Below are 121,896 nucleotides of genomic sequence, written 5' to 3'. Positions count from 1 at the left end.
AGCGTTTCAAATATAAGGGAAAATTGAGCTAATTATTTTGCATACAAAGATCTTTTTATGCGATGAAAAAATAGTGATACCGTACAATAGTTATAATACCTGGAATAGCGGATTCTTAATTTTACGTAATATCGATTCCGTTACCGTTGTAAGGATTTTAATAACTAAACAACTTCCGATTGACGGTCGAAAATATATCTAATATTGAAATGTACTTGAGTTTTTTACATTGCATTTCAAATATACCTCTATTATGTTTCCGATATTCTAACTAGTAAATTTGATTATCGGATGTTCGTTTAAAAGTCGATCGTATTAACCTTAGTTGACAGGGCAATAAACACGTAATTCTGAGTATATTAAAAGTGGCTTATTTAGAGAGAAATGAAACGAAGATATGATTTGTCGCTTTGCAAAAGCTGCACAAACCCTGGATGAAAAGTAAAAGAGGAAAAGAATCGTGCATGCAAAGCCACACACATTCAGTTCGACCCTTGCGCTCCATCGCAGTTCAACCCTCGGCGCTCATTTGAGGGAGGTTAGAGAGTATACTTACCGCATGCTACCATAATGAGTCGGAGAGCAGTCTCTACCCCAATTTCCAATGAATGCAGAGCCCTTGTAGAGCGAGCGGCGCAGCGCCTCTTCAGCAAAGAGAGATTAAAGTGCCGCGCTATGATGGGCGATCCTCCACTGCTTTCTTTATCAACCGCTTTCCTTTCGACCGCCCATTACGCTCCGGCTCCCCGTCCTCCCTCTTGCCGCCCCTTCCTTCCTTCCTTCCTTCCTTACTTTTTCCCATTCTATTCCAAGTTTTTCGCCATTTCTCTCGTCCTCCTTGCTGTATCTCTCAGTTCGGCCTGTTGTACTTGGCTTCCTTTATTTTCGGCTCACGCTGAAAAACGCCGTCGGCTTTTAAATGACATTGAAAAGGCCAAAAGACAAACTTCCGGATTGACGTAGCTAATGCTGCTAATTGACGTTGTCATTGCACTTTCGAAAAGTTTTTTATAATAATCTGAAATGAATGATGCTGTCTACATCCGACAATTGAAAGTAAGTAACTGGGGAAGTGGTCGCGCGAAGGAAGGGCAGTCGGCGAACTGTAACAAAACTCAGTTTTCTATGGCTACGTACTTTGGGATAACACTGTGAGTAGACGTTGAACGTGGAAAGGAAGGAGCGCACGCGGGAATAAAATACAGCTAAAAATCGATTGATTTTCTCAGATAAGTCGTCATGATGATGATTGATCGATCATCAGGGCGCATACTAAATGAGCCATTACCGCATATACGTATAGCTATATGGCGAGCGCTCTCCACTCGGCGACTTTCTAAATTCAGATAAGCCTCGCGCGACCAGCCCAGTCCATAATTCATTTTCTCTATCGAGTGTTGACATTTACATAAATATTTTTTCTCCGTCCCTCCATCGCCGTGGCCTGACGTCACGAGCGCGCGCGCTCCATAAATTAGCGCGAACGCTGCACGTGCGATGTATGGATTTTGTGTAGCGCCATAGAGAACGGGAAATGGAGAATAGGAGGCCTGTCGCCGCACGAAAAGGAGAAGGGGTTCTCCATGCTCGAAAAGTGGGGTGCATAACTTGGGCCGAAAACACGAGAGTCACCGGTGCCTGCACACTGTACTCGCGAAGCTGTTTTCATCGGAGGCGGCGCTTTGCCGCCTCTACCCACAACAGCTTTTGCCCCCCTCTTTTACGACGTGTTCGCGTCATGTACGCGTGTACCATGTACGCTTGTCGCTACACGCCTGTCTATTTACAATGCCTCGAGTGCGCCCGTGTACTTGAGATGATAGATACGTTTTCTCGATAGATTTGCACGCCAACATCACCCTCGTGAATTCACTGCTCCGCGTGTGCTTTACCCACTTGTACGAATCCTCTCCTTCGGCCATCTCAGCTATTAATAATAATCGAGGAACGTTTAGCCGTAGCATCATTCGAAGCCTCGTTAAAAAGACTGAAAGCGCAGGCGCTTCGTTGGATCGTTGCTACGCACGGGCATTCACCGCGTCACGCCTGCGGATCAACTGAAGTTAGCCATACAATGAGCACAGCATTGTTGCATATTGTTTGCAGTCCATCTGGATCGGCGAAGGCAACAACGGCGGCACGTCACAAGAGCCAACAAGAGAACGAAACTGTGAAGAAAGTAAGGGAGGAAAGTGGAGCGCGAGATCTTCCTGTGAGAGAAAATCTTCCTATTGAAGCTATCAGGCAAAAAGAAAAGCGGCCTTTGGCGGCATCTCCTTTGGTGAGATGGCATCAAAGTGTTGTTGCGCCTGTGTGTGATGTCTGCGCGCGCGCGCGCGTGCGTGTAGAGTGCCGAACCTAGCCCACCGGCATTTACACCTACTTATACGCTGTACACGGTACCGCGGACCTACAGTTTGAAACGCATTATCGCGCCCCGTGCGCGCTCATGCGCGCAACATATCGAGACAAGAGCGCAGCCTGCCGCTCGGTCGTTCTTGCATCTGGGAAACCTCCTCCCTTCTTTCCCCCTCTCCCCCACCCATCGCTCTCTCTCTCTCTCATTATTTTCTTCTTCGCATCGCGCGCCACAGGTACCAACGGATGTACGTGCGCGCGAGAACAACCTGGAAAATAGCTGCCGCCGCAGCCATTCCTATGTAATAGATGGATAAACGAGGTCAATTTTTTTCCGTACAGATAAAAGGCATAATGGACTTCGACAGTTGCGTTCAGCCACAATCGGCTCCCTCCACCAAAATGTTTTCATTCACTCAGACAAAGACTCATCTCACACAAATAATCCGTCCTATTCTATGTACACCTGCAAATTAATTTGGAAATAATTAATTGGTCTAAAGCTGCAACGACAACCCAGTAATATCACTTTATGCCAACAACTAATAATTAACTAACTACTGCTATTATCAATAGAATTAGTTAATAGAAAACAGTTGTGTGGTGTCACCTACAGGCGAGCTGCATCAAACATAGACAAAGGGAGATGAGAAAAGCCAAGTGAACACGCACTTGCATCCAAGTAAAGTAAAAAAACAGTGCATGCTCATCATGTGCACTCGTTGATAGCACGATTTGAGAGAGCAAAATTAAAGGCAGTACGAGCAAAAATCCGAGAGAAGGAAAATATTTAAAAGCAGAAATGTATGTAAGCGAAAACAGGCGCGGCACTGGTAAAAAAAGAACGAACGAGAGAGAGAGAGAGAGAGAGAGAGAGAGAGAGAGAGAGAGAGAGAAAGAGAGAAGGGGTTGCTTTTTAATTGCGGCTAAGAGACTGTGGACGAAGAGAGAAGCAGCGGCGGCACGGATCACAGGAGCTTGCGATTCCTCTCGTTGGCTGTCTCACTTGGATGTTTTCAATTAGGCGCGGCGGCGTCCTCACTGGTGTCTGATTACAGCGAGATGTCGGCTGCTGCCGCGAAATGCACTCGCCTGCCCGCCTCCTGCTTCACTTCTTCGATAATGTCGATGCGTCGCGGCGCAAAAAGGCCAAAGGCTTGAGAGACAGAAACACTGCCGCAGCTATACGACGAGCTCGCGGCACGGAAAAATGTCGAGCCCCCTTCTTGCCGCCGCTGCTTCGTTGCTTGCAGCTCGCGGAGTTGTTGAAGAGAGGGAGGAACAAAATTCGAGCGTTAAGGGTAATTTTGACATTTTCTGCAAATACGTTTTCCTAATTAGTAAGTTTGCATCTTTAGTGCGTACTCAAGATTCATCTAGCACACACGAGCGCTGCAGTATATCCTACTGTCAGTGCGCTTTACTGTAGCAAATTGGTTTGGCCACTTGTGTTGCATAGATTTAGAAATAATGTCGAATGAGCTAATAAAATTATCATTTGTCATTACAATTGAATTGCTTAATAGTCTGCCAGCCAAGTATTGCTAATGGAAAATAGTCGCATGAAAAGGAGGCCCGCTGTCTCGGCGATGCGCGTAACAAGAACTAAAGGTAATACATAGGCGTACAGGTGGTAGAAGTGAAAAACAAGCGTACACAGCCTGGCAATCGGAGAAAAAGCTCGACTGTCAGCAGGCGTCGGAAAATGCGACTCGCTTGGATCGAAAAGCTGTGATTAGCATGCGCGGAAGCGATAGAGAGAGGGAGAGCGCTCTTGCGCGGCGTCGATAAAACCTATAATGGCTTTTTGGAGCACTATATAGACGCGCGGACAATATATATATATATATATATATATATATATATATATATATATATATATATATATATATATATATATATTATATATATATATACATATATATATATATACATATATATATATATATATATATATATATATATATATATATATATATATATATATATATATATATATATACATATATATTTATATATATATATATGTATATACACGTGAGATTAAACGACGTTAAATGCGTTTTGCTCGATTTTGCGGGTCTGGATTTGTAAACCATCCCTGAAACTCGTTTTACACTGCGATGCTCCGAAAATTTTCACGGCGCGTTGCTCGTGCGCGGAGGTGCAAAAATCAGCGATCCTCCATTTATAATCTCCACTACCTCGTATTGATCGGTATTTTTGTTAATACTCATCACTGAAATGTTCATTACTCTCCAGCACCAATAACAGCCGGGATCACGATAAAACATTAATTATTATCAAACGACGATTCTTCTTATGCACATTCAATTTAAACACGTGAGCATTGGAAAGGATTATAACATAGTAATAGGTAAAATAAAAGTGCAATCAATGAAAAGTCTGGGAATTTGAAGAAAAAAAAGTGACTTTTCTAATATATTTTACGTATTTTTAAATTTATATGCAAGCTAAATAACACGTTATACATACTCTACTGATAGGTGTAGAACGAATGGAAATGGAAACTGCGTGCTTACATTGTAACTATTTACGTAGTACTATTGAAATATGAAGCGATTATAAAGGTCAAATTGTGAAAGCTACTCTCTACGAAATGAGTCGATGCATTTATGCCAGTTATAGCTCATGGACATGAAGGTATGGGTCGGTACTATTACAGACTCAAAAGCCATACAGATAATCAAAATAATGAAAAAAACAATAGATGATTAGAATTGCAAGTGGGTGTACTTACATCGGATCGATATTCATTATGGCGTATGGGTATATGGCAAAGCTACGAATCAGATGCAAGAGAGAGAGAGCGAGCGAGACGGTGGTTGACTTGTGTCGTGAAAACTGTGCAATAGCAATTGTAATCTACAGAGAAGGAACGGTACAGAAGTGAGCGAGGGTGAGTGAGGCACAGAGTGAGAGAGAGAGAGAGAGAGAGAGAGAGAACAATAGCAGCTACGGACCAACCTCGAAACGTCGGGCGCGCAAAAGGGGCGCAGTGCAGCGCGCAGCTCTCGCGTGCGATTGCGGCGTCGGCGTCGGCGGACTCTCCTTATCGCGCGCGCGCTATCTCTCTCGTTCGGGGCGCCGCCACGTAACAATGGCGTCGCGACGCGACCCGCCCCTTCTCGCGCGCCCCTCCAGCGCGCACGGCGCGCGCCCCACCAGTCTGCAGCCCCGCCCACGAGGCGCCTCCTCCACGGCGGCGCACGCAATCGCGCGAGCTGCCACGGGGCCGAGAGAGGGGCAATTGTGGCGCGCAGCACGCGCTCCAGAGCGAGAGAGAGCGAGCCGGCGGGGGAAGGGGGCGCCGGGGATAGCTGATCGAAAAGGCAGGCAGGCAGGCTGCCGGATCGGCCAGCTCGCGCTCGTTGGACTGCAGGAGCAGCCGAAACGAAAGAGAGCGCGAGAGATGCTTGACAGCGGCGGCGGCGGCGGCGGCGGCGGCGGTGGTGGTGACTACGGCGGCGGCGGCGGCGGCGGCGGCGGCGGCGGCTCCAACAACGACAGAGTTGGCTGGTCAATCGGGCGACAAGCACCGAGGCAGTAGAGCTGAGCGCGACGCGTCACTGCACAGCGGCTCACACGTGCTCGGCTGCACTTACGCCCGGCGTCCAAGGACACACGATCGTAGTCCCGCGCAGAGCCTCGGCTCTCGCTCTGTCTCTCTCCCTCTGACCGTCTCGTTTTACCGCCTGACGCGAGTGAGCGGTCCCGAGCACTTCCGACCTCACCGAGGTCCAGTGCGATTGTGTGTTGTTGTTTGTTTGGTTTGGTCGAGTGACACTGCACGGCACCGGACTAGCCGACGACACGTCTCAGCGGTGCGTTCTCGCCTTGACACAGCGGCGAGGCTGCTGCGTGTAAGCCTCCTCGCCGTCGCGCGTTTAGTGCTTTCAGCTGGTGAAAGGATCCGGCCTGACCACGGCCATTCTCGACACGGTACGTACCTCAGGAACATTGTCTTGCCTTCTCTCCGTTACGTGCTCGTTTTTCGCGCGCCCGATGCCTTCGACGCGCCGACAGCTAATCAGCCTTGACAACTCGGAGGCAGTCTGTTTTGAAACCGCGATACACCCGACCGTACTCATGTTCGCCGGCATTCGCGGAGCGTCTGGGAATTTCGGCCCGTTCGCTCGGCTATTCGATCTGCCCTGGTCCGACAGTGAAAAACTAAAGTCATTTAAATACGATGCTTCGAGAAACTATCCTCCAAGATCATATAATACTTTTGTAAAGGTTATTCAGGCGCACTGGCTAAACGTCTTGTTGATTGTGTCGAAAAACTGAAAAATGAAAGTTGAAGCGTAATAAATATCGGCGTTGATCTGGTAGAGGTATGAGGGCTGTAAAGATGAGAGTGCACATAAAAAAAAAAGAAGCGTTAATCCAAAGCAGATCCATATTCTCGGGAGAAAAGTAAACATAGTTCGAGGACAATAACTGTCAAGGAAATAATAGGCGGAAAGCTTCCGAAAGAAACGGGAAGGAACGGGGACGTATTGAAAGAGACAGAGAGCGCCGCGCGATGATAATAATACGGTTAAGCGCCGGCAACTGGAGAAGCTCGTGGAATCGAGCGCGATAGGCATCGCGGCCCTTCTCGCACAGTGTGCAGCCTCCGGCGAAAAAAGGAAACATTCTCGACGTGTACCCTGGCGCTCCTTCTCTTTCTCGAGCCACAGATACGATTAATGAGATAATGGCGTTGGGCCGTCCAAAGCGAGCGACTCCGGATAATTCTTAGCCGGATTGCCGAGACGGTGGCAGCACGCGCGCGCGGATTAAGACTTAGTCGAGGCTCGCGCAGTCACGCCTAGCCGTTTCGTCTCGCTTGGCTGATGTCCTTCCGCTGTCCGCCCCGCGGACTGCGAAAACGAGCGTCGTTCGCCGATTTCGCCGGCCGTCGGCAGCCCGATCCACGCGCCTCTCGCTCCGCTTGGCGCTCTCGCCGCCCGCTCGCGCCGTCGAGCCTCGGCGTCGGCTCCTCTCTTCTCTGCCACTTTAAAGACCAGCCGGAATCTTACCGAGAAGCGCGAGCGCTTCGCCCCGCACCTGCGACCTCCGCGTAATATTGCACTTACGACACCGCACGGTCGTTCGAACAACAGACGAACGACCAATGAGCACTCTGAGTTTTCGCTCCACAATACGCGTATATTCGTCAATGCAACATTTGCAATGAGACGCATCGTGGGACGCGAATATTTTAATAATACGAGTACACGGTGTACATTGGAAATGTACCAGCATTTTGCCGCGATAATCAATTAATTCGCTATACAGCTATATGCACAATTCAGAGGCGGAGCGCCGCACGTTTCAATGCAAATTGTACGTTTGTTGTTTACTAACAAAAGACCCCTTCCGCGAGCGCTCGCATAAACAGAAACGCAACTGAAATGTTAGTTGCCTGCACATTTTGGTACTGCAACGGTGCACCGTGATATTATAACGTCTGCTTTTATCTATCTACAGATTAACTGACGAAATAGCTTTTCAGTAAAAATATGATTTATACGATGGTCAATGCTATACCGCGCTGCGTCGGCAAAGCAACGATATAGACAGTGACGGCATCGATGCATTGCAATTTATCCAATTATCGAGAGCTTTGCAAATGCGGCATTACGGATACTCCGATAATTATTAAATTACTAGAAGTTAATTGTATAGCTATCCCGCGATAATTTACAATCTAAATAAGACCGAATGATAATAAGATAATCATACGCACAAATAAAATAAAAGCTTTATTCTCATCGATATTGACAAGCTTATTGTTACAATCAATTCTTTTCCAAAGCATCGACACCTTTAGCAGCGCTAAATAAGGAGCGAGCTAACATCGCAAGCGAATGGATTCGTGCTGAATTTTAATCCGAGATCTTACTAGGCAGTTGCATTCGTTAAGCAATGCCATCGTGTATATGTGAAAGAGAAATGAAAAAGCCGTCGAAGGCAATGATGCAAAAGTCGAGAACGGCAGTGTAGTTCTTGTGGCGAAAAATTAATGCATGCAGTGTCGCGGTAAGCAAGTGACATCGTCACATCGACAGTCCTCCAGTATCTTTCTGCGCGTAGCTGCAAGTGCGCCGAGGCTCACGTGCCGCGCGTATAACGGATAGTAATTTCGTTATACGCTTGGTGGCGACCCTCAAGCGCACGCTACCAAAAGCCGTCGTGCTTACTTACGCGCTCGCTTAACGGCCAAAGCGTAGTCTTACAACCACCTGGAGAGAAAGGCACTTTCTCGAGATGGAGTACTGACATTGTAACGTCCACTTTGCTATTTGGCAATGTCAACTCATTGCTCACTTCGATGGTTGATGGTGCATCGACACAATTAATTTACAATGCGAAGCTACAGCAAGATTTTGAGTGAGTTACAAGCATTGCTTTTGTTCGATTTCGGCGAACGTTTTAGCAAAGGCGAGTAATCGACAAAAAAAAAGCGTTGAATAAATCGGGAACTTACCATTTTTTCTTTGAAGTCAGTTATTTACTATTAAACGCACATTTAACATAAAAATTCATTTGTTGTGAGGCTTGCTGTGAAAATTCAATGTGAGAGTAAAAGAAACAATTTTTGCGTACAATCGATCAAGTATTACGGAAGCTTGGGCGAAAAGCAATATTGGAACAAGTATAAAGTAATGTTGTGTATGTAAGTGACATTTAGACAGATAGCATAAGGGGTTCTGCGATTATGGGTAAGATGTACGATCATTGGAGAATAATCGAAGTCTATATAGTCGCTTCGAAGCTCGTCCTTAATCACGCGGGCTTTCCCAAAGAATTTATGAGGCATATTATACGCGCCGCCGGCCGTGTGATTCGGCCACTCTCTCTCTCTCTCTCTCTCTTGCTTTGCTTTGCACAGCAACGGCATCGACGGCAGTGTCCATTGCTTTTGCCGCGCAATAAACTTTCCAGCGATTCGATTAAAATGAAAATCCGTGTCATTGTAATCCCTATCAATTTACATGGCCGTGCAGCGGTGGCGGCGGCGGCGGCGCACCGATGACGCGAAGAATGCAAAGCAGTCGCGGGATTACCATGCGACAACAGCGATCATCCATTTTGGCGTGCGAGCGCGTCGCGCCGCAAAAAGAGAGAGAGAGCGAGAGAGATACGGTAGCCGAAAAAAGAGCACGCTCGGCCGATTTTAAACGCGTTTTGTCTTTGTCGAGTGGCAACACGATGCGCAGGCTTTTTTTTTTGCTCGGTCGCTCGCCGCGCTCGTTTGCTGCGTGCACGCGTGCTGTTTTTTCGACGCGTCACCATTCGTCTCCGCGTCTCCCGCGTCTCCCGCGTCGCTCGAGCGAAATCCGAGCAACTAATGTGACTGTTGCGTGCGCGTTTGGTTGCAGCATTGTGTTAGCGTGGCCGGGGGCGGTGGCGGTGGTGGCGGCGGTGTCGCCGGTGGTAGCGGCAGCAGTGACCCGGGCGTCGCCTCGGAGTACCCGCCGAGCGCTGCTGCAGCGCGGAGCAGGGAAGCGGCGGCGGCGGCGCTGCACGCAGCGAGGACCCTGTTGGGCGCGGGGGTGGCCAACCCTTGCTCGCCCACCCCCGAGCCACCCTTCTGGAAGATGCCTCACAAAGGTCAGTATCATCACATTTATTTTCGATCCGTTGATTCGGATTGGCAGCATCAAAGCCACCGCGTCCCGCGGATTCGGGCTGCCAACGGCCAACTCTGATTGTTCGAGGCCCGCGGCACACGCGCTGCGCGCACCGCGCGGGCTAAACCGAGCGACCGCATTTTTAAAATCGCTACCGGCTCTCTGCGGTTTGACCCTTGGCGGACGCGCCAAACAAGTACTCGCGAACGCGAGCAAAGAAGAGAGCCTCGCACGGCAGCGGGTGGCAGTCACCTAAGTAGGTAAACGGTGGGAGAGAGCTCGAGCGCTGGCGATGGCTGGCGCGAGGGCTCCGTGCGGTGAGCCCCGCGCTCGTAGTTAGCCGCGTAACCCTACGCGCAGCCTCTCGCTTGCTTGGCTTCTGTCGGGCCAACAGCCCCTTGGCCAACATGCTACACCTTGCGACGCCTCGAAAACACCCCCGAGGCGCGACTGCAGCTTGCCGCGGCTTATGCACTTTCTCTCGGCGGCGCTAAACGACAGACTTATTGCCGGTAATGCGCTGGCTACCCTGCGCAGCAAACTTGCGGCTTCCGTGTCGCGCCAGGGGGCAAGCTTCCGCGAGGCGGGAGCAGGCTCGGTTACCGCCTTGCTGTCCCATCCGCACGCCCACGCGGCGCACAGCTGGAAAGGCGCCGGCTGGTCGACACTCGTCTCCGAGTCGCTCTCAGCCACGAGTAGCGGCTGCGCGCCGCACGCCCGTCGCAGGCGCCAGCGCCTGCGGGCCCCGGGCGCTCCGCGTGCCACGGCTATGTATCGCGTTTCAGCGCGAGAGCGTGACTCGCGGCTGCTCGACTCCCCTCGTCTGTAAGCTCGCGCGCGCGCCACGCACGTACCTCGAAGACGTTGAATGGAACCGCAGCGCGCGCGCACCCCTAATAAGCCGGCTTTGCTCCTGGACCATCGGCATCTATGGCTCGAGCGCATGCCCCACCCCCGGATCGGCTACGAGTCCCGTCTTCTAAAATCAAAACGCCTCCATTCAACAGCCGGCATTATTCTGTCTTGCGCTGTGTCGTCTTCGTGCCAATAATTTTCTGTGAAGCGCCCATTGCACTATGAATGGTGGACGTTTCTAAGAGGTCGTCACTTACAGCGCGTTGGAAAGACCGGCTAGGAAGAAGTCAAAGTAACGTGCGGGCTTATTGCGCGTGTCAAAAGTCAAATAATAAATGTAACTAAGCGCGTCAAGTAGCAATTATCGACTCGTAGCCCTGGAGTGCGCTTGTTCTTATCGAGACCGGTGTCATTGCTTTTCGCGTGAGGTGTGTGTAGCGAAGAAAAAGGGGCGCGAGAATTGCGCGCTCGCAATACTGCCTAATGAATGTAGTCTGATGAGATAGATGCGGGAAGCTGCGAGGCAGTCGGCATATCTGGCGTTGTGGCGCAGGTGTCGAGGCGAGACAACCAACTCGCGAGGGAACAGCGCCTCGAGCATCGTTCAGTTATACGATTCAACTCATTAGCGAACACGCCATCTTTGATGTGTCGTTGGCTCCTCTCTTGCCCTCTCTCTCTCTCTCTCTCGCTCTTCCCACGGGGCAAACCTCGCTCCGCCGCTGTCAGACTGTCGGCAGCTCTTTATTACTCGCGCGGCTCGTCTGCGTACGTAGGCGGTGTCGACTGATAACTGCTCGTCGTCGCAAGCGCGTCTGTGACGCGAGGCCCGAAAGCAAGTCAAATTTACCTTAGCCAAGGAGTATCTTGATTTAATGCAATCGCAAGAAATGAGGCGTTCACCTTGCAGGGAGCTACGACTGCGCGTTTCTCCTTCCGCCTCGCGCGTTTGTTTGTTTTTCATCTGACTTTACATCTTAACTAGCTTTCGCGGGCTTCGCGCGCGCGGTGCCAATTCGCAGGTGAACGCTGTTTCAATCGAATCAATAGGCCAATCTCACGACGAAACCGGGCTGCCTTTGGCTACATTATTATTCAAACGAATGGATGGAAAAATAAAGTGGCTCCTGAAGATGCAGCCCGCGACGATTAAAGCGCTCGATTAATCGGGACGAGGATGGGAAAAAAATAAACACGGTGCCGCGGCATAAAGGCGTGAATTCGAAGGCGCGTACAATGAATCACGGAGCCGTACGCAGGCAAGAGAGCGACTCTGTGCTCGTGGGGTAATAATCCTAATTACGAATCAATGTTCATCCTATTATCCTATTAGGGCGCGAAGCTCGGTAATATCGTCGACCGTTAGCCGCGTGAGCGAGCAGCATTTTTAAAGCCTTCGCCGCGCCGCTGCTCGCCTCGGCGAATCGCTGTTGCTGCAGCAGTTATTTATAAAGCCATTCCGATAAATTAAAGCAAACAATTGCGGTCTCGAATCAGCGCCGATCCGAGTAATCGCTGCAGAGCTTTCACGCCGCGCGCGCGCGCCTCCCCTCTTTCGTTCTCTGAAAGCCGGAATACTCGTTATACGAGCTGTCGTTATTATATATCCTGGCCGTGTTCTCGCGCAGAGCCCAAGCCACCTAATTATCTACCTGTTATTGCGCTCGCGCCCTGCACTCTTTCTCTCCGCGACAAAGCTTTTTTTTTTCTTTTCCTCTCGGCACTTTTTCCTACCACTCGCGCGCCAGTTGCACCGATTTCTCCCTTTTGCCGACGACTGGAATGACAAAATATATAAAACACTCTAATTATTTCGACAAAATTTTTACTATGAGCTTTGTACGCGCGCCAGCTCCATCTCGTCCTCGTTGACAAACTACGCTCTGTTCGTTCGGCTCGAAACAAAATAAAAAGCTCATGCCGCGACTGGCCGACAAAGAGCGGAAAAATTGACGTCGACGTCGATTTGTTGACAAAAGAACTAACGGGTATATTTTCTCCCGCGCAAAGTTGTGTCGCGGAGAGATAGCCGCAAATAGGTCTTGCCAAAAAGAAGGAGGAGGCGCGGCAGCGAAACGAGAACGCGCGCGCCACGCGAGTCGGTAAAAAGAGAGCGTGGAGGTGCGACGACGATGAGGACGATTAGCGGTGAAAAGCGTACATAGACGCGAGTGATAAGAGAAACGAGGTGCAGTAAGCGCGAGGGGAGAGGAAAAAAAGGAGAAAAACGAGAGAGAGAAAGAGAGAAAGGCACGTGAGAGTAGGGCGTCGCGACGTTGCCTGGCGCTGGCACTACGATGGGATTTAATCTGTGTCCCGTTTCACGCTCAGCCAAGTGGAACCTCTTTGCCTCACTTTACGGCCTTTGCCGCAGCAGCGAGAGCAGGAGGGAAGGAGGGAGAGCGCGCGCGCTCGTCGTGTAGATTAACGCGAAATTATAAATAAAGAGCTGCGGCGTGCACCACGAGCGAGCGAGCCTTCTCCCTCTCGCTCGCTCGCTCGCCTTTGCCTCCGCTGCCGCTTTTTCCCTCTCGCACATTGCCTCTCTACGACAAAGCGCTTCTCTCTCCTATATACCCCATCTACCTTGCCCACCTGCCGCCTGCCTGACTTTCTTTGCTCTCTCTCTCTCTCTCTCTGTATGTGGCAACGAGAATTGGCACGTGCACAAAACAACCTGCAATTTATGCTTTTCACATATCGCTCTTTGTCACAGAACGCGCCTTGCGTTCAGTTTTCAATTTTTTTATGGTTACCATTGAATCCAATCGAGAGATCTGCTGAGAGTTGAGCTGGTCGCAGGGCTGTTACTTTGATCCTGACCCAATAGAGTCAAGACGTTTAATAACTGTGCCATCGGTTTCTTTTGCCGCGGCAGCACACACACGCACGCACGCGCGCGCGCGCGGATGAAAAACAAGAGAGGCAAGTCTCCAGCGACATCGCGGCACAAAGAGGCCGCGAAACCTCGAGACGAGGGATCAAGATGGATAACTCGGAAGACTCGAGAGCGCGCGAGCGAGGACGGACAAGGGGGTGAAAAATAAGACGGAATGAAAAGGAGCGCCGAAGATGAATGTCGAAAAATCTGTACTTTCTAACCAGTGCCGAGGCGAAGCCGAAACAAAATTAAATAAAAGGAATCTGGCGGATGAGTGTGTACCGAGGCAGCGAGAGGGAAAAAGATTATAAAGTCGGGGACTCGCCGGTTAGTCGAGCGAGCGCCTGGCTAAATATTCATCGAAGAAGAGGCTATACGTTGGCGCGAGAATAAAGAATCTTTTGACGAGGCAAAAGCATCGCTTTGATCGGCCTCGACATAATACCTTACCGAGTCGACATTATGGCCTATCTTTGATCGCGAACGAGCCTCCAGCCTTTGTGCGCGCCATCATCGCAGTGGACCCGCAAACGCATTGAATGAAACTTGAAAAATAAAAATCGAAAGAGACGCGCGGGAAACAACGGCCGTGCCTCTTTTTTTTACCAAAATATCGTTTACTGCAGCACGCGGCTATTATATATTATTTTCTGTTTGCCGCTTTGAGTTATTCAATTTCTGTGTCAACAAGCGGTCCAGATTTATTTTTCATTTCTTATTCATTCATGTGATCGAGTGTTTGTGCTTGGCACATAACGAGAAAACATTCGCTCCGATGTGATTATAGTTCAATTGAAAAATCCATACATCAAAAATGACGAATGAAAAAATTAGCTGAAAGCAATAGTAAAAGCGATTCTGCGGCGATAAACGGAAGTTTTGCAGTCGCAACGTTCGGAAAAACATAAAATACAGGAGACAGGCGAGTAAGAATATTTGGAGAAGCGTGAAGGTAACGCGAAAGATTGTCAAACGAGCGCAAAGAACGAAGAGTAGTTATAAGGCAGTCAGACTAATGTAATTACATTGGCGTTAAGAGTAACGAGGGAGTGAGTGGCCCCGCGGCATAGCTTGAGAGCGAATGTTTCGCGAGCAAATTAAGTAAGACGGCAAAGTGGGCGGGACAAAGAGGTTCGCTCTCACTCTGTCTCTCTCTCTCTCTCTCTTTCTCTCTCTCTTTCTCTGGGCGATAGATGTAGCTTGCGCGCGTGCGAGAGAGATTAATTAAATTTGTTAATTGCAGGATGCATTTAGCGTCGGCGCACAAAGGAGCGCGGCGCGGCGCTTGGAGTGCACGCGCATTGGCAAAGTGAGTAGAGCGACGAATGCGCGCGAGCGTCGTGTGTGCCTCTCTGCTGCACTCGCGTCAAAGGAACAAAAAGACTGTTGCGCCCGGCTGGTCGCGCGCGCGAGCCCCGCCGAGCGAGCTAAGTGGAAGGGAAATTATTACAAACGGCCGCCACCTCTGCGCCGCGCTGCAAGCTCGTTTCTCCAATTTGTGACTTTCTTATGCGAGCGTGCGCCGCGCTTTTTATCGTCTTCTCCCTTGTCCCCGGCGCCGCTTGTTTTCACCTGCGTCGCGTTCGCATCTCCGAGCTACATCTCCTTTCCGGCTCTTTCGCTTTCGTAACGTTATTTTCATTTCCGTTCGAGCGTCGAGGGCCGTCGATACCCCGATGGAACGGCGCGCACGGCCCGCGGGGTCTCGCAGCAATGCACGCACTGATAGATGCGATTGGCTACTGTCCCTTACAGAGGAAGACCTGATGCATGGAGGCGGTGGCCTCGGTGGCGGAGGGATGATGGGCCAGAACTCCATCTTTGGCTGTTCGAGCGCTGGCCACAGTGGAGTGAACCAGTTGGGCGGCGTGTACGTGAACGGCAGGCCGCTGCCCGACTCCACCAGGCAGAAGATCGTCGAGCTGGCGCACAGCGGAGCAAGGCCCTGCGACATCTCGCGCATACTGCAGGTCAGCAACGGTTGCGTCTCCAAGATCCTCGGCAGGTGAGTTCACCTTCTGTCCGGCGCTTTCCATCGAACCAGGCGAGAGCGCTGATTTCCATTTGTTTCTTCGCAGGTACTACGAGACCGGTTCTATCAAACCCCGAGCGATCGGCGGCAGTAAGCCACGGGTGGCGACTACGCCAGTTGTAAATAAAATAGCCGACTACAAGCGCGAATGCCCATCAATCTTCGCATGGGAGATTCGCGATCGGTTACTGCAAGAGGGAGTTTGCAATAACGACAACATACCCAGTGTGAGTATCGCTAACGAATCGAAGCGGTCGAGCGAATGTGGAGCTTGCCACTCTCCTATAAAGCTCTAGCGTGCTTTAAGATTTATGTAATAACCGTCGATTATACGTCTATTTCGAGATTGGGAGCGTAACCATTCTGCCTTGAGACAAAGCACTTTCGAACAATTGCCTTACACCCAATCATCGTTGAATTATTTTTATCAGCTGCAAATACAAGACATTCTCGTGTCTATCGTAATGAGCGCAGAAAATACAATTGAATACGTTACGATTATTTAAAAAGAAGAGACAATACGCGCCGTCGTCGCGTGTACGAAGGCTCGCAACGCGAAGAAAATCAGCGATAAAGAAGAGAACGAGATGGGGCCTCTCGGCAGCGACTGCTCTCATGAGAATCGGCGCGTAGAAGGCAAGGGCGCGTTGCCTCGAAAGCAACTCGTCGATAAACCGGCCGGAACATTATGCGCATCCAGGGCTTATCGGGGCGAAGCCAGCCCCGTCCGTCGGCCGCCCGGCCACTCGACCCTAATCAAAGTCTCGTCAATAGGGCGCCGCCGCTGCCCGGGGTAATCGGTCCATTACTCCAACCCGAACGACGCTGGCCGCCACCCTGCAGCTCGATCTTATTCCGCCTCCAGATCCAATCAGGAAAAACGGCACGTCTCGCAAACATCCTTTTCCCTGTCGCACGCTCGCTCACGCCATTGCTGTACGCGAGAGCCATATTGCCTCTCGGCCGAGCGTCCCAGTTGCCAAGCGTAAATCCAGTCTCTCGCGGCTGTGCCATCCGCAGCTGCTGCATTCTCCGTTGTCAAACCTGCGAATCGCGTCCACTGCTCGTTGCCAATTCATTACCGAAAGCGGCCGAGTTACGGCCTGGATTCGCTCGCGACTGGCTCAGAGCTCGCGAGCTTCCCTCCAGAGGCAGTCGCTTATCCTCCCACGAGTGCGCGCGCTCGCACGCATCGACGCTGCTCTCAGTGTATACAGGATTCGAGGGCCGCACTCGAATACCTGGGCACGAGTGCGCGAGCGTGTGAGAAAGGCCCCTTGATCAATCGGCCCATTTGTAGTTGCGCGCGTGTCCTAGCCATGGCCGTACACCGGTTAATGCCAGAGGCAATCGACTGCGCGTTGCTCCGAGTCTAGCTCGTCATTAAGCCATCGTTATCTCCGTATATGATTGATATCGCGGCGTCGTCTATTAAAACTCTCGAGGCTCGTTTGTCCGAACGAGGCGTTAAATTATTCGTAAAGTTGGCTCGATAAATATCGCAGTGAAGTTTTGAACGAAGGCATTTGGTCTCGACATTCGCAAACACGCGGGTAGCGCTTGTTTGTCGGTGAAATTAAGCTTATCGCTTGACGAGATCAATCGATTCGTGCGAGTGACGATTTGGTCAGCAAATCCGATTGGACAATCCGCAGAACAGTCGGTACGCGTAAGTTGTAGATGCAGGGCCGAGTCACGATGGCGGCATATGCAGTATTGGCGGGCTTTCAAGAGCATCGCTCGCACGCCCATAGGTACGTGCATGGGTCTCGTCTTTATTCCCGGTAATCCGTGGCATCAGCTATCTCACGACAGCGCATAATGCGCTATACTGCCTGGTCTCGCGCGCGCGCACGCGGGGGTAGTATAAAGAAGGGCGGTGGGAGGGGGGAGGCGTACGCGCTAGACACATAGAGCAGAATCGGCCTGAATGGGATCAGTTAAGCGTGTTGCGCAATTATTCGTGTCCGGTCGCGCGTGTAATGGCCTGCTGCATCGGCCCGCCTGCCTGCCTGGCTGTGGCTGCCGCACACCACCGAAAGAGGGACAGAGACAGACATGGATAGAGAGAGAGAAAGAGAGAGAGAGAGAGAGAGAGAGAGAGAGAGAGAGAGAGAGAGAGAGAGAGAGAGAGAGCTGTTACAACTTGGCGCTCTGCTCGAGGGCATTTCGGCGGCCCCACCACCGTTCTATTTTTCGATTGTCGATTTTTTTCAGCAACGAGTCCGCGCGCTCATCGCTATATACATACCGTTTTTTTTTATTATTTTCCCCTCTATATTTTCGCGCTTTGCGTGCGTACATGCGGCTAGGCAAGGTGCGATGCAGCGATCACTGCGCTGTGGACGGACAGAGCACAGTTTGTGCTCGACAATTTTTGGCTATCGCTCAGAGATTTTTGACTCTTTTTTTCGTCACATGGATATATCGCGGCGTAGTTTTTATTTGGCATATCGGAAAGTGAACGTGCCTACATGTTTTTGTTATTGAAATGCATTATTCGATGATTGATAGGCGTTGTTGATTATACGCTTACAAGGCTCGTGACGTTCGGTAACTGTTTGCTTTTCCAAGCAAACTCTCACGCCCAGTGATTATGTAAGCTCGTTCATTTTGATCACAAACGCGCAAACGCGACGACAGCGAGTTATTTAATTGTCTTGCCGTCAACAAGTCTTCGACTCAAAGGCCAGCTTGGGGCTGTACTTAAAAAGACAATGCAAGTCCGACGCTGAATGTCATTTGCAGAGCCTAAAGACGTCTTTTTGCAATGTTCATGGCGAGTTAATGAAGATCTTACGAATATAGCACAAGTGAACGCGTCATTGACTCTGTCGCTTTCAGCAACGCTTATGAACGTTTACCTTTAAATAAACTTTTATCAATTCAAATGCGGATTAAAAAATATTGTTGACACAGTGCGATGCGTTTCTTTACTAAACAGCATAATTTTCTAATGTAACGAAACTACAGACATTCGTCTTGATTGCCTAACGAGATTTCGCCTTCGCGCAGATCTTTGCTAAATTGATAGTGGCTGTATTGAAAGTGATACGAAAACAAAGTAGCGTCGGTTTGATAATTCGAGTGGACAAGCGCAGGATGTTAACAAAGGGCCAAGGGGCAGAAAGGGGAAGGGGGGAGTGGCGGAGAGAAAAAGTAAGCTGCAAGGGAATAAATCACAGCGAGCAAAAGACTCTATATAAAGGTCTCAGTTGACATTGTTGCAACGAGTGGAGAGAAAACGAGGCCAAGAGCCAATAATTTTTCGGGATGCCGCTGCGTTCAAACTCGCGGTTTCCTTTGAATTTGCGCTCGCTTTGTGCGGTTCCAGCTCCCTTTACCTTGCTGATTGGCTTTTCGCCAAGGAAAACATGCATAAAATCCTCTGCGAGGATTCTGTTTACAAGGACGACTTTTTCTTTCCTTTTTTCTGCCGACTTTTCTGATTTTTGCCAGTCCTTCGTCGTCGTTACGGAGAAAGTGCGGAAAGTCCCGTGAAAGAGAGGGTGAGAGAGAAACTTTTTCTATATGCGTTTTCCCAGCGAGTTTCTTCTGTTCTTTGTTGGAGCAAATAGTCTTTGATGTTTTTATACGCGTGTTTCACAATTTTAATGAAAGAAACATAGCTTTGCAACGATAATCATTTGACAAACTGTAGCAAAACGCGCGTATTGTTAGGATTGTTAGAGAAAAATTCATCTACAGGCTTGTGATGAAATTTAATTTAATAGGCATTGTATAAATCAGGTGTATTAATAATGCTCTTGTTTGGAAAATATGGAATGGTTTATGCGTCGGAAAATTTGCAAGCGCCCCGAGAGAAAAGCAAAACTGACAAATAATGATCGCGTTTCCAAGCTGAAAACAAAATGAACAAAGGAAAGTATCGAGATACAAAGAAATAGGCGGTCACAAGGAAAACTTGGCAGACACACGTCAGGCTGAAGAAAAGAGATACTGTTCCAGGTGACTGAATCCAGTCTGGTTTGGTTTGTGTATTTCAGGTATCGTCGATCAACAGGGTGCTGCGCAACTTGGCGTCGCAGAAGGAGCAGCAGGCTGCGGCGGTGCAGGCACACCAGGGCGCTGAGAGCGTCTACGACAAGCTGCGCATGTTCAATGGCCAGGCGGCCGGCTGGCCCCACGCCTGGTACTCGGCGACACCTTCGCATCACTCCCTCGCCACCGGCTTACCCGGCACCACGACTCCTAGCTCCGGCCAATCACTGCTGCCTGGCTCGCAACTCCACGCACGCGACGACTCGCTGCTGAAGCGTTCAGGTTCGCCAATTTCTCGTCTACTTTCGCGTGATGTCAATTTACGGGGCTCGAACTGTAGAACAAGAGGGCAAAAACAAGAGAAGGGGTTGCGAGTCGCGCGGGTATATAAGCGGATAACAATCTCGACGTGTTCCCGACAATCGGCGGCCATAATGTGCTCACAATGCCGCGCGCACAAAGCCGCGAAATCCACGAGAGCCTTTTTCCCGTAAGGCACGCACACGCACGCGGAGTCAGGATACAGGGTACACGCGAGAAGATCGCCCATTGTAGCCTGCGCCGCATCTCCTAGCCGCAGAGCACTATATACGTACACCGACTCCGCAGTTCTCTGCGTCTATATACTTATATACGTCTTTGACTGGCTTATAAGCTCGCTTGCCGCATATGCGTGCCGTGGCTGAGTGTGTGTGTGTGTGTTGTGTTCTTCCCTACGGGATGGCGGTGTACGCGTGCGTGTGTGCAGACAACGGGGCAAATACCTGCGCGCACCACTCTCCCGTCAGATCGCCTTCGACTAATAGGATCACTGAAATCAGCCGAGCGGCAGAGATTGCGCCACAGATATATTGGCCCCCAAAAGCACAGATGACGATTCCAGATGCGCGCGGCTGCGGCTCAAGACCTTTCAATAGACAGATTACCTAATCTCGCGCGCTTTCGGTTTCTGGCTACTTTTTCTCTGTGGCTACAGTGCAGGCGCACACGCTGCCGACTTGAACAAAGGCCACGGAGTCACGCGAAAACCAGACAAAAATTAATGATGCCCGGACCGGAATATAAATCGTCTGATCTGTTTGAGTGTGTAAGCGGAAGCTCGGCAAACAGCTACGCGAGAAAGCCCCGCGGATTACGGTACAATCGTGGCAGCAGTGCAGCTCGTAACCGATCTTGCTCGTGAAACTTTTGCGGCTGTACGACGACCACCTCCACAACTCTATAAGGATTCGCCGCTGCTGCTACTTCTCCCGAAGCCAGTGCAGCCGCTTCTTCTTCTCTTCCCTTGGAATTTTAATGAAACTCAACTAGGTGTGAAAGTTTTTTCCTGGCTGGCTGAGCAATTCTTACCTCGCTCGTTGGACCTATGCTACCACGCCTCAGCGAGTTCCCTCTCTCCCTCTATCTCGACCTTGCTACTTCCTTTATATGCTGATGGCTATCATTTTGCCGAATCGTACGCTCAACCAAGGTAGCCGCCAGATTCGACGGCGCGTCCATAATTCTTATTCTAAAGGATTTCGCCTTTTTATTGAATTTCACGCATTCGGTTTATAATAGAATTTTAAATACGGTAGCGCGTTCTCAAGGTTCTCTCTGGTTAACCGGCTGTAAACTCGTTTAGCAGATTATATACTTTTGAAAATGGCCTGAAGAGTGGCGTTACAAGAATTTCAAATATCAAAGGTTTTTGAAAAAAAAAGCCAATTGTCCCAATAACCCGAAGAGATAGCCGACAATGAGAAATTCTGGAGGCGCGAGTCGGCGCCGAGCGAGAAAGAGAGAGGGTGGGGGAGGGGGAAGGGAGAGAGAGATCGAAGAGGGTCGTTACACGCGTAGCCGCGCGCGAGGAAAAGGGGCGTCGGAGGGTGTCACGAGCGGAAAAAGGGGGCGGCCGAGGGCCTATTTCGCTCGCTCGGTTCGGAGGGAGGAATGCGAAGCGCTGGACGGGGAGCAAGCGGTAGGGATGCCGATGAGAGATGGCAAAGAGAAATGGAAAGCGAGAAACGCTCTTCGCTTCGGGATGTGGACGCCCTCTCTCAAGAAGATTTTTTTTTTGTCGACAAGAGAAGAAGACAGATACTTATTTGGAGACTCGTGATTAACTATAGCCGAGACCCTTGATAATGCACGACCCTCATCAATTAGAAAACTTCGCTTTGATCGGGCCGTTTGGCGCGTTTTCGGGTATGCAGACAAAAGCCGGCGCGTTTATCGTGCGATTAAATGAATTCAGGAGAAACCGAATTTGCGCTAGTTATGAAAATGTAATATTGCACGCGCGCGCATACTGCGACAGGGAATTTACGCTGAAAATGTTGGCGTGAATTTTTAAAGGGAGGTTTTTTTGTCTTGCCGAGAGCGAAAGACGAAAATAGAATTAGAGAAGCAGAGAGGAGATAGAGCTTAAAACAAGAGCAAAAGCAGATCCGATAGAGGCAGCGGTTGGCAGATAGAAAAAGAGCGAGATAGAGATAAAGCTGGTGGCGCGCGAGTCTGATCGAGCGAGCGAAGGCAGCGGCAGCTGACGAGCGGAGGGATGGCAACGAGCGAACGGCGGCATCGACGGCGGCATCGACGGCGGCGGCAGCGCGGCGGCGGCAGCGCGGCGGCGAGGGTTCGGTGCGCGGAGGCGGAAAGTAATCGCTCGACTGTCTCTCTCCCTCTTTGTCTGTTGCGCAAAAGCCTCCGCGGGGGACAAGGCGAACTTTAACAATACGCCATGTAGAGAGGATCCTCGTAGAGCGCGACCGCGCGACTCTAAAACTTCCACGATTCCGCGCCCGCCGCGCATCCGCGCCATCGGAATTTTATCTCCACGCCAGCCACGTCCTTCGATTTTATCCAATTGTTTTTCCAAGCACGCTATACCGCGCTGACAGCATACCTTCTATATACATTGCCGTGTCGCTTTATTTTTAGACGCGCGCACGGCAATTTTTTCCCCGTTCTTTCCACTTTTTGCAACAATGTCATTCTCTCTGCAAATCACTCAAATTATTCGTACGGCGAATACCTCCCTCCATTTTAGGATCCGCGTACTACTCCATTTTCAATAAAACTCGCTTGGAGCTTTCACGTCGAGACAAAAAAGAAACTTTGCTTTTTGTCACGTCGAACTGCATTAAGATCCTGGCTTTTCGGTTTTGCAATAGAACATCTGAGTGAATAGCCTGTAGTCGTTCTGTAAGGTATACGTATTCGCTATAGGTCTTTGATTCATGGAAGCTCGTAACACGACATTACGAATGATTTTACAATATTCTCTATTCGATCTCTATCTAAATGTCTTCACAATGTTTCATTCCAGACGCAGGCTCACTATTGTCGCATCAGCAAGAGACAACGTCCGATGGTAATTCGGAACATAACTCGTCGGGCGACGAAGACTCGCAAGTTCGGCTGAGGCTGAAACGGAAACTGCAGCGCAATCGGACTTCTTTTTCCAATGAGCAAATCGATAGTCTCGAAAAAGGTAAGGGTTGTACGACAATACGTAAAAAGATACTCGATTGAGCTCCAATTAAAAAGTGTCGTCAACGAAAGACGATTTTAATACATTTTAAACCAATTAGTTGTACACGCGTGTATCAAATATCGCTAATTTCATTATTGAAAGGCATTTTAAATTTTAATTGCACGTTTTGTCGATCGAGTAATTGAGAGTTCATTGGCAGATGAAAAGTCGGCGTGCGATGAAAATTGCCGCTTCACGACATGGACTCGAAAGAATAATGAAACTTGAAATTAAAGTTAAATAGCGTTGATAAAATTGAGTAGAGAAAGAGCAAGATGAAGGGAATAAACGTGTGTGTTTGAGCGGCGCTGGAGAACGAGAAAGAGAATAACGAAGCACTTGTTGCGACCTCTGTTTCGTTGTTTCAGAATTCGAGCGGACGCATTACCCGGATGTGTTTGCACGGGAACGCCTCGCCGAGAAGATTGGATTGCCTGAGGCACGTATCCAGGTGAGTGTGAATGTGTGGCGCGAATGTGCTGCTGTATCGCACGTGTCTGCGAGTGAGAGCGTTGCACCAAGCGATAGCGCTCGTTAACGCGGCCTTCCTTTTCCATTTGCCGCGATAATCGATGATTGTACGAGCAATTCCAAGCGCTCGGATAAGCTGTCGGAGGATGACGAAACTAGAGTGCAAGAGCCGCTCACTTGGGCGGACACCACTGCGCGCGGCCACTTGAACTTCCAGTCGCGTCGCACTTTCATTAACGCGAACGTCGCACCTCGCAGTCGCGCGCGCCTCCGCTCAAAGTTACACTTCGAGTGGAACAGCTGCGCGATTTGACGCGTGATAGAGCGCGAAAGGGAAGTGGAGGTGCGCGCGCGCGCGCGCGAGAGGAAAGTTTGCCGTGCTGCGAGACTTATCCTTTCTCGGCCCAACCTCCACGGCGCTGCGCCGCTGCCGCCATTAATTTTAATTTTTTATGCGTCACGGGGACTCGCTGCTGTGCCTGCGATTGATTTCTTTTTCTACCGTCCATCCTGTCCCCCTATCCTCCCTCCTCCACCCGTCCGTGAGAGCATTGACGATGCTCTATCCTTACGACTCGTCGTCGCGATTACGCGCAACGCTATTATCGAGAACGTTATACGCGAGAAAGCCGAATGCGGTGAAAAACAACGAAACTGAAATATCAAAAGCACGCAACGATTGTCGATGTGCTCGCATCCATGGCACAGTAGCGTGTAGCGCGACAAACGAAAAGCAGACAAAGTGCAAGTAGTAGAAGTCGCGTACGGTCGGGCGTGGGCTGCGCTGCACAGGCTGCTACAGCGGCGCGTTGGAAAAATAATTTGCAAAGTAGCGCGGGCCATTGGACCACACCGGCGCAAAATAAATAAAGTGGCGCTTGTCGTGAGATAGCCGGCGAGCACTTGGCATGCGAGCGGTTCCATATGCATGCGCCGCGGACAGGCGCGCGAGGCACCGCGCCCGAAAACACGAGCGATTCAGGCGCTGCAAAAGCAATAACAACCGATCTGCGAGAGCAGCTTTCTTCGGGCGGCGGGGCGCGGGGCGGCGGGCACCAGGGCGCAAGCAGCAGCCGCACGCCACAGTGTAGACAGAGTGCGCAGCGAGAGGCACGCAGGCAGAGCTGCGGGGCGAGCTGGTTGACCGGCGCGCACGCATCGCCGAGTGTTATTTTAATTAATATAGAGGGAAGAGAGAAAGGCGTGGAGCAGAGCACAGTGCGAGCGAAGTGGGAGGTAGGAGGGTATATGTGCGGGCTCGAGCTAATATGTACGCAGCCTTGTCGGACATTGTTTGGACTGCGGGAGGGGTACAGGGAGAGGCAGCTAAGCGAGGGAGGAAAAGTTCGGGCGCGCGTCCGTAGCGTTATGTGGACGCGCAAACAGCGCGCGAGACCATGTTGACGCATGTTTTCAAGCCTCGTTGGCTGGTATTGATCTTGCTAAGTGCAGGAAACCGGCGCGCTGCTGTACTCTCTCGCCGCCGCGAGCGAGCGCGGAGCAAGAGCGGAGAGAGGCTACGGAGGATATATTTATACTGGGCGAGATGCGCCTACTCGCGCGGCGCCTCTACGCGAACCGACTTGCGAGCATCGCAGTCGCGCTTCCGCTAATCGACATTGAAAATGAACATGGGAGTGAGGCCGCCGGTCGCAGCAGTCACGGGCTAAAAATAGTTGCTCAACGGCGGAGACCAAGCTGTACAATATTAATATCTTTGACGCGTTTGTCGTGTTTGTACACAGCTGTGTGCGCGTGGGTGTCGCCGCGTGAACGACAGAGTACACACGACGAGAACGGAGCGAGCTGCTGCTGCTGGTGCTCGCCGAAGTGTGCAAGCGTCCGGCTACGCACGACTGCCCGCATCGTTATATGATCGCGCGACCCGACCAGCACCATCACGTGCCGCCCGTTATGCTGTCCGCCCCGTTCATTAGCCGTGCAATCTTCTTTATTTAGTCCCATTCGTCCTGAGAAACAATGCAAGTGGAATCGCGTCTTCGCTCGCGATAACCAATCCGATCCAGTCAATCACATCAGTCGCTCACGGAGGACTGAAGAAAAAAGCGATGGCGAAGCAGTGGACGAAGAGCTTGGGCACGCGCGGAGCCTAAGCGCGCGACGGAGAGAACCAGATAGCAGAGTGAGAAGACAGAACGAGAAGTGCCGAGTATATTCGGACGCGCGAGTTAGAGCGCAACCATGGCAACGTCGCCTCGTCCCCCGGGAGGATCGCCCTCTGATTGGCCGTTCCAGCGCTTTTCTACCTATATAACGCGCCACCTACGCTCTCTCTCTCTCTCTCTCTCTCTCTCTCTCTCTCTCTCTCTCTCTCCTTTTAGCCTCTGGCTCCCTTTTGGGCGCGCGCGCGATTATCATTTCGCGTCTCTCGACCCTCGCCGCCACTGGTGCTGCTGCTGCTGCGGCTACACGCGAAATCCCCATGGTCGCTGGAGATTCGACGATGCGCTCGCCCGCGAGAGAGAGAGAGAGAGAGAGCCCTTTTATTTTAAGGGCGGAGTGAGTGTATGTGCGTGTGGGCTGCCTAGCCGGCACGTTGTTTACCAAACGGATGGAGCTTTATATAGGATATGCCCACGTCGACTCACCGTAAGGCGATCCTTTTCAGTGGAGAATTTTGTTTCTCTGCCGTGCTTCTCTTTTTTTTATTACAAAGCGAATAGCCGACTTAAGAACCTTTTTTTTCATCGACACTCTGCGAATATTAGATTTTAATACTGCAATTCGTAATTTATGCAGAACACAGGCGTTTTGATGATGAAGTTAATTAAAATTATTAAGGAATAGATGCAACAAAGTGTAAAAATATTGAACCGCAACGACTTTTAAGTATCGTCGAATTGGCTGCATAAATAGAAAAAAAAGGAGGGAGGACAAGATAAAAACAGGGCACGTCAAAAGATTTTGAGATTCCGTGATCGAAAGCTTCGGATAAGAGATTTAACACGACTGCGCCTTCATTGCGCACTTAATGGGGCGGAAAGTGGCTTGGGTATAAAAAGGGGCAATAAACTGACTGCATCGATTTATGGATCGAAGAGTAAGAAAGAGACGTCGTAGCTCGAGTTTAGAAACGCTGAGATATATAGATATATGGTTATAAAACTGAATTTGATTTTCTGTGCTAGCTCGGAAAACCTTTCATTGCTGGCCTTTTTACAATTGGCTGTATACTATATGGAAACAGTCGAACTTTCACATAAAATGAAAAATCGAGTTTTGAGAATTTTTCAACTTTTCACGAACAAAATTTAATATTATACATGAATTTGCCGATATATCAAAGAAGAGCTTTTGTTTGAAACCTGAAAACCAAAGCAAATGAAATGGACGTTTCTGTCTGATTCGCATCAGAGAGTCTGCAGGCTAAAAAGCTCGGTAGAGTAAAACTTGTTAGCACTGCGGACCAAGCCAAAAAGTCTCCCTGAGTTATCTCTCGTGTAGTGCCATCTGCTGCAATTTCGCTCGGCTTTTCTCTCTCTCTCTCTCTCTCTCTCTCTCTCTCTCTCTCTCTCTCTCTCTCTCTGCCCTCGCTCGCGCGCTTTTGTAGACGATTGAACATCGAAAGCGAGAGTGAGAGCTGTACAACGCTATTGGCGCATTTTTGGCCTCTGACGCTTTCGAGCCTTGTGACGACAATGGCCTTAAACGTCGTTATAAACAAACGACTGATCGATTGGGTTACACTGCGTATCGTGGCTAAATTCTGCCTCTTTCAGCCGTATGCGCGGCGTTTCCAGTCGGTCGAAAACCGCGACGGCAAAACCGAAAACAATCGAGGCAATCTATTGCGAGCGCGGGCTTGTCAAAGATTTTATCACTTTGATGCCACTCTATCAATGAGTCAACTCACCTGCAGTCAATTCGACTTCATTAAATCTCCCGACGTTCGTTTCAGCGACGTTGAGATTCACTTTACTTTCGGTCGAAACTATTCGGAGTAACTCAATATTGCAAATCAAAGATATGCTGAGGTGATGGATTTCGTCAAATTCGAATAAAACGTAGAATCAATAAAAGTTTTGAAACTTCGTTCCGTACTATTAAAAGTAAGAGTCACGCAATTTCCGCGACAAAGTTTTTCACGGACAGTCAAATAGCGTCATTACGCGCACACACGGGAGCGGGAATAACTTAATTTCCTGCCTGACAACTGCTCAATCGTAATTAACAGATTTCGAGGAAACACGACTGGCCGAGCTGGTTCGATAAAAAAGGGAAAAGGTTAAAAATGAACGAGAACGAGAGGAACAGAGACAAAGAGTCACAAAGTAGCGCCCGAGGCGACGGAAGTTCAGATTGACAAGTGGACAAAGACGCAAAACCCGATTGCAAGCGAGTGAAAAGAATCGAGAGCAAAAGCGTGCGTGTGTGCGAACGATTTTATTTTGCTTGGATTTTTTCATTTGGATAGATCAAACAAAATACTGCAAACTGTTGCAGATTTAAAATGAATGATTGGGTTCGTTTTAAAAGGCAAACTACAAGCGAGCGAACGGCATGAGAGAGTGTGACAGCTGGATGCGTGATTGACAATGTACAAGTTGAACGGGCGACTTGAAAAGTACATAATTTAGGATAATTTGCAGGTGTGGTTCAGTAACCGACGTGCAAAATGGCGTCGCGAGGAAAAGCTGCGCAACCAAAGACGCACGGCCGTGGACCAAGTGGTCGGCGGCGGCAGCAGTGGTGGCACAGGCACTGGCGCCGGTTCCGCGCCACCGGCGGCCACACCCGCCACTCCAAGGATACCGCTCAACGCCGGATTCAACGCTATGTATTCATCGATACCCCAGCCAATTGCTACAATGCCTGATACATACAGGTAACGAGAATTTCAATTCTCCTCGGTTGTTCCGTACGGACGTTCTGGGGATTCCATCCAAAGATGCGATGGCTTTCAACAAAGTTTCTATTATGATAATGTTAGCTCGATGACGAGTAGTTTGGGCGGCTCGATGGGCAGCAGTTGTCTGCAACAGCGTGCCGATGGCTACCCGGCATACGTATTCCACGAGCCGCTGCACTCGCTTACACAGTCGTATTCGCACGCGGCGCATCAGTCGGCTGCAGCGGCCGCGCACTCGCAGCCTCACCGGGGCCTGCCCACCACCTCGCATGCACCGACCGCACCGAGCACTCCCGGCGCGCAGACTGCTCCGCCTGGTTCGACGCCGTATCAGCCGACCACTTCTACGGCTACTGGTGAGTTCGCTACTTCACTTTGCTCTATTACAGTCTCATTCATTCCGAATGGGCTCTACAGTGTTTCGTGAGCATTTGGCTGTATGCGGATATCAATGGTTTCCAATGACATCGGTACGCCTATTTTACCATTTTCTGAATCGATCAAACAAACGCGTGCAGTCGTCGCTAATGGATTTCAATGAACACATTAGCGTCATAGCCCATCTCAATTAGAGTTTTAAAACTGCGTGTCGCCATTAGCGAGAAAACGTCGATTCCAAATTTACAGCGTTATACGTATAAATCCTCGAATGGGCTTGGCACAAAACCAAGCCGAAAGCTCTTGAATGGCGCACGAGAGTTGCCATACCGCAGGAAATACGCGCAGCGCTCACAAAAGCCACCGGGCATCGTAGTTTTTTTTTTTTTTTATGTAGCGTACGCATAAAAACCATAGCAAGAACCGTTCTCGCGAACAATGCTCGTCAATCGTCGAGAGCGGAATAGAAACAGAGAAAAAAAGCGCGTGGGGCACAAATGAGCCGCGCCTGATGAATCGCGAGAGGCTGGCTTTTCAGGCAAGTACGCGCATGTAGGCAGGTTTGCACGGCTGCAGCCCGATGCCATTACGAGTGCACGCGCAAATCGTCCCCCGTGCTTTCTGCCCTCGACGCTCTGCATTATTCCATTTCTGCGCGCCCGCGAATTCGCCGTGGGCTTACGTTTGAGTTAACGGCGCAGTGGCGCTGGCTGCTGTTGCAAAACAGGTGGGCCATTATCAAGCGACGATCGCAAATGCAGCGCTGCGCCGCGCTGCCTCAAGTGTAGGAACAGAGGCCAAACGGAAAGGCGAATAAATAGATTAATGAGAGGAGGACGGCAGCAAGGAAGAGAGAGTAAAAGCCGTATAGACTGCCGTGCAAAAACCAATACTTCACCGGTGCACTGTATACGTGGTTTGCATGCGCTAATCGGCGTCGCAACTAATTGAATTAGATAACAGATGCAACACATTCTTTTGCCTTCTAATGCTGCATTCAATTAGCACTTGGTTTACTTTTATCTTGCGCTTATGTCGTTTTTGCTGCAAGCTATTTATTTTAGCAGATAAGTTGCCGTTCAGCATGGCGATAAGTTTAATTCTGCGCGAGAATGAAAATAACTAGAAGAGGTTTTTTCTATTACATGTATTATAAAAACTTTGTGTCATTTAAAAATATTTTTGACAATAGTGGAAACCCGGATAAAAGAATCACTATAAAATATCTCGCGCTCGCGAGGCAAAAAAATGTACGTGACGAGAAGCAAGCTCAGCAGCCATATTTCCAGGGCACATCGCAATAAAGCGGCCCTCCCTCTCACTCTCTTTCTCTCGGCAGAAATCTATCGTAGTTCAATAGCGCGATATGGCGGTACAAGAAGGAGAAGATTTTTCGCAGCGAGCTCTTGGTGAGCGCAAAATAAACGGGCTGCCTTGAAAGGCTGCTTTTCTCTTCGAACTGTATGGGTGCGTGCCGCGCGTTGAGAGGGGCGAGGAGGCAAAATGTGAAAAACAAGCTCGAGGGATTAGCGCGAGCACGGAGCGTGGAAGAGAGGAGAAAGGGCAGTTTGGTAATCTACGCGAGTGCGCGGAGAAGGCGAATGCGGGAGGGAGGGAGGGAGGGGGTAGTGACGGGGAGGGTAAAAGGATTTTCAAACAAATCTCGCGTGGTGCCGTGAGCCGAATCGAAGAATCGATGGAACGCAGGAGGCTGCGTGGGCAAGAAACAAATAAAAAGAGAGGGATGCGCAGAATGTTCGGCGGTTTCCTCCCCCCGCCCCCCCTTCTCTCTAGGCGCGTGCGCTCACTGAATTTTCCATTTTCTGCATTCTCACTCACGGCACATCGAGTCGTCGCGCGCTTCATTTTTTATTCTCTCGCGCGTTGCTCGGGTCGTCGCGTGTAGCGCAGAGAGGAAGAGATAAAGAGTACAGTTATCCGAGCGCGTCCCTTTTCTCGCTACACTCGGTCGCTCGGTCGACATTGAATCTTGCCTCGTCCGTCTCTGTCTCTGTGGATGGGTTGGGTCTCGGCTGGGCGAGCGCTCAATAACGTGCGAAGCCAAAGGGGAGGAAATACGCCAGCCTGACCCAGCCCGGGAGGGAGAAAGCGCGCCTCGTGTATACCTCATTGTGCGCGCCATTGCGTTATGGCGCTGTCCTCTCTCTCTCTCTCTCTCTCTCTCTCTCTGTCGCTCTATCTCGGGCGCGCGCTAACTCGCTAACTCGCACTCTCCTCGTTTCGTTATTGCCTTTATACAGACCTATCCATACGCAACACCCCAGTGTACTGTGTATTATATATATATATATATATATATATATATATATATATATATATATATATATATATATATATATATATATGTATGTATGTATGTATGTATGTATGTATGTATATATATATATATATATATACACGCGGTACCACCTCGTGGCGATGTCATATTTCGCGTTACTTTTCCTCCCCCCTCCCCTTTTTAATATATGGAAAACGTTTCTCGCGCCTGAAAACAGCTCGGTTGTTGCAGCATTTCCGCGTTCCCGTGTTGAAATTACATTTTTTCGAAAATCGCGCTGGAATATGCGCGCGCTAGCCGTAGCGTATGTGCGATGAAATATTTGGAAATGCTGCGCAGAACTGTCGCTCCATACGTTGTTTGCACTTCTGTACGCCGGCGTGCAAACATCACTGTGCTTTATTGAAATTCAGTCGGGGCCCCTGCAACATTTTTTTCCCTCTTCATTTTAACGCACATGCGATTCAAGGTACTTTCAATTTCGGGCGTGGATAGATATTTCGCAACAAAAGTCTGGGCGTTGAAAAGAGGAGGGTATATTTACATGTTATTAATAAAACGCGAACGGAGCTAGGCTCCTGCCTGGCGTTGCTCCGAGAGTGGATAATTGAATCGACGTTCACTCTCGAGCTCGTCGGCGAATTGGAGAGCGGTGGGGGGGGGGGGGGGGGGGGGGGGAGCTTGGGTGCTCGAATCGAGCCGCACGTAAATAAGAGGATGAGCGAGTTTAGCACAAAGGCGAAGCGCGAAACGAGATCGCACTCTCTCACAGTCTATTTCTCCCTCGTAGAGAGAGTGTGCGCGAGAGAGAAGGATGAGAGGGAGGCAGGCAGAGCTGTCTGGCAGGTCTCTTTCTTAAACACTATAGCGAGCTTTAACCCATCATAATCGCTTTACACGAGCGAAACTTTCGGCAGCTCGTTAGGCCGACAGCTCGAGAGCTGGAGAGTAATGCAGCGACGAGAATTGAATAAGACGAGGAGGTGAGCCAGAGAAGAGAGTGACGGAATTAAATACGCCCGCGCTACCACCTCGCTCGACTTCACTCGATTCGACTCGCGAGCAAGGTCGAGTCATTCGGAGCGAGCGCGCGACACGCGAATCCCGTCTCGCTTCAATTGTCGCGAGCTTCGCGCTCACTAATCAATCGCAGCGCCATTCTCGCAGAGTTGAGACATTGTATGAAAGACGGCACGCGCCTTTGTTTCTGATTGCAGGTGTGATATCGGCAGGTGTGTCGGTGCCGGTGCAGATCCCGTCGCAGACGCCCGACCTGACGGGCAACTACTGGCCGCGACTGCAGTGATCACAGCTTTTCGGGTTCCCTGCCGCGAGTCTGCTCGTTGGCCAGGAGAGCCCGTCGGCGACGAGCCCCTCGTCGCCTTCCAGATCCCAGCAGCAGCAGCAGCAGCAAATTCAGCAATTGACTGCCAGCAACACCTCGACCACCAGCTCGCTCCAGCACTCGGACGCCAGCGAGTGAGCGCCATGACTGCACGATCGCTCGGATGCATAATTGGCGAAGATGCCGGCTGTGCGAAAGCGCGCGCGCGGTGAGTCACCTGCACACATGAACAACAACCTAGATCCTCTATCGGGCCCGGATCACGCGGCAGGGTTGCGAGCAGCGCTTCACTGTGATCAAGCCTTTCTCCGCCGTCTCCACGTACACGCGCTTCTTCTATCATCTCCCTTCTCCTCGGCTGTCTCGGCTGCTCTCTGTATTCGCGCCTGAGCTCGACTTGGCGCGTCGTGACGAGCCGACGAGTCGTTTGGCATTCTCTCGCTATCTCTTTCGCTCTTCTTTTGTACATTTTTAGCGACACACCGATAGGCTAGCCTAGGATTATCCACCCCATAGGACTATAACGAGCGCGAGACACGCTAGTGCGATTAAACTGTTACCTCCGCGTAATAATTTGATATGTCGCTGCGTTCATTGATTTTTATTAGTTGCAATGGCAATAGGCATAACGGTATATGTATGTATGGTCCCTCTTTCTCTACTTTACGAGTACTATAGTGCATGTATACGCGATATATATCTGAACGTGCGACCTTCAACCATATGCTGACATGTGCCAAAATCATGTAAATAATCGGACTCTATTATACGTATGCATTAGCTTACTTTACTGTTTCATTTCACTGCGTAATTAATTTTATTTATCTTCATTGTCGTTTAAGCATTCGATGTACAAACATACCTTCAAATATATGTTGTTATGTACGCAAGCAAAAAATAAAGAACATGTTTTATTTTCAACTGTATATTTTCTTACAATTTTTATTTGCAACAACACGCACGTACACAGTTTTACAATGACGTTTTGTCAATATAAAAGTACTTGGATAAGCCAAATGCCAAAGGCGAAAATTTGACAAACGAGTCTCTTTCCGTCAAAGCGCTGAGCGTAAGTATGACTAGGTCTCGCTCCAAGAACTAGTAGATAATTCAAGAAAACGCGAACAATCAAATTGCAAGCCAATCAAACTCTCTTTGAAACTCCGTTTCTTCGTGTGAAAGCTGGTTTTGATCTGCCGGGCCGCGCGCGTGCACGTTCCCCAAGTACAGTGCGCGTGCGTATATAGCGCGCCGCGACAGCGAGTCGCGATGAGGCGTGAAACAGAATTGCGAATGCGCCCTTCTTCCCTCGGCCGGGCGAAGCGCAGCGCAGCCACGCGCGGGATACAGCCAGGCAACGCGATGGATAAACGAGGAAGACGAGAGCGCGTCGACGAGTCGCGGTGGCGAGCGCGAGCTCCAACCGCTCGCCGCGGAGATCGATGCGCGCGAGGGGAGCTCTGCGCGATGTCTGTCTGGCGGAGAGCAGCAGCGCGCGTACACACGAACACAGAGCGCTCGCCGCGCTCGGCCCCTCTGGCAGCGAGATGCTAATCGCCCGTCGGAGGAGGGAATATTTCGGGCGATGCCGAGGGTGCCGCGGGCTTTCTTCGCTCGAGCGAGCGGCCATCGCGCTTAGACCCGAAGACATGGCGGCGCACCGCATACGCGCATGTTCCACTTGCTCGCCGCGCCTGTGTACGCGCGCCTCTCGCTTGTTTTCGCCCGTCAACGACAGCCGCCGGTGTCGCCGCTCGCACCACAGCTTTTCGCTTTCCCATCGACAAACGTCATTCGCAATTGTCGATTAACGAGATGCGACGTCCATTGCTCGCGCGCTCCTGTCGAAGGCGAGACCATAAATATACTTTCTCCTTCGCGCAGTCCAGCGTGACAGCGTGAGCTGTCGAAAGAACGTCTAACGGGAATTCAATTCGCCTTCTATCATTTCCACGTCGCTCCTCAATTTGCGCATTTTTACACGGCGTCGGCACTTTCTTTTCAATTTGTGCTTAGGCACCTCGCAAATAGTTGCACGAAATAATGACGGAACTGAAGGCACAATTGCGCGACGGAATTGCAGCTAATTAAGAGAAAGAGGGGCATCGATCAAATATATGCCAAAGTGTCTTGACGACTCACTGACATCTTTTATTACGTTTGAAGCACTATCCTTTGTTTATTGTCGTGTACAAAAAGTCGTGTAAAATACTATTGGTTAAATTATCTTGTATATTAGAAAATAATTTGGAAAAAATGTTTGAAATATGTAAATAACAATTGAGAATAGACGTAGAACGAAAAAAGTCAAAAAAATAGCTCGGAATAATGGAGTTTAACAAACTGCAACTATACATCTACATAAAATACACATCACAGCAGTCATTATAAACCTGTTGCCCTGTGCGCTTGCAGCAGTCGATGTTTATTCATAAAATGCCCAAGTGACGCAAATTAGTAAGTAAATGCATGCACTCAACAACAAGCAGATTATAGATTCCAATCACCAATACCCATTAAACATTCCAAAGGATTTTAATAAGACCAGTAACCATTTTAACCCACTATTCAATATACAAAACTTACACAACTATTTCGCCTCCATTATCTATCGAAGCAGCTGAAGAAGAGCTCCATAATAACAAAAATTATCAGCCTATTAGTGCGAATTCAAAATCAAAGTTCTGTTTTTTGGAAAAATTTGAATGATGATTTGGTAAATAGCTTATAATTTTAAGAAAAAATGAAAATAATGGCAGAGTCCTTCTCTTATTTGGAGCTTTTAATTAACGTTGTCTTGATTACAATGACAGTGTAATGCCACTTCTCCATAAAGTCAGTCATGTAATAAAAGTAGCAATATGCATTTAATAATTAATGCCTAGGATTCTCTAGGATGCATAAAAACAGTAATTATCCATTATTACATTGCAAATTATAAGTAATCACTATCGATGTGTATTACTGATAATTGAATCAAGCTTTAACATATAATAATATCAAATCTCAATAGATCTGTATAAGCCCATTGAATGCAATAGTGTTCGCTATCATATACATATAAGCATTCAAACAAGAATCAAAACTTGAAAAAAAGCCAGCTCATTTAATGGCAAAGCACAAATAATGTACGGAAAGTGACAATTATTGCATTAATTGAATTAAGAGTGGTTTTTTTACAATGATTAAAGTGTTATGCAATGAGAATGAGCTAATACATATTGAACTTGAAAAAGTCTGATGTAAAACTATCATTTCAAATCTAACAATATTCAAAATATTACAGAGCGATGCCAATATTTTTAATAAGTCAATGAACTGTTGCTACATGTATTTCAAAATTAGAAAATATAGACCCACACAATTAATGGTTTTTGTTATGTTTTGACGATTCGTTTCAATTAGACACTATGGAAATAAATACTATTTATTTACCTGATACTCCCATTGGTTAATACTCTTTTTTATGTAACATTTGTATATTATTGTGATTAGTAACTGTTTTTGCAAGCTAAACAGTTCTGTTCTGTATTCTGCTGACCATTAATCCATTATGAATATCGTGATATTGCTTTTAAATTCTTGGCATCGATCGCTTTGATCTCACGATGCTTTGCTGATGAAAATTTCTACAAAAGTAATTGAAACAGTCATTGTGTTTGACGAATACGTATATTTGATTGATCATCATACGATTGAAATGAAATGAATAATGAAAAATTGAATTTGTTGATACGAAAGAAATGTACATTATAGAAATATTTCAATTTTATTTGCGAATAAAGATGTTTGACAGGGAAAAATATTGTACATAGTATAAAATATTTGATAATCTTAAATTTTATTCGATGTAGCGTAGTATAATGTTACGTTGCACAGTCATATATAAGAGGCGCTCAGCCATGCGTTCAGGACGCAATTTAACGTTCTGGTACCTATTTCTCATCATTGTAATAGAAATAATTACATGAAATCTATTGTGTACAAGTATAAGCAAAACTAATTAATGAAAATATTTAAAATACACATGAAAAAAGAATACATATAACTATATCGCGGCAGTAATCCAATGTAAGTGTTGTGAATAATGAGAATAATATTGTTGCTGTGATTACCTCTTAAGATTGTAAGTAGCCACATTTAGAGGACGAAATCCATTGTTAGATGTCATAATTCGATGAATGTGTTATATCGTTTCAATAAAATGGCGGAGATTTCATTCCATGACAGAACATTATACGAAAAGATATTATAATTTGTATGGACGCCTGTGTATTTTGAATGAATGGATAAGTGCTTGGATAATCATTGAATCATTGTAATAATAATTTATGTTAAGACGAATGACGATAAAAAAATTGGATTGAAATAAACGTTATTGAAATTTTCTCACGGACGCAAGTATTCTTTCTTAACCCCATACTTATCGATTCCACTTTAGTGACAAATTTCCTAGGATATTCATTCTATCAAATTATTTAACTAAAGAAAATATTTTTAAAATAAGAAGAAACATTATTACTTCTATGTAATACTATTCAATAAGTATGTTTATGGACTTTAGTATCAAAGATACTTTTAGGTAAATTATCAATATAATATTTTTAAGAAATAGTTTATTATTGGTCTTATATTAATAAGAAAATAAACAATTAACTTCAAAAATACAAAAATATTATATAGGAAAAATAGGAAAAGTATTTTTATAATAAATTTTTCAAAAAAATATTTGATAAACATTTCGGTTAATCAACAATACTTTACAATCTATTTTCAAAGCTCTAGTTGAAAATTACTTTTGGATAGTTATAACATTCACTGAATAATTTTTAAATAAGCTAAATGAGAATAAATTGATAGGGTTTTGTAAAACAAAAATATAATCTTGTTACAACTACAATAAGTTGAAAAATATCACCCGTGTCGAAGGAAAATTGACAATTTCCTCTAATTTTTGGTAATTTATGCATTGACTTTGATTCATCAGTCTGAAAATATCTGCAAGTATGACTGTCGTCGATTATTTCGATTCGACGAGCCGTACTTTTGTTGATATCTTGAGGGCGGCAACAGTGATGTTCTTTCCGTATCATGAACTAAGTGGGATATAGACGGCGGAAATGGAGTACGATTCCAATTGGTTGCACATTGTTTATAAAGACCCAGAATTACAAGAAATACCCAGAAAATAACGAGTAAAATATCTGAAACCATATTAGTTATTTTATGATATATATTTAAGTTGAATTAAAAATTAAATATAGAAATAGCGTTAACTCGTCTTACCTTTATCCTGGCACGGTGGATCTATGACGGCTACTTTGAAATTGTCAACAGTGATACGTCGTATACTGTTCACAAGTATATATTTGAGATTGGAATTGCTATAATAATCAATAGAGAGCACTGAGGCATAAGCACCAAGTACCGTAAAACATAAAATATTTCCAGTAAGAGGAATTACACTGAAAGTCAATATAACAACGATGATGGTAGTCGTGTAGAGAAGCCAGAAGTATGCGTCTACCTCCAAGTACAGCGCTCCGGCTGTAACAAATTTTTCTCTAAGATGTACGAAAAACACAAAAAATCAAATTACTGTAATATTTTCTTTTTAAAAAGTTAGTAAAATAAATGCAATTGTTCGGACACGCTAACAGATTAGCCATATTTTTACGTAACGTACAATCCCTCGTTTGCGCGCAGTTGGAGCGTATAATCCAAATATGTTCAGCACTAAATAAATATTGCGACACAATTAGGTACATGCGAGTCCCACGCGAGCTGGTTAGGGCTAGGAAAAGAGAGAAAGTAAGCTAACGTTCCCTAGGATTCTAAGCATTCTAGCTCGAGCATTTCTCGTACATACGTGCACGTACGCGCGGGGGAAACACGAAGTTTTGCGAGGGTGACGGCTCGAGCAAAGATAGTGTACGCGCGTGCGACATTATGGTGAGAAAGGCGGGAGAGGCAGCGAAAGAGGGGATAAGTGAGGGAGGGGGAGAGATCCGGCGAACGAAGTTTCTACATGAGCGAACAACATTGATAGAGGCTACGGGGGGACCGACCATACCGCCGCCAATTGCCGACTGTGCGCACCCGCGAGCATTATCCCTTCCCGCTAAAGTCTGATACTAAGTTCGGGGCTGCGCAAAAGGCTACCAAGCTCCCCCATGCGGCTCAGCCGCATTTTAAGCTGGCTTTCATTATTTTCTTATAATTTGCAACAACCTCTCCGACTCCAACTCTCCTGTTTCCCTGTTTCCATTCATAAGAGAAGACGATTTTGTAAATTTCGTTTATGATGATAGAGTGTCTGTATATATATGTATGTGTGTCTGAAACGTAACTGAGAAGTCGCTCTGTACCTGGAACGGAAAAGTAGAAGATGAAAAATAGCAGTGACCCAAGGCTCAGGCCAGAAAAAATTAATGACGGGATTGGACTGCTGAGGGTCATCCAAAGAAGTAGCCAGATCAGGCTAGTTATAATACTAATAAATATAGCTATCAACATTAATCCTAAAACATAAAACGAGTAAAGAAATGAACTCTGACTATAAAACTATAATATTTACCTGTAACATCAAAGGTCCCGATACTAACTCCTATCGTCCAACCGATATAGCCACCTGTGACCATTCCTAATAAAAACATGGATATTTTGAAAAAATACTGTCCGCGCATGGCTACAAACATTCCAATGAAAAATGTTATAGCGCACAAAACTTTCTCGAAGGAAGTTGCTAAAAAAATTAAAGACCAAATTTAAAACAGATTTTAGAAAGTATATATTTGCTCAATTTATATATTTATTTCGAATAAAAGCCATACTTAAGTGAGAGCAGGAAGGAGAACCTGAAGATGGGTCGCAACCGTACGTAGTAATCGGAACATAAGCGGAAGACCGATTAGCAAAATGCGCAATCATACCATAAACTGATCCGGTTCCGGAGTACAAACTGTAAACTCGTCTCATTGCTGATCCGAATAAAGAAGCTGGTATCTTTTTTAAAAAATATTGATAATATTTATGTTCCATTCACCATGTTGTATGTATTTAAAAAAAATAAACACTTACAGGATCTGCATTTTTTTGAATATCTCGAACAGTAAGCATGTTAGCTATTGCCAAAAAGTAAGTTTCATTACTAAAATCTTGCTCTGGTAAATACATGCGGTAAGCGTCATGCTGCAATGGATATTTTTCGCATATCGGTTGAACATTCCCAATTTTCGGCACTGAGGCCGGTTGTGCATCGACAGTTACTGTCGCTTTACTATAGATCAACTTTTGGAATGGCGATTTTTCGATTTCGAACTCCATATTGCAACCACCAGAATAAGGTGCTGCAACGTTATTACATTATTTCATTCATTCGATTATTACATGAAAATGATTAATTTATTAAATTAGAGTGTTTAATATTTCTATTATACATAATTAACATATATGCAAGGTTTCTACATTACTCTTCTAAATAAAAAAAAATTAATTCTCATAGAAAATAACGCCATTAATTATGATACAACAAGAGAAAAGTTATTAAATCAAGCTTAAAATCTTAAGTTTTCAATTATATCATAAATATAGAAATTTGTTATAAATATTAATAAATAAAATTTAATAATGATTCCTGATAATAGACTTTCCTCTTATACCATTAAATATTTACTTCCTAACAAACTATTCTATTATTGTTTATTAATTTTTTTCTAAACTATATGTAAATATTTTGCAAAAATTTTGTTAATGTATATGGCTGTAATTTCTTTCAACTTGAATAAAAAACTAATTATACTAAACATATAAAGAAATAAAATTTATGATTGGTACGAGATATTACAAATGATATTTATATAGTTGCAATATAACTTACTATAATTCATATATTATAATTTTTCCAAAACTATCATGTGTTATATAAATTTAAATGTTATTACTAAACAAAATTACAGTCTACTTAATACTTATATAGTAGCAATTAACTTACCATCATTTGTATATGCTACAACAGCTATGAGACTATCAACTTGAAAATTATTTCCATTTGTAACATAAACTGATGTACTACGGCTATCAGTCGTTTCAACAAAAAGTCCTATGTTTGTGCCAGTTATAGATTTTCCAGGTACATCATTAACAGTTGTTTTAGCATACGACATTGATATATTATACAAATGAGCATGAGCTTGAATAATAATAAATGTCACTCCAATAGGTATGTCATTAACATTTATTGCAAGATTTGTGCTTTTATCTATATTAACTAATTGGATAAAAGCCTGATCTTCTTTAATAGACTTATTGTAATTGCTTAATGATAATTCAATTATGCCACCATCTAAAGAGATGAATACAAGTTATTGATATTTTATTTATCATATTTTTAATGTTTTTAAATCAATCAAATAATTCTTAGTATAAATATAATATATTGTAAGATTTGCCAAAAATGAAATTTCAGAATTGTAAGCTTGTTTCACAGACTAGTTGCAAAAAAATGTCATGTATTATTATGTAGTCTAAAGAAGGAATAAAATAATCTGTAGTTATTATTTGAAATAAATAATTCATCAAAACATTCTTGACTTGTAACATAAATCAATCAACTAAAGAAGTCATAACAAGTCTTGGTGAGCAATTTGTGAATTATAGTTTTCATTTGATACAAGTATAAGTAATATGAAAAAATGTAAACAAAACAAAATGTCGATCTTTTAGAGGTTATGCACATACCTGTCACTTGATTTACAGACTTAGGAAGTTCAATCGTAGCACAGTTAATGAAAAATAAGAAAAATAAGAAAAAAGAAAACCTCCATGTATGCTGAAACATCTCTGTAGTCATTATTTATTTAGCTCTTAACCTACAGTCAACCTATCACTAACGAAATCACGGTGCAGACAAACATAACTGCAGTGCCAAGGCCTTCGCACCCTACTGTACGCGACTTCTGCGGCTGCGCAAGCTTATCTGTCGATTACGCGCGCGAGTGATAAAAAGAATCCTATAATTGCTTTCTCTTTAGCTTTACTCAACTTATTCGTCAATCTACTAGGTACGCCTAAAGAGTTATTAATGAATTCACAGCTTACATTTAATCAAATGATAATATTATTAAATGAATCAAAGGTAATTAAATTGTAGAATGTAATAAGAATTGAAATTGTTTTGTAGTATGAATTATAATGAGCTTTTGATTATAAACGAATAAATAAAAACCGAAAATTGGAATATTGTATTTAGTTAAACTTGGAATAACAGAGCTCTTTTATTAATATTATCTATATATTGATACTACATGCGCATTGAGTTATATATTATTATTATATTTATCCTATCTCCACTTGTTAGTTGAAATGCATAAAGAATCGTTTAAAATTCTTCTGTAAATGATTTGATCAAGGCATAATCGATTCTGAGTGACTATCTCAGATTAAAAATGTTACTCTGAAAGGCTAGAATTTGGACTGTTTAGTATATGATTTAAAACTGATTTCATACTGAAACGAAAAGTTCGAATTTCATTATTAATTCAAATGATACAATATGATGATTTTTAATTAAACGATTTTAACATAGATAGTTTTCATCACCAATACAATACGTATCAAAATTAAAAGTATATTACAGTAAATTTATTCATGATTTTGAGTAGCTAATGTATAATATACAAAGCTAATAATATAAATGCAAATATTTCTTTGCAAATATCTATTTCAGAGAATATATCTATTGACTTGTTATGTTTAAATCATAGATATATTGGCGACTGACCTAATTGCTGTATCATGTAAAATATAAGTTTATATTTTTCCGAAATAAATGCTGTCGAAAAGCCAACAACTCCTCTTAACGCAAGAATATTAAGCTTAGAAACAAGTTTTCCGTCCAGATTAGTAGCTTCCGTAGATAGGAAGCCACATCGTACGCTAACGATATAACATGACGAATCAAAATATTAAACCCTGTTAGAAGGGTGATTCGGTAAATAGCTATAATTACTCTTACATTCCTGGAAACAATTTTTCACTGATATGATCATACACAAAATTTTCTATTTCAATCTTTCCTATTACACGATGACACATTTACTATAAATTATTTGCTACCGAATAAATGAATAAGAGTGTAAAAATATAATGCCATCCTTTTTACGAATATTTCAGTCTCGATTTCAGTTGTATCAGTATTTTGTTTAGTCAAGAGATTGAATAAACATATGAAAATTGATAAAACTTGCATTCTAAGAAAACGCTGAACCGAAATATATTTAACGAATAGCATTTTATTTGGAAGAGATTATAGAAGATAATTTGAAATATTGATATTAATCTAGAGCAGCCACAACATCATACGTTATCAGGTTAATAACATCTGTGGGACGATAATGGCGTGCTTAAATAAAATTCATAAAATATGATCAATGAAGATAAAGGAAGACGTTGCATTCAGATATCGCGCAATAAAATTAGTCATCCGAGTGAGTGAAGACGAGATGTAAAAGGTTGCAGCAGAGAATTCCCTCGCAAGCGCGCGAATGAGAGTCAGTGAATGTTAGGCAACGAGCGCGAATACTTGCAGGCCTGCTGAGATACGGGCAAGAGTGCAAGCGAGATAGAACAGGCGGTGCGGGATTTTGGAATCCGGAGCTCACGCGCAACGCGAGTCGGTGGGTATAGTGTCGCTGGCCGGCGTGCAGTGTCGCTTCGGTCGAGCCAGGCTACAAGATGGCCACGCCGCGATCAATGAAACTCTCGAGTAAATCGCGTAGTAAAAGTGGACGCACGGCCAGCCGAAAATAAGTCCCCCGTGCCAGTGTGTGCGCGAGCACGGGCCCAAGTGAGGTCAGCCGAAGAACCAAGTTTTCGGCGACGACTCACGCTCATTAACCAACAGTCAATGGGCCATGGGCAAGGACCAGGAGCTGCTCGAAGCAGCCAGGAACGGCAACGTTGCCGTCGTCGACAAGATCCTCGGGCAGCGCGCGAAGAGGAGTGGTCCCTTGGCAAGGTGCGTTATCACACCCCCATTACACTTCGGATGCCTGTTCCATTTCTCGGTTATTTGTGCGTCACTAATTGACGCCTGTCTTATCTCAAGTACGCGGACAAGAGGGACGAAAAGAGTTCAGCTCGTTATAGGTGTTGATCCGTTCTCGGGCGCTGGCCCGCACGCGCATCTGTCAATCACCACTTCCTGGGGGGATAACAGCCTGTAAAATCATTTTCCCGAGTGAAGCGAGAAAGTTAAACACTGGCATAGTGCGTGTGACTGAGAGAAAGTAGTTGTCTGACTACCTGTCATTCTACTTGCGCAGGTTTCGCGATATGTATGCGAGTACGTATTCGCGAAGGTCTTCCTCCTCGAGCTGTTGCTCTGTTTTGATTTCAGTATATTATTTACGAAGTGACAGGCGAAATGGGCGCTCTCAGTCGTGGGCGGTTCCGCCTCAATCTATGCGAATCAGGAAAGAGGCTGTTATGTTTTTTATACATTCGCGCTGGAGATGCTGTTGCTTCATTGAGGTTAGAGCCGCCTGCTTTCTCTCTCTCTTTCTCTCTCTCTCTTCGTATCCCTGGCTGCAAGTGTCAGCGCCTTATCAGTGTGCTCCAATTTTTTGAACTTTGTTTTTTTTCTCATCGTTGTTGACTCAGCAAGTAGTTCGTTTCTTTCATCGTTAATTCAAATGCTCAAAATATACGTTTGAGATTATAATTAGCTCTAACTTTGACAAATTCCTTTCGGAAAAGTAATGTTTTATTTTACAGTGTAATAACGATGGATTAATGTTTTGAATGTAAATGTCCATTCAGCCAGATGTGCCGATACGAATATATAATGCAGTATTTATTATTGCTCATACCGAAAACAAACCATGCATACAGCATAAATCACCGTCCCAATGTCTTTTTTCCATGTCGCTTGCGTGCCTTTATTTACCTTGACAATTAAATACAGTATTTCAACATACCCCTGCAAATTTTGTAAATATAAAATAGAACAAAAGGTAGTAAACGACGAGAACGTTTGGTAAGCCAAATTTGGAGCAGAAATCATTGGCATATGCATTGTCCTGGTGAGAGTAAAATCAGCTCGAGCCAAGACACATAACCTATTGGCGAGCTCAGTATCGAGGTCAAATAAAGCACACGGATTCCGAGGTGACAGCAGCAGAAGCAGCAAAAGTGGTGCGCCAGAGTAGAACGCGCTCCGAAAAACTATGCTCACTCGATTGTCCCTCTGCGGGCCGTTGCTGCTTTTATACGCGTAGGTCAACGCACGCAGTAGTAGCAACGGAGCGCTGCGTTGCGGCTTTTCTCAGCGCGCTCGCCATATAGCTTTTCCTCTCTCGCTCACTTAGCTGCGCACTCGTGTATATATACACAAGTATTGGTGTACATTGTACCCACGCACACCCGCGAAGGAGTTGCGATCGATCGCCGGCCTCGCGCATCCTTTTTCAATCCAACCTGTCACTTTCTCTCGCCGCTGCGAGAGTATCATACTTACAGTCGCGGCGCGAACAAAAACGTGCCAACTTCATTTCTCGCCTCGTGCGTGAGTCGCTTGCGGTTTTTTCTTTTTATTTCAATCTGGCAAATGTCAACTTTTCGCGCATTCTAAGAGCTAAGCGCTATATTTAGTGTGGTCACTTTCTTGATGTCATCATTGTCAATTTTATATTAATTTCTTTCTCGTGGAATGATTTTGAATTTCGTTAGTACGGCTGGACTATTTATAAATCAAAGTTTCTTAAAATTTCTTGAAGAAAATAGCAACACTGCTGCTATTGAAAGGCTTTTATGTTAGTTTAACAAAATTTGTAGTACTTCAATAAGGTTTTAATCAAAATGTTCATACTCTCCGCTTAGTTGAGTTGAGAAGTTTTTATCAATTGAACGCGACTCCAAACGTATTCTTTACGTGCACAAATTGATAAAGCAATAGGTTGACGGTTTTTCGTTGTTATTTATGCTTATAATTTTAAATAAAGAGAGTTATGTTTCGTACTATACAGGTAAAAACTATGCGAAAAGCTTGAAAAAAGGTTCAAGGCGTGCGCAGCTCAGTAAAAAACGCTATCTCGTTAAAAAAGAAAAGATACAAGAAGGCTGAAAATTTAGGATTTATGTGATTGGTAGTACCATACTTATGTACGTTCGTAGTTTGGCTAATAAAATATCTTTAATTTAAGATTAATTTTAATAATTAATTTGCATGTAAAAACGACAATAGAATATTTGAATAAAGAAGATCTATTTAGTGCCAGAACTCTTTTTATCTCTTCGTCATATTTATATACAAACCTCCTGCGTCACAATCTATTCAAACTTTGAAAAGATTTTTTAACCCTTAGTAAAAAGTTTAATGTGTATATTTTTTAAATATTACTTTCTATAGAAGAAACGATATAATAATCAAATCAAAACAGATATTTATTTTCAAGTTATGAAATAAATCAATTGAAGTTGTAAATAATACACTACGGTTGACGCATGCGAAACGCACTAATTAACTCTAGTATTCATAAACAATGTAGCTCCTGACAACGTTTCAAAATGTTTTGTAACAGTAATTCGAACGAGACGTGGTAAATCATGAGAAATACAGAAGATTAGTCATCACCACAAAAGATCAATTCCAGCTGGTAACTAGAGACTTATTTCAAACCTTAGGCATTTTAAGAACATCTGGTCGTCTTTCATAGAGCTCGGGTAGATAGCAAGTTATCTTGGACCAAGGCAATATTTCAAGATTTGTATTTGTATTTAAACTTCGGATAAGATTTCTTCTTCTTACTATGTTTCTTCTTTAAACCAACATAGTTTCATTAATAAATGAACTATCGATAAATTAAATCTTAATAAATTATTGGTCTATAAATTTTTTACTTTGGAAATGAAAATTAAAAAATTTGCAGATAGAAAAATAAGGTTTGACTTAAAACATCTGGATTATTTTCAATAAGTTGCACACAAAGACGCGTCGACATAAAACCCATGGTTAAGATGAAAACAAACTCGACCATATCAACGACTAATAATGAGACCTCAAGTATATAACATATGCGATGCACATCCTATGTATTACTCTTTTCATTTGCATTGCTACGGATGTATACAAATTTTATGCATGTGTTGATTGATCTATTAACAGTGATTTCAGTGGAAAGAGGTGATTCACGCATGACCTTTGAGTTACACTTGCAGCCGCTTCCCGCGCACTTAACATGTAGAACTTCGAATCATGCCACTAAAATGTTGACTCATAAGCGTGATATAGACTAAGAAGCTGTCGTTCATTTATCAGCTGCTCTTATCTTCATGTGTGTTTGTATGAAAGTATCTTTGAACTAACTCGACGAGACTTTATATTGTAACTTGTAAAAAGTCATTTGCAAAATTATCAACCATTGACATATTACGAATTCCTTTAATGAAAACAATTCATTCGTTATTGTATCACATTGAAAATAATATAATACAGAAATGCATAATGTCACGTAGGAAATTAGATGATTAGCATTGCACGTGCGTTGAACTGAAAAAAAAAGTAAAAACAATCTCATCCTTCCAATTAGTGCTCGTGGAAGACCACCAATAGTGCTTTTGCGACTGAGCCCAAGGAATCGATTCCTTTAGAAAGGCCTCAGGGAATCTTGAATAATTTAGTTGGCAGCTGCCGTGTGTACTCTTCAAGATTTGATGAAAGCTTTCGACCCTTATGAGAAGGGCTCGATTCTTTTATCTGAGACGCTGCACTCTCGAAACTCGTAATTATGCAATTAGGCTGCCGATCGGATATGTGGACGAATTGTACTCCGTGCCCTATACGTCCTCTAGATTAAGCCGTACCCTCACTTTATCTGTTTGAGATGTTTTACTCGACTTTTATGATAAAACTTTTTGCTTTATTACAATTTCATAAAGAATCGTATCGTTACAATTTATCTATAATTAATTGGGTTATAATCGATTTTTTCTTGTAAATGCTACATTTAGAAATAACACTCTTGAATCAAAATAAATCTTTCTAGTTTAAGTGTGTTATTTCATTTTGAGACAATCCTGTCTTATCACAAGAAGACTTGTTTTCTGAGTATATACATTTGGTCAAGAGTTATCTCAATAAATATGTTACCAATGACTAAACATTCTTCAGTCACTGTATAAAATAACTACATAGTATGAATGTTATTAAATAAACTATTCGACAATTATTTATGAGGGAGAAAATGTGAATAAATAAAAAAAGAAGAAATAATGATTGTATAAAAATAAATTAGCTTAACTTCTATATCAGTTTAAAGAAATCATCTAAATTTATTTTAATTAAATTCAATATTTGCATCCAAGCTATCCTTAACACAATATTTAATTGTACATCTATAAAACGTGATAGTTTAATATTGTTGCGTATACATTCTTGTGAACATGAAAGTGGTGACTGACATGCAACGATACATAAACCGAACTAGTAGAAGTCATGAGTGTTATCATTAGGGCAGCCACCTGCGATCAGATCTGTTGTTACTTTCCATTACCTGACCTAGGCAGACGAAAGCCTTGTACTTTCAATGGCAAATCTATTTGTTGTACCAATAACGGATTTGCTAAACTTAGTTGGTTTGTTTAACATATATACTATTAAATACCTTTTCATAGATTAAATGTAAGTGAAAAATAGAAAGACCATCGCTTACATTATTAGATATTGTCGGAAAGCATGTACTTACGTCTGTCAATAACTTTTCCTCCAAATAAAGCTCTTTCTTCGGGTTCAGAAGTTAGAAATACATATAATTCATAAAGAATTAATTAACTTTTTAAATGATGCAAATAACACAACTGTTTGATTTTTAATGTAATATACTATCTTAAAGGTTTTGGCGTCGCTAATTAGGAATGTGAAATCAGATTTTTTTAATTCATAAAATATCTTGATTAAATTAAAATATAACTATTTTACTAACGAAGAATGCAACGTTTCAGTGTTATGCGTTACTTTAAAAATGTAATGATAAAAAAAGGCAATAAAAAAAGTAGCCACTGTAATGGCTCCTGTAACTAAAATAATAACTTATCAATTTATATGATATTTGACCTATGTGCCTTAAACAATTATTAATAAAAATGATTTTATTATAATACTTCATGAGATAATTGAATTGAAATACAAATAGTTGTATAAAATTTATTATTTATTGCGATTTTTAAGTTTACAACATATTATCATATCCTTGATTCTTCTCATTAACGAAAAAAATATATTTATTTATTATATAGTACAATATAATATTAATTATATTGTATGATTCTTCTCATTAGCGATAAACATATATTTATTTATTATATTGTATATGTTGTTATAAATTTATTCTGTCATTCATTAAATGATCTTGTTTTAAATCCAATATTTAAAACTTCATTTGAATAAGGTATATAGTAGAAATACAGACTACTTTCTAAAAGTAACTATTTTTAAATACGCTTTGTAATAGTTCCACAGTAGACTGCTTACATGTCAAGATTAACGCAATTGACAGTGATCTTTTCCAGTACTTGGTAAGTATTTTTAGTCACACAAGCATTTAATACATAAGAGAGAGTGCTAATAGTTTATTGTGCTAGATCTCCAGTTTAGTTATAGAGTTTCCAATACCAGCAGTGCACAAAATTAAAAATTAATGTATAATATAATCAACTGAAGATACAAAGGTTTCTCATGGTCAATATTTCAAGCAAGAAATAAAAGTAAATACGGTCTTCCATATTTTTTTCTAACGTAAAATTTAAATTCGAGCTTAGAATAAATAACAACATAAAAGAAATTATGAAATAATAATTTTATTTTTATCGACATCAAAGTTTTTAGGTGATTTTAATACCGGTATGGATAAAAATTGGAAGTCACAAGAAAGCAGAGGGTGTGGTTTAGGTTTAAGTATTACTAATTTTTTAGTACCTTATAATAGCATTAAATTCTTAAATTGAAAGCGCACCCTCAATGAAAAGTTTTCCAAAACAAGATATAATTCACGTATTTACTTGTAGTATTGGTCGTATGTATGAGTTCAGTTACTTAAAACGTATAAGAGCACTTTTTTCTTTAAAAGTCATACTGCACATGAGATTATAATTAGCTTCCAAATTATTTATACCATAATAGTTTGTCAATAAGCTGTTCCAAAAGTATTTGGATGTAAGGATCGAGTTTTAGTTAGTTGTTCATGACAAGGTGTAGGATAAGGTCAAAGGCAAGTTTTTTCGGTACACACACACACACGCGCACATACATATATGCACAGTCACAATGCAGAAAAGCACATAATAATAAAAGTCAGAAAAAGGCTACATATAAGTTGATCTCTGTTTTTGTGGACAAGGCCTAAGATGATAACAGGAGTCCTACAGCATAGACTTCTTAATTAAGTAGCAGCAAGAAGTGCCCGTCGACAGGGGGCAAAGCTAAACAAGTAGTGCCAAAGCACTCAAAGGAAAAAAAACTTGTCCTCTTGAGCGCGACGGTTTCATCTCTGCGAGTCGTCTCTTTATACACACATATATATATATATATATATATATATATATATATATATATATATATATATATATATATATATATATATATACACACACACACGACTGTCGAGGTCTGCATTCAAACAGAGATCTTATGCTGGTCCTTTCTTTTTCCGTCGACTGTCTTGTCGTTCTCTTTCACCCCTGTGTCACATTGCGTAACGTTCTTTTATTACCCTCTACCAAGGGTCGAGCACAAACATTCACGATGTCCTTAAAATTGAAGTCGCCCAATGATTCTTCCTTTTGTTATACTACCCTCTGTTATGCACATTGCGGTCGTATACGGCGGTTCTTCGTACACTGTGTAGTCTTCAAAATTGAATGGAAAAATTCATTACAAATGCGCGTGTATCAGAAAAGAAAAATGCTATTTATATATTTATGTGGAAAAGTAACTACAAATAACTTTAAAAAGTTTCTTTACGTTAAATTCTGAAAAATAATACGGTATTATTAGTTTTGCGTGTTGCGATATATTTAAATTCATAGGCGTAGGCAAGATCTCTCTAGATAAGTTTTGATGAAATGTGGATTTTCACTCTCATTGGCAATGTGACGAGGAACACAAAAAACCTTTTAAATGAATTATTTCGAAATTAAAGTGTCGTCCGTTCCAAAATAAAAACCCCTACGTATTATCGCGCAAACAATGTAACGTGATGATTCTTTTCGAAAAAAAAAACATTACATATTTCATTCGATTGTTAATTTGTAATTAGGGAATTGAAGGCGCGTCGGGTGGTAAATAATTTTTGAGACTTGAATAAGTGAAGAGCTTCATTATAAGGATACAGGGGTGAGAATGCGTGTAGCATTGGAGTATCCACGAAGGTAAAAGAAAGTCGTACAAAAAAGAAAGAAAAGCTTTTGTAACGCGCGTGTTCGCGTACGGGCGCAAAAAATGACGTAAAGCAGCGCGCAGTGCAAGTGGCGAGGGCTGCGAAGGGAACTGAAGCAAAGCAAGTATACGCATAAGTATATCGACGCAGAAGAGAGCTTGTAGGCATTAGGTCGACACGCGTAAGCTCTCGAGAGAGCGAGAGAGAGAGAGAGAGAGAACTGGTGCATTGAGACTGCTGACTTTGGCGTATTTTTTTGATCTTTCGCCACAATAGATCAGACGGTTCCGCCGCAATCGAATTAATAGAGGATTTCGCGATTGACGAGTGCAGCGACACGCGACGGGCTGCTTGCGTCCCCTTTTGCGCTTTGCCTCTACGCTGAGAATCTTTGCTCCCTGTTGAGCGGTCGCGCGACGCGCAGGTACAGCCGTGCTATATACACGGGAGGCTAGGAGGGAGACTCGTCTATTATTTTCTTTCTTGAGCGGCCCAAGCGCGCCCTTTGAATTGGCGCGCTTGATTATGTTGAGCTAAATGACTGGTGCGCCGGCGTCGGCTTAATTGCTCGAGTCAACTCGTTAAGAGGTGTGCCGTGCCACCCTCGCCCCTGCCCCTCCGCCCTTGCACACACCAACGCCAAAGAGCAGCACTTTCTTTGTGGCTAACGCCGCTCTTCTACCGATGAGCGCGCCAGCCTGCCGCTTTTGAAGATCTTTTTTTCCCTCATTGTCCTTCGTAGCTTAGGCGTCGCAATTTAATTACAACTCACCTCCCGCAGCTGCCATTTCTCCAATTGTACCTCGGCCGATTCTTTTTGCACGAAAAACTGTTTTCAAACTATTCCTTCTGCTGCCCTTATTTTCATACCATTACAACTGGCGTTCATTTCCAACTGCGTACCTTTACGATCATTCTGTTCGTTGTTTTCTGTAATATCGATGTTGATAAGCGCGCCTAATTGTATCAAGCCAATATGCCAGCCGAAATATTGAAAGCCCAGAGCTGTCATAAGTCGGCTACACAAACGAAAGCTTACGTATAGTTGAGTGCGGCTCACGCAATAAACAGGGGTGACTATTGACTGGCTACGAGGGTGGACTATATTTCAAAGGTCATAAGATCAGGGTAAATATAAATCTTCTTAATAATAGACGTGCAATATTCCTCCAAGAGTTTGGTAAACAAGTGGTTTGTTGGAAATACATCCAATTTTGTGTAATTGCATGTAATGATTGAACAAAAATTTATTTGCCAAGAGAGAAAATACGAGTAAAAAAATTAATATTAGACGTTTCTATGGTGTAATGGATAAGTTTCATTAGGAATTTTCACTCTCCCGGTTTTTCCAGTGAGAATTGGCCATTTCTGTGCCATATACCGTCCGAATATCAATTCGCGGTCTGCAAAGTTTAAATTCCACGTGAATTTTCGTTGATTGAGCACCACTAGCACGACTATTGAACTTTTCCTTTTATCTCTTACGGGTTGTGTGATTCCATTAGTAAAGAGGACCCCGGCCTAAGCTCTCCCGTTTCGCTTAGTCAACGAAAATTAATTTCGATTTTGAATACGCCAAATGTGCGAGCCAATTAAGAAAAAACGAAGAAGTAAAATATGATCAAAGTAAAAAGAATTGTGATGTGTCAGAGTTAGAAAACATCGGGACAATAGTTTTTCAGAAGCGGCTAAAAGATTCACGAATTCGGAAACAATGTACGAGCGAAAGGTTGTTAACAAGATTCAGAGATGAAAAAGCAGTGCAGTTTGATACCAGAGATAGAGGAAGAGAGCGAGCCGGCGAGCTGCTAAAAAAAAAAAAAGAAAAAGAGAGGGTCGGAAATCATGAACAAACACGGATATGGATTACGCTGTAGCTGGCTTTATACAATCCCGCGGGAGTCGTCGATGGGCGAGTTAGAGTGTGCGGCTGCGGAGCTGCAACAATGGCGCGTAACGAGAACATGTGTCGAACGGCATATCGGCTGGCAGAGGCTTCGTTAGCGAAGCTCCAGTTTGAAGAGCCGATGTGCCTAGCCGCCATCGCCGCACGTTGACTGTGTGCACCTGCGAGAGCCTCGGACGTGCAAACAACTGTGCTTCCTCTCTCTCTGTCTATCTCTCCGTCTCTCCCTCGTGGCCGGAGCCAACTTGCAGTTTGCACTCTTATTGCAAAAAATATAACTCCACGAAAAAGGCGAGCGCCGCGTCGCGTTCGTGCATTGTTCACTTTAATGCTCGGCGTGCATCCTCCAATTGAAAGTGCAAAGTGAAACCCGCTGCATCGTGATATTTTCCCGCTTCTTTCGCTTTTTTTTTTACTCTACATTTTGCAGAGTGAAACTCCCACGGAATTGTAGAGTTAGCGAATCAGTCACTATTTTCATACTCGCGTTTTTATATCTGCCAACATATTTTTTTCGTCTGTCTACTATCTCTGGGATGGCTGTTAATTCAACTTTTCTTCCTTTTTCTGGTTACAGTTTGCGTCGCGGACCAGGAGCTAATGTGCAAGATTCTAGCGGCTACTCAGCACTTCATCATGCTGCTCTAAATGGACACAAGTAATTAAAATTTGCACGTGTTTATTTTGACATAAGAGGTGATGAGTTGAATGCAATTGTTACTGTTATTTTATAAAATAAAGAGAAAGTTTGTAGGTTTCTCAAATTTCGAAATTATAGTTATAATTATTGTAATGCAGTATCCAACTCAAATAATGGTATCCTATTGAATACGATTCAATGAAACTGGATGAGCTGATGATTTTGATATTCATATTCTTGTAGAAGAAACTTTTAAAAGAATGATCTATGGCGACTCTTTTACTAATGAACGTTCGATTTTTCAATTTACTGCAGAGAGGTAGTGAAGCTACTGCTCCAGCACGAAGCTTCGACTAATATCGTCGACGCTAAGGGCTCTTCTCCGCTTCATTTGGCGGCATGGTCCGGAAACTCGGAAATTGTGCGATTAATTCTGAGTCAAGGACCATCGGTGCCGAATGTCAACCTTACGGTAATTGATTTTTCCCGTTCTTTCCCTTGATGGCGCTTTATTGCATTTATAAAATAATTGACGGATGAAAAGATGGAAACGCTTCAGTGCGGATTTATATTCTACAGAATTTTTTCAATTTATATGTCTATAATAATCGGAATAGTCTGAAAGATATTGATTTCCAATTCATCCACTTAAAAAATATATAATAAAAAGATTGCAGGGAATATATTGTGTAGAATGTCAACTGATCTTCCGACATTCCAAACGGTTGTATTAAACAAAACATTTTATACAAAAAAAACTAGAGATTTGGGAATAGTAAAAAGTACGAAAAATTTTGTTAAGTTACAGCAGTCGCGAAAAATACTCAAGTGTGATAAACGATTGCTTAAATAATGCAATTAGTTGTTTGAATTGAGTGTGAGTATACTGAAAAATGTGATCAAGAAGATAAGATGTTCCAAAAAAGCAAAACTCAATTCTTTATGTTATTGTATACGTTAGCTATACGCTTTATTCGAGTCAGTAACTATTGTGAAGGAGGACATAACATTTTATGTATAAGCAATAATTCATATTAATATAACTAATAGTTATTTGATAAATCTAGACAAAGGATAACGAAACAGCGCTACACTGTGCCGCGCAATATGGCCACACGGAGGTCGTTGGGCAGCTATTGGAGGCTGGATGTGATCCCAGCATCCGTAACAATCGTGGAGAATCAGCTCTTGATCTGGCCGCACAATATGGCAGGTGAGTTTTATGCATACAATCTTATTTGTATAAAAAATATAGAGAAATAATTATTTCGAGAATACTGTTATTTATCTACGCAATATCACTAAGATTGTTGGTCTTGCATATTTACATCATTTCTAGAGTTTTATCAAAATAGAACTTCCTAAATAAAGTTCTTTATCTGAAAGCAGAAACATTTTCATTACAAACGTTGGTTAACAGACTGGAGACAGTGGAACTACTGGTGCGAACCCATCCCGAGTTGATCGAGTCTCTGCGCAACTCTTCGTCTTCTCTCATCTTTCCACACACACCTCTGCACTTGGCTTCTCGTAATGGCCATCGGTGAGTAATGCAGTATTTGCTGTGGCTCTCAAATGCCGACTTCATGTTGTTCTTAATTAATCTTCATTGGCTCTATTGTTCTTACCTTGTATCTTTTATACTTTCTGAATAATTAATTTGTTGCCATAAAAAACTAGGTTAACTCTATTCTTTCGTGCGAATAGTGTTTTCTATGGAGTATTTTTCACGTTCCAAACGAAGTTTCGTATACTTGTGTATAATACAAAGCAAAGCATTAAAAACATGAGAACCAAATATTTTCTGGCCTATAAATAATTCTGACTGAGCAAACAGTTCCTCGCACACGTTTTTTTTTTTCACTTTACAAACGACGCCAACCAGCTAACGAAGACCGATCATTTATAATGCCATGTAAATACAAGTTCGCACGGGTAAATGAAGAAAATTCTGGACGTGTTTGACGTACTTCTGGTCGTTGGCGTGCTGAATGGTTTTTCGGTGTACGGTTCTTTATTTGACGATACGTAGTAAGCTTCGCGACCGCAAATTCCATTTTATATCGCGTTACAAATACACAGCCAACGTACAGCGAGTGAGCGCGCGAATTAGCGGCAATTTGCACGACTCGCGCAGTTTACCTCGCTGCGAGCCTGCAGTAGCAGCCGCGACTCGATGCATCGGAGCTTCCGCCAAATTTCACGTCGACAAATAATGCCGGCGCACAGAGCGCGCTGTGTTAGCCGCTGCCACGCGCCGAGCACAGCCTCTACCGACACTAGTTTACACTGTGGCTCCCGAAATTACAGCTGGCAAATTGCATTTGATGTTTGCCGATCTCAATTGCTAATTAGTTTTCTTCCTCGCGCCATGACCATTCATTTCAGCCGATTTCGTGGACTATCAAACAGCCAAAAAACACACACACGTCCATGGAATGTCGTCGTAACAAGGCGTGCACTTGGTCGTCATGCTAGCTTACGATGGCGTGCTCGTTTGCAACTGGAAAGCTGTAATCAGCAGGCGACGAATCGCTGACGTAAATAGTTTTGCATGTGAAACGAATGAAATGAAAAGTAGTTACGCAAGCGCGCGCGCGGCGAACGAAAATATACTACGAAGCAGTGGATGTAGCTCAGTGTAACCCGAGAAAAGCAGCTTGGTAATTTGCATCCATAGAGCCAGTAGAGAAGAGGGAGAGAGTAACGTGCCTGTAGCGAGGAAGCGGATGAGCGCGCGAAGTAAAGCAATGAAATGTCGGTGGAGATGGAAGCGAAGCATAGCAACTGCGTTGATGGATTGAGAACGAGAGAGAGAGAGAGAGAGAGAGAGAACGAGAGAGAGAGAGAGAGAGCGGCGAGGGAAGGTCCGCTGCAGGAAAGCCGTCGCGTAATCACGTCGAGCCGATATTACGTCGAGCTTTGGCTATAGGCTTTGGCTCGCATTGCCAGTCGAAATCCACACACACGCACACACTAAGAGAGCGACGTGCGCATTCGCGCGAGTTGTTGCGCGACCGAGAATCGTATTAACCGAATCTACATTCGAGCGCTCTGCATGGATCGTTCTCTCGTCGCTTCAATGGATGCGCGCAGCCTACGAACTACGAGAAGAGGCTTTCGATCTTTTCCGACTGCATTCTGTCACATCTATCTTGTGTACTGGTTTTCGCTGCTCTTTTCGACAAGTAAGAAAATTCACTTTGCCTTTACGGCCGATGTTCTGCCATTGTTTGAAGAAACTGAACGAAAGTCGCGTTTGGATTTTTTTCGAGCACGAGGCGCGTGTATCGCGATAAGCCGCAAAAATTCATTAAATCGAAGCCCAGTTCCACAGTCATGAATCGGCCGCGCGAAAGTACACTAACAAACGCGGGGATCGGATCGGCGCTACCGCTGCTGTTTCCGTTGGTGCAACTGCTAAACCCGATCATCAAATAATATCAGTGCTCTCTCGCGCGGATATGTGTGTGCTTGGTGTATATGCTGCGCCATCGAACGCGGCTCGGTGGTGCGAGGCACTTAACATCGCGGTGACGGGCCATACGGCACGAGTAATCCCTCTGGTAAGCCTTTAAAATAATCTGGCCGCTCTCGCGGCGATTCCGATTGCCATGCGCCACCAATTGAGAACTGTAATCGGCTGCTGCTGCGGCCGTTGCGCATTTTTCGACTCTAAATACAATGCGTATACGCGCGGAGCTGATCGCGTTATTAATGCTTCGTTTGTAATACGATCGCGTGCAACGCGTATCGCTTGGTTGCATTTTGATAGGCGGCTATTATGAGTTCACTCAGCGAGCCCTCAACGCAGCGGCTTTCTTTTTTACTTCACGCCGAATTGGAAAGCGCAAATGGCTGATGCTGCGACTTGGATCTCTGGTCGAGCGCATCGCACGTGTTAGTCCGGATAGCTGCTGCTCGTGCAGACGATTAATTCGATCGATTGACCGAGCAATATTTCATTTGTTACTTTCAGTGCGTGCGTCGAAGTGCTCCTCGCCGCCGGAGTGGACGTCAACACTCGAACGTCGGCGGGCACCGCCATGCACGAAGCCGCTCTTTGCGGTAAGATGGAAGTGGTGCGAACGCTCCTCGATCGCGGCGTCGACCTTGCTATCAAGGATTCTCGACATAATACGGTGCTCGACTTGTTGGGTCAATTCCCAGCACACGTCACGCAGGACATCACCGCCATAATCAAAAGTACGTACTTAATAGAAGAATATACTTTTACTTGGACAGGGCAATGCTGATCTGACTGTCGATTTGATTGAAGGACATCGTTCGTCATCTGGCATCGTGAGTGATGCAGAGAGTGAAAATTTGCCACCGATTCCTGTCCACCAAGGCGGCGGTTCCCTTGGTAGTCCATATGAAAATGTGCGTCCTGGCGACGATCTTTCCCCGGCGGAAGGCTCCTCGCCTACTCGGTGGCAACTTTATCACAAACCTCGGGAAGATGATCGTCGTATATCTGGAAACTCGGCTATATCACTGTAAGTCGAAGCTGGCTTTGCTACTTTTCAGTATCCATAACTACTTCGTTTCAATAATATTCCGGTAAAAGTTTGACTCTTCAATACTGTATCTTATTTGATTCTATCGAAAAGTAAGAATTCAACAAGTATTTACAATATCATCCAAATGTATTATAAATACTTGTCGATTGTTTCATCTTCTCTATGCTCTTTACAGTTCACGTAGATAATACTAATGGATTATCCTCCACAACTTTCTAACTCTCGCATTATTAAACGTTGAAAACATTGTAATTCGTGTTGTACTGTAGGACCTATCTAATAGATTCGCACGAAAATTCAAATCTAAAAATGAAACACGAGCGCGAGGCACAATATAAGCATGAGATAAGGTGAGCCGCGCCCGCGAGCGCGAATCGTCACACACACACACGAGATCTAGTAAGCTCGAGGGCATAATTGTCCTTTGAATTTCTCATGAGGCTATTTGGGAAAAGAGGTTTTTTCACTTTTAAAAAAAGTGCCCGCGGGAAGTAGCAAGTCGGTCGGCTGGCAAGATGAGCATTCGCGCACACATTCATTTTGGGTTAGCTCTCTCTCTCTCTCCCCTCTCTCCCTGGTCCCTTGGCGATTTTAATCTCAATCTTTCTCGTGCAGAGATAGAGCGAGGGATCGAGGTGTAGGTGTGCTGTCTGTTTGTGTATGTCTGGCTGGCCGCGCGCCGGCATCGCAGCTCGAGCGTGCTTGCGCGCTTGCCGCTTGGTTGGCATCGTCTTTTTCGAAAAAAACTCGCCAACCAGCCAGGCTGAAGACGAGAGAGCGGAAAAATCTCGCCTGGCAATATTTTACCGGCTCTCCGCTATCTCTTCGTCGTCCGCGTGTGAACTACTGTGAGCGCGTCTACTCTCATTAGGGCGCGATCTTCTTCTCTTTATTTCCGCAAGTTGCCGCGAGATAGCCCATGCAGCCGCTTCAGGTGGTGTGACGAATTTTTTCAGCGAAAAACGAGCGTATGCGGCAAATAAGGAAAACGAGCAATTTAGCGGTAGCAGCAGTAGTGCTGGGCTTGCGCGCCTCTACGTGCAAAGCCATTTGCGCGTACCTGATGCGTTGCCAGCGAGGAGAGGACGACGAGGACTGCTGCTGCTGGCTGGGCGCTTTAATATAGGAGATGCGAGCAAACAAAAGCGCAGCGCAGAGATGTTGAATGGCGTATACACGTGTGTGTGTGTGTCGGAGGGAGGGGGTGGCGCCGCTTCACGCAAGTCTGAAAGGGAAAAGCTAGCTCTGCCTATATACCGTCGCCATCGCCACCACTAGTAGTCGTCCCAGCGCGTTAAGCACCGCTTGGCTTGCTTTAATTTTCCTGATGTAGGCAGCTGCCGATCTGGTGCGGCTCATCCACAGGGTACACACCATCATCGCTATAGCACCGCTTACAGCCGCTCTCTCGTTCGTTCTGCAGCTAAGCCCGCGTTTGGTAACCAATTCCAAAAGACTCGTGTTACTGAGCTATAGTGTTTGTGCTACCACCTCCGGCGACTCATCGCGTTTGTCGATAATGATTTTTCAACGCGGTGTCTTATTTCTCAAACGTTTTTTCAGGTAACCTTCGAAGAAATATCATATTAAGTACTTTTAACTTGATCTATGATAACGGCCGTGAAACTTTTATGTACAAGGTTCAAGTCGACACTGATCCATAGAAAAGGCGCGCATTTCTATTCTCGTCTGACTAAACAATGCTTATTCTACTTGCGACTCACATGGGCGAAACAATGACGCACCAACTTTATTAAATGGTCTCTTTTCTCGTGAATAATGTTTATATTCAGAGATTTCTGATATAATTCACCATTCTTTTGTGTAAACTAAATTTAGCTGTGTTTACATCTAGTTTGATTATTGTAAATTCGATATTATTAAAACGGATGCAATAATACAAAGCTTGAAAAATGTTATTAATGTTAAAAATCCTTTATACATAACATTTTTACGTTTCGGTCATAGCCCATAACAAAATAAGGAAACGAGGTTGGTTTGCTCGAAAGTTAGGAAAGAAAGGGAAACCCAAGCACAACTTTAAAGGAAAAAGAGTTACCTGGAGATGAATTCATTGCGTTACACAATGCAAATGTTGTGCCGTCCCAACATAAAACTAATAATACCGTTGGTGTCTGCCGCACGACTCGACCTTTCTGTCATGTACTTGCTTTCCTTCGCATTTTCTCTTTACTCTGTCTTTTCGTTTATCCAAGCCTCTCCTCTCATTTTCGCTGGATTTCCACCGAGAGTCATATTTTTCACCGACTCCAACGTTTATTTACCATTTTTCGTATTAGCCTAATTTCGTAATTTTATTGTGATTCAATATAAAGTTACACTGGACGATATGACATAAGAAAGGAAAAAATTTCTCGAAGATACTAATCGATTGCGGAATGAACTCGAAGATTTATCTCCAAAAAACACACACATACACACACAGACAGTACAGCGCAACAGGAACGAAATAAGGACTGGAAGAGATCGATGTAATTCAGATGAATGAATAATATTTCAGTGAAGATGAATATTACGGAGAAACGCTGGACGGAGCTGCATGGAGGCCCCTCCAGATGACAGAGGACTCCGAGTCCAGCTCCGTCTTCGACAGCGTCCTTATATCCATGTCTGACACACTCAACTCGATAAACACCCTCGCAAGTTCCGATCAAACACCCGAAGACAGACCACTTAACACTACTATTCTCATCACTACACCGTCACGAGACACTCTACGGTATGCAGTGTACCGACTCGCATGTCCTTATCCTACTTGCTCGGCAATCAAAACAACATAGGCTTATAGGATAAAATTTTCTCCCAGCATATGTCATTTTCAATTCTATTCCTTCGAACCTCATATATATTTTTTTTATTTCTGTTAGAAACATTTGTTGTTTGAGTTTGCTATAGATTAGCTACTAATCATAATACATGAAATAGTAGTTGTAAAAGCTTTTTACAGTGATGTAGATCACTGATCAGCGATAAATATTCATCAATGAAAAGCATTTTATAAGAAGCTATATAATTTATTTCGTGAAATTCTTTTTTTACGCGTAGTTTATAGGGACAATAAACGTGCATGTTGTTTCAAACTCGTAGATGAGCTTCCAGAAAAATCTCCGTCTTGCATTTATCAACGGCTAAAAATTGTAGTTTGTTTCAATGAAAACAAGCTTTCTAGTACTAGTGAATTACTTAAGGTAGATCCAAGTTGCTTTAAATAATTTAATTGTCGTACAGCCATCACTTTTCATGGATTTCATATAGATAGACTAAAATGTATAACTATCTTACTATATGATAAAAGGTTAAAAAGGTGAATTACTTGAAAGGTGAGTTGCGTTATAACAAAGAAAGTGTAGGTAGCAGAGAAAAGCAAAAAGGAAAGCTACAAGAAAGGCAGCTTATTTAAATGTGCGACTAGCGCCTTTGTTACAATATAGTGTCGCAGCGCTAAAGTGAGCTGTGTTGCAATGTATGCAGGGGCTCGGACAGCGGTTTGTACCAGACACCGCCAATCCCACGATCGGCTGTGGAAGCCGGCTATGCTTCGGAGGATCAACTAGCGAGTGCCGGCTACGGAGGTCGCGAATCCGATCAACTAAGTGTTTCGTCGTCTTCCAGCGTGGGTGGAAGGAGTCCTCGAGAACGTCGTTGCATACCCGTTGACTCCACGGGTATATATTTGCCGATGGCTCCGTTACCTGGCTCTCTACACAGTCCTGCTTCTGGTAGCAAAGTATCGGTATGATTTTTTAATCTCTCTCGAGTCCCAGCGTTTTTTATTATTTACTTATTTATTTTTTTGTTCACGTATTTTTATTTTGTAAAATTGTATGTTGGGGATACTATAAAATGGCTTGCGATTACCTTTGCAAAGTAAACAATTGCAATAATTCATTGGTTTATCTCTAACATTCACGATTTTTTTGCTATTAATTTACTGTACTGCCATCGGCTCTGTTAGTTTGCTGAGCTTTTACACTTATGAGCTAATAACATCTCATTCAAGTATATAATGTATGTCATTACGTACGTAAATTGATTATCTCTATTAGTAAATCTGTTGGCTGAATTTGGTTGAATTGGGTAATACATAAAATCATCATTGATTTTTACTCCTTTCTTTGATGTTTTACTTTTTTCTTTTTAATAATACTTACGCTCGTGAACATTTTTGCCCTGCATAAAAATCAGTTCGTAAAATTAATGCAATTGAGAAAAGAAGATTAGATGTCGTAAAATAATGGCAGGCTGGGCATAGAAGCATGAATATTGAAAAAATTGTGGTACTTATGCACAGAACGGCGGTGTGCCGTCGTCAACTTTGCAGCCAACGCCGCCGAAAAAGCCGCCACGACGCAATCTGTCGGTGTCGCCGACCCACCTGCAAAGCCAAATGTCCCTGTCGGCTGACAGCCACGTGGGTCCAAGCAATTACGAGTACTTGTTCTTGGCACGCAGCGGCGCGACGCGCAGCCAAATAGACCTGGGCGAGTTACAGGCTCGTCGCGAGCAGCTGAGGCACGTGACGCGCAGCGTTGACCAGTACGTCGATATGAACTCGAGTCCGTTTAAACGCGACGAGAGGCCACCGCAGCAACAGCGCAAGTCGAGCGACGTGGCTCTTACGTCGGGAGCGCTCAAAGTCATCAACCCAAGGCGGAAGCTACGCAGGCACGCTTACGAAAATCACGACGTGGTCGACAGTAGTCCAGGCACCGACAGGTCACCCAGCGCCGAGAAGACCTTCATCTCCAGCGCCTTTCTGACCCTCAAGTCCTCGCAAGAGAGCTTGCTGGGCGATGCCAAACGCAGCGAGCCAACGCATACCGACGCACAAGATAAGAGGCTGAAGAAGGTCCAGATGATGTTGCCGACTAGCCCCACCCATTACGCACAACCACCCACCCCTGACCATCCGCCACCCTCGGCCATCCAAGCTGAGAAGTCCATCCACGAGCGTATTCGTCCGTTGAGTCAGGTGAGCGAACTGTTCATTGCTTACATGTATAAAAAGTACGAGTAGTCGCAATTTGCAACTGCCAACATCCGTGACTAAAAGCCCAGTGACTAATGTGCCCCGTGCTTGCTCAGAACTCACCACCAGTACCAGTTCTTTTCTAATGCTGAACTTGAATAAAATGCCAAAAGTTCGAGGTTCATCGGCACCACCACGGACACTAGCTCTCGATAAAACGCGAGCATGCTCATCAACTGCACGCAAGCTGCGCACCAACCATAAGATTCGTGCAACGCCATCGTCCCGCACTCGACCATAATCAAACGACATTCTAGCGCGACACTCGTCGTTATATAAAGAAGCGAATAGCGCGATCGCGTAAGCTCTGTGTGCAAATAACTTCCAACGAGTAAGCGACAAAAGACTCATCCGCGTGCGTTGTCGGCTGCAAGCTTTCGCAATGAGAGGGCTGGCAGGAAAAAAATGGCAGAGTGCGCGCACACAGAAAGTGAGCAAGTCGAGCGGTGCGCTTTGGGGATTCCAAGAAAGTCTCGAGCACATTGACGCGCGCGCGCTCGCTCTCCTGTCACGGGCGCAGCTACACACGAGCCACCGACAACTCGAGGATACGTGCTTGAGAAGGGGGAGAGAGAAGACGCTCGCGCGTTTAATATACAACTCGCTGCTATTTGATCTCTGACGCGATTTACGAGGAGAGATGCTCGATCGTATACAGCTCGGGCGTTTGCGCCGGCAATCCTTGTGATCGCTCTGCTGTGAGCGCTCATCTCAACCGCGCATGTAGGTACATAGCAAGTATGTGCATGACAGGGGTGTGCGCGTGTGTCGGAGAGCAGAGCGCCCCTTTTAGCGTCACGTGCGCGGTGGATGGCTCTCTTTGCTGGCTTTTGACTTTGCCGCTGGCACACTACGACGACGACGACGACGACGACGACGACGACGACGACGACGACGACGACGACGACGACGACGACGACGCCTGCCGAGCCATTTTTCCTGTACCTAATGCCATTCCTCGTATCTTTTGATTGCTTTGCCCTGTGCGTCGTTGCGATTTCGCGGTGACGATGGTCGCCACAGCGCGCCGCCTCTTTAGATCACCACTGCAACGACACCTCTCCCGACTCGGGCCGGATTGTCGGATGCGTTGCAGACTGCGTTGTTCGCTGCTTGCGGCCAGACTATTTTTCGACAGTCCTTGACGTTGGATCGCTCAGGGTAATTGTTCCACGCAGGACTGGCGGAACAAGGAGTAGGCTGTGTAGATAGCTGGAGAATCATTATGCGGAGCATCCTCCAGTATCTCTCACAGTATTTTTCCTTCGTCGACGTCGCGGGCTGACGTTTCAGCGTTATCTTCAGGCCCGTCTGTTCGCCTCTCGCGCAGCTCTCGGCACACTCCTCGCCGTGACAAGTGCGCGCGCGCGCGCGCGCGCACAGAGCAGCCGCAATAAAGCAGACGGCGCCGAAATACGAGCAGGCGGAGGAGAAGAGCGAGTGACAGACGCGAGCTCGTGTGTAGGAAGAGCCGCGAAATCCGTCTTTTCTGCGCCCGGTCGCGCGGCGCAGCAGCCAACGGTGCGGCAGACTGCAAGACGCCGACGAGCTCTGAATAATGAAGTGCTCCTCCCGCGCAGTCGGCCGCGTCGCTCGAGTTAACCGCCTGACGCGCGAGAGCGCCTTTGCCGAATTTCATACCCTTCCGCGCGCCGATTTTTTCGCTCCGGTATGCCCTTTGCCATGGCAAGCGTATACTTACGCAGAATCACGGGCCGAGGCTTGCTCTAATAAAGTCATTGTGAGCGCGGCTTGGCGCAGCGCTGAAAACCCGAGCGAGTGTATCGGCATTAACAAAGAACGGCATCGGCCTTGGCCCGCGCCGAGGCAGTCGACTGATAGCGACAGCGCTGGGGCAAAGAACAAAGAGCCGGTGGTACGGTGGTGAGTCCGGGACAATGAGGTGCCGCGAGAGAGCACGAGACGCGGCAGCGAGCAGTCCAAGTATATGATTGCATGGACATGCGTGTTGTGCAGGTGTACAAGCGGCGCTCGCGCGACATGGAAACGGAAACGGACGAGGAGCTGCTGCAGTTTCCGGCGGCAGGCTCGCTTGGCGCCTCGAGCGGCTCCCTGTCCTCGGTCTCGCTCTCCGACAAGAGCATGTCCACCGACAACGTCGAAGAGTACTTCGGCGACGTGCCCTTCGCAGGTAAACAGCAACCACAACAACAACAACAACAACAACACACGCTTGGCTGCACCGCATGACGCTTCCTTAATACGCCACCCTCGTGTACCGATTGCTTTGTCGTTGTCTTGCGTTTTTGTTGTCGCCGGTTTGCCTGAGGCCAGCGCCCCCGCGGCTCCCGTAGCTGCGATCGACTTTAGCTACGTATCGCCTCTCATCACTACCTCTATCGCGCCCCTGCATCTCACCTCATATACACCTATACCTCTCTGTTTTTTCCTTTAGGTCAATATTATTATTTTGCAATACATTTATAGCCTCCAGCATTGTTTTATTCGTTATTTACTTTTATATGGCCATTGCACAATTATATGATATATACGAGCCACTATTACCGAGACTTTTGCCGCATAAAGCTCATTTGAGATGCCTTTATTCCATCCGTTTTGATGTTGATATACGTTCGTTGCACAATCATGTTCCAAAGAAGTCAAAATCATTCAGCTATGTGCAACCTTTTTCATAATTATAACAGAACCGCATTATAACCAAACTGCTTCTAAAAGACGAAATTCTACAGACTGGAGCATAAAAAGACCTTTTTGAATTCAATAAAATAAGCTAATAGGTAAATGTTTGATTGATCAAGTTAATCAAGCGCGCGTAATCGTGATGCTATCGAGGGAAAGGTATAAGAGTTCATTAAAAACTCAGTGCCAAACGTATGGCACAACCTAAAGCTCTCGCCTCAACATAATATTAGCGGTCGTACAGGATGACGTTTGTTGCACTGTCAGTAGATAACAAAATATTATTATTGTCGTTTTATATCAAATTCGTTAACGGAAGGCAGATTTTCAAATCTTTGTATAAAAGTATAGTCTGATCATTTCAGTCAAAGTAATCGAGCTTAATCTGATACGGTTCAAAAAACGATGCACGCCATTGTTCATTTTTATATTAATTGATGCAGAGAACATTTTCGTAAGCTTTTAAGTGAATAAATTTTTTATACAATTTACGCAAATGTGCACTAAATAAAATTAATATAGAAAAGAAAGAATATATTTTATTACTATTTATATATAATTATTTTTTAATTAAGTTACAATGAATAATTATTTATTACGAATACGCGTTAAAATTTTAGCATACGTCGCTCTCTCATTTATGCAGATAAAAGTAGACCATTTCATTGTCCGCACGATTTCATCTTCTAATTCTATATTCATTTCTTTCCTAATAACGAATATGTGATGTTAAACACGAGCGAACTTGATAGTTCCTGCTATTTAATGACACAATTCTATCTAAAATATAATCTGTGATTATCAAATAAAGACTATATAATTTTTTGCGTTGCCATACCTTTCAAAGCTGTGCAATTAAAATTATTCTTCCGTATAATGGCAAGAAATTGTGAATTCCATTTCAGAAAGTTATTGCTGTGCCCGCAAACGATTAATTGTTCTATGATCTCTTTTAAATTCATCCGAGAATTAAATTCGATGAGTCATATCCGCATTATAGATGCACTAGTATTAGTTGATTCTATTCAATGTAAAAATATAATTTACATCTTACCTTAGTATTATATTATTAAAAAGTAGATAATAATGGTACTGCTGAGCGTTTGATTTCGAAAGATTAGAGTATAGATTAGTTTATATCCTCGATGAAATACAAAAGAAATTAATTTTTGTTATTTCTATATAAGCACTTTTATAAGAATAGCGATAATAATTTGCAGGAATTTAGAACAATGAATGATTGCTGAAAAGAAATTGATGTTTTAGCGTTTATTAAACAATTTTTTAAATGCTGTCAAATACACAATAGTTTTTTTTAAATACTATCTTTATAATTACAAAATATATTTTTGAATAGCATTTTTACCTGTATAATCATTCAATGTTTCTGCATTTTATTATTCAATAAGACATGATATTGCAAAAAAGAATAAATATAACATGACTGTTACCTTCATAGAAACTTCCGGCAAAAGATATTATAATAATTGGTCTTAATTCGCGTGTATTCAAGTGTTGAAAATTATTCTTGTATGTATACAATACGAAATTAGGTGTAACTTCAAAATCTTTCGATAGTGTAACATTTTATTACCCTATAGATATATTTATATTCTGTTATTGCACTAATTCAATATTCACTATATCGACATATATTTAACAAATTTTATTTTCATATTGTTTCATTTTGTTAATATAATTATGTAAAGAGCATCATTATGTATTCGATTATTTTGCAATAGTTTTGTTTGAAAGAAATAATTAATTTATAAATTTATTGGAAGATTATATATGCGTAAGCGCACAAGGTTAAACAAAGTATATATATGTTTTTAATGTACAATTAAATTATAGGTATACATAAACTTATACAAATCGTTAATATATATATATATATATATGAATAAATATTTCCGTAATATATTTATCTATGTCTCGATTTATTTTACGCTTTTTGCGCCTTATATTCAGTCCTAATAAGTGAGCGAATAATTCCTACGCACTTTCGTATATCAATAAACTTATTTTATTTGAAGCACTTGCAAAATGAATTTGAATATTTTTATTTCTTGTATATTTTTTAAACGTTTAATCAAATATATGCACCTTAGTCATTTTAGGAATACTTAAGTAGCTAGTTTAGTGATGCAATAGCATATCTTGGAATAAGTATAATAAGTATATATACACTTATTCATAGATATGTGATTTAGAAATATTTTTCAAATATTGGCAAAGCTATCTCCTACCAAATGTGGCTGTCGATATTTGCTTATTATGTACGGCGTCCTGGTGCAATTGAATGTTATGCATGTCTTTTCTATATATAATACTAGTTTGCAGCGAAATGAATATAAAACGACGTACGACACAAGTTTGGAGGTAAGTACACGTTGAACTATTAGTTGTTTAGTATTACATGCTTTAGTCGTTGTGAAATATTATTGTCCAGGTATATTCTTCTACAGTACTTTATTATTGCTCAATAGATATCAAAAAATGCAAAACAATTTTTCGTTTAGTAACAAATTAAATACCCTTGGATGTATTGAACCCGGTATTATTTTATAGCAAGCTCACATCAAACACACTCTCGACCCAACATAGTGTGTACAATTTTTGCTCGATGAAAATCGCCTGCTATTATTAGCCTGACAATAGAATTAATCAAAATGCATACGAGTGTTTACGTGTCCATGTGAGTTTAGACACACGGTTACTGACCGATGACGATTGTGGCATCGCGATGGAATGTGTTGAGTCGTGGGATATGACTCATGACGCGCTTGAGCTTGGAACAGTACGATTTACTTCTTTTTCACTGAGTCTCCCGAGTCCACGCAGACCCCCGCATCTGTCTTTATTCGTCTGATTATGTCGGCAAATGGTACGGAATGTCATGCGCGTCCTTCGCATACAGATGACTAATCGGATATTTGCAAATTCCAAAGGCTCGGTCGTGCGAAAGATAAAATCGTGACAACGTTGATAGCCGGCAAAAGTTGATGCGAGACAAGTTGCTCGCGAAGTTTTAGCCAGCAATATTGCGCAATCCGCGCGAGAGTGTACTCGACGGCCGACTGTTTGAAAAGTGAAAATAGGGCATGTCGAATTGGCTATGAACATGCGTGAAGTTTTCCGGAGCAGTAAATTGATTATCAGGTCTGTGCGCACTTGAACGAATAAAAGTAGAACGATAACGCGGTCCGTCAGCCGAAATGAAAAGCTCCGCTGACCGTGACCGGCGTGGCGTTGCGAGTGCGTTCGTCTCCGGATCCCGGTATAATAACAATTAACGCGCATCAGTGATTTCAGCGAGCGCTGTACGTCCGTACACGTACGAGTACGTCGCTGTTGTTGATCGAACCAACGCGAGCCTTTTTGGCGTCGAGCGCGTGCAGCGCTGAGATGCCTCGTTTGCGCGAAGGAGAGCAAAATAGCGCGGCCTTGATCGTCTCTTGGTTGCGCCGATGCATAAATCGCCTCGATCGGCCTTGGGAGTGACACGCGATGACTGGGCTACCTGCGAGCGATCGCGATAGAGCTCTGTTGCTGTCGCTTGTCTCGCGAAACTGCAGCTGCGAGTGCAATCTCCTGCGGCAACGATCAATTTACCCGATTACACTTCCGTGCTCGTGAAATTCTGGATCTGAAAATTGCACATGACTGTACAACTCCGTCGTAACGAGATAGCGAGTGTGTGTAAGTAACGAAGGACATAGCTTCATAAGGAGCTGTGCAATCCAGCAGTGCTAAAAAATTGAAACAGTCCATGAAATTATCGGTACGAACGATCGGGCTTTCAGATCGACTTTTGCAGTCATATCGCGCGTAGCCTTTCTCTCTCGTTCGCCCGCAACGAGAGCAGCACGTTAACAAGCTTTCGAATTGGCCGCTGTGGCTATATAGACGGGATATGTTATACGTCAACGGAATAAGATTGTCTTCGAGTACAAATTATTAATACTTGATTAAATGAATATTAGATGGTAAATGAGTAACTACCGAGAGCGTACGAGAGAGCTCGGTCGATGAGACACGAGAAAAATATTGAAAAAGTGCCGGGCGGGCAGAAAACCGAGTCATCGTCGATGCACGGACACACCCGCAGGTACATATCTGGCGATAAACGCACACGGACACAGAGACATAGGTACGGTCGGGAGGGGCCTGGCAGACGCACATTGGCGCATCGGTGCGCGAACACGCGAGGCCCCGCGCCTGTACGTGTGTGCTGTCCGGTCGCTCAGGCTCGTCTTTCGAATGCGGCGGCGGCCGGCGCAGTCGAGCGAGAGCGAGCGGCGCGCGGGTGCGTCTTTATTTCGTCTTGTCCGCTTGGAGCGAGAGAGAGAGAGAGAGGAAGAAGAGAGCGTCCAGTCTGGCGAGTAGCGCGCCGCTCGCTCGCACTAGAGCTCTCGAATTAGTCGACTCGAGTTCGTTAGGCTGATAAGTGGTGTGCGCTACGCCAGACGCGCTCGCCGATCGCTGCTACTCTGCGCGCGCGTGTCAAGTTTGGAAATAGCGGTCAGGTTGTTCACCTTGCATCTCTCCTGCTCTCTCGGTCTCTGTGCTGCGAGTGCGCGAATTGCGAATGCCAATTGTTGTTTACGTTCGCGTGGCGCCACCGCGAACAGCCAGATCGCTCATAGTTCTTCCAGCTCCCAGTTCAGCGAGCGTGGCATGCTGGTAAGTCGAGTCGAGTACCTATACTCCACGATTTTGTCGCGGCTTATCAGCAGAACCGTTGAGTGTGCGTACAGCGTCGTGTCATCGCGGCCTCTCGATTAGAGAATGCGTAACTCTCGTTCGCGTTGCGAATGTCGATTCGGCATTCGCGTGTCAGTGAACGCGCGAATAAAGGAGCCTCTATAAGCAGGTCGTCGACGCGGCATGTTCAGCCGCGCGAGTCCCTTATAAAGCGATAATTAGCATTTCCATCAAAGGTCTTCACCTGCCATAATAGGCCACGTACACGATCGCAATCGTTTCGTACAATTGCATATTTCCAGAGCGCGCTCAAGCCGCAGTAGTTCTCGGTACGAACGAGCGAGCCTGCGGCGATCACGTGGATGTATACCGATCACACGTCATTCCCGTTAAAAGTCTTGCAGACTTGAAATTTGCCCTCTCTCTCGCTCTCTCGCTGACTTTATATTTATACACGCGAGGCGCGCTCGCGTAGGAGGATCGGATCATTATACACGTACATATACTCTTATTGCGATGATGCTATGTCGCACGTATATCACGTTTAAGATAATTTAGTCTCGTGGCGGTGGCACGAAACGAGCGTACATAGTGGCTCGTGTTAATTCGTCGGAACCTACTGAAAAGAGATGATGACTGCACTCCCTCAGCCTTTTGTTACAGTCATCGTCAATGTCTTTTATTTGCTCTCTCTCTCTCTTTCTCTCTTGGGGCGTGATGAGCGCACAAGTCAAGCATTGTTCGATCCCTGCTCAGTTACACGTTACAGTTCAAGGCTGCTGTTTCACTAAACCAAACACTTCATCTGACGAAATCTAGCGTTTCAGATATTTACGAGACGAATCTATGATCATCTGGAGATTATACAGCATATTACTGACGGGATATGTTAAAAGATGTGCTTTAATTCGTGAGCGCTACACATTGAAAGGCTTTCATTGGGGCATCGAGGAATTGAGGCTAAATCGCTCACAGAGCATACGAGATGTTCCAGTTGAAATCGAGCAGATCCGATGAGAACATCCCGTCAATTTGTTTTTAATGACTTGCATGATCGCGTGAATCATTATTTTTGGTAACATTGGAAGAGATAAGAAGTGAACAAGATAAAAGCAACTTTGATAAAATGTGCTTTCGAAACATTTATTATTATTTCTGTCACACTCATATTTGAAAAGATTATTACTGATATTACAATGATGGTTCTTATCCCACCAACCTTGGAGTATAGATCCATCGTGCATGTAAAAATTCTCTGGTTATATAGACTTTTAAAAGTGGTGGGGGAAACTGATCTGCATGCTTCTCATAACTGTAAGGAAGCGAGGCTAATGTTTACAGGTGCTTTGCGTACCTTGACAAATTTCAAAACCAACATAGTCCTTGAAGTAACAATAAAAATAACGATCCAATGTAATCACGAGATGCCATCGTTCTTTAACGGAGCGTCTTTAAATAGGTAATTAAGATCTAAAAATATTTCTCAACTGACACACTTATTTCAATTCACGATTCCAATTGTTTTTTATGAATTTTAGACGAATTGACGTAAAACAACTTGCGTACTTACTCAGTGGTAAATAGAAATAACCGCATTTATCATCCGCAAATTCTAAACGCTAACTTAATTTTACGAACAACGTAGATGAGTAAGGTAAAAAAGGAAAAAAGTGATCGAGTAAGTACAAATTCTCACTGATCGACACTCATAATACTCAGTCAGCTGACAAAGAGGTTGACTGCGCAATCCTCCTTTTTCTCCTGTACTTGAAAACGAGTCGTCGCATTGGGTCGTCTCGCACTTACGCGCATGCTTCTTGTATTTACTTAATAAACGACGACGACAAATGGCTCTTTGTACATATTTAATAAGTCTGCCAAAGAACGAGAACTGATTGTTGTTTTTTTTTAACTTAAAGTATATTTGCTATCAATGTATGTTTGCACTGAGCATAATATTATTGACTTAGTTCAGCGAGAATATAAATTCATCTTGAATGGAGAACTTAAAATTGTAATCAGAGAGCAATTAACGCTTGCAGTAGTCGTTAGAAATGAAACGAAAAGGAAAAGACATAGTCTTGAAAATAACTAGAAAGACTAGAAGAAACCATTCGTATGAAAATTTGAAAAACAAGAGGGTTCGAAAGCGTCAAAATCGGTGAATATATACAATCGGACGGAAAAGGAACAAAGATCAAGGGACCAGATATGCTTGACAGGTCGGTCGAGAATGAACGGGCCATTGTCAAAGCCGAAAGCGAGGAACAGGTGGCTATTCGAAAGTGCAACGCTAGCTCGAGTGAGCAATTCGAGCAACAAGTTTTAGTGCCCTCAGACGGAATAGGCCTGCCTTGGCTCACATAATCAGTGGGAGCACGCGCCGCGGTCGGCGCAACGAGCCGATCGACCGACAGGCTCATCTGTGTCCTGCGACTCCGGAAAAGAATATTACTGATTTTCAATGGGACAAACACACAACGATTGGCATAATTTTTTACCAGGCCTACTTTTCTTACTCTGACGTAAGTCGATTAGAGATCATTTATACCACTGATTGTCCGCTTGGAAATCGGAGACCTTCGCAAATGGTCCAACGGGAAAATGCAAAAAGACTATTAATTCGCTTCGCTTGAGTTGCGTGCGCTCTCGAAATTCTCGGCTTCAAAAGCAAAGTGTGAAAGCTGGTGCTCGGCTAATAATGTGCTGGCCTGTATAGCTCGAGTCGTATCGCCTATTACGTCACGCGTATGCGGAATTCCACAGAAAACGAAATTAGAGTGGCGGTCCACCAGGAAGATTGTAATTGTCATTAGCTTGGATGTGATGCTTGGACACTAATTGAGTAATTGTGATGTATGCGTCAAATTGGACACACTTGTTTATTCGTTCAATTAACTCTTCCTCTCGTACTCATAGAATTTATTTATACTCTTTAAAACTTTTGAATGCTAGAATAACTGCTCGTTTGAATTGGCGAAACACGCATCACGACCCGCAATGACAGTTACGATTCAGCATTTTACAATTCCACTATTTTATAATTTAGTAAAGTTCAACTAATTATTACTGAGAAAAATGTACCATGTTGCGATATCGTTCGTGCAATAAACCGATAATGATCAAACATAATTATTCTTGACAGGAAATGAGCACACAATACGATTTTTTCATCTAGATGGTTTTCGCAATGATTTTCCAACTGTCTAATACTGCAGAACAACGAGAAATATATTTCGAAATGATATTAGTAAACGACAAAAGTTTATATCATTTAAAGATAGTTTTATACCTCATCGTTCACCTATCTTATTAGCGTTGCTTTCTCAGGGTCTATCTCTATTTGTCATCTCTTAGATAAACCACCAGAGATTACCATGGATTTGAGTGTCATATTATCGCGAGGTTTTTTTCCTTTCTTCGCCTCTTAAAATAAATTTTATCACAAATATCTATTTTAGTTTTAATATCTCAGTATTCAAATGTGACTGATCTTTTTTGCCTGGCTGCCCGAAAGGTCCAAAAAATATAGTATACGCGCCACGGCCAGGAAAATGGCAAGCCCATAGCACGTGAGAATTGACAATCGAGGCAAAGCCGAGGTTGTCAAACACGTGCTATGGATTTATTAATACTTTCTCGGCCTGAATACGTTCTATTATTTTGCCATTTAAAGTAGCTGCTACGTAAATCGAAAGCCATGACATCCTTTCGAAAAACTAAACAACGCTACATTGGATAATAATGAAACTAATATATTTTTGCTTAATTTGATTAAAAACTTAAAAATTTATAGTTTCACTGTTCAATCATACACTATTTATCGCACATTATGAAGGCTTCTATCGTTCTTACCATTGTGTATTTTAAAAATATTATTAGGAATTGTTCAAGTATTAATTTTTTCCGCTATTTTTTCGTTAGCTATGACCAAACATGAATGTTGGGTATCTTGAGCAACTTCATTCAATCGATAAACTAGAATTGTTTTGAAAAAATCAATTGTTCACTAAAATATTCGCTCTTACATATGTTGTACTGTTGGAAATTTTCCAAGAGTCTTTTTCAATTTTGTACTCTTAGCACATCAGAAAATGACACGTAGTCGCTTGATAGTGTACGTTAACCTTCTAGAAATTATTCTATAATAAGCAGTTGCGTGCGTCTAAGAACGGAAGTTTTCGAGGATGCTGGTCGATTAGCTATAGTCAATTTCATTCGTATTCTGCTAGAGTGGCGTGCATTGACCAGCGATAATGGCGAAGGTCTTCTGCGAAGCGATTTTGAATGAGCCGTCTCTCAAGTGTTCATACGCATCCTCAGGCTTGTGCAAAATTATTAGGTGATGGGATACATCTGTCATGTAAAATACAGTTGTTTTAATGACTTCCGTATCCTCTTCTGAAATACTATAACTACTATTGTGAGTGTAGATGATAAATTACAGTTAGATAAGTAAAAAAAACTATATACAGTAAGAATAATAATTTATAGTGATAGCTACTTGCTAACATTTTCAAAACTAAACAGTACTGTACATCGGTTCAATATAACAATTACTTATCACTATCTGCACTATAAATATTTTTGAAAGATAGTGAATAATATTTTTGTTAGGATACAGCTAATATAGAGCATTTTCAGTTGTGACGTCATCGGCATTATGGCCGCATACTCGTACACAAAATTTAAATTTGGGCTTTAATTAGTTTTACATTATAAAATGTTAAATAACATCATCCTTATACGGGCCTAATTTGTATAAAATCTTCATTCCGTAAGCTTTCCAAATATATATCTACTTTTGTATATGTAAACTACGTTGCACTGACGAAATATCTGCAGTTAAACATTGAGTGTTCATTCGCGTGCTATAGCAATTAATTTTTATTTTAATAATAATTGATGTGCCGCTCATAAAAAAATATTGTTCATATAATATTTATTTTTACGTGTAACATTGTTAGAATCATTAATTTTTTAAATAACTGACTCTATTAAAAAATAAAAAAATAAACCCACTTTACTAGGTTATGATAAATAGGGAAAGCGGGCGAAGTGACTCTGACTCTGAATTTATAAGGTATAACAGTGGCCCAACGCTATTTTGTATTAAATTATGAAAGTGACTGCAGAAAAGATAACATATGCTTTTTTCCCATTCCTGCAGTATTTAGTGATAAAAATAAAAGGTATGTAAGTTTTAGTCATGAAGAACGAAATAAATTAATTGAATTGTTACTTAAGACACGGAAAGGTTGGATTCTTGCTCTAAGAAAAGGCGAGCTGAATGGAAAACAAATAGAAAATACAAGAATCTGTGAAAAGCATTTATTGTACACAAATCAGCGTAATGCTCAACTCACGACGACTGGGATTGCGATTCAGGCGTAACCTAACAAACTGCCGTGTATTATTTTGTTCTTTAAATCATCAGTTAGTAAAATATTAATAATTCAGAATAATGCCTGAAAATAAATATTATGTGAAATATATATTTTGTCACAGGCGGTACTTCGACTATAATGAAAATAAAAGTCAATTAGTATAGTGCACGAACAAACACTCAATGTTTAACTGCGGATATTTTCTCAGTGCAATAGAGTTAATGTACAAAATTATATAAATTTGAAAAGCTTATGGAATGAAAATTTTATACGAATTGGGCCCGTATAAGGACGATATCGTTTAACATTTTATAATTTGAAACTAATTAAAGTTGAAATTTAAATTTGATCCCCGAGTATGTGGCTATATTGCTGATGACGTCACAACTGATCATGCTTTATAGGTTTTACAGTATTGATCGCAAACATGGCAGCTGTTGCCTATGAAAATCTGTTATTTGGAACAATTCCAAATATAACAATCGGTGTATATCATCTCCCCAATTAGTCATTCCACTATAGGTAAGCTCTAAAACTGTCTCCTTGGAAGGTCGAATGTAACAATAAAGCGCTTTATTTAATTGGTTTGTGCCTGTTTAAATACTTGTAAGTAAATTACTGATTTTTATGCTTTTTTATGAACATATGAAGCAATTCACACTCTTATGTTTGCACCGTATGCATTGAATATTCCGTTCAATAATTTAACGATAAAGTGAAATTAGTAAGCGTCGGAGGATTACGAATGAAACCCATAAAGTAACATGAAGCAAACAAGGAAATCCATGAAATTTACCCGATAGCATTTAATGTACGCTACGATGGCTGCCTTTCACTCTAGAATTTAACGACTTGAGCATTTCGTGCCTACGACTACAGAACCCGCACATTTTACGGCACTTTGAGAATTAATGGATTTCATAAAATCATTACATCTTTCAAGATCCGCACTCGAATCCTTCTATTAGAGTATTCGTAAATTCACATTTTATTTCTTAACTGCGACATGTGGTTAACAATAATGCACATTAAATTAGTAGAGAATTGGGCAAATATTTGAACCAGTGATTAAAGTCACTCAAGAGCTCAAACATAGATATTAGCGGAGCATGAAACTGCAATAATACGCTCCAAGATTCGGCTTTCAACCTAATATAGTATAGGGAGTACACAAAGCAGATCCGATTTTCGGGTTAATGAGTGATTTGGGGAATATTCTATAAATTTGCCAGGAAATCGAGTAACTAGTTTCTACACTACTGCTAATTGAAGTGCATCTGCAATAGCTCATCGCTTTCGAACTGTTAATATTCATCTTTTTTAAGCCACTCTAATAATCTTGATTAATTACTGTGATACGGACTGGATGGAGTTTTCCAACAGACTAATTTCAGGTGGTAGTTTAATCAACAAATCTTTTAAGGCGTCTCACTGGAGACGGTCGATAAGAATATCTGACTCGGCATCTCTAATTGCAGGTCGCGTCAATATCGCGAGCGATGAGATGCGGAATAGTGATAGTCTGTGGCCGAAACGAGATCAATATAGGGTCGGCAGTTAATCCGCGCTTAATACGCGGAAAAAAGCTCCGAAGCAGTTCGGAATTCAATCAGCCAGAGCGGATCCGCGAGTATTTGGTCGGGTGAATCGACTATATAGTTTGGTGCGGGAGAGGGGGGGCAGCGGGTTCGCTCTCGCGTCAATAGTAATTAGCGCAAAAAGTTTGCGAAGCCAATCGGATCTGTTGGGAGAAGTGGCAGGAGGAGGGGATGCTATATCACTACTGTGTGCGATGCGTGCGGCGTTTCGCGTTCGCGTGGACTTCCTCTATTTTGAGATATATAGTCGCAGCTAGCACGCGCAAAGGATCTATTTTGAGCGATACGACACACAGCCACAACGGCACCGCGGGCTGCAATTTCGGACGCTCTATATTTGCACAATGCCGTACCGATCTACGCCCGCCCAGAAAAGGCCACAGTGAACCACTGGCAAAAAAACACCCATTGCCCCCTACCCTCTCCGATATTTACCCGCTCGATAAGGAAATGAGACCTAATGCACGCGGACGCGACATTAAACGCCTGCGAATCGCTTGCATTCCGGGCATTCTTCTCATTGTCTAGGCTCTTCGTCTCTGCTCCTCCGATAGTTCATTATTTTTGGACATTCCGATATAGACCTGTGCTGAAAAAGTGGCAAGTACCCTTAATTTACGAAGATTTTTATAATATTTTTTATATCCGAAAAGGTAATGTTGTCAAACAAGCGTTCAGGTGCCCTTGAGAGTTTGCACAGTAGGAAAGTTGCGAGCCCACCAAGGGCGTGCGAGCGCGAACGCACGAATTCATGCAATTTGCGTATATGAGTTGAATAACTGTGTACATAATGTGACGCAGCACATTGCGCACGCGACGTATAGTCAAGGGGTGCGAGAAAGCACTGGGCGACGCTTCTCCATCACGAGACTTTAATTAAAATTACGTACGTTCGCGCTTGTAGAGAGCTCTATGTGTCGTCGTCTCTCTCTCTCTCTCTCTCTCTCTCTCTCTCTCTTTCTTTTTTCGTTGCATATACAATTTTTATGAGCTTTTTATCATGCGTGCGTGAGCCGCATTTGAGGAAAAACAGCTTTGAAAAGCGTATAACTAGGCACTGTCTTTTTTTTATTATACTTTTTGTTAGCATTTAGTTGATTCGTGCCCCTTCTGTTGCGTATGAGAATGGCACTTGGCGTTATAATTCGAGAGATTTGTATAGCTTTTCCTCAACTTCACACGATTGCAGAGTTGTGTTGAATAACGAATACTGCACATTTTAATTAAACAGGTTTTTCTATAACTTTCTCCTCTGTATATTGAAATAATAATTAATTGGAATACGTGTTACTGTTTAGTATTTCCAGGAAGGCATTTTGCAGTTGAGAACTAATAACCAAGTGTATGAAGCGCTAGTTTTCGAATTGCGTTAGGAAGGGGAAGAAGCGCTTGAGCGTAAACTGCTCGCAAGTGCGTGTTCTCTTTTTTTTTTTTTTTGGATGTCTCGTGTGTTGCAAGAGTGGAGAAGCGGATAACGAGGGAATCGTCCTCGCGTATAATAATTTCTAAACATAAAAGTAAATAAAAAAAGAGAATAAAGAAGAAGAGGAAGAAAAAGAAGAAGAAGAAGAAGAAGAAGTGGAGAGCAAGGTAGGCGCTAATAAGTGCTTATGAGCATTGTGTATAGACGCACCTATGGGGTGTGAGACAACGCCGTTCGGCAATATCAAGAGTAAAAAAGAGCTTTTCGGTTCTGACATCTCATCCCCGCAGTCGGGTGTAGGGATATATCTCTTCTTAGCATCCTCTTTAGCTGGTGTGGTAGACGGGCGTTGTCGTTCACGGCTTTTCTCTCTCGTGCGCGCAGAGTTCATGCTCCGCGAGACTCGATAACGACAGCTGCCGCACGATTCCTTTTTCTACTTGCTCTCGCGAGAGAAAGAGAGAGAGAGGCAGGCGATATTCCGGAGAAAATAGCCTTGGATCCGCTTCGTCGCACAGATCCAGCTCTCTCTCGCTTCCGTGAATAATCATTCCTTTTATTTTTTTCCAAAATCAGACGTCTTCGAGCGCGCGCCGCTGACGCTCTTGAGATATCGCAAGCGCGAGAGAGGCCTCGGATTCGCCTCAGAGAGCGCTACCCGCGGTCATGCGTACCAGAGAGAGAGAGAGAGAGAGAGAGAGAGAGAGCACTCTCCAAGAGTGAAAGTTCGCTGCAATTGTTTTCTTTTGTCTTGCTCTCTCGATCCTTATTTCCCGTTCAAGCCGTTATCACCTTTTTTATTTGAAGAGCATTTCCGTTTTTCCGGTCTACGCATATGTCGAATCCATTTCTGATATTAAGTCAAAGTATATATATATATATATATATATATATATATATATATATATATATATTTATATATGATTTGATACCTTGGGAGCGCTGTTCACGTATCGCGGGAGGCGAATGAGTGAACTGTACAGTCACCGCAGCTACTGCAAAATGAATATGATGCTGTTCAAACAAGAATGAGGGAGTAAAATAGGGAGAGAGAGAGAGAGATAGCGAGATGGACGGAGTGCGATAGGCAAATCTCGTTTCGATCGTCGGATTGGCGCTCATTGTGTTACATTTGGGAGCTGGTCGCTGCTGCTTCCTCGATTCTCGGCTACTGGCCATGTCCAGTCGCCCGGACGATAGCTGCTGCACTCGCTGAATATGCAACATATAGCGCATCCATTATGAATATCCGTTCGATCGTCGTTGGTTCATCCATTCGCAAGCATCACGCGCTCCATGCATAAGTCCGACTCAACTCGCTCGGCATCGAATGCTCAGCGTTATTATTCCCTTGCTCAATGATTATCAATGCCCTTCCTCATCTCTCTCTCTCACTGTTCCTCTCGCTTCTCTGCTCCATGAAACGCGGCAAGCTTGATTGGATCCGTAGAGATTCAGTCAGTAAGAGCTTGCGGCGGATTTGTGTTTTTAGTAAAGCGTCGATAGATTAACTATACTTATATAACCGTCTTTTAAGAACCAGGTCAAAATTGGCATGCGAATGATGTCTATTCACGAGGAGAAATTAGTCGCATAGAGAAAGATGTGATTGGCATGTTTTGAGCTGTTGGTAATGATTGGACTGTTTGACGGTTCGCAGGTTTGCTGAAGGGCTCGGTGGCGGCGGCAGAGCGGCCGCGCACGCTGCGTCGGCTGCGCAACGTGTACTCGCCGGCGGGCACGGGAGGCTGCGGTTTGCCGATAGGCATCACCGGGGCCGAGCTCGCCGGCGAGCATCACGAGCTCAACAGTCAACAGCCGCAGCAACAGCAACAGTCACGAGCGACATCGGCTGAGCGCGACGAGAAGAGTCTCAGCATCATGAGTCCATTCGACGAGCAGGAGGAATGGGCTAAAATCTCGGAGATCATGGCCACTTTTGGCACCGGCCTCGTGCGCGAATCCGTCTTTGTCAGCGAGCTCGAGAAGGAGTTTCAAGCGAGGCTTGGTAAGTTTTCAATTTTGTATGGTCGGCTGCGAGCCTGCTGTTTCAACTATCTTGAACGTTGTTGAATTAGCGATGAAGTCTCGTTGGTGCGAATTATGGAACTCGTTAAAATTGCATTTTTTAATCGATGAATATAACTGACCCATCATTAAAAAGTCATCATTGGCCACAGCAAGAGTATTTGAAAAAAAAAAAAAAAAAAAATTCGAAAAAAGAACTCTCGTGGCTATAAACGTAAACTCAGATGCACGTGCACTCGAACAGCGGAGAATGCTGCTTGCGCACATTGGAGAAGTTTTCAGCTACTCGAAAAGTTGATGCACCAGTGAGCTCGGCCGGTACTCGAGCTCACAGGCTCTCCTCACAGCCAGTCTGTGCAATATACAGTATTTTTCTTGCTCTTTTTATCAATTTCGTTTTTACTGCGCTTGAGCCCTCTTGTACACGTTTGTTACACGGCCGCATTATCTCCCTTTCCTCCGTTCTGGCAAGCGCTCGAATGAACCTCTTCAATTTTTCAAGCTCTGCTTCTATTATAAAACATCGATTCTCTAATAACGCGCTAATTAGGCCACCATTTTTTAGCGCTTTTTGATTTTTTGGGCAAGAAAGCATTGGTTCGTTACTATTTTCCCTATAAAAATCTGGAATACATACATATGAATTATTTGAGCCGACACTTCATTAAAATAATTGCGTTTTCGATTGGCTTTGACTTTCAGGTCTGAACAGCAACAACGGTGGCAGCCCTTGTGTGCAAACGGTTATAGGCCAATGGTTGTCGAAACTCAATCTGTCCGACTATGAGTCGCTGTTTTTGAATTACGGATTCGACGACCTAGAATTTATCGTAAGTGTTAACGAAGCTAGATACAAACAATTACTCGTTTATCTCGGAAGCAAACTAACAGTCTTGAATATTTTTGACGTGCAGAATGGCATTCTCGAGGAATCCGATTTGAAAGAAATGGGCATAACAAGCGAGAAAGAACGCTTGGTGATTTTAGATGCAGTGAGTCTGCTGAACAATCGAGTAGAAAAACGTCCGGCAAACAATCCTAATCAGTCGGTCGACGATTGGCTCAAGTTGATACACTTGGACAACTACTCAGAATTGTTCAGGCGGCACCTGTACACGGACATGGACCGCGTGCGAAGGGTTTGGGAAGTCGAGTTAGCTGCGGTGCTCGAGATCCAAAAACCAGCCCACCGTAAGAGGATTCTTGCGTCAGTCAGTGGAGGCTGCTCGCCTCGAGGCGCTTCGCACGTACGCAACGGCAACGGGCCCAGTTTCGATGACCTCAACAAGGACCTCAATACCCTGGTAAGAGATCTTTTAGATCTTTCATTTCGTCTCTCCCGTGGCGTGTCATGTCTATTACTGCTACTCAAGATCATCCAAATAAAATTAATAGAGAGTGACGTGACAACAGCGCGAATGAGTGTCGATTGAAATTTAGAAGAACGTGCAGATGTAATGAGGGCTTGATGTGCAATTGATGAATGTTGGTAACAATCGGCGAATCAATGAAAGGAGCGTAGTGCAGGCCGAGTGCCATCCCCATGGTATATCGCATGAGCGCGCAAAATAGCGCGTCGTCACGAGGGCGTATCCGGGCGTCACATTATTGGGCTGCTCCGAAGCGTGACGTTTCGATGCCAACAATGCGTGCGTGTGCAAATGTGCGTGTTCCCTGTACGTTATGGGTATAAGCCTCTTGTACTTTCTGCTCGCGCTCCCTTCATCTGCTCTCTCGATAACAGTGAGAATGTATGAGCGCCGATCGACGTATAAATATTGCGGCTAATTTGCTCACTCGCTGTCTGCATTGCGAGGCTCGCACACACAAGCGTACGACGAGTAGTTTTTCAGGCGCCTCGTTCGAGCGGAGTCGAACCTTTTGTTTCGCACCTTTTTGCCACACCTGTCCTTTTGCTGCACCTGCTCTCGACTCGTCTGCACCTCTCACAGGCGCCTTTTCTCTCCCTTTCTCTCCACTTTCACGTTGTTTTTCATTCTATCGCGTTCCTCTAATTGGCTTAATAAGTTTTCACTCTTCTTTCTTTTTCCGATACCGCGAATTTCTTGCAATTTGCAAGGGCGTGCGGCGCTCGTATTAAAGAACTTTTTTTATCAAACCATACGCTTATTTTGCTTTCCTTTTCTCAATTTCTGACACTTAATTAGAGCCCACCTTTCTTTACGTGACAAGTTCTAGCTTTCAATTGAACTGGCTGATTTGTACATTCAGTGTTTCCAATCAATCGGTTTGTCACCATACAAAAATCCATTCGCTTGATTCTTCATACCGTTATAAATTGATTCATGCTTAATCGTTACGTTCGTAAATTGTGAGCGTTCATGTCAATTCCTAATGCTTAGTCATTGAGGCAAGTATGATTTTACTACGCTTTCACTTGCTTGAAAAATTACATCTGATAAGATTGCGGAAGTAGAATTAAAGTGTTGAAGGGCACAAAGGATTTATAACATCGCATAAAAGATGAATAACTTACTTTTCAGAAAACGAATATTCAGCAACTCAAAGAGGAAATCCGCGAAAAAATGCCGGAGCCAGTACAGAACAACGGCTTTCCGACCCCAACAACGACTACGAATACGAATACAAGTACGTCAACGGCTCCGACGACGGGCACAAATGCGAATACAACTGGTACGCTAAAACATCGAAAAAATAGACCTGCACCACCGCCACCTCAGAGACCAAATGCACCTCACAACGGTACCGTGACAGAGCACCTCGAAATACGAGGTCCCAACGAATTATTGTTTGGAGTACCGTCTACCCTTAAGACGCAGTGGAGGCACCAGCCTAAGGATCTAGTCACTGGCAGCGTGACCTACGTCGCCAATGTAAGTTCTTATGTGTGTGCTTGGTCGTTATTGAAAGGATTAGAATATTGGTTGATGTGCTTCTTTATGATTGTCTATTTAGTATTTGGGCTCAACGGTTGTGAAAGAACTAAGGGGCACTGAGTCGACCAAGATGTCGATACAAAAGCTGAAAAAGGCGAATCGGGATCCTAGACGTACTCCCGATATCACGCTTTCCATTTCGTACCGCGGCGTCCGATTCCTCAACACCCTTACCGACGTGAGTATACTTTGCCTCGCTTGTTCCTTTGTCGCGAGAGCCGAGCTAACAGGAATTTATGTGATCTGTAAGCATCTTTGTTGCTGTTTCAGGAACCAATATGTGACCACGAGATACGTAATATTCACTGCGCTTGTCAGGACGCCGACGATCTCACCCATTTTGCTTACATTACCAAAGACCACGCCAGTCGCACTCATTTTTGCCATGTTTTTTGCGTGCCAACTATGGTAAGCGCATCGTTAAACGAGACACTTCATTCGCGTGTACTTGACTGTGCTAACGCGAAAAACCTTCGCTCTGCGTTGCAGGACCAAGCCACCGAAATAATTCTGACGCTGGGTCAAGCTTTCGAGGTAGCGTACCAAATAGCCTTGAAGGACAAACTCGGCGGCCACGCAATCCGATCCCAGTCGGCTAACCAGCTGACGAGTCTCGCCGGCAGCAAGACAGCAACTTCACCGTCCCGGGAGACGAACGATCACCGTGCAGACGAGCACAACCACTGTCGGACGAGTACGAATCCCAGGCCAAAGACGCGCTCCAAGTCCACTAGCAATCCCTTTGCCAGCCCAACAATGCCCAGTCCCAATAAGACCACTAGCAGCTCCAATTCTCATACGACCTACAACAACTCGACAGCGATGACGACGTCGGTTACACCCGTGAAGCTACTGGCGACGCACGGGCGCTCGCACTCGGTCAATGAAATCAAGCTCAACGGCAGCCAGATGAAACCAGCGCCACTGCCCGTCGACGACATCAGCATCGGCGTACGGGATATGAAGGCTGGCTCGCGCGCACCCATCGCCCTTTCCGAAGAGTTCTAATGCGAGCCAGTGTCGTTCGTTCGTTCCCTTTTTATCGCGCGCCCTCTGTTAACGCGTCAACTGTAAATTGCAGGCTTGTACATATGAAGTTTAGCTAGTACATTGCGTTCTCGAGGTCGCGGGACCGGCTGAGCCAGTGATAATCGCCAACTTTCTCTTCGCGGATTTTCCTTCTTTTTTTATTTATTGTACAGCTCACACGGCACTGTGTTCCGCATCCCTATATTATATTTTATGTTTTTTTTTAAATTCACGTAATAAATACTATTTTCTATGATTTCCGCTTCTTCTTTATTTTATCGCTTGTACGGTGCATTTATTGGTTTTTGCGAAAGAGAATTCGTGTTCCTTAACTCGCTAATCGTATGCTGCTCGGTATTATACAATTATTCGCGCAATATATTAATGATCTGCATTCGATTGTTTGCACATATTTTGTTTGTTTTAAACATTTTATGACATTTCTACGGCGATTTCTAGTCATAAATATAGGCATCACCTGTTTAAAAACGTGTTAATCTGCAGATCAAGAACTAAAACTACTCGTAATTTTAACGAAAACTTCAAGACATATTTGTTCGATAACGTATACTTTAGGTCATGTGTATAAAATACCCGGCTTCACAGGTAAGTAGTAAGTCTTCTCAAAAAACGTTTCATTACTACAGTCACGACTGTAAGTAATAGTTCTAGTAATAACTTTTTCAAATCACTTTCATAGATATACCAGCATTTGCATTTCATAAGCGTCAACTTGACAGTGAACTGCGATTAATAATATCATAATCCGAGCAATAGTAATATTACCGACGCCAGGTTAATCATTCGACATTACATATACTTTTATAAAAATATTATTTGATAAGATAAACCAAAACGCATACATAACCTATAGCATCGGGCATAATATCAATTTTGATTCTACTAATTATCATTATCGAAAACATCAGTTTCTAATTTTTCGTCACAACGAATTTCATTTGAACGTTTTCATTACAAATTAACTTATTACAAAAACGGTCCTAATTATTTACGACAAATAATTATTAATTTTTTGCAAGTAAAAACATAATTTCACTTTACTAGCAAAATATGTCATTTTGCACGTTTGCGCGGTAATATTAACGTTGAGGTAGTTCACACGAAAGTATATTTTCAGTGTAATTACATTGATAATGTGATTAATAATAATAGAATGAAATTAATAAATTAAAACTACATAAATACAGCACGTCAACTTGTGTCAAAATGTCAACAATCTTGATAACTTACCTCATTTTTTAATTGATAACTTTTCTTACGAGCATTTACTAGAAATAATTTTTTTTTTAAGAAATTTACAATAATTTTTAATACTAACGCGTACTCGACAACAGAATTAAAAATTAAAAGCCAACAAATATTGATTGCCTTCAATGAAAAAATTTAATTAACTGATAAATAAATTTTATAATAATCAATGCTAGTGAAAGATAACTTGTGGTAATATTTCATGAATAAAAACGAAACTGTTTTTAATAATGTTTGGGGGCCTATATAACTTATTAAAGACTCAATAACTTTTTTTAGGCTTCAAAACCAACGTTTCGAAAAAAACTTTCCAAAATCTTTCAACAATATTATTATACAGATGGGATACAGACAGCTAAAATACTAAAAACAAATATCTTTCAATATTTCTAAATGAAAAGCTGAATTAATCATATGAACAGTATTACGAAGCTGAAGATACAATCAATTTTATTTACCGGAAATCTGTAACAAACATAGACGGGTTGGACGATGTAAAAATACTCGAGTTTGGACGCTAATAACTTATACGATTAGTATTGATAGTAATTGCGTTTATTACTAGAAATTGAAAAAAAAAGTAAGTCATAAGCTAACAAATGATTTTTTCGGATTCAGAATGAAAAAAGTAATAAATACAGCAGATATAATTTGAATTGTATAGTGGCATAAAGTAAATTATTTATCTCAAACAGAAATCTCTTGACTATTAATTCCTAAAAATTTTGAAGTAAGTTTAAAATTGAATCATCTAAAGTAAATATGCCTTTGAGATATTATTATGATAGAGCAAATTGATGATTGAACAAAAACTGAGAAAAAGTTTGGAATGTAGATATCCATTATAAGATAAACAAAGGAGTATTATAACAGAAAAATTCAAAAAACTTTACAAACAGAAAATAAAAACTGCCAAAAACTAACGTAAATAAAAGAAATATAACTATTCATATTTTCACACGCACGAATCATATTTTCATTAAAAATATAATTTTACCCAATGCAAGTAAAACTAGCATTGTAAACGCTGTTTGATTAACATTTTTCTATACATTGTAGAATGCTAGAAATTATTAAATTAAATAAATTATTGAAGTACGTTTTAATTATTTAATAAATTATTAAAATAAACGTGCATAATAAGGGATAACGTGTGATAATGTATATATTTTGAATTTTAAAACGAGCATGCAAACGTGATCGTTTAATTTCATTAACGGAAAATTGTTTGCATACATATATTATACAATCATATTGATTTCTGATATTTTTATAATTTTCATTTCATATATTAATATTATGGTTTACTAACGCGCACAAAATAATGATAATGTTGGACCAACGTACGAGAAAAGTATATAAAATGATTGTTGTTGCCCAAATTATGAAACAATGACTTTAAATACATGTCTAAATAACTGAACGCTTGTACTCGCTACAAGGATTGCAAAAATTATGCGACCTGTGCAATGATACGATTTAAATGTACTAATAATGCAAAATAATAAAAATTATTACATGTGTATGAAAATAGCTGATATTTACGGGATAAACTAAAAAAAAAACATTAAATGTATAGCTTTGGTCGTGAAGAATCAGTTCGAATAAACAATATTAAATCATGTACGGGTTGAATTGTCAAATTGTTTATTATAAATAAAATCGTACTATAAAGCTTCTATATACATTGTTAAAATTATAAAAAAATATAAGCATTCGCGATACCAAAAGTATTACTGAAATACATTCCATAAATTAAACGAACATTTTTTTCACATAAAATATACATATATATGGCCACAATAAACTTATGATTTTAATACTAAAACGATAATTCCGATAATTGTTTGATTCTTAATTGAAAGGTAAATATTTTTAGACGCTTTACTTTTTTATGCTCCTATGACTACTTATAACTTGCTATAAGTATTGTCAAATATAACATAGGTGTTACACGAGTGTGTAATGATTAAAAATATAAAATTGGAATAGAAAAACACTTAAATAAGAAATAAATAACACAGATTGGTTGCAATGATAACCGTTACGATTTTCGTATATTAAAAAAATGAAAATTGAAAGTTATATTGAATAATGACAAATTTCTTCGAATTAAAAATAATTTTTCAAAGTAGACCAAATGAGATTTACTTTGACTTAATTTACCCGTAAAAACAAGCACATATGATGTCTGCATCAGCGAATATTTATTTACTAACATCTCATATTTAAAAGAACGTAGATCTATCGCAGCTACGACACGCAATTACGAGTCATAGTTGAAATTTAATTTACTCTTTGAAGTCTCTGATATACATTCATTAGGAAGCATGTACTTCCACACATTCACATATTCACTCGTGCTGTATTCATACGCGTGTATAGATATTTGAGTGTAGGCATCATTAACGCGGCGTTCATGCGTCTATATACATCTCTTAATTTTACATACATGACTTGACTCAAAAGATTGAGTTGAAGTTCGCTAGATGCTACTCATCTTCAACTTTGTCAATCATCTTTCACGCGTGTCAATGACATTGCTCAATTCTTCTTTTTACTCTAAACTATTAGTCTTATAAAACTACTATGGACTGCAATACGATTTCTTGTTTTGATTATGTTGGTATTCACAATAATATGAAAAATAAAAAAGATTTTCTTGCTAGTCATGAGCTTATACTTCCAATATAGTATAACATTATGTAGTGATAAATCTTGATAAGATTGTTTGTTATATTGTTGTTAGTTTGTCTTAATTTATTTTCATACAATCATACCATATCATACTTCATCATAATCAAATCGTCATGCGGCATGTCATTCCTAATATCTGATCATACGCTTCTTCTATTATGTAGCTAAATAAACATATACATAGACGCCTATATAAGGATAATAGCGTATATATAACAAAAAATGAAATATAAAGAACGGAGGTTAAATGTACAAGTGAAATAACAGTCAAGTTTGCATTACAAAAATGTATCGAACTGATTCTGAAGAGTTTAAGGAGAAATTGATGTGATTACAAGTGCGAATACATCTATAATTGCAAAAACAATGTGTGCAAGTTTTAGCACTTCCTCGCGACTGCATTTACAGCATTTGCAATTCAAACAAAAGATGGGGGGAGGGGTCTGTATTTAACTCTCTTTCTGTAATTATCACAAGTTAAGAGTGTGCAAGTTACTTGTGCGCGTATGATTACTGCAAAATTCGTTCTTGGCTCTTTTCGCTTGATTCAAGCTTTTGAGTTGCTGCCACTCATAGTTAACATTCATTTCATATAGCTAAAGTATGCGCAATGCGTATACCATCGTATGAAAAACATGCAAAATGTGCTGTGTTCATCATGTATATACTTATAAATCCATTTATAGGGCATATATACACGGATACTTTAATCCGAAGTTTGTTACTCTGTAAGATAATGAATCCATTTCCGTAACGCTTACAACTTTGACTAGCTAGCCGATAACTTTTATACTTAAAAATACGAACTTTAATACGACGATGATGCTCATTTTAATCCTCGCTGATTCCGTAACCAGATTATCTTTCAATATTTTAATCATTAGCTTGCATACATAGATTTTGATACTACCATTTAATCTGTGAAATGTTGTTGATCATAAATGGTGCACTCGCAATTTATACGCTGCAACGATGAAGTCCAGAGATTTAGCGAGAATATACGAGTGATATTACGTTCTAACACCAAAGATTAAGACTATACTTTAATTAACGCATTTATCTCTTTTTATACGACGACCGGCTACGTCTTTTGGCATTTTTACACTATTTTGAAGAACAATAAGTAACCTCTTAGAATCAACGTAATGGATTGTTATGTAAGTTTTCTAATAATAAAAAAATACAATGAGATTGTGAACATAAATGCAATATTCAATAAGATGAACGACCCAATACTGTTGTAGTATCGTACGATAGTTTGCAAATAAATGCGCAACGCATATTTGCATGTATGCGCAAATTCGTGAATATTGAAACAGATATGTAGGTGTGAAAAGAGCCAAAATGAAATGGATGCATACAGGTCTTTGATAAACGATCGCGTGCAGGAATGTGCTTTCGATAGTACTTATAATAGTATATGTGAATTAATATATAAATAATAATAATAATAATAATAATAATAATAATAATAATAATAATATTAATAATAATAATAATAGGAATGATGATATATAAATAACGAAGGCAGGGTATCCATTTGTATACAGAAATTGTAATACGGGGTGTAACATTAAAAGCATCAGAGATGAAAGGCTCGTACACGCCCTTGCGCCCGTTCATCCTGATAGCTTTGATATCTCAACAGCGCAGCAATATATGAACGGACACCCTTCTTTATTATAATTCATTGCCATTGTAACACTTGAAAATGCTCGAAATCGTTTGCGCGCGCGTTTAACTGTAACTGGCGTAACAATAATATTCTCTTTATCTCTCGTGTAGCTTCAATGGATAATGAAATAGAAAAAGAGTTAGTAGGATATTCATGTTTAGCGTCGATTAAGAGTAATACATAGCTAAAATTAAATACGCAATCTCTGTGTTTTTTTGCCGCTGGAACGTCCTGAACTTACATATTTGCACGTTCTTTTGAACTTCAGCATATTCACACCATAATATTGTTTTCAACATTACAGCAAACATTTTTTTGAAAACATTCGTTACAGCACATGTTTAATTGGTATTTAATGAAATTCTTTTTCTTATACTCAAACCATTGATTGGTCATTAGATGTAATACAAATGATGACATAATTAGTGGTTCAAATTAATATCAGATAACCATAAGGCGTAACGTAAACAATTCGACAAAATTCCCTTTGGTTGTTTAGCGCACTCATGTATCAATCATTTCAAACAGTTGAAATTTTATTCGTACGAATATATTGCTCATCAGAACGATATGCTAATAATATGATTGATTCAGAGACTCTCGGCAAATTTCATATTATTTTATAAATGAAAAATAGGTACGAATATTACTCAGTTTCTTTAAAAACTGACAAATAAAAACTCGAATAGTATAGTAAAGTTAACGATAAATAATAATGGATAATAATCAAATCATCTTAACTTCGTTCTATTTGTATTGTATCTGAACTTTGACTGAATCTCACTTAGGGTTGTCAACAAATGATTTATATGTTTTTTTGGTTTTGATGTTCGTTAATAATGAATATTACATCTCATCAATCGCAAAGCTTCACCATTCATATCATTAATCACAAAACTCGGCTGCGCTAAATTATTATATATTGTTATTTCTTATATTGTTATGAGAAAAATAATTATAAAATTTTTATTCGAATTTTATTCTTAATAGATAATATAGTTTTGCGAATATAACTTTTTTTAATCAAATTATTCAGAGAAGTAAGAAATGCAGAGTTCTTGAAAAATTTAAGTGGTGTAAATAAGTAACGGTAAAAGAATGTGAATTGTAAAATAACAAAAAATATATGTTTTGATGCGTAATCATCTGATATAAATAATAATGACAAAAGAGGGTGCGAAAGAAGAGACAGAAAATGTATTTTCGAATTTATAGTTTATTTTTCATTAGCGTAGATGACAAATAATGATGATGACAAAAAAGTTTATTGTGAATTACCATTCTGATTGAACGGCTTATTCAAGATTTTCTTTTTTTATTTTAGAAGTCTCTATCTTCCATCCGCCTAAATTGAATAATTGTGAATGCACTAAGTGATTTGTTAAACCTATTTTCTTCTTCGAAAAGAAATAACTTGTATATCAAATATTATAATCTCGATGAAGTTAAACAAAATCACTACAGATTTAACAAAGGGATCTCTCGATCATTTCAAGCATTATCAAGATAAAATAAGCAACAGAATGGTGTATTATAAAGTAGGCAAAATGTAAGTGTTGATAAGCTGATTACGACTGAGTTCGACAAAATCTTTGTATTACTGTATGTGAACAATGTAAAACATATTTATATGTATTATAAATCATTCGTATTGTATTACTCAGGCTAGTGCAAAGAATTTTGTCGTCCTCGTTACAAACTGTATAGATATCAATAAAGGCAAAAAAGAAGAAAATATCGTTGATTATGATGAAAAAATCAAAAAAACCCATGAAAATGAATAAGCAAAATGAAATTGAATAACGTAATAAATAATCAAGGTAAGAGTAAGATTGACGAGAAGATAAGAAAGTGCTTATAAAAGGTGCGTAGATAAAGTATTATTCGCTGAAAGCTTGTAAAATCGGAGATATCATATTATATAAATGCTCTATATTTAAAAAACGCAGCCTCATCGCCATCAAATCATGCATACATACGCAGATTTTTTGAGTTCTTCTATAATTTATATTTATTATTGTTCATGTTTACTAGAAGTATATATAAATATATATATATATATATTATATCAGAGACTATTCCCTGGAATACCTATATAATGTCTACGTCTTATATAATAAAAATTATGAAAGGAATTCATAAAAGTGTTTTGACTTTTCTGCAGCCATTGGACCTTCCCACAACATACAGTCTCACACATCGATCTTTTTGCATCCTACGATTGCATTTTAAAAGACTACAATAATATTTTAATTTATAAGTTCATATTCCAATCACACTTTTATTTTCATATTTTATTAGAGTACGTTTTTTTGAATAGGTGGAGAATGATTGCATTCTTTAGATATTCTTCAGAGGTACGGATTTTGTAATGAAGGAGATTTGTTTCACAGAGTTATATAAACCTATTTTATCTTGTTTCAGTTGTGTTGCAGCTGATAGTTTGAAATACAATTATTTTTATTCAATCTTTGTTTGATTATGTTGATGGATAATTAACAAACAGCATACCAACAGTGAAATTAACTGATGTGGAAATCGTGGATAATGTAAAAAAAACGGAACTGAAGAGAAAGATGCGCAAATCCTTCTATAACCAGCCAAATAAGCTGACGCGTCGTCACGTACACGCTTTGGATTTTCCATCTTCATCTCAGGTTGAAAATAGAATAGAGAGGAGGAAAAAGACAAAAATCTTATGCGGGGTCGTTCGTGGCAAAGCACCCCTGACTTCCGCGCGGAACAAAAGAAATAAACGAGGGCGTGGTATGTGCGTGACGTTGTTATATAAGAGCGCGCAAACAAGCTCGCGGAAAAGACGATGACAAGGAGCTTTCGGCGCCTGGCGATTTCTCTGATAAATCGCTCCTCGTTTTTGTATGGATTTTCTCTCCGTTCTTCTTATGAGACTGTGAAAGAATACAAAACAGATATATGCTTTTCATTTTTAATATCACCAGAGTAGCATATTATAGAATTTCACTTCGGTCTAAAAAATTTGTTAGTCATATCGCAATTTTAGAAAGAATATCCACAGGTGTAGCTTTTCACAATCAATAAAATTGCGTAAAGCAAATTGGAAGTAAAAAAACGCTGTCAGCTTTTCTGGCGGTATGCATTCTTGGAGGTGTTTGTTTCGCTTATTTTACGGTCGCCAGTACGACAATACATTTTGAAGCTGCTGTCACAAGCCTTAAAACGATAAAAAAGTCATCCTTGATCGAAATTTATAGTATTTTTGCAAAATAGCTCTAAATGAATATTTTAATTTACTTTAAAAAATGTTGTAGAAAAAATTCTATAAACATTTTTCTAATCAACGAATTTGGTTAAAAATTATTTGCCCTCTATTTTCCAATATTTTAAACACGAGAACAAATATTTATAGGAATCTATTGAGTAGAAAGGTCATACCGATGGTCAGAACACATACATACTCACACGCAACCTCATGGATATACGTCATGAAAACACAACTTACGACACATGCAGGAATCTTAGATCTAACAAAAAAACCAAGATTGAAGCAAACATAACAAATATGAAAATGTATGGTGGAAAAAAAAAATTTTTTAAAAAGCGAAAGAACAGCTTCTTCTCCAAGGAAGTGAAATCAGTTTCGTATCCGAAGCGAGCGTACAGTAGGTATAGTGCGTTCACTACGGGAGCAAAAGATAAATTTTTCCAATATTTTAATGATGAAAGTTACGGCATCTTCATTCTATCTTGTCGATTTTCCATTGTTCTCGGTGGCTGCCGTTACGGTAATAATAAGGTCTCCTCGCTCGTACACAAGAGGCGTATCCTCGAGGGAGCGGGCGCGAGACGAGAAAATTCACGGATGCGATCGCCAAGGCGGGGGAGAGGATGGAGCTCTCTGTGCCCGAGCTGCGGCCGTATAACAATTTACCGGCTAATCGAAAAACTTTGTTAAGACTGAAACTTGGTTAATTAGCATCTTTGCTGGGGACTCGACAGCGCGCGCTTGCTTACCTTGCGGGCTGGTGCTGTAGCAAGGAAATGATTATTCAAAATACAAATAGCGCGCGGAAGAGTGCCTGTGGTGCACCGATGGCTAGCGCTTGCTTTTCTCCCGGTGCTTCGGCTGCTGCTTTATGTACACTTTGCCAACCGCGCGGCAAAAGCCCGCCTGGCTATACCATTGAAAACGGATAAATGTTTCACGGCACAGCCTCTATACGTCAGCAGTTGTGCTTTCTGATGTGCCTCTTGAATTATTAATTTTTAACGTTAACTTTGCTATTTGACCGTTGTACGCCATTAATGCCATACGAAATGATAATTGCCTTCTATTAACGAAAGCTTGTGATGAGCTTGCGTTAGAAGTAAACTGTGAAAAAATGCAACCAACACGATTTATTATCTTTGCAAACAGTTTTCATTGACATTTTAGCATTCGATCTGCAACATTGACGTTGATGCTACTGAGCTGAAACGTTTTTTTCTATTAAATAGATTTTCGAGAGCAAATTGATTTAACATTTTCAACTTATTTCATCAAAAAAGTGCGATGATTAGCATACTAGAACATGTCAGCTTGGCAATTTCATTAGTCTTGAATTTTTATGCACTATTTGACTTCAGAAAGCTCTACCGGCGTTAAAAGTTCAAGCGATTCGTAGAGTTAAAAATGGAAGTGAGGGTAATGCTATAATTTTTTGCAAAAATCACGAAAAATTACGTTTCTTTTTCGATGGGATTTACCCTTCCATGGACGAAAAACCGGATGTCCTAAGCATGCCACTCGACAGCTCCAATTTCTATCAAATTCTTTATGTTCTATGTACTGATAAAATCGAATGTGCAAGAGAATGCACACAATGCAGAAATTGAAACTTCTCGAATTAATATTTTCTTTACGAAATAGTAGCACTTGCATAAAGCAAATTGTAATTGGTAACTCACACGATAACGTGAAAATTTCATGAAATTCCTCGGAATGTAAATAAGATTCGCGTGAATTGAATGTTTGCATTCATAAATATCGGCACCATCTGCCATGTTTATTCGGGTGACAACACTTTTATGCCTCTAGGATACGGTGGTATTACTTGAACCATCACTTAAAATACAATGAGCTCTATAAATCTGTTTGTAAAGACGACTTGTGTCCTAAGTACACACAACTTGGCTCGGAACTCTTATTATTACTTTTTGTCTCGGATACGCTTGGGTCGGGAGAGAAGAAACGGCGTGCGGCAGAAAAAAAAGTGATGTAGGCCAGATCGGTGGTGGTGCGTCTGTGTGCGTGTTGTCGTTGACAATAAAATCGTCTCATTGTTACGGGGCGGATCAGGCACGTGGCTGCGGACGTTCCTCCTCGGTGGCGCGATCGTTCGTCCGTATAGCCATGCGTGAAGGCGACGGCCCTTAGGGCGGCGATCTGCGCGTTCGCCCAACCGTAAGTGTTGCAGACTCGATACGCATACAGACAGACAAGCGCACGCGCGAGCGTGTTACGTCGAAGGGATGCTTGCGTCGCGTACTGTCGGCGCTCATCGAAAAATACGTCTTGCTCGATATCTATCGCCAATAAATAACAAATTTACTTGATTGAGAGCTAGCATTCTCAACGATATTATTTACTCCTAAATAATATCGTTCACGTTAAGCTTTCACAGGAGTATTGTGGCGCAAATTAAAATATATACATTATTTTTTCGGAGTTTTAATATAACGAGCTATAACTGTGGTTTTTGTGCGCGACACAGTGAAAATACGGCATGAAAACGTCAGTCAGGATTAAAACGAAAAAAGCACGAGAGAAAAGCAGAAGTAGGGTATCGCCCCTCCATGTGCAGATCTAGATGTTATCTCGAAAAACCCATCCAATGCCTTTTTCTCTTCATTGTGCTTCCATCACTTAATTATCTGCCGACTTTCGAGGGCTTCAATAGTTTCACTTTATTCATTTTCGTTTCAATTTTCATAGCTCATACTCATTTTTTTTCTAAAGTTTTTATATTTTTAACGAGGAATAAATTTTAATTAGAAAGTAACTCTGATACTTTTGTAGCTCCACGTTTGCGGCACACTTTCAATTCAGCCCTATCGCAAAAAGACGAGCTTGTTGCTCTGCTCAGCCAATGTTTTGTTCCTTTCACCGCGATGCGAAAAAGTAGCCTGAAAATAATCACTCGTCTGAAGAGAAAGAGAGAAAAAGAAATAAAGAACCGAGCTGATCAATCGCAGAAACAGAATTTTTTTTTTGGAGCGCATAAAAAACGATACACAAGATAGAAGGGCAATGCAATATTCCGCCGGTGAGAAACTGTTTCTCTCCGCAGATAGGCATAGCGATGTTGAAGCTGGCGCTCGATCTATAGATGCGGCTAGTCGGCAAGTGATGTATAGATTGCAGTATAGCAGTGCCACAGCAAACTCTCATCCAATGGCTGAGTCTGCTACTCATCGATGATATTGGCAAGAGAGAGGGAGAGGAGTAACTCTGCCTCTCTGTCTGACGCGACCAGAGAGAGAGGGGCTATCGGATAATTAGTCGGTGATTACGTGGCAGTCATTCGGGCGGATATCGGCCCTCGCCCTCGCCCGACTCCTCCCCCGTTCCCTCTATTCACTCTCTCGGACTCTGCTGCAGCTGAGTCTGTCCGGCCCGCACTTGCTGCATCTCGTTACTGACGGCCAACGCACCGTTGACTAGCTCGCTCGCTCTCTCTCTCTCTTTCTCTCTCTCTCTCTCCGCTTTCGCGCATTATTGTGTCGTGCTTCTGCGGCACGTCGCAGCCTCTCTCTCCGCGCCATAGTTATCACTCCGTCAACGCTCGGTGCACGAAGAGCCACAGGCAGCCAAAGGACAGAGGGACGATGCACGCCTGAGCGAGACATCCCGCTTGGAGCCAGCCCGACAAACCTAATTATCATTCGATTCAAGGCAGCACGCAGAGATAGATTCGACCTACTCCTACCGCCATGTCGCAACGCGCTATCTTGCTACTGCTCGGCTTTATCCGCTTGTTATTGCATATTATCGTAGTGAGCAGATTCTCTCCAATGGATCACTCATCTCCAGAAGACACTAATTCATTGCGTACTTCAAAGAATTTTATTCTCTCCTTACAATCTCGTTAACGGTCGATTAAGAAGCACCGAAAACTTTGCTGAAAAAAAAGAGAGTAAAACGTAAAGCCATACAGTAAGAATGAACAATCTGTAGTTTCGTGCTATTCATTATAAAACAACACTCCAACGTAAAAAAATAGTTTCTACTGGAAAAATTTAGTTTGTCTATTTGGTTTATAGGCAGAGTTTAGTTTAACAAGTCTGGATTAACTCAATTTTTTGCAGAGCAGTTATTCGTACAACATATACACATTTTTACATTTTGAAGTTGAACAGCTCGAGTAGAAATTTTGACGTGAATTGATTTCCTTTTAGGCTTAGGCAACACATCTTCAAATATATATACTTACAGTCAAGAGTCAGAGATTGAAAACGCGTCACACCTGTTACTACTTCAGAAATACGTTTGTGTCGGTCATATCGAGTCATCGTTTGTTTGACGTTCAAAAAGTCCCCTCGACACGAGTGTCTAATTTGACATATTTGCGATAATCGAAGATTTTTTATTGTTTGAGTAATATTCCGCAATAGAAGCCGAATGCCTAATAATTATCTGAACAATGTCATATAACAAATTGACTACGCAAAAACTCGTAAAAACGTCATGTGTCTCCAAGAGGCAGTTGGATATCAGAATTGGGATACAAGTATATCCATAGTATCGGTATACAAAAGATTACATTTTAACTAATCTGAATAATAATCACGCGATGTTTAGCGCAATGCACATTGTCAATTGTAAGTAACGAAAGCGCTGAGTAATTTATTTGAAAAAGAATCGAGTGGCAAAGTACATGAGTGCGGTCGGGAAGTGCGAAGAAGTCATAGAAATTAAGAGAGAAAGAAGTCAATTTGTAGCGCGCATTGAATGAAAGCGCGCACGAGCCAGCGCGAGTGATCCCTGTTTCGCTGCTATGCCCTGCGTGATTCGAAGAAACGATTGAGTCATTCAGCAGGAATAATAAAAGCAAACTGTGCGCATACCCTACGCGTCTAAAGCGGACTTTCTCTCTTTCTCATTCTATTACTTCTTTCATTCTCCTTCACACTCGAGCTGACGTCAGGAGCAGAAGGTATTCAAATTGAAGTAGTCTCAATGACTCTTGAGATTTGTATTACCATTAATAACCGTATGGGGCTCGAGCAACCCACCCGGTTATATACGCAAGGAAACACAACACTGTTGTCGCCCACAGTCAAATCAGTGCTTTTCTTGCTAAACTATTGGCCACACATATGATATCCAAGCGCTTTTTCGTTAATGCTTTTTTTTTTCAATTGTTCACCCATTGAAGATTGAATCAGAGACCTCCTGAGTAAATCAGGCGCTTTAGTTAAATATAAACATAGACGATTATTGGATAATTCATGTTGGTATTGTTGATACATTTGTTATTACCCGCAGTAAAAGTTATCATTCGATAACTATTTGATAATTATAAATATAATATAAATGTAATATATAAAGTTCAGAAATATATTAAATGCCTTCTGTATAAAGTCCGTTCATCAGGCCTACAAAGCCGATACATTATGCGTATATGCGCATCTTCTAATCTTTAAAAGTGAGAGTGGGTACGGTTGAAATTACGTTAACTTACTGCATTATTACCATTTGAATATGGTTATGCACTTTTAGTCATATAAAACGATGTAATTCTCTATCGTTCTCGAAAACCGTTCAAATTTGGCCTTATACATCTTAAATACCTCGAACAAGAACTAAAAGCTTTATCAGTTAATGCTTAAGCAGTGGCCTTAAATATCATACATCAAAAGTTTATAACTAAATTCCATCGCAAGTTGATGCTTAGAAAATCTTTGCAACTGGATAACACGACATTCAACAGCAAATATATATGCTGTTTAAATTAATAAAACGATAGATGAAATAATGTTAATCCATACAGACACACACTGGACACCAAAGTGTACCGGGAAGACTATAGAATATAATGGAAATATAATGGAAATAATTGAAGAAGTTTTCGCTTAACCGAGAATAGAATATATTCCAAAACTAAAGACTGAGGCTTTCATTGATTGTTCACAAATATAACCTTTATAACTTTTAGAAAAAAAAATTCGATGACTAATGGAAGAAAATCAGTAGTTGAAACAATGAATATAAAATAATATACAAATAAATTGGACTTTCCGCCGAGGAATTTCAAGGAGATTCTAAAAATATTGCGATTCATTTTGATAAAGCACGCAAGCGCAGCGATGCGCTAAGACAGCCGAGGCTAATTGAAGGACCAACAGCGTGCAACGAGCGCGAGCGAGCGAGCACACTTTCAGCCCTTCTCGGGCTAAAAGTGTGCAACGACGTCGAGGAAGGTTCCCTTTCAAATCTCGATGATGGGGCCGCGAACTGGCATCGCGGACGAGCTGCGATGATGCCGTCTACTCTCTTTTCCTTCAAAAGCCCGAGAGTGCACTCCTATGTCTCTCGTCGTTGCTGCCACTGCTGCCTCTTGTGCTCTTTCTCTATCTTTCTCTCTGTCTCTCTCTTTTTTTAATGTTTGCCTCTCTCTTTCGGCAACTGGCCCGGAAAATGATTACCTTTGCCTCTGTCTAGCTCGGCCTCTTTGGCCAGACATGAAAACAAGAAGGAGAAACTTTCTATTTAAGGGTCGCGCGAGCCTTTCCCATTTGCTTTTCGCTCGAGAGATGAATGGCGATCTTTTCGTGAAAAGCTGGCTTGTATCTTGCTCTCTTACTCCGCTTCCACTCCTCTTTTAGGATAATATTGGAGAGTCGAGGAAATGAAAACGGATTGCACTGTGTTTTTCCTTTGACAATTATTGTATACGGCAAAGACGAAACTCACTTTTAATCAAGAGCGGTTTCATTCAGGGCTTTCACCCGTGCGACTGACGCCGATACGTGATCAAATATGAACCGGTTGCATCCTGCGAGCCAACGCAACGGAGACGCGAGAACGTATCTATTTTCGTGGTCAAACGTGATTATTTGAATCGGCGATAAGCCAAACAAAACATGTTTGCAGAGCGATTTCAAATGCAAAGGCAGCACTTGAGAAGGTTTACGAGCGGCCGGTGCGCGGCATCGGCTTTGGCCGCGGCGCGGTATAAGTGCGAATGGATACATGGCACTGGAAATGTTTGTCGTACTTTGCGGCTGCTCAATGCACGAAGTATATAGAGGGCGGCCGAGGGCAAATCGTAATCCGGATAAGTCCTTGACAGTTGACTCATTCTCCATTTCGACGGCGCTTCATTGCGGCTCTCTCGAATATGGAAGCACATAATCCGCCGAGTATTTGGACACGGGGGCGTCGGGGGAGTTTGAAAAGCGATCGATTTCCTCAAAGCGAGAAACCCACATGCGTCTGCCTGCCAGCTAGTGCTGTTTGACTTTCAAAACCAATGACGCTCGCACTTGCCGCAGCGCACCTCTATGTGCCATCCGACTAATCAGTGTTATACCGCATCCAATCTCCATCATATTTCGTATTCTCCCACTTCTGAATAATCACTACCACGTCTACCGTTTTCACTCATCTCCATGTATCAATCAAGTACCGTTTTTACTTCTTTACTCCAATTTACTTCCATCTTTTTACCTATCTAATTTTTTCATTCTCTTTCTATCTCAATGATTCTAAAATTTTATTCCGCTATTAATAACTGCCACTGATTATCATCCATTGATTTTTGTTGTTAATATAATATGTATATCTTTCTTCGCCACATAATTACGAATAAAAATGACAGACAATTGTTTAATGCCGCTAATAATTTATGCAATGGCATTTACTGTTATTATTACTGTTGTTTACGCGTGCATAAAATATTATGCGTAATTTCTCGAAATATTATCAATTTCGATAATGAATCAATGAATAGATCGAACAAAAAATGGTGTAAATCGATTTATTGCCTAGTAGTAACAGATGGATAATGTTAAATTAAGAAAACTTACGAGAACACTTGCAAACGAGCAACAAAATTACTTTCTTAATCAGCAAAATCCTGAATACTCATCTTGTCCGCCATTCATCTTGTGCTACAAGCTTCTGGCATTCCAATCCCGAAGAAATACGGCGGAACAGTAACGAATCTCGACCGTAGAGAGACAAAAAGATACCACGATTCTCACATTCTACCTCACATAATGTTAACAACAAAAGTTCCGCATATTGAAAAATGTACTTGTGTGCTATGGAAAGAGAAGGAGAAGGATGTAGTTAGAGATGAGGCAGAGTCAGCAGAGGTTGCGGCAACTCGTGGATTTTCCGTTTTCATATTCAATATGATCCGTTGCTCTCGGCATTGTATTCATTGAAAACGAGTCAACCGCACACGAGGCGAGGCCGCGGCAAGAGAGAGAGAGAGAGGAGAGAGAGAGAGAGAGAGAGAGAGACAGACAGACAGAGAGAGCAATGCAAGAGGGTAACGAGTAGCGAGGGGAACGGGTAATGCCGACCGGTTGGCTGACGGTTCGTCTCTCTCTCTCTCTCTCTTTTGCTACTCCGACTAATGAAAGGAAACTCGGCCCTACCGCGAGATTGCCTCTGCCCAGCCAGCATAGCAGCAGTGAAGGTAGGGATGAGGCTCAAAGTCGATGCGTCCTCTTTATATATCAGCCAGCGGGAAGATCGCGGCAATGCCGCTTCTTCTTAACCCCCTTGAACTCTCACGTACGTGCACTTTGCCTCTTGCGCGCTACTTTTCAAGACTGCCCATTCGATGGAGAGACTTTGGCAGCAGCAGTAAACAGTTTTCCTGCCGTCGCCGTCGCTGCGTGTGCTTTGATGGCTCTCTCTCTCTCTCGTTTGTGTTCGTCATATTACCTTCCCTCTTCCTCTCGTTCTATACCATATACATCTCCGACAGTTTCTACTGAAATATCACAATTAGCGCTATTTGGGTCGCTCAAGTCCGAAACTCCAGTTTGCGCTGGCATAAAAGGCACAAGCCCAGCAGCAGATACACCAAGGGAAGCGGAAAGGACGAAAGTGAGACAGAGGGAGAGAGAGAGAGAGAGAGAGATGATGAGAGCTCCGCGCGCGGAGGATACTTGCCGAGTGGGCGAGCGTAACTTGTTAGCGAGTTGTTGCGCGCTGCTGGTTTTGTTCCTTGCTCCCAGCAGGTACTAAAGGGATTCACTAGAATTCATTAAGTACATGTAATGTAATGCAAGTCTTATTAAGATAATTGCATTTTGTTCTACCACTTAATAACGGATTCCTGCTCTTTTACACTAGTGCTTTTTTTATATTATGGTAGATAATTATTTTTGAACGATTAATCGATGTAAAGAATTTAGTGAAAAAAAGTCATTCAAAGTGATTGAATATTTTCACACGATTTGCCACATGTAAGAACAAAGTAAATTGTTTGCTTGTTTCACGAGGTAACATTTTTATCGGCAAAAATGAGAAAAACCTGAAAAATTAGTAAAAGTTGAAAATCGATTAGTTTCCGAAAGTAAACAAATATATGAATAAAGTTGTAAATTGATTGGAAACCGATAGATTAAATTGATTACTCCAACAATATAGTCATTCGCAATGTTTTCTCACAGTTAACGCAAACGAACAAATGCAATCCTTTGAAAATAAAAGTTAAAATGTATTTATCAAGAACATATTGATATACCGAAAATAGGTTGAATAGAACAAATTGAGACATATGTAAGAAAAAGCATTGATTTTGACTTCCGGCTCGCAAATCCAAAAGGATTAAGCGCCTATCTATTGAGAGTAGAAGATCGCGGTCGAGCCATGTACACGTATGCTCGGTGAAAGAGACGAACGTTGGACTGTAGGGGGTTGCCGAGGGGCGGAGCGAGCAGCATCAGTATGGAAGGGAGATAGAGAAGGAGAAAAGCCGTTCAACACACAGCTCTCGCCGCGCTGCCAAGGGGTGGGCCGAACGAACGCGAGCTCTTGCGAACCCGACTGTGCTCTTTGCGGTCCGATTCGGAATTTATTCATCGCGCGCCAACTTGATCAGCCTGCGTTTGCGCGATTATCAGATTTCGCCTCGCCGATGACTTGTTAACCGATCTGATACTGTGTCGCTCATTCAATTCCATACGTCCACTCCAAGCCTTGACAAATTCACTTTCGAGCTATTCTTTAGCTTCAGATTTTCTACGTCTAACGCGTGATCGGCTTTGAATCAAGCTTCCATATAGTTTGCTACTATATATGTTACAGGTTCATACGGATGTGTTTAAACGTTTTAAAGATAGTAAACTACAGATCCTGAATATTACATTTTATTTAGAACAAAATTGTAATATGAAGTGAATGTGACATGAACCAATATTATATCGAGTTCATTTTCTAGAGATATTTTTTCAAATTGAAGTATTAGGAGAGCACAGCGTCGATTGTTGATACTAACTACTTTACACCTATTTATTTTTATAATTCCCAATGTGAACAACGATACACAAGTACTGATAACTGAAGTAAATTTTTAAACGTTCATCTAAAAAATTCGTCTTATTAAAATACGTACAAATGATAGGTTTGATCGATGACAAAAATTAGTACGTCGATATGTAAAAAAATAATATCAAATTATAGCAAATTATGTGTTCTTATAGCAAAGATAAATATTGTAATATTAGGGAAACGGCAATCCATTACAGAATATAACAAAATTATTACATGAAAATAATTATGGATTTGTATTAAGGATCTAATTCATTATATCTAATCTTCCTCCGATATTATAGAGAAAACATTGGCGATTAAATTTTCAATGCAAATGGTGTTATCTCATACAAATGCACACATAACTTCATGAATTTGCTGTTTTAGTATTCCATCTATTCACAATTTATGTCTTAGTATTTTGCTATTGTAATGAAAAAAAAATAAACAATAACTGACTTTGCGATACACTCATTCAGTTATTATCAAACATTTATGTCGCGTAATTCTTTGTTGAGCAAAATACTCTTACTACTATCATACCTTTATTTTTCTACTTGTACGCATAATATCGAAGAGATTGTTTAGCTATAAGCACATCACACGTATATTTTCTTACGTTAATCTTCGACATCATTTGAGCGTAAATGTAGCGTGCTCTTGCTCACTTCCATCTAGTCATCAGGATGAGCTTCCGCATATGCTTTGAAAGCACATCAAAGTCTGCATGTGCAGAAAGGGTGAAAAAAAAATACTTTACGCCTTCGTCACATTATAAAGCATAGCATTTTGCACCATGAATTGAGACATTTAAAAATAGATTTATTAACCAAGTGAAGTGTAACGTTTGCAGGTAATATCAAATGTATACCTTTGATTAAAACAGTCGAAAAGTTTCCGGCATTAGCAGGGCGATGGTATACACTTCTAACCGTGAAAACGGTGTCGTCGACTGACAAAAAAATGCAGAAATGTATAGGAAGCAAGAAAAACAAAGCTCACAACAATTGTAAAAAGAAAAGTAAAGAAAGGGAGCCGGAGAGAGAGAGAGGGAGAGAGATAGAGATGGGGAGCGAGGAAGGAGAGAGAGAGAGAGAGAGAGAGAGAGAGAGAGAGAGAGAGAGAGAGAGAGAGAGAGAGAGAGACGTGTAGTAGGCAGTAGTCGCATTACTTCCGGCTGAGCAGTCGCTGCGCTTGGCAGCTGCGAAGTTTACGGGGAAACGAGTAAGAGAGACGGAGAGTGCAAGAGAGAAAGAGAGAGAGAGAGAAAGCTAGTGCGTTAGGAGAGGGTGGCTTTTTCTCTCTCTTTCTCTTGCTCTTTACATGCGTACATCCGTGCGCCCCTTTTGCGTGATCTGGCTAAAAGAGACAGAGCGAGAGAGAGAGAGTATCGCCACATTGGCTCATTCGCTAATTCGATTAGTTCAAATGGCATTAAAACAATCCTATGGCAAATGTTGCCGACACGACGTAACGCGTCACGCGCTGATTTGTTTACGTATCGCTCTCGCAAGCTTTTGTGATGTATACGTGCGTGCGTGGGTACGCGAGTGCTTATGCACGCCGCAGCTGTCACGGATCCGAGCACTTTGATTCGCCGCGCCTTGCTACTGCCGCTACTACAACGAAAGGAGAAAAAAAAATGAAGCAAAAGTACCTCGACCGCCAAGCCAAGGAGATGCATTTTAAACGCGTTTTATATCCACCTTCTATCTCTCAACCTTTTCTCGCGGGGGTATATCGCCAAATCCTGTTTCCAGCACTTTGCGCCAACTTCTCCGAGATCCTCCATAATCTTCTCGTGACTCCATATCGCTGGTGCTATTGCTTGCTGCTTTCCCATCGAAAAAGCGCGAAAAGTTACATTTTTAAATTATTTTAGCTTTCTCGTCACGCCGGCTGATGCGTAGAAAACGATTTTTTTACTTGAACTTGAGTTGAAAGAGTGTACTGTATCTTCTTTAACTACGAAGAAGCCATTTTGATAACCTGGATTTTTACGAGACAGGGAAATGACTGTTCATAGAAGACGTAACTTTCCTTTATCAATGCTAAATAATTTATAGTCCAATAATTGAAATAAATGCATTTAGTAAAATATATCTGATATTGTGGATATCTTTTTCATAAAAAAGAAAGAAGTAGTAGTAACTATAAATGGTGTAGAAATATTTATCTTCTATTAAACGTCGATAAATGTAACATTAGTAACGAAATATGAATAGACTAAAGAAAAGAATATATAGCTTTGCACAGATTTTCGGGAGAATCTCTCAAATGAAACTCTCTCTTTCTTCCCAATCGAACATATTTTCCCATTTTTGTCGTAGATTTTTCGTTCCCTTCCGTCAAACGCAGCACAATGTTCAGTTATAGTAGTTGTGTAGCTGCACCACACCATTAGCTTTGTGAGTTATGAGCTAAGTTCTAATACTCTAATAATCTAACTGTTGATCGTTTCTATACGTATACAACAAAAGTTATGCTACACATTGCGACGCTGTAGGAGTTCTGCGCTGGTAATAAGTACAAGTTCAACCTTCGGAGAAAACTTTGGCAAAAACAGTTGCTCTCATACGTACTACATAATTCATAGGAGGTGTGTCTTATAATTTGATGTAGAGAAGCATCGGACGTTGTGCATGAAGTCGAGCAGGAAAGATTAGAGCATATCGATGTGCAGTGTAACAATATTATGGCTAATAGAAATTGAAATGAGTCTGATCAAGATTCAGCATGTGTCTTAGTTTTCTATGGATACGGAGTGCGCGCCGTCGTGTATGGGCAGACGAGGCGGGCGGGGTAGCATAGGCGCACAGAAAGAAAAAGCAGCGAGCCGATGAGGCCGAGGCGCGCCAAGTCAGTGTGAAATTCGGCAGCCCTTATTAAAGCTCACACCCTTATAATACCCGAAGCAGCAGTACGCGCGTGTTTTTCTCCTGGCCATAGCTGCCGCTGCTGACTCATCCCCGTCGGCTACTGCTCTCTCTCTCTCTCTCTCTCTCACACACTCACTCTCTCTCTCTTTCTGTATCCCGGCCACACTGCAAACTCGCGCGCCGGCAAAAAGATATATAACGTGTGTCGCAGCCACGCGCCTCAGCTATAACTAAATTTAAAATTTTTACTTACTTCCAGGCTACTGCTCACCCTCGCGCGCGCGCTCTCTCTCTCTCTCTATCTCTCTCTGTCATTACCCGCTGCAATCAGTGTCTGCCCTCAGCATCCGAATCACGTGCGCCCCTCCATGTGTCGTCGCAACGCAGTTTAATCTTCGCCTGTGTTCGTCAGCTTAATTTCATCCGTGTGTGTATGTCCGTGTGTGCACTCCCCGTGCGTGTATGCCTGCAGTGCCCACTTTTTAGCTTCGATGTGGGCATACAGCTTTGCGATCATGCCAAACTCCCTTTTGGTTGCGCCACCTTTGCCGCCTTTCCGCTTCACTTATTCCTTCGTCCCCGCGGCTCTTTCGAATCGCCCGTAAACGAATTAACCGTGGGCGCTTGATAAATGGCGATTCAACTGTCGCGTCTCTCCGAGCTGTGCATTTCCAAATTTCAAATAAACTAAATCTAGCGCATTTGTTAAACTCGACTTGCTCAAATCTGTCTTTGCCGCGCTAAAAATGATGTGACATACAAATTAAAGCCATTTGATGGCATTTGACGGAATAACTTTTCGTTCTATGTATGAATTCGAGCAGCCAAGTTTTCGCTGAGAGACTTCCAAGTCTACGAAAATGGCAATATGCAAATGAACTTTCGTAGGATTATGCAGATCGCTTGACGCAGCGCTATGAATCACTGAGGGAATCTATCGCTGCAGTAAGTCTACGCATTTCTTAGCATTTATCTTTGTTAGCGAGATGGGGGAAGGGGGGTGGAGCAAACTTCTGGATGCAGACAAATAAGAAGTAGCCGAGAAAAAACACACTGAATTGAGTTTGCATTGAAAAGACACGAGTTAAATCATCTGTGTTTTCGCGTGTGGAAATCTGAAAGATGCCTCTGATCATCGTTGCGAAAACGCTGTTGCTGTAAACATTATAAAAATGTACTTTTCAGAGTGATTTTAAGAACCGTTTAGGTTGAAACTAGCAAGCTGATAAGTCAGTTTCGTGATTGCAAGTTTGGCAGTAGTAGTAGGCGCATAATATTGCGCGGATTACTCCGTCAGCATGGCAGTGTTAGTTTCGTTAAGATTCCGGGAGACAAGACGGAGAACAACTTTTTCTGGAGCAAGTCGAGCTGACTTCCTCTGAGACGCAAAGTCGGCGCAGGAGCGCTTCGCAAACTTCTTTTGTCTTTCGGCTAGACGACTTTTTCGCAGCCAGTGAGTTTCTTTCGTGCGCCGAACGAGAAACAGCTCTCTCTCTCTCTCGCTCTCTCGTAAAATTAAAAAAACAAAGCGCGCCTCGGCAGAAATTGTTTCATCCCTGATGAAAATCCACCCGCATTCACGAGAGTGGAAAGAATCGAAGTTTTATTCACACAAGTCCGCACGACGGCCTTTCTCGCTTTTTTCTCTGCTCTCTCCCTTTTCTCCCTTATTTTCTTTTCTTTTCGCAGCTGGTTAAGAGATTAAACTTTATTTCTGGAAATGCTATCAGCAATTTACACTTTTTCTCGCTTCAAACTTTCAACTAAAAGGCGAGCTCGTGGATTTGCCATTGAAAAATACAAGAAAGCTGCATTATGGGCTCGGCTTTTCGCAAATGCGCGAAAAACGCGTGGGGCTCAACGAAAAGTTATAGACGATCTATCGCTGCGCTGGCAGAGCAGTGCGTAACAATGCGACGAGCCATTAGAGCCAGCTATTCGGTTAAAAACAACGAATCGAGCATCAATTAATGCGACAAAACATTAAACTCCCGGTATTTATTCAGTTCTCGTGCGAGCATTAATCTCGCTGGGAAAAAAAAGCCAGTAAGCTCGGCGAATTCCGCTGACACTTTTCAGCGCAGATCCTGCTGCGCGTGTACATGCGGACGCGTGAATAATTTGACTGTGTTGCCTCGGTGAAAAGTTGCCGGGAACAGAGCTCGCTAGCGGGATATTCGTTATCACAATAATCACAATCGAGCAAAGTAATCGCAAAGAGGTCGAGGGAAAGGTGGAAAAGCCCGTAGGCAAAAAGGCGCGCTCGCGCTCATTAATTCTCGGCGAGCAGTTAAGTGGAACGGGATTGTGGAAATGCGGCGGCAGCAGTTGCAAGGGAGGAGGGAGAGAGCGAGAGCGAGAGAGGCGAGCTCTGGCGCGGCGGAATTTTCTCAGGAATCTTATATTTATTATCCCGGCGGACTGAGAACAATCGCGAACTAATTCAGCCAGCTTAATTACCGACAAAAGAACAATAAGATTTGGCGCGCTTTTGTCCTGGGCAAAAATGAGAAATTATATCGCGGGTCAGCGGCTCGAGTAGGTGCGCGCATCCCCCTCCCCCTTCCTTTACTTCCTCCCTTCTTCCAACTCTACTCTCTCCCTCTCACTTCTCGTTTCCACGTTTCCTTTTCTCTCTTTGGCTCGCTCCTTTTTGTGTTTTCACGGAAGACACCCGTTCGAGGGCCTGCCGACAGTGCCAACGCGCTTTCTACGTGTGCGCTCTCGCCACCAACTTTTTTAATTAATGAAAAAGGGATGAATTAAATAATAAACTTCCTTGCTTTTTCTACACTCCGGCTAAAGAATAAGCTGCCTCTTCTCTGAATGCTGTTATATTCGCGCGCCGCTCAACTTTTATATTCGTGTAACTCTCTTTCACCTTTCAGCCAGGCAACTAGACTGCCAGTCTGCCCGCCCGCCCGCCTACGCGCTCTGCTTTTCTCTCCTTCTTTTTACCGTCCTCATTTATTGTTCATGTTCACCCTGTGGAATCCTTCAATGCCTTCTTTTTGCCATTTCCACTTTTTTCACGATCATTACTTTAATGAAGAGATACAGTTACAAAAACATGCAACTTCAAATTTCATATAAATTTACTCTATATTAGTCTGGAATCGTGGCTATAACGTGCACACATTTTTTCTCTATATTTTCATTCGGAGTCACTACGGAATTTTCAGAAAAATTCTCATTCAAATCTAAGTATACGAAAATTAACAATTTTGCCCTTTTTATTGCATGCATCAACCAGTCACATCGACGGGCGCTAGTGACTCATCATTTTTTTAAGATAGGAGAATGCGTCATTCCAATTAACTTCAATGAAGCAAATCTTGCTCTTTGTTGTTTTGATAATTTGAAATCTAACGTATAGACCACGGATTCTAATATGATTGTTGATGTACATTTTGGCGATCAAAAATATTTCAAATAGTCGTTGGTATGCGCATTAAGAAGCACAAAATGAGCGAAAGCGTTTACAGAAGAGAAGAATTAATAGGAAAAGGAGGGAGGATGACAAAAGAGCGATCGGCTAGTTCCGGTCTGGCTCATCAGCACGCGTCACCCCGTATTACGCGTAACTACGCTTTCCGCTCTCAGGAGGCTAGTTCTGCGGCAACGCTGAGATCCCCCGCTGGGGGACCATTCTTGTAACCGATACGCCAACCCCCTGCTGCCCCGCAAGAAAAAAAAGCTAGACATCCTGACTTGCCATATGCGAGTGCATATTTTTTTGCAACCCATGTTTTGTCATGCATTTGCACTGTTTACTAAGCCTTGTGATTAATTTCATTTGGTACCTGCGAAATGTAGTTATGATATATATATATGAGATATATGATGAAGATAGAACTAATGTAATTATAACTTTTAAATCTCATTTCTTGCTTACAATCTAAGATTATTTAAGAAATAAAAATCATTCTTAGGTCATATAAAATTGCCTTCATGAGAGCATCACAATCTAGTAACTTATAAATAACTTTTATTTTAAGGATTTCTAATATCCTAAATGTTTTATACTCGTATTTCCTGAAGTAAGATTTTAATGGTTTATCCACCCCTCCCCCTTTTCAAATCGTTAAATTAATTTGTTTAAAATAAGTAGATTTCATATCTTTATTTTTATTCTAAATGACAATTATTTATACCGAATTTTATCTCAAAATAATTATATATTTTGAGTTGCGAGTTCTGAGTATATAGTTGGTGAATTACTCCAGGAAATCAGTCTTTAAAATTAAATAATGAATTTACCATAAATACAAGAGAATTCCCAGAATATCAAAGCAGAAAATGTTAGTCACATTTGATAAAGGGTAGTTTTCATATATGTAATAGATTTAAATACTGCTAATTTTATGTATCATTCCTTAAGCAGGTTTGAATAATATGCCAGAACAGCGCTATAATACTATCATTAAATAATCCAAGAAAAATGTAATTCAACTATGCCCTATAAGGGAATATGAATTTTTTTATAAACTATTGATATCAATGTATTATTTGAGGTTTGTCAATATTTCTGGAAATTTGATATTATTATATAGTAAAAACTGAATAATTATAAATATAAGCCTTTTCTAGTTAAGTGAGATATTAGTTCACTGTAATAATGACAATCGTCAGTTTGATAGCTGATAACTATTGACAATCCTTCGTTTATTATTTTTGTACTAAATTGATCATAAGAATAATATTTTATTATATTATCCAACTTGTCATTTTTTCAACTCATCTTTTTCTCTTTTGTTCGCAATAGTTAACTGTTAAATATTATTTATTCACGTGTTACTCATAAAAGATGAATGCGCTTTCGCAGTTTGAATAAAGATGATTAGAGACAATTTTATTTCATTCTTTTGCTTTAAAAAACTCACCTAAATATTAAATTTTTATGTATCTGTCGGAAATTAACTTGCAGAGCTTAATATGAGCTCATTTTTTAAATATTTTCAAGATTTTTTCGATATATCAAACAATTTTTCTTATTGTAAAAAGTATGAAAATATTGATCTATCTTTGGATCAAGGGTAATTTTACACAAAAAGTGATAAGAAAATTGTTGTTCCAGTAAACCTTATAATACTTTAATGTTCTTGTTAAATCCATCGCTCGAAAAAGCTTATAAGACCTATGAAAGATACTCAAACTAAACTTTGTTGGTTGATTTACAGCTAAAACGTAACTTTTCAAAGTTATAGTAAATATTTTTACAATAAAAGCACGTATTTTAACAATTTTAATATCGAAAATTGGAATAAGTCTTGTCGAGTAGTTATCATTGCTATTTCAGGAGTACTATTAATATAGATTAAAACACAGAAAAAAGATGCAAGAATTATCGGGTCATAATGTAGATGACAAAAGTGTGATTAAATTTTGCATAAATGGAAAAATTTTCCTGCAACTATTAGAAAGTTAATTAAAATTTCATTTGATAATTATTCAAAGAGGTCAATAATTAAATTCTCTGAGTTGATAATTTTACACATTGAGTATGCAGTTTGAAACTAATTTCAAACGGCATACTCTTTCGTTATATGAACATCAACGAATCGATTTACCTGTGCAATAAACTGATAACGCAAAAGAGAGTTGGTTATCACTAACAAAAATTCAAACTTAAATTTCATTGCTATTTTTTAAAAGATAGTAAGTTCTGGTGGATATAAAAAAACAATTAGAAATGGAAAAATTGTTTATTTGAAATCACTTAATTGATTTGCATGCTACAACAATATATGCCATTGAGAAAACCGGTTTATTAATGTTACGAGTTTTCAATTGCTCTTTGACATGTTGAAAAAAAATTAATGTACAATATAATATTTGTTTTTACGAGATTTTTGGATTAGGCACATCTGCATTTTTTTCTCTTGTACAGTAATTGATACAATATAGTGAGTAATGGTTCATTGAATTTTGATAAAATAAATGAAACAAGGTAAATTAGTAAGGATACTGTGGGATCCCGTATACGCATACAGGCACGCACTCACGCACACATACAAACATAGGAAACGTACGAGGATTATTGTTTATATGTTCTAATTGGATACAGATGTAGTCTACACACGTGTAGATACAGGTACATATGTAATTTATAGAGAATCCCTGAAATGGGCTAAAAGACAGCCATAGATCTATATGTTATGAAAAATGTGACCGAATATAGATAAAAATTACTTATAAAAGACTCTCATTCATTGCAATTACGTTCATGAGACGTAATACTTAATTTTTTCTATGTAATTTTTTAGATAGCTTAAAACTATTTATCCATTATAAGTGGATGTTCAAGAAAATAAATGGTAAAATAATGGAGAAGAGCATTTTACGCGGAGAGCACTCATGTTAGCGTAGGCATAAAAGCCGGTAAACGAAGAATACATTAAAAATACCAGTCGATATTCATTAAAGCACTCTCCATACGCGGGCGCACGCCACTTGGCGGATTCTTCGCGGCGCCAGCGAAGCGAATCAAGGACGCGAGAATCAAAATGCATGACCGCGAGCTTCTGCCGTCAGTCCCGAATGAAACCTTAATTGATTTAACCTGGGCATCCAAGCATCTTGCTCCCGTTCGAAAGCTCTTGCTTACTCTTCATCCTTTTTGCACGTGCGTGCACATCTCTTCCCGTCGGCAGGACACTCCCTATTAACCCTCTTATCTCGTTTCCTCATTCCACTTATAAGCAAGTCTACAGATATTATGATCAATCAATTGAGGGACACCTTTCTCCTCAATTCAATTTTTGTTCAGGTAAGGCAGTTAATTAATTTAAATTAATAATGGTGATATTAGATTAGCTGTAATAATCAAACAATAAATATCGATGAAAGAGCGATAGACATTGACACTGAATTTAGAAGCAATGCTGGAGCTTCAATGAAAATGTAATGCTGCGCTATAGGGGCAGAATAAGGCTCGTTTTCCAGGCGAAGGCTCCGCCTATGAAGCTGACTACGAATCGGGCGCATCAAGCGCGCATCATTGGGAGGCCGAGCACGAACGGGCTTTGCGGAAGAAAAGAGCGCTCGCGCGAATCCTCCCCTCGCAAAAGGGGTGGAGGCGAGGCAGCTTCTGCGGATCTCCACCAAGGATTCCAAGCCCAAAATAGTTCAGCCGCTCTCTCGCTCTCTCTCTCTCTCTCTCTCTCTTTTATATTTCAGCATAATTGGATGCGTCGTTCGCGGGTTCCCGAGTCTACCAAAACAATGGAACACTCGGCGATTGGGGTCGCACCGATGAATCGCATTGTGCTCTATCTCTATCTCTCTCTCTCTCTCTCGCTCTCTATAAATCTGCGTGCACGCATCAAGCCAAGTGAGAAAGGAGGGCGGGAACAGCCGGTTAACTCGATTCCTCCCGGCGGTTACCGGTTACGAATATTTTTCAGACCATCCTATATATCCCCTGGCTTGGCCGCGGTTGTTTAGGTTCTTATTCCCTGGGGATATCTACTATACTCTTGTTATATGCTCGGCCGTTTCTCTCTCTCTCTCTCTCCCTCGTCTTTTCTTTCGCAAAATATCTGCTCGCGCGTTCAATTAAATTTTGCATAAGCAAAGAGATGACGTCGAAAATCACGGGGAACATTAAAATATTACTTTTTATCTTATTATAAATGCTTGTCGAGAGGTTATTCGAAAAATTACATTTTCATTTTCAATCTGCTTTTTAAACTGAGAATACTTTATTGAAATTAATGGATTTTATCGAATTATACAACTCTGAATATTCGTTCTGCGAAATCGTGTCGGCTACATTTTACTTTTTTTCATTACCCCTTGACTTTCTCTCTCCCTCTTTCTGTCTTGCGGGTTTCTGGGATGCTCTAAAAAGAGACAGGTAGCTTGCCCGTTCTTCGCTTCGATGCGTCCGTGCCGTTAGGAACCACGTTCTGATTGGATTTTACAGCTAACAAGAAAATTATATTCTAGATGGGATAGGTAATCGTGTGATACGTCATACATCGTATATGGGATTTCATGTACGAGATATTCCAACTTTTCACTGCCGTACATTTCTAAAATAAAAAAGAATAAAAATGTCAAAAGTGTAATATGAAACATAGGTAGGTTTGGGTTTGTCTCGTGCTACGAGCAAATTCGAAGCTACATTTGCCGCATTTCACGAGACTATCGTGGAGGAAGTTCTTAAAAGTTTCAATTGAAATGTCAAGATTTTCTTGTGTGGCATATAGATGCAGAAAGGCACGCGACCGGTGACGGCTGGCAGGCGCGTCGGTACGTTAGCTCTTCCGTCGCGTGCGCGTCTGCATAGGTCGCTAACAACTAACTAAATTTCTGGGTGAACTTCCTTTTCTGCTATTTTTCTGCGACTCTTGGTCTCTATCACGGTTCCCTACTTCACCGCGTGCGCAGTAGTCACAGCCCATTAAGCGCATCCACTCTCCGTCTCTATCTCTTTCTCGCCGTAATAAGAACGTCCGGTGTAACACATTTTCTTGTGTCGGCTAACCGCTATTAGGGAGCCAATGAGTCGCGGACTACCACGATTCACCGTATTTCCCTTCACTTCCGGATGTATAAACGTGCCGGTTACCACAATGCTTTTATTATGCTGGCAGGAATTCTACACGGTGACTCGAATTTTATCTGTGCTTGGCTTACTTCAGTGCTTCGCCTGTCTCGCAAGCATTACACTTTCTGCCGGTTACTCTCGAAATAGCTTTTCATTATTAAATACAATAAAGGTATCCTGAACTTTTTATTCCATGAAAATACCTCATCAACTTATCTCCGCAAGAAAGACAATCTGAAAGTTTCTTACAACTTGGGGGTGTGCAGAGTGAAGTCGGATAGATAAACTTAACGACGTTTGGAGAAAAAGCAAATCCCAGCTGGGCGTAAACGCATTTGCGATATAGTGTGGTCCTTTGATATCTGGCCACAAGAGTGCAAAATGACTTTGCCTTTTACTCCGTTTCTCCCTGTGTCTCTAGAACAAACGTCATCGGGCGCTGCTACCGCCGCCGCCACCATGGTCCCGGCTCGTTACGACGTTTTATTAAATCACAATGAATCACAGACTGGCCTAAAGCTATAACGCGACTTTTGTCTCTGTCGCTCTTTATCAGACCTACACATCTACCCTCTCTTGGACCACTTGGCTCGAGTCTGCCGCCAGTAGCAACTGCAGAGTTTTGCTCTATCCTCTCTCTTCCCTTTCCAGCAGCAAATCCTCATCGAGCCGATGCTAACAATGTTTGCAGATATATTGTATCTCACGCATCACTTGCTCGGCAAATTGTTTTATAAACAGATTATAGCGACAGCCGCCCGCCGCTGCTGCCGCTCGCCGTTACACCGCGCTACACTCCCCTTTCCATTTGCGCTAGCCGAGTTTGCTCTCGTTTGTACCCTACATGTATACTCATATCTTGTCTTAATCTATCGTTTTATATTTTTTCAGTTGCAACGTTTCGTGATCGAATTTTTCTGATTCCGAACGGTCGTGCCGACAGCACCTTTAACACAACTAGACAACAGAACGACGTTAAAATTTTAACGTTGAAATGACTGCGAGCGTAAAAATTCATAGTAGATAGGAACTTTGAATATTTATAATACATATACAATTCTCACGATTAAGTTTATCATTAATACTTTACTTATGTCCTGCATTTTGTTGTGTTTTATTTTATTCAGTAAACATTAAATATTATGATAATGTTTACTTCTAAAAGTTAATAATCAGCAGTTTAAAAAATATAAATAATTAGGAAATATTTTTTATTCAGCAGAAAGTTTGGTCTAAATATTTCGTCAAATAAAGGAATAAGAAAAGCGGGTATGATGCACATACTGATTGTCGGGATTGCATCTCGAATTGCAGAGATCTGTATTTGCAATTTACTGTTTCGTAAAAAAAGAGAATGTGATATGCAATATTTTTTTGTAAGGGAAGTTTGTGTTTCCAGAAGAATGGATATTTTTCCAGATATATCGATGATATTTGTGTTTACAAAGAAAAATACATATTTGTTCGAGCATTATTCATCGGAGCTATCACGTGTCGCGCGCACACAAATGCCGCCTCGTATCCGCACGCTCGGACGCTGTGTTCTCTCCGAAAAAAAATCCTATCATCAAGATCCTGTCACAATAGCGTTAGCCATTGACGCACTTGATGTAGTGAAGTCAATGACGGGATTTGGCCAAATAAAGTGAAACTGACAACGACGCTGGACCGCCAAAAAAGAAAAAAATAAAATTGTTTTCCAACGTATTTTATATCTACGATTCAAGTGTAAAATAAATGCCTGCGTAAAAAAGGCCACGCGACGGCAGCTTCCGTTTTAATTAATCTGATGCGTAGCGGCAGATGTATCGCGTGCGCTCGCTTACACATAGTCGCGTTAAAAAAAAGAGAGAGAGAGAGGCAAAAACGGGAGAGGGGGTGGTGTAGCGAGCGGCTCAATTACATTACGTGCCGATGCGCATATTTTTTCGAACGTGTAAAACGCGCGCGCGAGCGGCCAAAAAACAGAGTACAGAGGGCAAGCGCGCGCACGCGAGAGAGAGAGAGAGAGAGAAAGCGAGCGTCGAGGGCGGGCCGTACGAATGTGTCCGCGATACAAAACCCGGGAATCGCTGTTTCTCTCTTTTCCGCGGAAAATCCCGGCCGCGTGGGCCGCGTGTTCGCTGTAAAGCCGTGTGTCATCCGTCGACGTAGCTTTTAACAAACGCGAGCCCGACGTGCAGCAGAGCACGCGGCAACGTTCCCGCTCTCTCTCTCTCTCTCGTCCTTGGCGCTGCTGTACGTGACTCTTTACGCAACAGTAATTTCATCGTTATTTTTATAAATTGGACGTTAGTTAACGCTCCGCGTGTCAGATTCACCATCAGTCCAGATTACGGTCACGCGAGAGCGAATTCGCTGATGCCCCTCTCTCTCTCTCTCGCTCTCTCTCTCTCCCACTCAATGTCGTACGCAGCGTATACATTTTTCTATGCGCGCTTTCCTTGCCTTTCTCACTTTTTTCTCGCTCTCGCTCCCAAATGCCTCTGGATGACCGGTAAGCGTGAGCGTTAACTCGCACTTTTTACTTTTTCACTCTTATATGCACGTGCGAAAATTAATTAAAATGAGATCCAGAAGCGATTCCTCTCTTTCCCGATGAAAAACTCGAAGCTCAAATCATTTTTGCGATTTATACCGGAAAGTTATAAACACTACATCAGGTCCATTTGAGCAGTAGCGTACAACGGGATGTTTCATCAGAAATGAAAATACGAGCCAGGCGTGGCTATCGATCGATTGAAGCTTCATTCTGCATAGCTATTGTTGAGCAAATATCGATTCGGCAGCCAAAAGACTGGAGCCGTCACGAAAATTAAGAAGTCACACGGTGCATTGTATAGTGAGAAGCGTGCTCCCATTGTTCTACAGGCAAAAGGCAGAAAGAGTGCAATAGGGGCGCTACGGAATTGAGACGTTGCGCGCGATTATAGCGAGAAAGCTGCGTATCAAATCGCGCATTATAATTGGCGCAACTTGTCCGACACGTGCCGACGGCTGCTGGCCGGCCATGGAGAGTAAGACCTGCTCGTTTATTATTGTACAGAATCATAACTCCCTCGCCTTCGGCCCGTCGAATCACGATATCGAATCGAATTACACGGCGGCCGTGTGTCACCCAAATGGTCCTATCATATATATAATCTTGAGCATTTATTTGCATTAGCTTCAACTCCCATTTGGACAGATTTCATACTAAAGATATATACTCTAAACAACTGATGGAGTTTTAATGATTTTATGTATGCAAAGAGGATAATGATTACTAAAATTGAAAGAGGGTAACTTTTATGTAAGCTTACATCCAATTACCGTCAGCTGTTAATTTAATGCAAGTACACAGAAAGTTGGTATAATAAATGTAATAAATGCTATAAGGATGCTTCTATTCCTTAAAGCTTTTTATCTTCTTTCATTGGATATCATCATATCGAGCAACCGAAAAAAGCACATTCAAACGATAAAATATCACGTAAATGATCAAAATAAATTGTAAGATTGGAATGACAGGTACAACTATTTATTATCTCTTGAGGACAAGATTTTCAATGGCTTCACATTAAGAATCATGTAATCGTTTAGCATTTAGTTTCATAACATTGGCTCATCTGCTGAAAACAGATAAACGAATAGCTCCTCCTCCTTCAAACAATATCGCATGGCTTTTCGCTCGAGACATGATGTACGAAATTGCTTATCGTGCCGACGGCAAAGCGAGAGAGCGCGGATAATGCATTTCATGCCGGCGATCGTCCGTCAATCCGTCTGTCTATCCTTAAGAGCGAGATCGCTCAGCCGTGAACTAGCCTCCTATACGCCGTTTTCCGGGGCTCGTTTACACACTAGACGATCGAGACATTCACCTCCCGCAGTCGAGCCGTACTCGCGCGCCGGTCACGTGCCAACGTTCACCCTCGTTTTTTCTCTCTCTCTCTCTCTCTCTCTCTCTCTCTCTCTCTCTCTCTCTGTTCCTGTCACCAAGCCGCCCACTTTAGCCACCCCTCCTGCTGCCTCTACTCCCTCACCGAGGAAATGAGAAAGCGATAAAGTATAAAGGAGAAAACCGAAAAAAGTAATGAGCATTGCTGAGTTCATACGGGAAAGTGGCTTGGATCAAAGAGACGGATTTGCTGGCAATAGACTATAAGTAGGATGCGCATTTAATAAGAAAATTGCTGGTTTTTTACTCTTCTGAACATGTTATTTTTTTTCTTCCTGAAATGCTTTTCCTATTGATGTTATTTAAAACAAAATATTCATAGTTGCCAGTCCTTGCAAGTATGAAAAATGTCGTCTTTTGGGACGATAAAGAAAACGAGAAAGACACGAAGTGGCCGTAAGTGGCCTACGGTATACGAGCGCTCTCGCGTGAAAGGTCGATGGTTTGATGAAGCGGCTCGGAGGCTTATTAAAATACAAGCAGTAGGAAAAAATTGATGGACGAATAACGAGGCGCGTGGCACCCTTACGACAGCAGCAGCAGCAACAGCAGCAGCAGCAGCAACGGCACCAGCCGCTCCGGGGTCTACGGCGCACCAACCCCTTTCTCCCGTCGCTCGCTCGTCGTCGGCGCTTTAAACGTCGACGCATTGTTGATCGATCGTTTTCAGACCTGATTTGCATTCGGTAACGACCCTGTATCCGATGTGTGCGCAGCGACAACATTGAAAACCCAACAGACACAGAACTGAAAGTCGCTTTCAATATATATGTAACTCTCTTCTGCGCAGCGCGTGTGCAAATGCTTCAAGGAAATGACGACGCGAGCCCACTTTATTATGCGTCGCATTCGACGAATGTACTCACGATTGATGAAGCTACTACATATTGCATTGACCCCTTCCCCTTTCTAGTGTTACGCGCTATCCAAATCTGCAGGCACTTGTGCTCCAAATCGAGATACTTTCTATTATAGCTATTACACTAATGTTGCTTTTGTGATTGACTCGAACAAGCAAGTTTTTTCTTTTACTTTTGAGGGACCGTATCGACATCGGATTATTGTTTGCAATATACCTAACTTTCGTAACGAGAATTGAACCGTGACCTAATTTTTTCCAATCAAACTGAAAAATAGAAACAACTCGGTGCAGAGCATGGTGCGCAATTCGCTTCAATGGCACGCAGTAGAACATTTTTTAGTTCGCCCATCAAAGAGAAATAGGGAATAAAAAGACGATAAAGTATAATCTTGAGGATTAAATTTATGATACAAAGTTGTCCCGAGACAAGGAAGTTTAAGGGTCTGCGATAACTCATTTGGACGAAGGAGAGATATATTTTTTTTTGGCATCGAACTACACAGGATCAGCGAGAACTTATTTCCATAGCAACGTAGAGGGCGACTGACGGTGGCGGCAGCCGCTTCAAGCCATAAAAGAGGATTTCCGCGGATCGACGCGGTAAAAGACAAATGGCGGCCACTGTCTTTCTTTCTCTGCCGCGTGCGCGCGCGAACGCAATATCGCTTTTTATTTACGAGCGACTCGTATACACACTAGCGAAAGTAGAGGCGCCGTTTCTCTCTCTCTCTCTCTCTCTCTCTCTCTCGCAAGCCCTCCAGTCGTCTTTCCTTCCTCTCTCGAAAAAACATTCAAATCAATTCCGCACGAGTTGATTCGACGTAGCACTGCTGCTGCCGTCACTGGCCACGCGACCTTCTCTCAAGAACACCTCGCGTGCACTCTTTTCCTTTCGCTGCCGAGCAGTTTCAACTTGGACGGCCGAGCTTTGGAGTTTCGATTTCCTCTTTCTTGCTCGACAAGCAAAAACTCATCTGTGCATTTTCACGAGCCCGATGAAAGAATACGTTTTAGCTTTTACTCATTCAAATGCGCGTACTATATTTACCACAAAATGCTCGTACAATGACATGGGAGAGTACACAATCGCGCACAAGCAATAAAAGAAGCTGACGAATAAAAGGCAAAAAAAAGCATTAGCATTGTAGAAATATACAATTTAGTTGGAATTGAAAATAAGCTTCTTTGAATAAATTTATCTGTAGCTTTTCCCCGCGTGTCGTACAAAGACATCCCTGGAGAAACGCACGAGCGAGACGATCCTCATATCGTTTCGCGTTGGCACATACATATACAGTGGCGTATCCCGCGCTACTTTGCATGTCTTTGCCTCAGCCGTAGCCGAGGCGTATCTAGGATGTCGAGAAGGGGGGGGGGACAAGCGAACGATCGTACAAATTCCCGCGGAAGATATTTGCAAGGAGCCCGCTGAACAAGAGGCGAGGGTATGATAATCCATTCTCCGGCCATAATGCCGCTCGCGCGCTGTAAAAGCTTGCCAACCGAGAATTACGACCAAACGAACTTTTCCAACTTTTTTCGGTTATTC

General features: G+C 42.3%; 3 protein-coding genes across 6 annotated transcripts; 2 read left to right on the top strand and 1 right to left on the bottom strand.

Annotated features, from left to right (window-relative positions):
- The first annotated feature begins 5,799 nt into the window (after positions 1-5,799).
- On the top strand, positions 5,800-37,100 carry LOC131663158 (paired box protein Pax-6-like). 4 transcript variants are annotated; one of them, XM_058933333.1, is made up of 11 exons: positions 5,800-6,321; positions 9,753-9,984; positions 14,984-15,049; positions 15,496-15,745; positions 15,819-15,999; positions 19,780-20,056; positions 23,085-23,249; positions 23,660-23,742; positions 28,373-28,608; positions 28,714-28,988; positions 32,527-37,100. In XM_058933333.1, the coding sequence occupies exons 4-11, from the start codon at positions 15,507-15,509 to the stop codon at positions 32,613-32,615; spliced, it is 1,545 nt and encodes a 514-aa protein (XP_058789316.1). In that variant the 5' UTR covers positions 5,800-6,321; positions 9,753-9,984; positions 14,984-15,049; positions 15,496-15,506; the 3' UTR covers positions 32,616-37,100. The 4 variants fall into 4 exon arrangements, with proteins under 4 accessions (XP_058789316.1, XP_058789314.1, XP_058789315.1 ...); XM_058933331.1 differs by lacking the exon at positions 14,984-15,049 and having other exon boundaries at positions 23,660-23,730; XM_058933332.1 differs by lacking the exon at positions 14,984-15,049 and having other exon boundaries at positions 28,729-28,988.
- Positions 37,101-37,297: 197 nt separating this feature from the next.
- Positions 37,298-41,576, bottom strand: LOC131663174 (transmembrane 7 superfamily member 3-like). The gene is made up of 8 exons (XM_058933366.1): positions 41,394-41,576; positions 40,648-40,998; positions 39,735-40,003; positions 39,488-39,659; positions 39,232-39,399; positions 39,023-39,175; positions 37,941-38,201; positions 37,298-37,858 (listed from the first exon to the last, which is right to left on the bottom strand). The coding sequence occupies exons 1-8, from the start codon at positions 41,503-41,505 to the stop codon at positions 37,638-37,640; spliced, it is 1,707 nt and encodes a 568-aa protein (XP_058789349.1). The 5' UTR covers positions 41,506-41,576; the 3' UTR covers positions 37,298-37,637.
- A 1,654-nt stretch (positions 41,577-43,230) lies between these two features.
- LOC131663233 (ankyrin repeat and SAM domain-containing protein 1A-like) lies at positions 43,231-92,690 on the top strand. The gene is made up of 18 exons (XM_058933507.1): positions 43,231-43,671; positions 53,569-53,649; positions 53,947-54,103; positions 54,699-54,844; positions 55,052-55,174; positions 57,611-57,837; positions 57,911-58,130; positions 60,676-60,894; positions 61,647-61,908; positions 62,467-63,147; positions 65,182-65,356; positions 80,641-80,988; positions 81,711-81,838; positions 81,923-82,312; positions 83,513-83,863; positions 83,946-84,104; positions 84,197-84,334; positions 84,416-92,690. Exons 1-18 carry the CDS (start codon positions 43,568-43,570, stop codon positions 84,932-84,934), a joined length of 4,428 nt encoding a protein of 1,475 aa, XP_058789490.1. The 5' UTR covers positions 43,231-43,567; the 3' UTR covers positions 84,935-92,690.
- Positions 92,691-121,896: the final 29,206 nt, after the last annotated feature.

The sequence above is a fragment of the Phymastichus coffea genome, unplaced genomic scaffold, assembly GCF_024137745.1.
Source record: "Phymastichus coffea isolate CEN01 unplaced genomic scaffold, Cenicafe_Pcof_1.1 PCOF00031, whole genome shotgun sequence".
Taxonomy (NCBI): domain Eukaryota; kingdom Metazoa; phylum Arthropoda; class Insecta; order Hymenoptera; family Eulophidae; genus Phymastichus; species Phymastichus coffea.
The sequence above is the reverse complement of the archived record's forward strand: the minus strand, read 5'-3'. Positions and strand labels throughout refer to the sequence as shown.

Coding starts and splice junctions, on each gene's coding strand:
- LOC131663158 (XM_058933330.1), top strand. Junction 23,250..23,659: donor AATCGATAGTCTCGAAAAAG/GTAAGGGTTGTA, acceptor TCGTTGTTTCAG/AATTCGAGCGGACGCATTAC. Junction 28,609..28,713: donor ACAATGCCTGATACATACAG/GTAACGAGAATT, acceptor TGATAATGTTAG/CTCGATGACGAGTAGTTTGG.
- LOC131663233 (XM_058933507.1), top strand. CDS start 43,568: ATGGGCAAGGACCAGGAGCTGCTCGAAGCAGCCAGGAACGGCAACGTT. Junction 57,838..57,910: donor CATCACCGCCATAATCAAAA/GTACGTACTTAA, acceptor ATTTGATTGAAG/GACATCGTTCGTCATCTGGC. Junction 82,313..83,512: donor ACAAGGACCTCAATACCCTG/GTAAGAGATCTT, acceptor CTTACTTTTCAG/AAAACGAATATTCAGCAACT.
- LOC131663174 (XM_058933366.1), bottom strand. CDS start 41,505: ATGACTACAGAGATGTTTCAGCATACATGGAGGTTTTCTTTTTTCTTA. Junction 40,004..40,647: donor TGTAGCATATACAAATGATG/GTAAGTTAATTG, acceptor ATAACGTTGCAG/CACCTTATTCTGGTGGTTGC. Junction 38,202..39,022: donor CTTCTACTTTTCCGTTCCAG/GTACAGAGCGAC, acceptor AATTTGTTACAG/CCGGAGCGCTGTACTTGGAG.